Source organism: Muscardinus avellanarius (genome assembly GCF_963383645.1).
Source record: "Muscardinus avellanarius genome assembly, chromosome: 3".
In the NCBI taxonomy this organism is placed as follows: Eukaryota; Metazoa; Chordata; class Mammalia; order Rodentia; family Gliridae; genus Muscardinus; species Muscardinus avellanarius.
In genome coordinates this window covers 146,219,960-146,329,397 of record NC_137788.1, presented here as the reverse complement: position 1 = coordinate 146,329,397, position 109,438 = coordinate 146,219,960, and the positions used below count along the sequence as shown (strand labels likewise).

At 43.5% G+C, this 109,438-nt stretch overlaps 2 protein-coding genes across 6 annotated transcripts; both read right to left on the bottom strand.

Moving 5' to 3' along the window:
* Positions 1 to 6,821: 6,821 nt before the first annotated feature.
* Positions 6,822 to 10,715, bottom strand: RPS17 (ribosomal protein S17; the record flags this gene model as incomplete). Its single annotated transcript, XM_080691680.1, has 5 exons — positions 6,822 to 6,947; positions 9,628 to 9,693; positions 10,080 to 10,185; positions 10,413 to 10,564; positions 10,656 to 10,715. The coding sequence occupies 5 exons, from the start codon at positions 10,713 to 10,715 to the stop codon at positions 6,867 to 6,869; spliced, it is 465 nt and encodes a 154-aa protein (XP_080547806.1). The 3' UTR covers positions 6,822 to 6,866.
* A 2,517-nt stretch (positions 10,716 to 13,232) lies between these two features.
* Positions 13,233 to 84,638, bottom strand: CPEB1 (cytoplasmic polyadenylation element binding protein 1; the record flags this gene model as incomplete). 5 transcript variants are annotated; one of them, XM_080690434.1, is made up of 11 exons in its annotated part: positions 13,233 to 13,343; positions 15,159 to 15,239; positions 15,780 to 15,874; positions 18,451 to 18,649; positions 23,721 to 23,857; positions 24,704 to 24,793; positions 25,075 to 25,188; positions 27,865 to 28,117; positions 33,151 to 33,374; positions 49,242 to 49,433; positions 84,470 to 84,638. In XM_080690434.1, 11 exons carry the CDS (start codon positions 84,543 to 84,545, stop codon positions 13,233 to 13,235), a joined length of 1,572 nt encoding a protein of 523 aa, XP_080546560.1. The 5 variants fall into 5 exon arrangements, with proteins under 5 accessions (XP_080546560.1, XP_080546562.1, XP_080546559.1 ...); XM_080690436.1 differs by having other exon boundaries at positions 24,740 to 24,793; XM_080690433.1 differs by having other exon boundaries at positions 24,689 to 24,793; positions 49,242 to 49,430.
* Between the last annotated feature and the right edge of the window lie 24,800 nt (positions 84,639 to 109,438).

Below are 109,438 nucleotides of genomic sequence, written 5' to 3'. Positions count from 1 at the left end.
CTGGGTTCCATCCCCACGACCACAAAAGAAAAGAAAAAAAAGGAAAAAAAGTGTGATTTTGATATAGGCTACACGGATGGACCTTGAAAGCATTATGCTGAGTGAAAGAGGCCAGACACAGAAGGACACGTACGGTGTGATTCCACTTACGTGAAGTACCTGGAAGAGGCAAATCGTAGGGATGGTAAGCAGAGTAGAGGGTGCCTGTGGCTGTGGGAAAGGGAATCGGGAAACAATTTAATGGGTCAGAGTGTTTGCTGGGGATGTTTTGAGAATAATGATAATTACGCAACATCATAATGGTTAGAATGACACACGTCTTTTACCACAATGACAAAACAACAACTGTCAAACTGTGAATTCTGGTAAAACCCATTCGAGTGAATTGCTCGGTATGTGGGAGATGTAGATATTTTCCATAAAATACCTGCTGCTGATACGACGAGTAATCACAGGTTTTTCCAAGCTGTGGGATTTCTCCAAAGAAGCCTTTTTCTGCTCCCCACATTATTATTATTATTATTGTTACTATTATTATTATTTTGGTGGTACTGGGGGTAGAACCCAGAGGCTTTCTACCTCTGGGCTATACTCCCAGACCCATTTTATATTTTATTTGGAAACAGGGTCTCACTAAGTTGCTGAGAGCCTCACGAAGTAGCTGAGGCTGGCTTCGAACCTGCGCGATCCTCCTGTCTCAGCCTCCCAAGCGCGAGGATTACAAGCATGAGCCACCACGCCCGGCTCCCCACATTATTTGTATTGACACCAGCTGCAGCATAGCTCAGCAGATCCCACTTTAGCTTATACTGAATCTCAAGCGATTGCTCAGAATCTTTAAAAGAATATTCTCAAAGAGTCGGGGGTGGTGGCGCACGCCTGTAATACCCGCGCTTGGGAGGCTGAGACAGGAGGATCACGCAGGTTGGAAGCCAGCCTCGGCTGTTTTAAGAGACCCTGTCTCCAAATAAAATATAAAATAGATCTGAGAATGTAGCCTGGAGGTAGAAGGCCCCTGGGTTCCATCCCCTGTACCACACACACACACACATATATAGTCTCCTATGAAGACTTTTGCACAGGCTAACTGCCAGTCTTCATGCTGGCTCTGGCTCCTCGAATCAACACCCCAGTAGCTCCAGTAATATATTTTTTTTCCCCATCAAAAGCCCATGAAAACCAGTCAAAACCACTTGACAGACAGAGAGACAATGTGTGTTTTTTATTTTATTTTATTTGGTGGTACTAGGGGTGGAACTTAGAGGCTTTCTACCTCCAGGCTATACTCCCAGACCTTTTTATATTTTATTTGGAAACAGGGTCTCTTAAACCAGCCGAGGCTGGCTTCCAACCTGCGTGATCCTCCTGTGTGTGTGTGTGTGTGTGTGTGTGTGTGTGTGTGTGTGTGTGTGTATTTTTTTTTTTATACTGGGGATTGAACCCAAGGGTGTTCTACCTCCAAGTCACACCCCAGCCCTGTTTTTTTTTATTATTATTTATTTTGAAACAGGGTCTCACTAAGTTGCAGAGGGCCTCACTAAGTAGCTGAGGCTGGCTGCGAACCTGCGATCCTCCTGTTTCAGCCTCCCAAAGTACTGGGATTACAAGCGTGCACCACCACACTCAGCTAAGAGCAAAAACATTTTAAAGGGCCGGAAGGTGGGCATGGTGGTGTACCCTGTGATCCCAGTACTTTTAGAGGCTGAGACCTCTGATCAGCCTTAGCAACTCAGTAAGACTAAGCAATCTAGTGAGACCCTAATCAAAACAAAGCAAAACAAAAATAATTTAAAAAAAGAGCTGAGTGTGTAACTCAGAGGTGAAATGCCTCTGGTTTCAATCCCTAGTATCAAAAAAGAAAAGAAAGAAGCTGGGGTATAGCTCAGAGGTAGAAGCCCCTGGATCCAATCCCTGGCACATCCCCCCGCCACACACACAAATGAATAAAAGGCATAATTAACAAAGACAGATTTTCTTAATTACAAGAGAAAACTAACAACCATACTAGCCAATTTGACACTAGCAAAGTCTTGACGATATAGGCTGAAGAACCAACAGGAATTTGCAGACACAGGGAAAGGTGCTTCGGCCAAACTGCGCAGCCAGCAATGTCCCGAGTTCTGAATCTACAGGAGCTCTGCACCTTTCATGACTCTGAGCTATTTTACAACACCCTAAGTTGTAGATATCTATATCCAATAACGCGCAGAAAAAATCTTTTCTAGAAACATGCAAATCAAGTTCTTCAGACAGTTCAGTTGACTTTCTCACTGTGGAAGAAGCTGGTGTGTGTCCGTTTATAAATAAATTTATTCCAACATTTTTTACTCCGAGTAAATTTGTCCTTGACATCTCCTTTGAACTGATTTTAATACCTTCTCAGTTTCCTAAAAAAAAAAAAAAAAAGCCGGGCATGGTGGCGCACGCTTGTAATCCCAGCATTCGGGAGGCTGAGACGGGAGGTTCACGGTTTGTGGACAGCCTCAGCTACTTAGTGAGGCCCTCTGCAACTCAGTGAGACCTGGTTTCAAAATAAATAATAAAAAATAGGGCAGGGGGTGTAGCTCAGAGGTCGAATGTCCCTGGGGTTTCATCCCCAGAATCTCCCCCCCCCAAAAAAAAAAGGAAAAAAAAAAAAAAGAAAAGAAAAGGATAAGAAAAAGAACCAGGCGTAGCGGAGAATCCTTTTAATCCCAGAACTAGGGAGGCTGAGACAGGAGCGTCGCTGGTTCGGGGCCAGCCTCAGCAACTTAGACACACTGCAACTTAGTGAGATCCTGCTTCAAACTAAAAAAATAAAACGGGGCTGGAGGTATAGCTCAGAGGTAGAAAGCCCCTGGGTTCCATCTCCAGTAACACACACACACACACACACACACACACACACACACACACACCCTTCCAATTTATGTTCATTTTATATCAGAATACATGAGTTATTTCACTTCTGTTTGCTGAAAAGAACCAAAGGAGAAGTAGGAAAAAAGAAACGACGTACCTCCCAAAGCTTCTGGAGCCCCCTAAAGCGTCCGGGGAGTCAGAGTCCGGGCGGTGTCCACCCGGCCTGAGGGCAGCAGGCGGACCCGCGCGCACCTGAGCCCGCGCCCGGACAATCAGAGCGCGGGGCGGGCCCGGCGCTGCACCTGCCGCACGTGGCGCCCGCGAGCATCCCGCGGCCCTGCGCAGGTGAGAGGACTGCGGCAGGGAGGCTCGGGTGGACGCCAGCTCCCCGCCCCGCAGCCCGGGGACCTGGGACTCAAAGCCGCGGCCTCGCTGCCCCCCAGTGGAAGAGCGAGGCCAGCGCCACCGCGGCCGGATGCCCGTCACATTTGTTTGTTATTAGGACTGAACCCAGGGGCATTGCATCTCCGAGCTACACCCCCAGCCCTTTTTTTATTGTTTTGAAAGAGGGTCTCACTAAATTGCTGAGTCTTTCTGCGGCTGGCCTCCAACCTGCCAAGTACGGGGATTGCAAGAATGTGCCACCACGCCCGCTCTGGGCGTTTTCATGATCCAGCTTGTAATTTCATATATATATATATATATATATATATATATATATATATATATATATATATATATATATATATATATATATATTGTGTGTGTGTGTGTGTGGGGGGGGGGGGTACTGGGGTTCCTGGAAGCTCTTCTACCCTCGGGCTACACTCCCAGACCTATTTTTACATTTTTTAAAAAAATTGGAAACAGGGTCTCCTAAGCCAGCGCGCGCGGCTGGCTTCGAACCTGCGAGATCCTCCTGTCTCTGCCTCCCAAGCGCAGGGATTACAAGCGTGTGCCACCACGCCCGGCCATACAATAGAATATTAACATAAAGAAATGGTGGAGCCAGGCGTGGTGGCACACGCTTATAATCCCAACATTTGGGAGGCTGAGACAGGAGGGTCTCAGGTTCGCAGCCAGCCTCAGTTACTTAGTGAAGGCCTCTGCAACTTAGTGAGACCTTGTTTCAAAATAAATAATAAAAAAAATAGAGTTGTGGATGTAGCTCAGAGTTAGAATGCTCCTGGGTTCTATCCCAGTACCACAATGAATAATAAATAATGTCCTTAGTAAAATTAGATAATGGAATAGCAGTCAGTGTCTTATGATTTTGAGAATTGTACTGCAGCTACATAAATATCTTTGAGAACACTGAAATATTTGGGGGTAAGTGAACACAACCCCAACTTTAATTTCAAATGTGTCTGGAAAATGTGTGCGTGCACAGAGTATAAATGATGAGCAATTAGGTCAGAATGTGTTCAAGGAAAAAGTAAGACCTAAACCTGACAAACTGAGATCACTGATACTTCTCCATGGTTTCAATATCTGTACTACTGCCAGCTTTTGTTTGAAAGTATATCAGGTTACAACACTTTGAAATGTTTGTTGTAGCCGGGCGTGGTGGTGCACGCTTGTAATCCCTGCGCTTGGGAGGTGGAGACAGGAGGATCGCGCAGGTTCGAAGCCAGCTGCGCGCGCTGGTTTAGGAGACCGTTTCCAAATAAAAATGTAAAAATAGGTCTAGGAGTGTAGCCCGGAGGTAGAAGGGCTTCCAGGAACCCCAGTACCACCTAAATAAATAAATAAATAAAATAAAATGTTTGTTGTAGCCGGGCGTGGTGGCGCACGCTTGTAATCCCCGCGCTTGGGAGGTGGAGACATGAGGATCGCACAGGTTTGAAGCCAGGCTCTCTGGCTTAAGAGACTCTGGTTCCAAATAAAAATATAAAAATAGGTCTGGGAAGCCGGGCGTGGTGGCGCACGCTTGTAATCCCCGCGCTTGGGAGGCGGAGACAGGAGGATCGCGCAGGTTCGAAGCCAGCCGCGCTGGCGTAAGAGACCCTGTTTCAAAAATATAAAATAGGTCTGGGAGTGTAGCCCGGAGGTAGAAGGGCTTCCAGGAACCCCAGTACCACCAAAAAAAAAAAAAAAAAAAATAGGTATGGGAGTGTAGCCCAGAGGTATAAGGGCTTCCAGGAACCCCAGTACCACCTAAATAAATAATAAAATGTTTGTTGTAGCCAGGCGTGGCGGCGCATGCTTGTAATCCCTGCGCTTGGGAGGCGGAGACAGGATTGCACAGGTTCGAAGCCAGCCTTGCTGGTTTAAGAGACCCTGATTCCAAATAAAAATATAAAAATAGGTCTGGGAGTGTAGCTCAGAGGTAGAAGGGTTTCCAGGAACCCCAGTACCACCAAAAGAAAAAAAAGTTTGTTATAGCTGGGTATGGTGACACACACTTGTAATCCTAGTACTTGGAGACTGAGATAGGATTCTAGATTGGAGGACAGCTTCAGCAAATAGTGAGACTCTGTTTTAAAACAAAAAGAAAATAGGGCTGGGGATGTAGCTCAGAGGCAGAATGCCCTTGCACTCAATCCCTAGTGCCACCAAAAAGAAAAAAAAAAAAAAAGGTTGGTTGTCGTTTATCTGCTTGAGAGCACCACCTGTTTTGTCCCTGTGATATTGGGGATGGGAACCAGGGATTCTACTTCTGAGCTATACCCTCTATTTTATTTTGAAACAGGATCCAAGTTGCCCAGGGCCTCTGTAAGTTGCTGCTTGGCTGGTTACAAACCTGTGATCCCTCTGTCTCAGCCTTCCACTGGGCTCAGCAGCACCTCTTGAAAGAAATCTTGTTTCAAATTAAAGGGGGTGGGGAATAGATAGGAGGGAATGGGGTGGAAACTGGGGAAGGGCTAAATGAGTGATGTCTGCATAATATGCCTCTACCATCTTATACCCCCACCCACTCAGATATGTAACGGTAGTGCACCAATTAAAAAAAAAAAAACCTGAAGCTGGGCATGGTGGTGGAAGCTTGTAATCCCAGTACGTGGGAGGCTGAGACAGGAGGATCCTAGTTCAGGGACAGCCTCAGCTACTTATTAGTGAAGCCCTCTGTAACTCAATGAGATAGTTTCAAAATAAATAGAAAAATGGAGCTGGGGGTAGAGCTTGGAGTTAGAATGTCCCAGGGTTCGCTGGGCGTGGTGGCGCACACTTGTAATCCCCATGCTTGGGAGGCGGAGACAGGAGGATCGTGCAGGTTCAAAGCCAGCCTTGCTGGCATAAGAGACCCTGTTTTCAAAAATATCTCTGGGAATGTAGCCTGGAGGTAGAAAGGCTTCCAGAAACCCCAGTACCACCCCCCCCCAATAAAAGTCCCAGGGTTCAATCCCCAGCACTCACCCCCCACCAAAAAAAGGCTAGAGCCGGGTGCTCAGAAATCAACCTAGTGAGACTGCTTCCAAACAACATTGGGCTGGGGGCATAGCTTGGAGGTAGAATGCCTCTAGGTCCACCCCCCCCATACCAAAACAAAGCAAAACTTAAGGGTCAGAGGTGTAGCTTGGAGGTAGCATGTCCCTACGTTCAAACACACAGTGAGGAAATGGCTGCAACCCAGACCACTCTGGACCTCTTCAAATCCTGTTCTCCACCAGGCATGGTGGTGCATGCTTTAATTCCAGTACTTGGGAGGCTGAAAAGAGGATTGCAGGTTTGGGGGCAGCCTCAGCAAGTAGTGACTCTTATTAACCTACTAAGACTGTTCCAAAAAAGGGCTCAGTGTGTAGCTTAGAGGTAGAATGCCCCTGGGGTTCAGTCCCCAGTGCCACACACACAAAAACCCTGTACTAGGATCCTGTATCTAACACATGTTGAGGCATCTTAGTGTTGAGAATGCAGCTAATTCAGCTCCTTTGTTGAACATGCTGGGTGTGCGTCCCCTTAGCACTGCCAGGAGGCACCAGCTAGTGTCCCCTAGAGACTCCCCGTAACTCCACCCCAGTCCAACAGCAGATGACAGACAGTGGTAGTCCCAGGTTTATTGAAAATAGTATAGCATAGCAAAAGACTCAGACAGCTCCACGCGGTGTTTTGAAGTTCATCCCAACTGTAGGCTGAGTGACCTGTAGGTTGGAGAGGCTGCCAAAGTCCTGTAACAACAAAACAGACTTGGGGTGAGCTGCAGCACCGCCAGCAGCTGGATACAGCCAGCCCTCCACACCCAACACCCCGAACCTGTACTTCTTGGGTCAGCATTCCCTAAATACAGTATAGCAATAACTCACAGCTTTCATGTTGTTTATGCATGACCTGACCTAACAAGTGCAGGGAGAAACACACAGCCTTTAGTCCCAGGCTGAGAGTGGGACAATTTTTTTTTTAAGGGCTGGGGGTATAGGTCAGAGGCATACACACCCTAAAAAACTATAGATGTGTGAAGTTCATATGCAAATATGACCTATTCAAGCCCCCAGGGATCCCTAGAGAGAAGGTGGGTGCACAGTACTAATCCCTTTCTAGGACCAGCCTCAGGTAGGAGGCTGGGAAGAGATCAGGCACGCCATCACCAAGAACTGAGGGAGAAGGGGTCAGGGCCTGGCCCTAGGCAGGCGGTCCAAGCGGAGGGCAAGAGCCCAAGGCTGGCAATGAACATGGAGGTGGATTTTTATGATCTGAGTCACAAAACACCATTTAAAGTGGTAACAAAAAGACTGCATTCAGAACAGTGTTTAGTTCAGAAGGAAAAGTTCCATAGCAAGCTTCAGTTATACCCTTTTTCTGAAGCTAGGCGGTAGGTGTATGGTACTTCATTTTGTCATTAAGATGACGTAACATTTATTTTCAGTACTGGGGGTGGAACCCAGGGGCGTTTCTACCTCTGGGCTATACTCCCAGACCTATTTTTTTTTAAAAGATTTTATTTGGAAACAGGGTCTCACTGAGTTGTTGAGAGCCTCACTCGGTAGCTGAGGCTGGCTTCGAACCCGTGCGATCCTCCTGTCTCAGCCTCCCAAGCACTGGGATTACAAGCGTGCGCCACCACGCCCAGCATGACTTAACACTTAAATGACCAAAAGGGAGAAAAAAAGGGGAGAAATTGCTCAAAATCACAACAGTACAAGGGACTTTTGAAGCCCATATTACTTTTACAAAGTATGTCCTTTTGCCAAAGGACTAAGACAAACCACAGAAATGAAAACATCAAATCAACACCCAGTACATTGGAAATGAGAGAGACCACAGCTCATTTCTTAGGTGAGTACTGTCTCCAAGGGAAAGGAGAGTGAAGATGCAGGACTGTGAGGTGGGGGAGCCAGCCGGAGACAAGAAAACAAAGACCCAGGATAGGAGTGTGCTAGATGGCAGTGGATTTGAGAATAAGATCTTGTGGCAACAACAACAACAACAACAAAAACAAAACAAAACAAAACAAAACCCTACAAGATGGTCAATACCTGTATTTTTTTAAAAATTCCGCATTAGCAATCAGGGAAATGCAAACCCAGCCTACACTGAGATCTCATCTAATATCGATCAACAAAAATTATAACAATAACTGCTGGCAAAGGTATGGAGAAAGAAACGAACTCTTCTACACTGTTGGGACTGCAAATCTGTACAGCCGCTATGGAGAATCAGAGGCGATTTCTCAAAAAAATAAGCATGGATCCACCATATCCAGCTACACCACTCCTGGGTCTCTTTCCAAGGGACTGAAACTAGAACATTAGTGATAAAAAACATATTCACTTTTTATAATAAGCAGCACAATTCACAACAGACAAATTATGGAACTAACCTAGGTGTCCAAACAGATAAATGGGTTTCAAAATTATGGGATATGCACACAATAGTATTCTACTCAACAATTAACAAAATCATGTCATTTGCAGGAAAATCGATGGACCTCTAGAAGGGCATTATGCTAAATGAGACCAGCCAGTCAGAAGATAAAGCTGCGCTCTCTCATTCGTGGAAGGCAGGGAGTCACGAGGACTTGGAAGTAATGGAAGAGAAACCCCATGGACGGATGGGAGGGCTCCTAGGAGGGGAGACACTTGCACATGTGAAATCACCAGCGTCAATCTCAGCGAGACTACAACGCACCAATGAAGTGTGTGTCTATACACGACTTGTGGCAAGCAACCTCAACCCACACCCTCGACAATCAGATAAACCTATTTTAAAGGCAATCGAGCCAGGCATGGTGGTGCACACAAGGTACTCTCTCTGCAATTCAGAGGCCTAGACGGTCAATACATGTATTTTTGAAAAATTCACCATTAGCAATCAGGGAAATGCAAATTCAAACTACACTGAGATCTCATCTAACAACAAAAACTCAAACAATAAAAGCTGGCAAAGGTATGGAGAAAGAAACTGGAACTCTTCTACGCTGTTGGGACTGCAAATTTGTACAGCCGCTATGGAGGATCACAAGTGCTAAGCCAGCCCAGCTGAACTCAGTGAGACTTTGTGGCTCAGAGGTAGAATGCGCCTGTGTTCAACCCCCAGCACCACTTAAAAGGGAATCCAATCTAGCAGAAGTGTAGATGGAGCCAGGTGTGGTGGTGCCACTCCTTATCTAAGGTTCAAGGTCAGCCTCCGCATGTGAGACCTTATTTCAAAATAAATAAAATTGGGCTGGCAGAGTAGCTAGAAGGTAAGGTGCCTTTGGGTTCAATCCCCAGTATCCCCCCACAAAGAGAGTTTTGATGGAATTCCCAATTCTGCCAGTATCTGTGACCATGGACTTAACATGTTAGCTGTCGTCACTACTGATGGGTCTTGACCAGGGAGGTCCTGCTTGAAAATCTGGGAAACACTCACCAAAAGCTTCAGCATTTCCTTGGTGTCAGGATCGACTTCAATGATCTCCTGATCCAGGGCTGAGACCTGGAAGGAAGAGGCAGGCCCAAAGATCAACCAGCGAGCTCACTCACCTCCCCTGCCATCCCTCCCATGCTTAGAGCGCCAAGTGGAAAGAGAAAAAAAAGGGGGAAGAAAAGTTAGAACTTTCGAAGAGAGCAAGCCCAGCACGGCAGTAACACAGGGCCCAGTGCTGGTTTTACTTTCCTATGCCCTCACTGGCAAGGCTTCAGAATACTGTGAGAGGCTAATAATCAAGCCAGGAGACATGACCTCAGCCAGGGAGCTCCACAGAAGAAAAGGAAAGGCCTCGGCGTGTCCCAAGAAGGCAGAAAGAGGCTCTCCAGGTACACAGGCGGATTATAAGCTCCTACAGCGGGGTCCCTCTGAAAGCCGGACCCAGATAAAGTTACCTCAGGAACATAGTTATCCCTCCTCTCTCTCTCCTCCTCCTGCAGCTTGATGGAGATGCCTCTCACGGGGCCTCTCTGGATCCGCTTCATCAGATGCGTGACATAGCTGCAAACACACATGGCACGCCGCAGGGAGCGCTCGCCGAGCCCCAGCGCAGGCGGGGAGGCTCCCTCACCCCAGCACCCGTCCCCCTGCGCGCAAACGCCCTCCGGCCACCAGAGCCCCCCACGACTGAGCCGGGAGAACGCTGGCCCCGCTGACCCAAGACGTCCGCTCTTCCCCGCCGGGGCGCCGGGCAACGGCGGGCGCAGGCCCCCGGCCGCCGCGCTCACCCTGCGATCTTGTTGCGCAGCTTCTTGCTGGGGATAATGGCGATCTCCTCGCACACGCGCTTGTTGGTGTGGAAGTCATTGCCCAGCCGTGTGTAGTACTTCTCGATGATGACCCGGGCCGCCTTCTTCACGGTCTTGGTGCGCACGCGACCCTGCGGGCGGAGGGGAGCGGGTCAGGGGCCGCGGCGGCCGGGGGCCGGGGAGCCGCCGCCGCCAGCGCCACGGGGGCCCGCGCCGGCCGGCCGGGGCCGAGGATGGACGGCGATGGAGGGGCTCGGAGCGCGGGCCGCCAGCACCTACCATGACGGCGGGCGCCGGGAAAGAGGAAGCCGGAAGCGCGAGCGAGGCCTATAAAGCGCGGGCCAGAGGGCCGCTTCCGCCCGCCCGCCGCGCCACAGCGACCCCCGGCGGCGCGGGGCGGGAGCGCGCCCGCCCGGCCCTGCCCGCGCCAAGGCGCCCTCCCCCCCGCCGCCAGGCCCGCAGGGCTTCGAGGCCCCCTGCCTGGGAAGGGAGGACGGGGCGAGGGTCAGACCCGTCACATCCAATAGGAGAGCGGGTGCGACAGGGACGCTGCTCCTATCTCCCGTGTGGGCCCCCAATCACCCTATCAGAGGGTCTCTCCCGCTCACTCGCAAACGCTTTAAGCTGCCCCTATATTCCTAAGCAGCCACGCTGCCCTGTCCCCCCACAGGGTGAGCTCCTGGAAGGAAGGGCCTGTCTTAGTCCCTCTAGCTAAGGCCGGTGCAGGAACCGCGCCTAAGCAGAGCATCAGGTCGGCCTGCAGCATTCCCAAACGAGGCCTCCTCGTCTTCAGCTGTTCTGCTGCTGCCATCCTCAGTTCCCGGGGTGGGGACGCCCACACCCCCACACCCCGCGAGGGAGCCCTGGGCCGAGGGGCCGCTAGGCCCCTCAGTGAGCTGCTGCCCTTCATAAGGCTTGCTTCAGTAGGCAGGGTTCCCTCCCTTCACACTCAAGTGGTTTCCCAAAACATTAAGTCCAACAACTTATGTTTTCCTGGGCCCATGATCGCTGAAAAAATTAGCAGACCCTGTTACATGTCCTGTGAGGTCATGAAAGTCCAGCAACAGGTCTCTTTGAAGACAGCAAAAAGCAAATGTCTCCCTCTCAAGTCCAAGAGGATGAGAAGATTCCCAGAAACACAGGCCTGAGCTCTGCAGAGGAGCTGAGCAGCTCCTGACATCTGGATGTGCAGCACACATCTGGCACTCTCCAAGTTGGTCGAGGCTGTGAGGAGCCAAGAAGCTTCTTACACATGGGCTGGACACAACCTCCCACTGGAGAAGCATCCCCCAGGCACATCTGGCTTGGAAGTGACAAAGTACTCACAGAGGCAGGTCTCCCACACGGTGTCACCATCACCCCCAGCTAGAACCCTATCACAGAAAACCCAAGGCAACATGAAGTTTTCTTAGAATCCATTACCCCCCTGCTTCCATATCACAACACAGAGACAAAACCAGAACGCTCTGCTGCAACGTGTTTATTATGTGCCAAAAAAACTACACCACAGCTTACTCCACACATCTGTAGGAGAGTGCAGTCTTGCCTGCATATACTACAATGAGGTAGAGACTTCACACACAGCTTCACAAAACCCACAGAGTAGCTGGGATATGCAACAATGCAACGTCAGCTCAGCAGGAGGGAGGGGGTTATGACACTGGTTCTTTGGCACACAGCTTCCCTAAGAGGGGCAAGTAGTATTAAAAAATAAGAGGAAAAAAAAGTCAAGTTTTCAAATTTCAGTAGCATTTCAGTCAACTGCAACTCTGCAACTGTTGATTCATACATTCCTCAAATGAAAGGTATAAGGAAGGGTGCTTGCCCCTCTAAGAGAAAGGGCTCCTGTGAGCCTTCATCTGCCCCCACCAAAAAGCAGCCCTTTTTAGCTCAGTTACAAAAGAAAAAAGTCTGTGACTTTGTGATTAAAAACTTCTATCAACCCTCCCCCCACATAAGTGCAACTTAAGAAGGTGCAATAAACCATTTAAAACTATATACAGCAGCTGCTCTAACACCATTTTTCCGGTCCAGTTTCAAATAAAACAAAAACTTTTTTTTTTTCTTGGTTGCAAATGCTTTGATTCACAACTGTGAGAAACAGTGACCAGCAGTCCCCCAGACACAAATTTGCTATAATGTTAAAAGCTGCCAGGAAAGAAAAAAAATCTCTTGTTCCAAACGACTTAAAAACTGTTTTAAGGAGTGTAAAAAGGAACTGGTAAAAACCCTCGAGCGTAAAATATGAAATATGATTTTGGTTTAAATGAAGAGCAAAGTCTCCTTGTTGTTTACAGTAAAAAACACCAGCTGAACACTCAGTTTATGCCGTTCAGGTGGGGGTTAAATAAATGGAAAGGCACTGTATGGCAACTGCAAGAACGAAACCAATGAGACCTGCGCGTCATCACCATCAGTATTACAAGGAATGTAAAAAAGCGCTTTAATAAATAAACCTAGGTGTAGGCATTCGTGTCAAATACCTTCTGGACACATAGTTCTGTTTTTGCTTTTTCATCTGCAAAATGAGGAACTAAAATCTGGGAAAACTACAGAGTCGTTGGAGGGTGACCCAGAAGGTCCTTGCCCTGGTACACCCTCTGAAAACAAAACCCGACAAAACTCATTGTGCATTAATTAGTGCAGAAACAAAGACAGATTCAGCAAGTGCAAAGGTGACTACGATTTTCCCTTGTTCTCGGGAAGCCAGCTCCCTGTTCGCCAGTGGCAGGAAGGTATAGGCTGCTGCCTGGCCTTCCAGCCTTGGGCGCCACAGGCCACTGGGCAAGGCCGGCTCCTCTAACTGGAATCCCGGTTCTTTTGGTTCCGCATCAGGGGGCTGTGGTGGCGCAGGCCTTCCATGCTGTGCCGCCAATGCCAGCAGCTCCGGCAGAAGTACTTGAAGCAGACCTGGGGGTGGGTAGATAACAAAAAAGGTGATGTCATACCTTAACAGTAACAGGTAGAAGCTGTTGACAAGCTGCCTACTCTCCTGGAGAGAAAATGTGAGATCCCCACGGCCTCTGTGAGGGTAAAAGAGTTGATTCCTGGGAGCCCTCTCACCCTAACAGTGGCCTGACATTTGCCATGATTTGGCAAATCCACTGTCTTGTTCTTGTGGGTGCCCTTAAAGTAAACATATTGGACTCCTAGTGTGTACAGAGACTGCCAGCTTCCCTCACCCCCCTTCAGCACTACAGCTGCTCTTCTGTTCCCCTGCCCTTCTTGCCGCCCACAGAGTAGCTGTATCACATGGCTGCTGTTAGGGAAGAATGTTTGAAGAACTGGTTAGATTCTAATTCTAGGCAACATGCCTTCCTCTCCCAGACAGTGAGGAGAGGTGCCTGGGTTTGGTCCTCAGTCTGAGCCCCACCTCTTGCTAGCTAGGTAACTTCAGGCAAGCAGCTAACTTGTGACTATCTGAATATGGGGATCACCTGTGAAAGGCACTTTTCCATAAAAGGATGCCAGAGGAGGATATCAGACATTTGTTTCAGGCTTTACCTAACTATTCAAACTTCAGGCTCTCACTTTGGAGGTTTAGTTTCACTACTGTCGCCTCAGAGACTCCAAACTGAGTGACATTATCACTGGGGGAAAAAAAAACCCAAACTAAGCAACTAAGCATTAATGAATTGCTAGTGACCTTAGAGGCCCAGAACTTCTGCTAGAATTTGTTGTCAAAGTGTGGTTCAGACCAGCAACACAGGTGGAAAGTTGTTAGAAACATGGAATCTGAGGATTCCAAACCTACTGAATCAGAATTCCCTCCCTCCCTTTTTTTGTGGTACTGGGGATTGATCCCAGGGGCATTCTACCTCTGAGCTATACGTCCCCAGCCCTATTTCTCTTTTTTGTGTGTGTGATACTGGGGATCGAACTCAGGGCCTTCTCCCCCCAAACTATACTCCAGGTCTATCTATTTGAAAACAGGGTTTCGCTAAGTTGTGAAGGGCCTAAGTAGCTGAGGCTAGCCGTGAACCTGTGATCCTCCCATCTCAGGCTCCCAAGTACTGGGATTACAAGCCAGAATCTGCATTTCAACAACATCCTCAGGTGATGTGAATGAATATTTTTTGTTTTGTTTTAGCAGTACTGGGGATTGAACTCAGGGAATTCTACCACTGAGATATACCCCCAGCTCTATTTTTTATTTTGAAAAAGGGCCTAAGTTGCTGAGGTTGGCCTTGAGCCTGCATTTCTCCTGTCTCAGCCTCCCAAGGTCTAGGACTACAGGTGTGCACCACCATGACTGGCCATGTATGTGCATTTAAGAAGCATTACCACACACTTCCAGATCCAGACACACTCCACCACCCAGGAGAGTTCAAGAGAAAGCTGCCATGCTGTTTCTGACAGCTGTGGGTACAGCCCAGGTTCCAGAGGTCTGGAGGTAAATGAGGGGCCTTGAGCTGGGAAAATTCAGTCTAGAGAGTCTCAGAACTGGAGCAGCAGCACCTGGCTCACAGGTACCACTACCCCCACCATAGCAACTATGCCACACTGCACAGCAGGTGCCCAGAATGGAGAAGGCTCAAGTCAATAAGATTGCCCAAGAGTTCTGAGTCAAGCTATCTATAGCATCTCCGTGATTGCTGCCACCTCCTCTGTGCTCTCAGTCATTACGAGCTTCCTCAGAACTCCAACACTCAATGTCACATAAATGGCTTAACAATTTTTAACTGAAGCAGGGACTTTACAAACATCAGTGCCCAGGGAATTCACCTGATCTCGACAGAAGAAAGGACCAGGCTGGGAACTGCAGATATGACACAGAGAATCTTCTAGGTAAGGGTCAATCTGAACCTGCAGAAAAGCAACAGAGGATGAGGTGGTTCTTCTCACCAGGAGGCCAGATGGGTTACAAAGACATATTATTGAGTCACACACAGGGGTGCAATGTCTGTTTTAAAGGCTTAGCTAGAGAGAATTATGGGCAGAGAGCATAGACAGTGATACTAAAGGAGAGACTCACAACTACACAGGGATGGCTCCCTCTAGGACACGACAACCACACTCACTACTTCTTGGACTTCTCAGAAATCTGTACCCCAGCCCTCTATCACTTAGCAACAGGCAGTGTTTAGAGGATTCAGGTAAGGTGAGATAAAGGAAGTAAGGCTATTTAGCAACGGCAGATAAATCCACGAGAGAGCCCTCTCCCTCTCTGCCCGCTCAGGTGCCTCAACAAACCCGGTTCTCTTCCTCCTGAGCCATGAAGATCAGGCCCCTGCAAACTCTAATCTCATACTAGTTCTTCAGTTTGGCTCACTTACCTCATGTAAGGTAACTAGCCCAAGTCCCTCTCAGATGCCCCAGAGCAAGAGCAAAGAGCAGGCCACTCACCTTCTTGGTGAACTTGGTGGTCTTGATTTCGACAAAAGCAGCACTGACTGCTTTCAGGTAACTACGTTGATTATTGAAAGTCACGCGACCAGACCCTAAGGAACAACAGGCATGAGCTTACTGACTAGCCAAATTCTCCCAAATGTCACTCTTCAACCTCAGAAAACCCTGTTTCTATACCAGTGCTGTCCAGCAGAATATATGATATGAGCCAGTTATATAACTTAATTTTGTAGTAGCTACATCTAAAAATATGAAAGTGGTGGAATTATTTGGGGTAGAATACTGGGGGTTAAATCCAGAGGCATTCTACCTCCCAGCTACACTCTAGTCCCCCTGCTTTTTTTGCGGTACTGGGGATGAAACCCACCCAGGGGCATTCTACCTCCAAGCTACACTCCGTCCGATTTTTTATTCTTTTTATTTTTTGAAACAGGGTCTCGCTAAATTGCAAAGGGCCTCACTAGTAGCTGAGGCTGTCCACGAACCCTAATCCTCCAGTTTCCACCTCCCAAATGCTGGAATTACAAGTGTGCACCACCATGCCTGGCCTAGTCTCTCCCCCTTTAATTTTCAAACAAGAGTCTCTCATCAGGCATGGTGGTGCATGCTTGTAATCCTACTTCTTGAGAGGCTGAGACAGGAGAACCAGGTTTGTGACCAGCCTCAGCTACTTAGTGAGGCCTTCTGCAACTTAGTGAGACTTTGTTTCAAAATAAAGAATAAAAAATAGGGCTGGAGTGTAGTTTAAGAAAAAAAAAGAAAGAAAGAAACAGGGTCTCTCACTAAGTTGCTGAGGTTAGTCTCCAACCTGGAACCCTCCTGTCTCCTCGGGCTTTTAAATATGGGATTACAGGTGTGTGCTAACACACTTGGCTTGGAATGTGTATGTGTGTGTGTATATTTTACAGGGGATTTAATCCAGGGGGTTCTACCTCTGAGCTACACCCCCAGCCCTATTTTATTTTTTAATTTGAAACAAGGTCTCCCTAAGTTACAGAGGGCCTCATTAAGTTGCTGAGGCTGGCTGTGAACCTTTTTTTTGGGGGGGGGGATGGAACCCAGGGGCATTCTACCTCCAAGCTACACACCCTGCCCTATTTTTTATTTTGAAACCGGGTCTCACAGAGTTGTAAAGGGCCTCACTAAGTAGCTGAGGCTGTCGGCAAACCTCGATCCTCCAGTCTCAGCCTCCTGAATGTTGGGATTACAAGTGTGTGCCATCACACCCGGCTTTGGAATTAATTTTAATAATATATTTTTGTTGTTGCTTCTTGGCTTTCTGGCTAAGATCATATGTAATATAGTTTTTGCTGGGTGTGGAGGAGCATATGTGTGATCCCAGTACCTGGGAAACTGAGGTAGGTTCAAGACTAGCCTCAGTAATTCAAAGAGGCCCTCAGCAACTTAGACCCTGTCTCAAAATAAAATAAAATAGGGTTGGGAGCTCAGCTCAGAGGTAGAATGCCCAAGTGTTCAATACCTGGTACTGTAGCCGGGCGTGGTGGCGCACGCTTGTAATCCCCGCGCTTGAGAGGCAGAGACAGGAGGAGGATCGCACAGGTTCGAAGCCAGCCGCGCTGGCTTAAGAGACCCTGTTTGCAAATAAAAAAGTATAAAATAGGTCTGGGAGTGTAGCCTGGAGGTAGAAGGGCTTCCAGGAACCCCAGTACCACCAAACAAAACAAAACAAAACAAAACAAAACACCTCGTACTGAAAAAAAAAAGTAAATAAACTTAACCCAGGTGTTTTAATATTCTAACATGGGGCAGAAGGTGCATTTTAAGTGCTTAATAGATGCATTTAGCTGTTGTCCTCCATATTAGTGCATTTACTAACCAGGCTGACACAAACCATTCACGAAAGGGGGAAGGGACTCCTCCAGTGTAGGCAGATGAACAGGTAAGGGTAAATGTTCAGGGTGGAAACCAAGATGCAGACAGAACATCTGCCTGAAGGGCATGCCCAACAGTCACATAAACCTCCTGGCCCAGGGAAACCTGCAGAACTGCCAAGGGTGCCTCCTCCCTGCAGCCTCTCAAGTCCTTGTTTCAATCTGTGGCACAGCACTGATGAGCACATGGTGCTCCTTCCTGACCAGACTCAGTGTGTGGGCAGATTTAAGTGGCTAGGGGGTGGGTTAGCCACATCTTGATTAAAGTCAGGCTCTGCTCTACCTTCTAACTCATCAAGGGGGTTGATCAAAACCCAGTTGTCAGGTGCACAGACTCTTCTAGGCTGGGACAGCGCAGGCCATGACTACACCCTTAATCTGAGTCACCCAGAAAGCCCTCCAACTTTATTAGGTCTCTGATCTGACACAACATCAGAGCTTTTAAAGAGGTTTTGTTCCAAACTGTTGTCTTTCTCAAACTGGTTTGGCTGTGAACTTTTGAGCTTCCAACAAAGTTCCCATCTCAATCTCACGGATCACCTTCTAGAGCCTCCCATCACCCCCCCCCACACACACACACACACACTGGAGATGGGAGTAGCAGGCTGGTTGTAGAAGGGCAAATACTGGTGACTTTTCTAGGAAATGCTGTGCTGCTGGGGTATGCTGATCCATAAGCCTGGATCATACCTCTTCCCCCACTCCCAAGGGAGAGTACCACAATTTTGGCCTATTCCCAGGGGCCAAGCTTTCCCACACAAAAGTAGGACACTTACCAATGGGATACTTGTGCTTATCTGTGTCAATCCCAGCATACACCACTCCACCAAATAGGTCGTTCAAGATGGCAGCCAGGGCCTCTGCATTGAGCATCCCATGCAAGGCACCAACAAACACCGTCCTGCTGGGGTCCAGCCTCTGAGATGGGCTCCGGACAAAGTTGCTGTCAGCCAAAACCCAGGGGATCACCTGTACCTGAAAACCCCCAAAGGTTTATCAGCCCTTGCAGAGAGCCACAGAGATTGTGTGGGGCAGGTACTAGGGATTGAACCCAGAGGAATTCTACCTCCAAGCAATACCCCTACCCCCTTTTTATGTGTTTTGTTTTGAAATGGCCTTGCTAGGTTGCCAAGAGTCTTGCTGAATTGCTGCGGCTGTCCTCAAGCCTGTGACCTTCTTGTTTTAGTTTCCCACATACTAGAATTTCAGGGGCTGCCATGCTTGGCTGGAGAGAGGCCCCGGATAGCAGGGCACATGCTTTGGAGACAATACAGCTGAAGCTATAGAGGCTCACACATGGGTAAGAAGGCATCCTCACCCATTGCAGACACACAGGCATCCACATCCAGTAACAAACCCTTTACTGAGTTCATGTGCCCAGATTGGCAAAAGTAATTGGAAAAGCACTCATTGCTGCTGGAGAGTAAGCAAAAAAGTACCCAACCATCATACCCAAGAATCCATCACTCTGTCATAACCTCCAACTGCATGTTCCAACCAAGGGTGATGGACACTGATAAGAAGCATGTATGAAGAGTTGGAGCTGACCACATCCTTTGCCTCCGAATCCCCTGGGTCCAGAACAAAATCTGGCATATAACAGGTAGAGAAGTTCACAATGAAGTATGCTGACAGATGGCCAGTATGTGTTTTTGGAAAATTAATGTGAAGAGCTTTGTAAAATGTCTTGAAGCAAGAGATCTAAAGCAGAAACAGGCAAGGAGGAAAAAGCAGATGATCAAGACCTGGACTTGGCTGGTAGCAATGGACACAGAACAGAAATGGGATAGCCCACAGACAATGCTTGGCCTTCCTCACCATCAACTATCAGGACCAAGGAGATTCTTCAACAGAAGAGTCTCTAAAATGCATGACTGAATGGGCAAGCATGTGCCATTAAGGACAAGTCAGGACTGTGGTTTTTTTTTTTTTTTTGGGTGGTACTGGGGGTGGAACCCAGAGGCTTTCTACCTCCGGGCTATACTCCCAGACCTATTTTATATTTTATTTGGAAACAGGGTCTCACTAAGTTGCTGAGAGCCTCACTAAGTAGCTGAGGCTGGCTTCGAACCTGTGCGATCCTTCTGTCTCTGCCTCCTAAGCGCGGGGATTACAAGTGTGCGCCACCATGCCTGGCAACGGGGTCTAAGCCTATACAATTTGGGGATGAGAAAACCTGGCAGAAGTCATAGGCGGAAGCCAATTTCATTAGAAGATGAACAAGTCCATTTTGTACACAGAAGAGTTTGGGATTATAGGACATCCAGAAGGAGGGCTCCACAAGAAGGGTTAGGTATGACAGGAGGCCAGAGAGGTGAATCTGAGTCTAAAGGTAAGAGCAGAGCCGGGTGTGGTGGCGCACGCTTGTAATCCCCACGCTCGGGAGGCAGAGACAGGAGGATTGCACAGGTTCGAAGCCAGCTGTGCTGTCTTAAGAGACCCTGTTTCCAAATAAAAAAGTATAAAATTAGGTCTGGGAGTGTAGTCCGTGGGAGTGTAGCCGGAGGTAGAGGGGCTTCCAGGAACCCCAGTACCACAAATAAATAATAAATAAATAAATAAATAAATAAATGTAAGAGCAGAGCCACAAAGTGAATACATTTCCTAAAATGGGAAAGAAGATGGGAAGAGAGTCAAATATTAACTCTACTGATGATGACAGACAAGAGGACAGAAAAGAAAAGAGTCAGAGAGGTAGGAGAAACAGGATATCTTATAGCCAATTCATCTAAGAAAGTTATTACCTCTAAAAGATAAGGGGGATGGGAGACTGGAGAGAACAGTCTGTGGTGTATATGGGAATATGGCCATCTCATGTGTGAAGGCAGGGAATGAAGAAGGAAGAGGTACAACTCCAGCCCTATTTTTTTTAATTTTGAAATAGGGTCTAAGTTGTGGAAGGCTTCATTAAATTGCTGAGGCTGACCATGAATCTGCAATCCTCCTGTCTCAGCCTCCAAAGTACTAACATTATAGGTGTGTGCCACCACGCCTGGCTCATATTGTTATTTATTTATTTATTTATTTATTTATTTATTTATATCACACCTGGCTGACTTGCTTACTTATTTACTTACTTATTTATTTATTTATTTATGGTAGTACCTGAAAACCCCCAAAGGTTTATCAGCCCTCGCAGAGAGCTACAGAGATTGTGTGGGGCAGGTACTAGGGATTCCTGGAAACCCTTCTACCTCTGGGCTACACTCCCAGATCCATTTTTATATTTTTACTTGGAAACAGGGTCTCTTAAGCCAGTGAGGCTGGCTTTGAACCTGTGCAATCCTCCTGTCTCTGCCTCCTAAGTGCAGGGATTACAAGTGTGCGCCACCACGCTCGGCTCATAATGTTTTTAAAAATGTAGATTTTACTTAAGAATAGTTTTAGGTTCACAGTAAAACTGAGCAAAATGTACAAAGATTCCCTTACACTTCCTGCCTCAACATGTGCCTGGCCTCCCTTACTATCAACATTCTGTATAGAGGGTGCCTTTGTTGTAAGTGGTGAACCTACACCCACATATTACCACCACCCAAAGTCCATAGGATTCACTTCCTTTTTTTTTTTTTTTTTTTTGCAGTACTGGGGATAAAACCCAAGGGCATTCTACCTCTGAGCTACACCCCTAGCCCTCTTTTTTTAATTCTTTATTTTGAAACAGAGTCTCACTGAGTTGCAAAGGGCCTAAGTAGTAGCTGAGACTGTCCACAAACCACGATCCTCTTTGTCTTAAGCCTCCCAAATGCTGGGATTACCAGCGTGAGCCACCATGCTCAGCTTGGACTCATTTAATATCTCTAAAATTCCATTCCCTTTTATAAACAGGAAAATAAACAGGGAGGCTAAGACCGGAGGACTGTGGTTCGCGGACAGCCTCGGCTACTTAGTGAGGCCCTCCGCAACTTAGTGAGACCCTGTTTCAAAATAAAGAATAAGCCGGGCGTGGTGGCTCACGCTTGTAATCCCTGCGCTTGAGAGGTGGAGACAGGAGGATCGTGCTGGTTCGGAGCCAGCCTCGCTGGCTTAAGAGACCCTGTTTCCAAATAAAAAAATTTAAAATAGGTCTGGGAGTGTAGCCTGGAGGGTGAAGGGCTTCCAGGAACCCCAGCACCACCAAAAAGAAAAAAAAGAAAAAAATAAAGAATAAAAAAATAGGAAAGGGGGTGTAGCTCGGAGGTCAAATGCCCCTGGGTTCTATCCCCAGACCCCCCCCACAAAAAAAGTCCAATTTTCCAAAAGATAAGCTCTTTAATCAGATTATTTAAAACACCACATTAAACCAGGCACAGTGGTGCATGCCTGTAATCCCAGTACTTGAGAGGCTGAGACAGAAGGATCACAAGGTTCCAGGCAATTTAGCAAAGCCCTCAAGAACTTAGTAAGACTTTATTTAAAAATTAAGTGAAAAAAAAAAAAGGTTTGGGTTGTATACTGCCCCTGGGTTCAAGCCCCAGTACCATAAAACAATACAAAAACAAACAAAACCCCCCACCAGATTCCTGAACTTTTAAACAATTCTCAAACTCTTACCTACTAGATTCACTTTGGAATTGTGTTAATGTGAAGATTCTGCAATGAGGTCCCCCCAGGTGAGGTAATACTATGATGCCAAAGACATACAAGGCTAACACCAGAAAAGGTGTGAAGAGAGTCACGTGTAGAAAACCACATAACTAATAAAGTCCTGAATGAGAATAAGGAAGTAATACATGAGTGGGTATTGACTAAAGAGAAATTTACTCACCACATACTGGGGGGTCAAAAGGTTCAGCCTGAGACACACAGACACACGTCAAAAGGTTCAGCCTGAGAGACACACACACACACACACACACACCCACACACACCCCCCCACCCTTCCACTGGGGATCGAGCTGGGGCATATTATCTCCTATCTACACCCCCAGCCCTGTTTCTATTTCATTTTTGCAGAAACAAGATTAAACTCAGAGGCATTCTACCTCCTAGCTACCCCTCTCAGCCCTATTTTTTATTCTTTATTTTGAAAATAGCCCTCACTAGGTAGCTGGCTAGAATCTGCAATCTTCCTGTCTCAGCCTCCCAAGTACTGGGATTACAAGCATGTGCCACCACACCTGTTTTTTTTTTTTTTTTTTTGGTTTTGTTTGTTTGTTTTTTGCAGTACTGGGGATGGAACCCAGGAGCATTCTACCTCATAGCCTCGGACCTAAGCCTCGGACCTAAGCCTCGGACCTTTTTAGTCTTTTTATTTTTTTTGAAACAGAGTTTCACTGAGTTACAAAGGGCTTAAGTAGCTGAGGCTGTCTGTTCATGATCCTCCAGTTTCCACCTCTAAAATACTGGGATTACAAGCATGTGCCACCACACCTGACTCTTTTTTTTTTTTTTTTTGAAACAGGGTCTAAGCCAGGCATGATGGTGTATGCATGTAATCCCAGTACTTAGGAGACTGAGACAGGAGGATCACAGATTTAAGTCCAGTGAACAGTAACTTAGGCAAAACCCTGTTTCAAAAAAAAAAAATGGCTTGAGGGTATAGTTTAGAGATAAAATGCCTCTGTTTTCGATTACCAGTATCAGGGAGAGAGGACTCTCTAACTTGCTGAGGGTCTTATTAAATTGCTAAGGCTGGACTCAAACCTGTGATCCTCCTGTCTCAGCCTTCCAAGTACTGTGATTACAGGCATGCACTACCATATCAGCTCAAAGGCTATAGATCAGTTAAATCCAAGTAGAAAATGCTGCTATTCTCAATTTCACCTCTAAGAAGTGTAGGCTTAAAAAAGAAGGGTGGAATGGGCTCTGAGATAGTTTGATCACCATGAGCAAAAGTGGGTGTGTGTGCACACATGTGCCTCCTACCCACCTCATTAAGGCCCCAAGATTTTTTTTCTTTTTTAAATGTAGTTGAGAAGATACTGTTGTATTTATTGTGGGATAAGAACAACAGACTTTTTACCTAGGCATAATACCTCTTACAGCCAGCATATTTATACATCCTAAGAAAATCCAGTTTCTCAATTTGCCAATTATCTGGACCCAGAGGGCTATCATGCTAACTCACCTCCTTGCAACGCATCCGTCGGCTGGACATCTTGAAATAATATTCACTCAGGCCGTCTGGGCTCAGTGGGTCATGAGAGCAGGCCTGAAGTAAAGCCCGGACAGACTTCTCTAGCTCGAAGACCAAATATACATAGCCTATTCCCAATGAGAGGAAAACATGCATTATTTTTCCTCAGCCTTGGCTTGGCAGCAGGCAGATTCTTCCAAGAGAGGAGGCCTCAAGGTTTAATATACATTTTTTGTTCTACTCTTGGAAGTATTGTTGAATGGGAGCCCTTGCTCTACCATGTGCCTAGGCCAAAGGAGAGAGATGCATACCATCTCCCACCCTGGCAAAGGAAGGGAATGGCAAGCTGAGTCAGAGGTTCCCACCACTACCACACAGCTTTCTATCCCAAAGCAAAGAGCTTTGGGGGTCTGCAGAGCCAGGAGGGCTGGCAGCTTTGTGCCCAAGCTGCCAGGAGATGCAGGTATTGCTTTAAGAGCCTACTTATCATTGGTTTGGTTCAGCTGAGATGGGGCAGAGTGAAAATAGCACCTGCTTCTTTCTACAGGGAAGGGATCTCATTTCAGACCAGTGAGGAATCAGATGCTTGGTCCTCATTCCTGCCAACTCCAAAGGGAGCTCAGAATTAGGTCAGGCAACAATGTAACTGGGCAGCAAAGGCAGGCAAGGGAAAGATTTTCAAACAACTCCTGAGAGGGAAGACACTGCTGGGGACCTGGTTTGGAGGGAAGTGCACAACAACGGGGTTGAGAGGCAGCACCCACTGCACTATAAGTTCGGACAGATGAACATTAGGCCCAGAAGAAACACAGGGATGTGAGAGATTGAAGAGGAAGTGCATACTGTGCCCTGGAGTGCCCACCATGTTACCAGCATGCGGCTGTGACATCCCAGCACCCCTTAGGTGCAGTCATGTTCTAGGGAAGGGAAAAAAAAAACTCCTACCATGTCTTTATTACCTTTAGGCATATTACCTTTGGGAGGACACCGAGGGTGCTTTCCATCCTTACCAGGCCACTCCACACTCAGAGAACCAAAGACACGGAAGGTGTTAACTAATCCAGCTGAAAGGAGAAGGGAGAACGACAGAAGCTGAGGCACCTTCCTCTCCAGGAAAGGCACAAACATAGGCCCATCCCTCTTGACAAACAACCCAGAACTGACCTCAGGTTTCAGTGACAAGTGTGAGTACCAGAAACAGAAGCACTAGGGCAGTCTATGTAATGAACCTGTAATGCCCTGGACTGAGGCAGAGGCTCAGCCCCTGGCTTGAGCCCAAGGTTCATGTTCCTGGAAGACATGCCCCATTCAGCTCCAGAAGCAGGAGGTCTTACAGGCAGCTCACCTTCCGTAATATCCCAAGGAACACCTCCTAGGAACACCTTGCAAGAGTAGATGGGATTCTTATAGTTCCGGGGAGGAAGCTGGCCACTCCAGGTACAGGTGGCTTCATTCACAGCTTTAGTAGAAGATGAAGAAAGAAACAAGGGGTCAGCAAATCAACAAAGTCACCATCTCCCTGGAATGAGCCCATCCAAGAACAAATAAATTGGCCACAATGCTAACCTGGCTTCCTGGGAAGAGTAACATGATTATTTTGAAAGGCAAGATACACTATGCCTCACAAATCTACTCGGCTAAATCTAATAATCCTAATCTATCAATTCTGTCTCTACTAAAATGAAAATACTAAACCAGATGTATAGGGTAAAAATGACCACACCTCAAACTATTTTAAAATATATAACCAGTAATGCTAGCCGCAAAATAGTTTTATCTAATTATTGCTTATAGTACTAATTAAACTTGTAACTACTTAAAAGCAAATGAAGCAACCGGGCGTGGTGGCACACACTTATAATCCCAGCATTCAGGAGGTGAAAACCAGAGGATTAAGGTTTGCAGACAATCTCAACTACTTAGAAGAGGAGGCCTTTCGCAATTCAATGAGACCCTGTTTTATAAACTAAAAAGACTAAAAAATAGGGCTGGAGGTATAGCTCAGAGGTACAATGCCCCCTGGGTTCCATCCTCAGTGCTGCCAAAAAAAAAAAAAAAAAAAAAAAAAAGAGGGAAAAAAAGTAAATGAAGCAATTTTATATTCAATGCCTTCTAGTCTTACTGGTCTAAATAGGCCTTCTCCCCAAGGTTCAAATGAAGAACTACTACTGTTTTCCTGTCTTGGCTATGAATTCATCAGAGGTTAAAAACTACCACAAGCCATTCATCCAGTTAGGAATGTCACAACTATTCCCAAGTCAGAGCCATGACCCCAAACTGCCAGACCTATCCGTATAGCACCTTGAACAGACACAGAACCTTTCTTTTTTCTCTTTTCTTTTCTCTTTCTTCCTTCCTTCCTTCCTTTCCTTTCCTTTTCTTTTTTTCTTTCTTTTTTGCGGCGCTGGGGAAGGAACCCAGGGGCATTCTAACCTTTGAGCTATATCCCCAGCCCTAATTTTTTTTCTTTATTTTAAAACAGGATCTCACTGAGTTGCAAAGGGCCTCACTAAGTAGCCGAGCCTGTGTGCAAACCGCGATCCTCCTGTCTCAGCCTCCCAAATGCTGGGGTTATAAGTGTGCACCACCACGCCCAGCCAGAACCTTTCTTTCTTGATGATGAATTCAGCCTTCCATGGGTCTGTAACCCTATCTCTGTCCAGTCTGTTTTTCAGATTAGAGACCAATGTGGGTGGGAACTCTGGTCATTCCTTGCCCATTTTACCCTTCTCCTTCAGCACTGAGACAGACATCCAATGAAATGAACCATAATTTTCATTCAGGACTACGTATAGAAAGTTATTCCCTTGCCGGGCGTGGTGGCGCACGCTTGTAATCCCCGCGCTTGGGAGGCAGAGACAGGAGGATCGCGCAGGTTCGAAGCCAGCCGCGCGCGCTGGCTTAGGAGACCCTGTTTCCAAATATAAAATGTAAAAGAGGTCTGGGAGTGTAGCCCAGAGGTAGAAGGGCTTCCAGGAACCCCAGTACCACCAAAAAAAAAAAAAAGAAAGAAAGTTATTCCCTAAATGGCACATACTCAATATGTTGCTACAGCAAGAAAATGGACCCTGTTGGCAATATTTAATGACAAAAAAGAAGTCAATATAATGCCTTCATTCCTATAAAATGACATTTAGTTCGTATAAAATGTTATAGTAAAACAATGATACCAGAGAAAGAGCAAAGAAGGGCTACCAGAACCATCAGGTGAACAAGGCAATAGTACTGTTAGGAGAATGAGATCAAAGACCAGCTCTAGGAAGAGAAAGACAACCCAAAAGCTATAAAAACAAATGGAATAGAGGAACTACGTATTCATCAACTCCAGGACCTCAAAACAGTGGTCAGTGAGCATCTCCAGGAAGCACTAGTCAATGGAATATACAGCTCATTTACTTCCAAGCACTGGTATAAGGTGAAAATTATTTTTTTTTTGGCAATATTGGTGATTAAACCCAGGGGCATTCTATCTCAAGGGTGATATCCTCAGCCCTATTTTTATTCTTTATTTTGAAACAGGGTCTCAGAAGTTGCACAGGTGCCTCACTAAGTTGTTGAGGCTGGCTGTGAACTCCCGATCTTCCTGTTTCAACCTCCCAAGTACTGAGATTACAAGCCTGCGGCACCACACCCAACATAAAAAATAGGTTTAATACATATGTAAGGTCGTTTAAGTGAGCTGGGTATAGTAGCACATGACTGTAATCCCAGTACTGGGGTAGGTCGAGACAGGAGGATCACAGATTTCAAGGATAGTAGGAGATTCATCAACTCAGCAAGACAGTTTCAAAAAAAATAAATAAATTAGGGATGGGGTGTAGCTTGGAGATATACCATCCCTGGATTTAATCCCCAGCAACACATACCACACACACACACACACACACACACACACTTTTTTATTAAAAAAAGGCAGCACAAAGCAGACTCCAAAGACGTGCACAAGTGAGAGGTGGATCCAATCCCTTATGCTGTGGCATAGCCCTGTGCACCAGATTATCAGTTTCTTTCCCCTCAGCCTCAAAACTTCCTCATTCCACGGCTTCTCAACAGCTCACCACTGTGTGAACCAAGGCTTCTTCCCTCTGTTCCCAGAATGATGCCTCAAGTCCCCACATGCCCAAGCCACACTTACCTGCAGCTTGCCGGTGCAGCCTGGCCTCTCTCTCTATGCTGAAGGGGTCTTTGGGTGCTTCAAGAAGGTCCCAGGATGGCCACACAGAAGCTCCTGGCCATCTCTTTGAAGCACTGGTTGGGGAGGGAGTGACTGCAGCGAGAGCAGCTTGCTCTTGGTCCATCCGGGACCCAACCCCCATCTTTAAAGGGTCTCTGGGACTACCCCCTGTCAGAGACAGGAAGGGCAGAGGAGGGGAAATGCGAAGGCTTGACTAAGGGAGGAAAAAGGGAGACAGGTTTTTTAAAGGACAGTTTTGTTTTAAAGTAATAACCATGCTATAAAAATTATAAAAATATTTATATACATTTATTATTTGATAATTTTCTTTCACTTTCTTCATGTGCATTTTTAAGATTAGTTGTACTATACATGAAACAAATTCTCTTCCTCTGTCCACTCAATATGTTTTCTATATTGCCAGATAGTACTCATAACCTTTTTTTTTTTTTTTTTTTTTTGGTGGTACTGGGGTTCCTGGAAGCCCTTCTACCTCCGGGCTACACTCCCAGACCTATTTTTACATTTTTATTTGGAAACAGGGTCTCCTAAGCCAGCGCGCGTAGCTGGCTTCGAACCTGCGTGATCCTCCTGTCTCTGCCTCCCAAGCGCGGGGATTACAAGCGTGTTGCCACCACGCCCGGCAGTTCATAACCATTTTGAACAAATATATCTTACTTAAGGAACAAGCTACAGCTCACTGACCCACTTGTCTACTTTTAAACATTAAGATGTTCTTTAAGTTCTCAGAATCATAAATAAAAGTGTTAAGTGTAGCTTATTTTGTGTTTTCTTTAGTCAAATTTCTAGCAGAATGCCAAAATGCTTTGTACAAGGGCTCTGTGTTCTATGAGAAAGGTAGGAGAACATGAGTTATGCTACATGCTTGTGTCAAGGCTTTAAATTCTAATTTAAGATACCATTTTATTTAAAAATAAAAAGAATTGGTTAAAAGGATATTTTCTTTACAAATACTGTCTCTATATCTTCTTCTGTGTCATCTTTGTCCCCTTCCCAACTGCCCTCTTAAAGTAGGTATCTGAGAAATCCCAAATGCTAGTCAGCCGTGAGGTAAATTCCCAAGATGAGCTCCATTTAAAGTTCATAAACAGAGGACTTCCGGGAAGATGGCGACTGAGAAAAGCGGGGCTTAAGAGCCCCGCTAACAACAAATCTTCATTACCACAAAATCAGCGCCTTTCATAGCCAGAAAACACCATCACCAGTGAAACAAAAAATCACCAGGCTCCAGAGAGAAAGCGGACTGAGAACAGAGCCACAGAGGAGATACACCGGCCTCGCGCCCGAGGACGCGGCAGACGCGGCAGCAGTGCCATACTGCCGGAGGCACCGGCGAATTCACAGGACGGCTACAGCAAGCCGAGGTGAGCCACTGCGGAACAGCCAGGCGGGATTTCTCCGCGCAGAGAGCACCTAAAGCTCCCAGTGGCCGAGCTCAGCACACGCTGCAGGGATTCAGAGTAGAAATCAAAATCAAGAAGAAAAACGCCAGCCCCATAGCCGAGGGCGTAGCAGCGGCGCCATATTGCCACCGGCAGCAGCAGCAGCGAATTCGGCGAGGCCAGTACAGCTACATCTGCATACTCAAGAACAGTGAGTCAAATTGCGGGCCACAGAGGAGAAATCCCAGTACTGTACTCCCTGGGACTTGACCCAGTGGGGGAGGGGCGGTGGCAGAGATATCACACCATAGGAGAACGTGCAACCTGGCACCCCCCCACAGTCTAAAGCAGCCTCTATCGACTCTCTGGGTCGGAGACTCTGTGATAAAACCCAGTAAAGGAGTAGTGGGGTCCGAGATACTACTGACTCGAGATCCAGAACACCTTAAGGGAAGTCATAGTGACCCAAGGGAAGAACCCAGAGAAGGCACAAACATCGGAAATCATGGGAAAGAGGAATAATACTGGAGCAATGAATGCCCACAACCCCACAACATCAGAACCCGATAAAACAGAAAATCAGAGATTTCTAGAAGATCAAATCAGGAAAATAACTGTAGAAATAATAGAGGTGCTTCGAAAAGAACTCAGAAAGAGCCAAAAAGAGATAAAGGATGCAATTAATGAAGTAAAGGCCTCAATTCAAAGCACAAACAACCGATTAGAACACATGGAGAACAGAATCTCGCTCTTACAAGATGAGCAATCCAAAAATGAACTCATAGTTTCTAATCTAGAAAAAAATATCCGACAGCAGGAATCTGATATTGAAGAAATATGGGCCCATTTTAAGAGAGCTAACCTAAGAATAATTGGAATAGAGGAGGGAAAAGAAAGTGAAACCAAAGGGATCAACAATCTCTTCAAAGAAGTAATAGCAGAAAATTTTCCAAACATAGAGCAAGAGGTTGATATAAAGGTCCAGGAAACTTATAGAACTCCCTTTAGACAGGATCGGAGAAGAGGATCCCCACGCCACATAATTGTCAAAATGACCAATGTGGAAGCCAAGCAGAGAATCTTAAAGGCAACAAAAACAAAGGGCCAAGTGACATTCAGAGGCAAACCAATTAGAATCACTCCAGACTTCCCAAACCAAGTCATGAGAGCCAGAAGGGCTTGGAGTAACATATTCCAAACTCTGAAAGAAAACAACTTCCAGCCAAAAATTTCCTACCCAGCAAAACTTTCTATCAAATTAGATGGAAAAATAAGAAGCTTCCATGACAAACAGAAACTGAAGGAATTTATGTCTTCAAAACCAGCACTAGAGAAAATACTCAAAGAGATTAACTACAAAGAAGAAATAGGTAACACACACCAGAACCAGAGAAACAAGATTTTCCATCCAACAAACAATTAAGATTGGTTATCTGTGGAGATTCATTATTTATGTTAGTCTTTTACCTATCTCTAAATGGTATTGTTTGCCTTTATTGTTGTTAATTTTTAGGATTTCTAGTTGGAATATTAATATACCTTCAGATATAGCAATTGGAAATATTTTATCCAATTCTATTAGTAACTTTTAACTCTGTTTACATTGTCTTTGGATATACAATTTTTTTATTTTTTTATTTTTTTATTTTTTAGGGAGTCTGTATACTCCTCTGTTGCCTGTGTCATTGAAATCATATCCAAGAAATCACTGCCAATTTCAATGTTGTGAGGTTTTATGACCCAGATTTTCTCCTAAAAGTTTATAGTCTTAAGATTTGTATTTAGGTCTATTATCTATTTTGAGTTAATATTTGTATATGGGATTAGGTAAGGGTCCAATTTTATTCTTTTCCATGTAATTATTATTTTTTAACAATATTTAGTTAAAAGATTATCATTTCCACCACCAAATGTTTTTGGAAACCTTGTCAAAAATAACTTGACAATATAGGGAAGAATTTAGCTCTAGGCTTGTATTTAACTCCAATGGTTTATATATCTGCCTTTAGAACAGTACTGTACTGTTTCAATTATTGTAGCTTTATATGGTTTGAAATCAGAAAATATATATCTTCTAGCTTTGTTCTTTTTCAAGATCGTTTTGGGTACCTAGACTCCATATTCCATATTAGGATAGATTTTTTTCTGAAAAATAAATATATAAATATATGATAGTTCCACCTAAAAAATAGAAAAAAATATTCTCTGGTAAGAAAGAAAGCAAAAAGAAATATTGAAATGTTATCTTTAAGTCATCAAAAGCTTGGTATCAGACAAATGAAACTGTTATGTGAGATTATCATTTTTAATTTTAGATAAATTGCCATAATACTAGATGTCAACTACTAAGCCAAGCATGGGAGGGAGGGATAGGGAGAGAATGGGGTGGGGATTGGGTGGGGGCTGACTGGGAAAAGTGTGCATGTATGTCTACAAAAGTATGTAACCTACTATGATATATGAATACAGTGCACCAATAAAAATAAAAAAATAAAAAAAAAATAAAAAAAAATAAAAAAATAAAGTTCATAAACAGAACTAGAAGCATTTCACAGAATCCCATCCTACACAGGAGTGAAGTGCAGCCCAGAGAAGGAGAGGGACTGCTTCCAGAAGGACAGTCTGAATAGACAAAACCAGTGAGCAATGGGAACACCAGTGCTAGTTTTCACAGTCTAGGGTGAGCGGAATGAAGACAGGGTTGGTTCTGAAAGCCATGAAGGGGAAATGGTGACATGACGATACTGCCAGTCACCAGTCCTAGTATGGAAAAGAGGGTGAGAAAATGAGCTATTCAAATAATTTAACATTCATCTTAGAGGGTTCATAAATAGGAAACAAGGCTCAGAAAGAACCTGGAATTTATCTTATTTCAAGGTATCTTATTTCAAGGTATCTCACTTCAAATCCCACATATATTTACTCTATTCCCTTTTTATGTTAATTTTATCTGCATTAACTATACTGTTCCCACCTAATCTAATACACTGCCAACTCAATTTAGATGAAGATTGTATATGTCATACATGGTTATAAGCTAGACATGGTGGCACAGGCTTGTAATCCCTGTACTTGGGAGGCTGAGACTGGAGGATCTCAGATTTGAGGACAGCTTCAACAGGTAGTAAGACTCTCATCAATCTAGTGAGACCCCATTTCAAAATAAAAAAATAAAACAGAGGTGTGTAGGTGTAGCTTAGAGATAGAATGCCTCTGCGTTCAATACCCAGTACTACAAAATAAATAAATAGACAACAGACAGATAAATGGCTATAGATCTAGCATGTGAGATGCATAAAAAAACTTTGAGGGAATATTTCATAGATTTACCACAAAGAGGTTTGAGAGTTGGCACAGGTCAGTAGAAAAAAATGTAAGGGCTAGAATCAGATGTGGGTTAAAAATCTGCTAATCGTTAATGTGCTTTTTAAAATTATCATTTAAAATTCTGAAGTGTACAAAAAGATACATAAATAATATTTTTAAAGGCTAAAAAACCATCCAAGTGAGTAAAAAATACAGGGCATTGCCAGGACCCCATATTTACTTTTGAAATGAACTGTTTTCCACTAGCTTTTGAGTAACTAAGTAAAAGAGTCCTCAGCCCAAGTCCTGAAATGTATTGTTCATGGGTGTTCAAGGCCACCTTCATTCTGTTGAGGATGAAAAGTTCTACAGATGTGCACAATGGCCTCCATGCCTATACCAACCCACTTCCCAGCCTGCATTCTAGAGGACAGGCACCCCATTTCGAGGTCTAAGACAGACACTTTACCCTCCCTTCCCATGGAGACATATATGCAACTCTGCTCTCCACCCCACCCTTCCTGAGCACATTACATACAATCAAATCTGAGAGATGATCTGATCCAGAGCTGAAGCCACTTGTGTCTGAGTCCGAGGGGCTGCTAGAACGCGAGTCCAGGATGGGCCGGGTGTCCAGGCGGGATCCTCTAACTGAGGGTGCTGGAAACTTGTCCAAGTCAGACCCGAGGGGATCCAGAGGCAGGAAGCTCAAGGGGGGTTTTCCTAGGACATTTCCCAGTGGGTTATGGAGCATGCTCAGTACTAGAACAACAAAAATAAATAAATAAATAAATGGCAACCATATTATGGTCTCTTTGTTTTCTTTCCAGTCAAGAGTTCTTCTCTTTTTGTCCACAACCACCCAAAGTATGCCAGAAATACAAAGCATAATGAACAGATAACCATCCACTTTGACACCTGGCCAGTTCAGGATGACTGTCTGAAGATCTGAGTTCCTGCTGCTACAGCAGCAGCAAAACTCTCTGTCACAAGGTTTAAGGGTTAGTGCTAACATCTGGGAAACTGTGCCACTAGGGACCCTGGTTGCAGCTGCTATTGATGCCTGGGTACACCTGCAGCACAATTAGGATGCCCTAACCATACTCCTTGGTTTATTAGAATCCATCCTTCCTTCCTTCCTTCCTTCCTTCCTTCCTTCCTTCCTTCCTTCCTTCCTTCCTTTTCCCTCCCTCCCTCACTTCCCAAACCATATTCCTTAGAATCCGTCCATCTGTCCATTCGTGGTACTGAGGATGGCACCCAGGGACATTCTACCTCTGTGCTACACCTCCAGCCCTATTTTTTAGTCTTTTCATTTTTGAATCAGGGTCTCACTGAGTTGCAAAGGGCCTAAGTAACTGAGTCTGTCCACAAACCCCAATCCTTTGGTCTCAGCCTCCCAAATGCTGAGATTACAAGTACGTGTCACGACTCCTGGCTTGAATTCCTACCTTTCTAATGCCATATAGCTAAAAACAAAGAATAGCATGCCATATCCCAAAAGTCTAGTATAACATAAACATGTCTCCCTTCTCTGACAGATCCCCTTATACAAACTTGAATAGAAGATACAAATTATCTTCTATTCATCCCTTAATTTGAAATATTTAGAATGGGAGCAGAATGATATGGTTAAGCCCACTCTCTGACCTAGGAACAACCCTAGGATGAGACCCTGGCTCAAAGCCTCCTGTGGATGGCTATGAGCTTTAGGAAGCTCACTCAGTTTCTGAGTTCTATTTTCTCACCAGCATCTTAGGTAGAATACCAGCTATTTCACAACATTGTTAGGAGGATTCAATACTCAAGACAGCAGATGGAAAATGCTCAGCACATAATAAATATTTATTTTGGTGCCGGGAACAGTACCCCGGGACATTCTACTAGGGTACACCCCTAGCCCTATTTTATTTTGAAACACTGTCTCACTAAGTTGCTGAGGCTAGCTGCAAACCTGTGTGTGATCCTCCTGTCTCAGCCTCCTAAGTACTGGGATTACAAACGTGTACCACCATGCCTGGCTCACAATAAATATTTAAATAGCAAACATCAAAAAAGAACTTTCTCACACTTGGGTCTTGGGAAGATCAGGGACCTGAATGAAGCATACTCCTTGTCCATGAGAATGAGGATTAAGGGCTATGTAAGGAGCTATGGAAACACTAAGGCTAAGTTAGAAGACTTGATTTTTTTTTTTTTTTCCAGTACTGGGGTTGGAGTCCAGGAGGGCATTCTACCTCAGAACTATACCCTAGACCTGTTTTTATTCTTTTTTGTTTTGGTGGTACTGGGGATAGAACCCAGGGGCATTCTACCTCTGAGCTACAGCATAGCCCTACTTTTTATTCTTTATTTTGAAACAGGGTCTCACTGAGTTACAAAGGGCCTAAGTAGTAGCTGAGGCTGTACATGAATCACAATTCTTCTGTCTCTGCCTCCCAAATGCTGGGATTACAAGTGTGTGCCACCAAGCCTAGCTCCTATTTTTATTCTTTATTTTGTTTTGAACTCAGGGCATTTCACCTCCAAGCTACACCCCTAGACCTATTTTTTTATTCTTTATTGTGGAACAGGGTCTCACTGAATTGTGGAGAGCCTCACTAAGTATCTGAGGCTGGCTGAGAACTGTGATCCTCCTGTCTCAGCCTTCCAAGTACTGGGATTATAAGCATGCAGCCACCATGCCTGGCTTATTTTTATTCTTTACTTTGAAACAGGGTCTCACTAAGTTGTGGAGGGCCTCACTAAGTAGCTGAGGATAACCTCAAACTGGTGATCCTCCTGTCTCAGCCTTGTAAATACTGGGATTACAAGTGTGCACCACCATGCCCAGCTTTAGAAGGCTGATTTAACATGTTTTTCATCTGAGAAATGGAGCAAACATCCATTTTGAAATGGCTATGAGGTGAAACCAAAACAATGTGTATAAGTGTTGAAAAAATAGTGGCTATGACTGGGTCGGCCTCAGTCCTGACCAACAATTAAGTGAAACACAGACCACCACCCAGAGCTGGATTCTTCCCAGGCCTTCAAGTTGGCCTGAATACTTGGCTAGGGCTGGAATGAGTCCCAAGAGGCTAGAGTTAACCTTTGCAGGTCTAAAATCAGAGTCAAGCCATGCTCTCAAGGTTTCAAACACACTGTCATTCACAATAGAGTGTATATACACACAAGATCCAAAACAGGTGTGACCATGGAATCAGACCAGCCTATATTCCTAGGAATATGACCTCCCTTTTTAGATAAAGATACAGTAGGCATACTCTTACTTTTTTAAAATGCAAGGGATACTGTGGATGTATTTATAAAATTTTTACTCTATAGTGGTAAAAATGTATATATTTTTTGGTACTGGGAATTAGACCCAGGGACATTCTACATCTGAGCTCCATCCTCAGCCTGACTGTATTTTTTATTTTGAAACAGGGTCTCACTAAATTGCTAAAGCTGGCCTCAAACCTGCAATCTTCCTTTCTCAACCTCCAAAGTACTGCAATTACAGGCATGTGCTACCACGTCTAGCTAAAAAAGTATTAATTAAAAATTTTTTTTGCAGCAAAACCTGGGGGGCATTCTACCTTTGAGCTACACTCCCAGCCCTATTTTTTAATTCTTTATTTCGAAACAGGGTCTCACTGTGTTCCAAAGGGCCTCACTAAATAGCTGAGGCTATCTGCAAACCACAATCCTCCTGTCTCAGCTTCCTGAATGCTGGGATTACAAGCATGTGCCACCACACCTAGCTTTAAAAAAAAGTATTCTTAATTTAAAAAAATCTGCCATACTGTTTTCTAAAGTAGACATACCATCTTACATTCCCACCAGCAATGATGAGTTTTAGTCCCCCAAATCCTGGTCAATACCTCGTGTGGTCAGTCTTTTTAATTTTAGGCAGCCTAATATCTATGAAGGATGCCATGCCATATTCATCTAGTAGTTTGCTATTAATTTTTAAAAATGTAATGTTCTTTTACTGGTGCCTTTCAAAGCAGTTTTCAAAGCACTAGCACTTCACTGTATGCTGAAACTATTTCAAAATGTTTGGATTCTGACTTCCCATCAGAAATAATCCTTGACTAATTTTTCAAGTAATCCTGAACCTCTACCTGAAAATAAATAAATAAAGCTCCTAGAATCCACACCCTGAGAAAGCAGGAAATGAAAACTTCCTCACTTCCTCACCATGCTGCAAAGCCTAGCAAAAAAGCACTACAGAAACCCACAGATTGCTAGGTATGGGGTCACATGCCTGTGATCCCAGTACTTGGGAGGCTGAAACAGAAGGATCTCAGGTTTGAGGCCAGCCTGAGCAATTTAGCAGGACCCCTAGCAACTTAGGCCCTCTTTTGAAATAAAAAGGGGTGGGGGAGCTTGGATTATAGTGTAGAGGTAGAATGCCTGTGTTCAATTCCCAGTGTCCCTAACCCTCCAGATCATGTGCATCGGTCTTAAAAGTGGTACCAAAGCCCCAGAGGACCATATCCTTCACATTTTACAAAAACAAGTGTAGAGTGATGAACAATGAAGTAATAGTCAAATCATGAGAAACTTTGATGACCAGGTTAGAGTTTTTATTCTATTCTAAAGGTAACTGAGATACACTTAAGACATGATCTGAAGAGCTGCTGAGGGGATGGCAAAGGAGACTGGCCAGGGAAACTAACGGACTTGGCTAGCAGTGCCCATGACCAGCTGAGAGGGGGACTGCGTATTTAAGTTGTACTTATGGCATTTTCTCCAACAGAATTCAGGTACCTGGATGGACACTGGAGCCACAGAGGGCTGCTCTTTTTCTCCATCAAGGGGCTGTAGAGGAGAAAGGACAACAGAGTTGATGGTATCAGAAGCAGAGGACATGAGGGGTGGATCATGTATTACAGGCTAAACACAGAAGAGAGGCAATCGGCTGAGCAAATAAATAGTAATTTCCCAGGGCTGATGGCCGTAAGAGGAATAAAGGAGGAAAACAGGGTAAACAGAAGAGGAAAAAGCATTTCAGAGTTCTTAGTATGGTGAGGTCCAGGGTATGTGTGAGGCCTAGAATACTGGACAGGATATCCATGTAGACATCAAAAGAGCCTATGGTGATAGTTGGACCTGGGGTTAAAGCAGATAGATGAGTAAACAAAAAACAGATGCTGAAATAGTCGATTAAGAAGAAAGATTGGGGAGTTAGTAGAAAGGAACAAGAAGAATGACCCTGAGGTAGATGAGGCTTGGGAGGAAGAGTAGGCCCTACTTGGAAAAGCAGCATCTTAAAGAAATTGCTTCAGCTAAAGCAGAAGTTGGAGGCATTTACCAGTGACAAACATGATCAAAGTGGAGTTTCAAGTAGCACAGTAGAGACTAGTTCTAAGAATTGTCCAGGAAGACACAACATAAAAAAGTATGTAGAAAAATGCGTAGACAGAGGGCTCATGTCTGTGAGCACCAAAGAGGACAAGTACAGGTTATGGTAACTATGCCTTCACCCAGGGTGGAAAAATACCCAGGTGCACTGGGCCGGGCGTGGTGGCGCAACTTGTAATCCCCGCGCTTGGGAGGCTGAGACAGGAGGGTCACACAGGTTTGAAACCAGCCTCAGCTACTTAGTGAGGCTCTCAGCAACTTAGCGAAACCCTGTTTCCAAATAAAGTATAAAATAGGTCTGGGAATGTAGCTTGGGGGTAGAAAGCCTCTGAGTTCCACCCCCAGTACCCCCCCCCACATACATGTGCACTGGAAAAGTGTCAAAAAGCAATGTGGTAGCCGGCATGATGGACCATGCCTGTGATCTCAGTATTTTGGAGGCTAAGACAGAAGCATCACAGGTTCAAGGCCAGCCTCAGCAACTTAGTAACACTCTGTCTCAATATAAAAAATAAAATAGGGCAGGGTGTATAGCTCAGAGGTAGAACACCCCTGAGTTTAATACCCAGGAATACAAACACATCCAAATAAATAAAAAATAAAAGCAACATGGTGGCCACAATAAGCCATGTTTCTCCTTGATGTCTATTTGTATTCACTACTTTATTTTATTTTTTGTGGTACTGAGGGTGGAACCCAGGGACTTTTTTTTTTTTTTTAACCTCCGGGCTTTACTCCCAGACCTATTTTATACTTTATTTGGAATCAGGGTCTCACTAAATTGCTGAGAGGCTAAGTAGCTTGAGGCTGGCTTCCAGCCTGTGTGATCCTCCTGTCTCAGCCTCCCAAGCACTGGGATTACAGTGCACCAACACACCTGGCTATTTGTATTTTTATTATTATTATTCTTATTATTATTATTTTATTTTATTTTTTTGCTGTACTGGAGATACTAGAGGTAGAAACCCAGGGGCTTTCTACCTCTGGGCTATACTCCCAGACCTATTTTATATTTTATTTGGAAACAGGGTCTCATTAAGTTGCTGAAAGCCTCACTAAGTAGCTGAGGCTGGCTTTGACCTGTGCAATCTTCCTGTCTCAGCCTCCCAAGCGCAGGGATTACAAGCATGTGCCACCATGCCCAGCTGTATTCACTATTTTTTTTTTTTGCAGTAATGGGAATGGAACCCAGGGGCATTGTAGCTCTGAAGTACACCCCCAGCCCTGATTTTTAATCTTTTTTTTTTTGTGTGTGTGTGTGTGTGGTACTGGGGTTGAAACCTAGAGGCTTTTCACCTCACGGGTATATACTTTCAGAACTATTTTGTTTTGTTTTGTTTTGCTTTGCAGATCTGGGGATGGAACCCAGGAGCATTCGACCTCTGAGCTACAGCTCCTGCCCTATTTTTTATTCTTTATTTTGAAACCAGGTCTCACTGAGTTGCAGAGGGCCTCACTAAGTAGTTGAGGCTGTCCGTGAACTCTGATCCTCTGGTCTCAGCCTCCCATGCACTGGGATTACAAACCTGTGCCACCATGCCTGGCCTTCCAGAACTATTTTACATTTTATTTGGAAATAGTGTCTCACTAAGTTGCCAAGAGCCTCACTAAGTAGCTGAGGTTGGCTTTGAAACTATGTGATCCTCCTGTCTCAGCCTCCCAAGCACAGGGATTACAAGTGTGTGCCACCACACCCGGATATTAATATTTTATTTTTGAGACAGGGTCTCACTGAGTTACAAAGGGCCTGGCTAAGTAGCTGAGGCTGTTCATAAACTGCGATCCTCGACCCTCCGGTCTTCGCCTCCCGAATGCAGGGATTAAAAGCATGTGCCACCACCAAGCCTGGCTGTATTCATTAATTTAATGACACATTTTACCAGCCAGCAACCAACTTTATACCTCAACTAACCTGTAAATTCTGTACTGGGCCCACAAAGGTAATCTGAGGCATTGTCAAATTCCTGTGTCGAGCTAGGGATCACATCTATAATCTGGCTAAAAAGAGATGTTGGTGACTAATTTGTTCCACTTTCTTAAATTCTCACAGCTCTTGGTCAGTCACCTGTTCTACAATCCATACCAGGTTCAGTCAAGTTTCTACCACTCACTAACAGTAGCTTCCATTTACTGAATATTTAGCATGTGCCAGAAGTATCATTCACTGAATCCTAAAAAGTAGGTATTATCTGATCTTTTTTTCTTTTAGTGTGTGATAGTGAAGATTGAATACAGGGGTGTTCTACTTCTGAGTTATACGCTGGCCTTTTTATTTTCAAATAGGAGCTTGCTAAATTACCACACCCTGGCTTAAAACCTGTAATCCTCCTATCTCAGCCTCCTGAATACAGACAAGAGTACACCACACATCCAGATACCCCATCTTAACAAAATGAAACCATGGCTCAGGGGCAATCAATATGTGTAAGCAAGAGCTAATGAGCAACAGGGTATGACCCAATTCTTTCTGACTCCAAGTTACTTTTGTAGCTCACCACTCACTAAGTAATTTTGGGGGGAATAATTAAGATTTAACCCTGGAGTATTCTACCTCAGAGATACACCCCCAGTCCTTTCTTTACCTTTTGTTTTAAAACAGGGTTTTAAGTTGCTGAGCATCTCACTAAATCATGAAGGCTGGCCTCAAACCTGCAGCATCCTAAATGGTGGGATTAAAGTGTGCACCACCATAACCAGTTCAATTGTTATTTTTCAAAACTGTCAAGGGTGGTGGCACACCTGTAATCCCAGTATGTGGGAGGCTGAGACAGGAGGATCTCAGGTTCATGGCCAGCCCCAGCAACTTAGTGAAGCCCTCTGCAAGTGAGTGAAACACCATTTAAAAATAAAGTATAATAGGGCAGGGTGAGACTCAAAACTAGAATGCCCTGGGTTCAATCTCCAGTAAACTGCTTGGGCGTGCGTGCGCGCGCGCGCGCGCGCGTACACACACACACACACACACACACACACACACACACACACACACACACACAGAGCTGTCAGGGGTAAAAGGGATGCAACTTAGTGTTAGAGTGCTTGCCTAGAATGCATGAGGCCCTAGGTTCCATTCCCAGCAACCACCCCTCCCCAATTCTGACAGGACCTCGTATCTGTTTATTTTCATGTTCCTGGTATCTTTCCTTTTTTTTTTTTTAATCAAATCCTTTAAAACTATCAGCTAAAGATGAGCAATTTCACCAACCTAAAGCATCCAGGTCTCAAAACTTAGCTAGTACCTTGACATTGCAGAAACTCATTAAAAATACATCTTGGACTCTCACATCCCTGAATCAGAATCCACATTTTAACAAGCTCCTCAGGAGATTAGTGTTCATTTTAAATTTTGAGAAGCACTAATCTAGAAAACTTGAAGCTTGCTACTACCCACCCACCCACCCACCCTTCCTTCCTTCCTTCCTTCCTTTGTACTGGAGACTGATTCAAGGAGCATTCTATCTCTGAGCCATGCCCCCAGCGTGCGTGTGTGTGCGTGTGTGTGTGTGTGTGTGTGTGTGTGTGTGTGTGTGTATCCATCCATCTTATCTAATCAATCTATCTGTCTAGAAACAGGGCCTTACTAAGTTGCTGATGCCAGCCTTGAACCTGAGATCCTCCTGTCTCAGCTTTTTAAGTACTGGCATTGTTACTATAAGTTTCTACCATATCTAAATATCTTTCACATGTAATTATTTTCCTAATACTAGATATTATCACTTCTTATATAAATATAAATATAGATTTTAGGGCACAATGGCAACTAATTCAAGAGAGGAAAAAGGTCACCAAATAAAGAAACCAAGGCTTCTAAACAAGATATTTCCCAAAGTGTTATCTCTGAAAACCCTGGGTGAGGGTGGAGGGAGAAGCAGAGAGGCAGGATGATAGTACCAGGAACAAGAAGGAATATAAAAAGAATAGCAAGAAATATGATATACTTTAGGAAAAGAGATAGCCAGAACCAGCTGAACACTGAAAACATATAAGACATCCAAGAGGCTTTGTATGCTCATACTAAGCAAGAACAAGGAGAGCTAGGCCTACTTCTTGGGGCAGATATATGTTAACAGAGAAGGAAGAGAAAAATGCTATGAAGGACATTACTGGATCACCTGGCAAAACTGGCATATGGACAATGTTTATAAGGGTATTATATAAATTTTTTTTGGTGGTACTGGGGATGGAACCCTTCTACCTACCTGCTATACTTCCAGACCTATTTTTTATATTTTATTTGGAAACAGGGTCTCTTAAGCCAATGCAGCTGGCTTTGAACCTGAGTGATCCTCCTGTCTCTGCCTCCAAAGCACAGGGACTACAAGCGTGCGCCACTATGCCTGGCTCTCAATTTTAAATTGAATGAAGTTCATAACTTTTGTTATACATAGACATATATAAAATCATCTTTAATGGGTCAGAAAAAATACATACATATATATATATACACAAATATACACACAAATGATTAAGCAAATGGAATGAAATGTCAATAATAGGAGAATCTGGATAAAATTGGTTTGAGATTTCCTTCAATCCACAAAATGAGCCATGCCTCTAGAACTGTGTCCCATGGTCAGATGCCCTAGAGTGACCTGACTGTCCCTCTTATAAGCCCAACCTGGCAGAGGGTTCAAGCTCATTAATGCTACCTCAGAAAGTACAAGAAACCAAATCAGCAGTAATATTTTTAGACTGATTGTTAACTTTCTCTACTTTCACCCTTCTATGCCAGCTCCTGTGGGCTTTACAGCTGAGTCACTGTTCGAATTTTCTGAAGCCTTCACCAAGGGTACAAAGGGACCCAGAGTGTGATGGCAGTACTGGCAATGGCAGCAAGCGCCTGGCACTGGCTGCCTATGCCATAAGACACTGAGCTTGATCTTAGGTGAAACAGAGACTGGGCCCAAGGCATCATAGTCAAACACTTGTTATCCATTGGGAAAATCCAGAGTAGGAGCCATTATTTCTAGTCTAAGATTAAAGGCAATGCTCCCCTCCTTTCTTCCCTATCTTCAGCCTTCATTCTAGGTTGCTTGCTAAGAATCTATCTGAAGGCACAGAAGCAAGAAAAGGGAAAGGCAGTATTCATCCCAAGTATGAACACAGACTACTTTTGTCTCGGACCACAATTCTGCAACATATCCTAACACAAGGGGGTAACCTAGGAGTATGGACTCCTCTCGCTGGTTGGATCCCATAGGTCCCAGACAGTATGTAAACATTGCCCCTCTCTCCCTATTTACTCCCAATCTCCATGGGAGGACAAAGCCCAGGATCAGAGAAGACAAATTCAAGTCCTATGTCCAGTCAGTACACACCTAGCAACCTTAGCGTCTTCCTTACATCGAAGGTATCCATTGTCACACTGCTTCCCAGGTTCTCCCTCCTCTCTACACTGAAGGCTGTGCCCAAATAGACTACTGAATTCCATGAGAGAACTCATAGTCTATTATATGATGAAAATTTTGAGTAAATGCATCATCACACCCTAGAAACTATCATGACCCCAAAATACTGAACTTTGAAAAATCTGTCTGTCTATCCCATTAGTTGACAAAAGTAGGAGGCAGAAGAACAAGAGAGCCGGGCGTGGTGGCGCATGCTTGTAATCCCCACGCTTGGGAGGCTGAGACAGGAGGATCGCACAGGTTCAAAGCCAGCCTCAGCTACTGAGTGAGGCTCTTGGGAACATAGTGAAACCCTGTTTCCAAATAAAGTATAAAAAATAGGGCTGGGAGTATAGCCCAGAGGTAGAAAAAAGCCCCTGGGTTCCACCCCCAGTAACATTAAAAAAAAAAAAAAAGAGAGATCTGTTTTAACTATGCTTAAAAACATCCGGGATGAGCTGGGGATGCGACTCAGTGGTAGAGAATTTGTCTAAAATATGTGAAGCCCTGGGTTCAATTCCCAGCACCACAAACAAAACAAAACATTACCCAGATGAAGAGAATGGCTTAGAACTCAAGCCAGGTGTGGTGGCACACACTTGTAATCCCAGTACTTGGGAGGCTGAGACAGGAAGATCGCACAGGTTCAAAGCCAGCCTCCACTACATAGTGAGGCTCTCAGCAACAAACTAAGACCGTTTCCAAATAAAATATAAAAATAGGTTTGAGAGTGTAGCCCAGAGGTAGAAAGCCCCTGGGTTCCATTCCCAGTAACACACACACACACACACACACACGCATGCACAAATGGCTTAGAACTCATCATTCATTCAGTAAATATTTATTAAACAATTATGAGCCCAGCACTATGCTATGGATGCCAGAAACACATTAGAGGAGAAATGGGAGTTGAGGCAGATTTTTAAGAAACCTTACCTGGGCCCAGGAAGTCTGTGTTCTACAGTGGAGAGAAATAACCCTATTCTGAATGTTGCCTCAGAAAGGTTTGGAAAAGGCTGGAAGTACAGAAGCAAAATGCTAAAGACTCCCCTCTCATCTCGGGCTGATCTTGCCTGCAAGTGACACAGCACAGGGAACATTTCTAACTGCTGGCCAGCAAGCATGAAACTACAAAGGATGAACAGGTTAATCCCCATGGGAGTCCTAAAGGGGTGTGGGAAGAGACAGAATGTGTCCTCTGGCATCCTAAGAACATCTGGTTTTCCCACTGGGCTTCTGCTCATTAAAAGTCCTTGTTTCCAGGTCTCTTAATGTAGATTCTCAGAGTCACCCCATTCTCTTGCTGAGAGTCACAAGGGGAAAGCAGAACTAAGGGTAGTAGTCATTAGGAAATCTAGAATAGGAGCCATTATTCCTAGCTTGAGAAAAAAGGCAATATGTCCCTTTTCCTCCATCTCCATTCTTGGTTCTAGGTTGCTTACTAAGAATCTTTCTGAAAGCACAGAGGCCAAAAAATGGGAAGGCAGCATTCACCTCAGGTATGGGATGGTGCAGCTGATAAGCTGAGACTGAAGGATGGAATAGGAGTGGGAACTATCCATGGAGTACCCTCACCTTCAGAGACCTCATCAAGAAACAACACATCATCTCTAGCTAAACAGCCCCAGAAATGTATAGAGAGATAACTTTGGGCTTTTTGTCCAACGTGTTAGCATTCTGCTCATAGAAACACAGGATGAATGAGTTTTAGAACCAAAGAGACTAGGGTTTAAATGCTGGGTCTGCTAGTATTTGTGTCATTTTTGGCACTTTGCAACCTCTATGAGCCTATTAATTTATCTATGCAAGCATTAAAATCATGTGATGTACTCAGCATAAAAAGTAGTCAATAAATAGTGGCTATTAGTAACTCCATCTTCCATTCCAGGATATTGTGGATAGCTTCCACAGCCCTCCTGTAACATTACAGGACTTAAGACATTGCAAGAAGGACAAGGGTAGCACTGGACACGCGCCAATGGGGCATCTGAGAAAAATGCACTTCTAATGTTCATCTGGCCAGAACAGCTTCCTCCCCAGTAAGAGGTGTGCAGGCCAGAAGGGAGGCAGCACACAGTGTCACATCCAAACCCATGCTGGTTTTGCAGGCACACGTCTCAAAAACAGACTCCACCAAGGGTCTTCCAACAAGCCTCTGAAGTCAAAGAAACATATACAACAGAAGAACTCTAATCCCTGAAGAATGCTCTCCATGTACCAGCCTCATATGAGAACCAAAATGAAAGTATCCTTATGCAAAAAAAATTGTTAGGGGAGAAAATGAAAGCTCCAATTACATCAATTATCATGGTGCATTTGGCATCCTTTCTTATCTGTTTTCCCTTGATAGTCATGGAGTTTTTTTTGTTTGTTTGTTTGTTTGTTTTTGGTACTGGAGGTTGAACCCTGAGGCATTCTATCTCCTAGCTACACTCCTAGCACTATTTTATTTCTTATTTTGCAACAGGGACTCACTAACTTGCTGAGGTTGGCCTCAAACCTGCGATTATCCTGTCTTCAGCCTTCCAAGTACTGGAATTATAGGCATGCACCACCCCACCCTCACTAGGTTTCATGGGACTTTTTTTTTTTTTTTTGCATAACTGGGGATGGAACCCAGGGGCATTTTACCTCCAAACTACACCTCCAGCCCTATTTTTCATTCTTTATTTTAAAACAAGGTCTCACTAAGTTGTGGAGGGCCTCGCTAAGTAGCTGAGGCTGGCAGCAAAACTGGATCCTCCTGTCTCAGCCTCCCAAGTACTGGGATTACAAGTGTGCGCAACCATGCCCAGCTTTCATGGGGATTCTTAATTGCAATAATCGTATCCTGTTCTGATATACCACCAGTGCTTAACAGTGCCTGATACATAGTCAGTGCTTAATGACTGCTGAATGAATTCAGCCAGGACTTTTAGTCAAGAGCTCTGCTCTCCAACCTTGCCAAATACTTAAGAGTAGTAGAAGGTGGTCAGATATAAAGGCATAGCTGCCTGGGAGCAATGTATCAGCAAGGAGAGTCCAAGGCAGAAGCTTGCACGCTGGGCTCCACACAGAGACAACAGGGTATCAAGCTGTCTACAAGGATAACTCTCAGACTGTCCGAGGCTGTGGAAGTGTCTCCTCCCTCCCTGAAAAAACTGACCTAGATGGGAAGGCAGTGTAGGCACAGGAACGTGGGCTGCATGTTCCCGCATTGCTGGCGAGGATGCACGAACAGCCACTGCAGCTGGCTGGTGGGAGGGCACCATCCTACTCTAGGAGGCGGTACCCTCATGTGGGCTTTCCAAGAAGGCCCAAGAGCTCAGGAAAGAAAAGAGATGGCTGCCACCACAGCACCAAAACCCGAAGATAACATGGTGATCAGGGAGGGTGTGTCTTTAACCCTCAAAAGGGAAGAAATATTCAGGCTAACATTGCCCTCCATCCGATCTTGCCACCGGGGCAATCCTCTGTTCTTATAAATTTTGAGCCTTGGACTGCAATCCTTCCTGATCCATAAAATCATGTAATATTTATCACTAAAGTGCTTGAGGTGAAGGAAGAAAAGGAATAAACCATCTACACCTCAGAGACAAACAGCTACAAGCACAAGATTTTAGATAGCAGAGAGGCTGAAGAAATTATGAGACTGAATCCCAATCCTTCCTTGTTTTTAAAGTATGGTGTCTCACCGTACTGCCCAGGCTGGCTAAGAACTCCTGGCCTCAAGCAATCCTCTTGCCTGAGCCTCCTGAGTATCTGAGATAATAGGAATGCATCACTGCACTAGACCAGGCTATTTTTTTTATAATCTAATTCCACAGAAACTTTCAGACCAAGCTCTCTAAGCCCCAAGTTGGACACACTTGCATTTCTATGGGCCCAAAGGTATATTTCAGAAGGACTCTTGCAGCTGGGTGTGGTGGCATATGCTTGTAATCCCTGTATCTGGGAGTCTAAAACAGAGGAGAATTGCAGGTTTGTAGGCAGATCGGCAACTTAGTGAAGCCCTGTTTCAAAATAAAAGAATAAAATAGGTCTGGGGGATAGCTCGGAAATAGAATACCCCTGAATTCCATCCCAAGTACCACACACACAAAAAGGACCCTTGCAGCTATAAGAAACCAGGGCCAGCTGGGTGTGGTGGTGCACACTTGTAATCCCAGCTTTCGGGAGGCTGACACCGGAGGATCGCAGTTCGCGGACAGCCTCAGCTACTTAGTGAGGCCCTCTGCAACTCGCTGAGACCCTGTTTCAAAATAATAGGGCAGGGGATGTAGCTCGGAGGTCAAATGCCCCTGGGTTCCATCCCAGACCAACAACAACAACAAAAAAAAAAAAAAAAAAAAGAAAAAAGAAAAAGAAAAAGAAAAAGAAAGAAAGAAACCAGGGCCAGAGAAGGGCCACACCCTAGCTTGGTGCCAATGCAAGTGTTTGGTCAACATTAATGACCCATAAGACAGCTGCCCCTCTCCCAAGTGAATTCTTCTGTTTCTCAGATCCAGTAGAGTGAGAATAGGACAAGACTGGTTTTAAACAACAAACAAACAAAATACTGTGGCCTCCAAGTCAGTTGCAACCACAGTATACCAAACAGTGACACCGTATTTCCCTGTCCAGGGCAGTTACCAACCTTTCCAGTAAAGCCTGGATCAACTGAAGGCAAGTATTTCAAGAGACCCCCTCCTTAGTCCAGAGGTAGTTACTCCCAACCACACCCAAATAAGAAAAGCCCAGTCTCCCTTCTCCAAGTGGGATTTTACCAAAACAACCGGGCATTAAAATGCCTAACAGACCTAACAGTCCCAGGCTCTGCAAAACATTCTAAAAAAAGACCTGCGCCAAATAGGGTGGAGGCCAGAGAAAGCAACCCGATGGTACTTTGCTGCCACAATTCTGGTTCCTGGACTGGGGAAATAGGGAAGGGCAATAGGCTCAGTGTATCCCACTCTCAGCACCAACAGTAAATGGCTGCATCTCCTTCCTTTCCTTTTTCCCAAAGAATCAGAGTAATTCCCATAGAATTACTTCATTTTATGTGTACATTTTAAATAAACCTATACTATTTGTTCACATTTCTTTCTGAAAACTCAAGACTTGTATCTGGCCAATTATCCCCCTGTATTACAAGAGGTAAATAAATGGGTAATGGGAAGGTCTTAGCAGAAGCTGATTAAAGGGTTGCAAAGAAGTTCCTTCAATCTGTCCCCATCACATCCTACCAAGACGACAAGGGATCCTACTGGGAAGTGGTTCTTCTTTCATCCATCTGGTTACCCTCAACACAAAGGAAAAAAAGCCTTGGTATAGCTGGGACTTACCCCACCCTACTCACTCTGTCTACCCTTTTCCAGAATCAATACTCTTAACTTTATGTTAAGGCAATCCAAATATCCCAGCATTAATACCCAGCCTCTCCTGAGGTTAAAATTCTTCCCTTGCCACGACTCAGCGACCATCTGCCCTTCATATATAACTGCCTAATTTTAAAAGCCACTGAGAGATTGAATCTGGTTGTCCAGTAATCAGCCCCGTAAGTCCCCTCCCCCACCTAAAAGTGTTTTGCTTCATCATCTCCAAGACAGGCCTGGGCACTGGGGATTAGGTGGATCTTTTCTGCATAATGCTGTCACCTTGGGGACCCTTCTCAGGGCCACCCAGGTGTAGACTAACAACTCCAGGGAATTTATCAGGGTGAGTGGAAAAGCCATGCCTGCCTTTACGAGCAGCCATCTGTCCTGCCACAGTCACGGCCAGCATTTCCATCTCTTGCAAAGCAGCTCCATGTTGCGTGTGTGTACGGGGGGGGGGGGGGGATGTGAAGGGGAATAGAACAACTGTTGCTGTGGATAGCTTCGTTCACCACCCCATGCGTCCCCCTCCCCCAGCCAACTCATTCTCTGGCACTCACCCGAGTGTGTGTTGCTCTGGGCCGAGGAGTCTGAGTCTTGGGTGCTCCAGGGTCGGTCCCAGCCCGTCAGACTGAGGGACTGCAGGCCAAGGCACAAGTCATTTGCATCTGGGAGGCCACGGGAAGATTCTTGCGCAGAGGTGGGGAAAAGCATCCTGCTTGTAACTGTTTCTTCTGAGTCCTGGAAGTCTGCTTTGAACAGGAGGACAGCAGAAACCCCAGAGTTAAGGGCTGTTTTCCCCAATACTATCAATAATAAATATTATTGATAATAGTTTTCCCAGACTCAGAGGCCAGACATCCAAGCTGGCTGGATGCTGCAGCAGCTGCCTCTGCACTTTTGGGGGTGTTAGAGCAAGAGCAGTTGCCATACAGCCCCCTCCCCACACACACACCCCTATCCCGTCTGCATTACAGACTGGGCCAGCATGTGATCAGGCTGCTGATGCTTCCCGCTGCCAGTGACATCAGCCGGCTGAGCCGTGCAATAGAGAGCGGCATCATCTCTCAGAACGGGGGAGGAGCAGGAGGGGACAACGGGGAGGAGACTTGCCTCCCAGGGAAGCGTCAGCACAAGAGCTACTTGGAATAGTCCGGGTGCAGTACCTGTAAGTCCGGGTTGTGAGGCAGCCCCTCCGGTCTCCAGCAATGGTGGCCAAGCGGCCCTCAGCCACGGCTGAAGTCCTTTCTGCTGACAGCAAAGCCAAAGCAGCCGAATGCCTGCTCATGTGGCTCTGCCCTCCTGCCCCTCCCTTTCCCTCCCTCTGCTCTCCACCCCCAAACCCAAAAACACTCTAGTCCTGGACTCTCTCCAGCTGCTGGCTCAAGCCCTGGCTTTGCAGCCCAATGCAAAGCTTCGCAATCCTGCTAGCAAAAATTCTCTGAGCTCCAAGTGGCTCTGGAGCAGCACCCTGACACAGCAGTGTTACCAGTGAGGAAGGGAGTAACCTTCAGAAAAACACTGTGCACTTGGACCCTGGGGAATAACACCTGATGTTCCAGGTGAGGGAAGGGGTCAATTTTGGCAGAAGAGGGAGTCACTAGGCTGTTCCAGGTATATCTCACAAGACATGGCCCACAACCCACATGCCACATGCTACCTGCTCTCAATGGGATAATCCTTGGTCCCAGGCTCCCTTATACCAACAGGATGACTACTAGTCCTGAGCATTCAATGGGCCCAGTTCCTCTTCCCCCTCCTGCAACTAAAGGTTCAGAAAGAAGAAACACTCCCAAAGCAATGTCTGACAGACCAGAAGTAGAAAAACAGCTCAGAAGTATTGCTATGCCCCATCAGAAACACCATACCCAGGAGCTCATATCATTTGGCTATGTCAAAACAGTTTCTCTTGCCTTTTTGCCTTTCCAGGAGCCCTCAGGGTGATACTGGCCAACTCTGTACCTTTAACTTTTAGGTCTTTTCTTGGGGCTGCTACTGCCAGGGACCAAGACCTATTTCTGTGACTGTTCACAGCTCCAGGAACAAAATTTTAGGCAGTACAACTTTTGGAGCCTATAATTTTCTCTTTACCAATGTCTCCTCCTGCATTCTCATAAGACCCCTTGTTACTGGGCTTCTTCCTCATCGAGGGGGCGGGGGGAGGTAATAGTCCCAGACTCAGGAGAAAGGTTGCTCACATCTGCAAGGGGCTGGTAGCACTCCATCTGCTTACCCTCCCCTACTGCAAGGAGAAACAAGCAGATACAGGAAACGTGCCCACCTGGGACCTCCCCTGGCAGGGTTTGAACTGGGTAGGAGACAAGAAGAATACTGCTGTTAGTCACAGGAATGGCTGGCCAGAGCCTCCTGCAGTCTACCCTGAGTACACTCAGGCAGAGAGCATGGAGGGGGAAAACGGTCAGTCTGTGGGAGGAACTCCTCCCTTTGGAGGATTTTTCCCCCAGCTTTGATGCTGTGTCATGCATCCACATTATTCCTGTCTGGCTGTAGATACTCTGCCTCTCCCTGTCTGTGTTTGTTAAAGCTGTGTTCACCACTGCTCAGGTTGAGCAAGAACTTACCCGTGCTGGTACTTCCCATACCCCAAACTACCCCCTCCTATTTCTCTATGTCTGTCTTTCTCCCAAGCTAAGGATATACTTTAAAATTAACCCACATGTATTAACTACAAAAATAAAATGCTTCCTTAACAATCATCCATATTCCCAAACTAGAAATATATCCTAATCTGAGAGCACCTGTGTCTAGAAGCAGCCATTCTCTTCCCCCCTTTAAAATCAGAGCATCTATGTATATATGTGGCTACTACCATACCTCAGGCAGAATCTAATAATCAGCTACACTCTTGATACTCAAAGATAGTGTGGTAGACCAGTAGTACCGGCATCAACAAGAGCCTTTTAAGAATACTACATTTCAGGCCCTACCTGAGACTTATGAATTGAGTTGTATTTTAATAAGAGTCCTAGCTGGCCATGGTGGTACTTACTTGTAATCCTAGTACTTGAGACACTGATACAGTAAGGATCACAGGTTCGCAGCCAGCCTCAGAAGTTTGTGAGGCCCTCTGCAACTTAGTAAGACCCTGTTTCAAAATAGAGAGTAAAACAGGACTGGGGGTGTATCTCAGAGGTAGAATGACCCTAGGTTCCATCCTCAGTACCACCAAAAAAAAAAAAAAAAGAAAGATTCCTGGTTAATACACATAGAAATCTGAATTGTACTGTTCAACACAGTCAAAACCTTCCCAGTCCAAGTTCAAAGATGCCAGGCCTAAGAAACAGGAATCTGGAGATCTGCATATGGCCCAACTCTATCACCTTTGACCCCAAAGCTCCAGCATAGACCTCACCTTTTTTTCCTGACTCGTACTCCATTTGTTCTTCAGATAAATGTCTTTACTACCATTCAGAATTCCTTCACTATATCAAAAAAGTTAATAAAGGTCATATCCATTAAACCTTGGTGTAGCAGGCAGGGTGAAATCAAGTGGCCTAAGAAGTCTGACAGTCCTCGATTTGCTTACCAAGTCTGTCACCATGGGACCGCAGTCAAGTTCCTGGCTCTTTCTGAGTATCTTTTCATCTGCCAAGTGTCAACAGCAACCACCCTTTCAGGTGTTTTATGAGGATTAAAAAAAGCACTTGGTGAAATGTCTGACACAAAGTATTTTACCTGTAAGGTGACCACATAATTTACTATCCAAATCAGAACACTTGTGAAAGAAAGGAGGCAGATATTAATAATCATGTCAGGACTGCAAGCTCAAACAGAAATCATGTTAGACAAACAGGGAGGTATAATCACTCTGTTCACAGCCACTGATGCTCAGAAACATTTTATTTAAAAAGCTTCCTTTTGAGCTGGGCATGGTGGTACATGCTTATAATCCCCGCGCTGGGGAGGCTGAGACAGGAGGATCACGCAGGTTCAAAGCCAGCCTCAGCTACTTAGTGAGACCCTGTTTCCAAATAAAATATAAAATAGGTCTGGGAGTGTAGCCCGGAGGTAGAAGGCCCCAGTACCACCACCAAAAAAAAAAAAAAAAAAAAGCTTCCTTTTTGCCGGGTGTGGTGGCACACGCTTATAATCCCAGCATTCAGGAAGCTGATACTGGAGGATTGCAGTTTGCAGATAGCCTCAGCTACTTAGCGAGGTCCTCTGCAACTCAGTGAGACCCTGTTTCAAAAGAATAAAAAATAGGGCAGGGGGTGTAGCTCAAAGGTCGAATGCCTCTAGGTTCCATCCCCAGACACACACACACACACACACACACACACACACACACACACACACAAAATTAGCTTCCTTCCTTTCTAATGCCTCTCAGATCCCCTCTCTCTAAACTTAACCATCTGAATGTTCCACCTCTCCGCATCATACTGAAAGCAAGTCTGAGAAGCAGTCAACATGTGCTACAATGCTTTGAGTCAAAAGGCCTGATAAAGCCAGGTGTGGTGGTGCATACTTGTAATCCCAGTACTTGGGAGACTGAAACAGGAGGATTGCAGGTCCATGGCCATCCTCAGCTACTTAGGCCCCTCTGCAACTTAGTGAGACCCTATTTCAAAAATAAAGAATAAAAAAATAGGGCTGGGGAGTGCAACTCAAAGATAGAATACCTGTGGGTTCAATCCCCAGTACCACAAAAAATAAAAGGCCTGATAAACAAGAGCCAATTAGTGCTTCTCAAATTCACATCTAAGAGTGAAGATGCACTCGGCTCTTTTTTGCTGGAGGACATTTTTTATAATCCTTTGCCAAAAACCAACCAGGCACTTAGAAGATATTAAAATCTTGTACCTAACAAAGGTTGAGGTAAGAATTCTTATTCTAAGATGGGGATGGTGGCACATGCCTGTAATCCCACTACTTGGGAGCCTGAGACAGGAGGATTACAGGTTTGAGACCAACTTCAACAATTTATAAAGACTCTCAGAGCAAATTAGTGAGATGATGTTTCAAAATAAAAAATAAAATAGGGATGGGGTATGGATTGGAGGTAGAATGCCCCTAGATTCAGTCCTCAGTACACGTATACACACACATACAAAAACATACACTTTCTCTCTCCCCCTTTCTTCTCCTCTCTCTTATTTTAAGGTGCTCTCTATAAAAAATGTCTCAAATACTTTCTCCAACAAGTTTTTTTTCTTTCTTTCTTTTTTTCTTTTTCTTTTTTTTTTTTTTTTTTTTTTTGCTGGTACAGGGGGTAGAACCCAGGGGATTCTCCGGGTTATACTCCCAGACCTATTTTATACTTTATTTGGAAACAGGGTCTCACTAAGGTACTGAGAGCCTCACTAGCTGAACCTGTGCGATCCTCCTATCTCAACCTCCCAAGCACTGGGATTACAAGTGTGCACCACCATGCCCGGCTCCAACAAGTTTCTTTTACCAATGCCTACACAAACCTTCATATTTAAATTGGCTCAAATTTATAAAACTGTATCCATTTGAAAATATGTTATCTTCTTTATAGCTGATCTCCCAAATTCCTAAGTGACTAAACAACTGAGGGAAATAGGTAGACTAGATCAAAGATCAAAGTTAACTACAGGATTGCTATGGTTTGAATGTGTCTCTTGAAAATTAGGGCTAAGCTGGGTGTGGTGGTGCATACTTGTAATCCCAGGACTTGAGAGGCTGAGACAGAAGGATCCTAGGTTCACAGCCAGCCTCAACAACTTAGTGAGGTCCTCCACAACTTAACAATATCCTATGGTTTTTTTTCTCTGTGTGTGTGGTGTTGGAGATTGAAGCCAGGGACATTCTACCTCTGAGCCATACCCCCAGCCCAATTTTTTATTCTTTGTTTTTTAAACATTTTTTAAACAAAGTCTCACTAAGTTGCAGAGTGACTCACTAAAGTAGTTGAGGCTGGCTGAACACCTGGACCTTCCTGTCTCAGCCTCCCAAGCACTGGGATTACAAGCGTGTGCTACCATGGCCAGTTTGAGACCCTTTAGCATGCTATAAGGCATCATGAAGGCCGATAGTATGCTCCTGGACTTCCCAGTCTCCAGAAGAATGAGCCAAATAAAGTCCTATTCTTTATAAGTTACTCAGCCTCAGGTATTTTGTCACAGCAAAAGAAAATGGACAAAGACTGGCCTAATATAGAACATACTCATATACACACAAAGTACAAAAGAATTCTGGTTCCAGGGTTAAGAGTGTTATAGTCTGCTTAACTCTGATCTTTTCCATTCTCAGCATAAGAACCTACTGATCCTCTGATGGCTCCTCTGCCACCAAAACTCAGCACAAAATTGCTCAGGGCTCTCCACAAGTACCATTCCTCAGTAACTGGCAAGCAGGAGAAGACATCAGTGCTTCCAGGCCCTCAATTGTAAAACCATTAAGGACAGGTGCTATAAAGGTTCCCTTCAGAAATAAGGACAAAATTAGGGAGATAAAGTAATAAAAATAAGTAGAAGAGGCATCCGGGAGGATGACTATAAGTTAAATGATATAAAAGACTGCTAAATTGCATCTAGTCCATGACTATTACTTTATGATAACTGTATGTTGATAAAATTTGATAAAAGAACACAGAAACTACAAACAGCCAATATGTATGAGGACAGCAGGCTGCTAATGGATTTATTTTCATTACAAAATATTTTAACAATACAAAATAAAATCTGTCTTCTCCTGCCTTTTTCTTTCTAGACTTTCAACTGTAATAGTGTGCAGAGCAACCACACTTGAACTCTTTTATAAAATCTCTACTTTATCCCCATATTCCAGTTCCTGAAAGTAACAAAGACAGAACACTGAGTTATAGGTCCCCATTAAATTCTTTCAAATAACTGACTTCATACTCAGGTCAGATCACTGAAATCAGTGATTTATGGCTCTTAAAAGTTTTAGCAAGCCCACAGAGTAGCATTTCTAAGAATGTATTTCTAAAAAGTTTAGGTATTATTTTCTCCCTCAAATCAAGAAAACAAAAATGCTTATCTTGAAAACTCAATTTTGGCTGCTTAAAGAACAAACATGCAAGAAGCCTGACATCTTTCAAACTCATGTCAGCTACTGCTTATACTGAGGTACTTTACCCTACTCCTATCAGGGCAGCTTCAAATTCCTCTCGCGCACTGAACTTCAATGTGCATACCAATCACTTGGAAATATCTATCCATTTACTTATTTTTGTGATATTGGAGATTGAACCCAGGGGTATTTCACCTCTAAGCGAAACACCTCCAGCCCTATTTTGTTTTTTTATTTTTGAAACAAGGTCTAAGTTACAGATGGCCTCACTAAATTGCTAAGGCTGGCTAATAACCTAAGATCCTCCTCCTGTTTCAGCCTTCCAAGCACTGGGATTGTAAGCATGTGCCACCACACTCAGCCTTTGGGAGTTGGGAGTGTGTGTGTGTGTGTGTGTGTGTGTGTGTGTGTGTGTGTTGCTGGGGATTGAACCCAGAAGCATCCTTTTTCCGAGGTATACCCCTAACTTAATTTTTTATTCTTTATTTTGAAACAGGGTCTCACTAAATTGTGGAGGGCCTAAGTAGCTGAGGCTGGCCACAAACTCTGATCCTCCTGTCTCACCACCACCAGTCCTCTGTGGGAATCTTTTTAAAACACTGACATCAAAGGGTCTGGTCTCAGTCCCAGAATTTGCATTTTTTTTAACAAATGTCCAGGTGATGTCAGCACTACTGGTTTGCTGACCATACTTGAGTAGTAAAAGTTTAAAATAAAGCCATTTTCTGGGCGCATTAGTACATGCCTATAATCCAGTACTTGGAGGATCGCAGGTTCAAGCCCAGCCTTAGGAACCTAGCAAGACCCTGCTTCAAAATTAAAAAATCTTGGGTGTAGCTCAGAAGTAGAATGCCTCTGGGTTCAATTCCCATTAACAATATTAATTAATAACTCAATTAAATTAAATAATCCCATTTTAAACTAGATTTATTTTCAACTTTCTACCCTAGACTCTCTCTTTTAGGTAATTCACCCCATACTTATGCAACACCACTTTCTTCATAGAGTTCACTCTCCTCAACAAGTACCTTCAATGGTTCCCTGTTGCCTCTCAGATCAAAGCCAATCTTCAGGCCTGGCTGACTTTGTAACCTTCTCTTACACTATTCACCAAACATTAAAGGCTAAATGTGAGTTAATCACAACTCCCTAAAATAAATACTCTAGAAGAGAATTTATTGCTAATCTCTGTGTTAACAAGTGATACAGTTCCAAAGATAGAATGCACAATAGCTAGATTAATCAAGGAGTACTTCCTTACAACTTTAGCCACCTAGTGAACTACATTATTATAGATTAAAATATGAGAGAGCATTAGGTTTCTTTTGTATTATTATAAAAATATTAACATTGTATTGCTCTTGATTGCCTTGAATAACCTATACATTTTGTAAATTATTTCAAATTAATTTCATTAACTAAGAAATTTAATGTTTTAAAATACTAACAGTTTAGATTTCAAAATGTCTTACATCAAGCTGGGCGTGGTAGCGCATGTTTGTAATCCCCGCGCTTGGGAGGGTGAGACAGGAGGATAGCACAGGTTCGAAGCCAGCCTCAGCTATTTAGTGAGGCTCTCAGCAACTTAGTGAGACCCTGTTTCCAAATAAAATACAAAATAGGTCTGGGAGTATAGCCTGGAGGTAGAAAGCCCCTGGGTTCCACCCCCAGTACCACCACCACAAAAAAAAAAAAAAAAAAAAAAAAAAAAGTCTTACACCAGGTAAAGCATTGGGGGTGGCTGTGGAGGGATATGCATCAGGGTGAATTCTGCTACTTTAAGACATAAAAAATGGCCCCACAGTAGTGGCACAAAACTTTGAAGGTCATGTGGGATTTGCCAATGACCCAGCTTGAGTATACAGAAAAATTTATGAAGAAAGAGTCTACATTAACACTTAGTGAGTCTACACTGGGAAAGTAAACATTACTCCTGTCATTATTCCTCACTGATCTGTGCTCTTCAGAGTATCCAGGTCCTTCCCATGGAATAAAAAGACTACAGGCAGAATAATGCAAAGTTTTAATCAAGTTAAAGTAGTGTTAAGTTGCTGCTCACAGTAATAGATACCCCAGGATTTGGAGGTGCAGCCTGTTATGGACTATATGAACAGTAAGTCTGAGGACAGCCTAAATGCTGAATCTCAAGTGAATAGATGTCAGATACCTGATAACAGGTGCAGTGTTGTTTATACTTCATTGTTCCTTCCAGACATGGACTTAAAATATTGGCTACTGGGTTTATGATGCATTTCCACAAAGAGTGAATATCATTCCAATCATTGCTAAAGCAGACATATTCATGCTAGAATATCAATGGTTTAATTATTTTTGTGTGGTAATAGGGATGGAACCCAGGGCAATTCTACCTTCGAACCACACCCCCAAAACTATTTTATTCTTTTTTTTTATTTTTATTTTTTTGGTGGTACTGGGGTTCCTGGAAGCCCTTTTACCTCCGGGCTACACTCCCAGACCTATTTTATATTTTTGAAACAGGGTCTCTTACGCCAGCGCGGCTGGCTTCGATCCTGTGCGATCCTCCTGTCTCCGCCTCCCAAGCGCAGGGATTACAAGCGTGCGCCACCACGCCCGGCGTTTTTGTTTTTTAATTAATTTATTTATTTTAAACTTTATTTATTTATTTTTTTTTGGTGGTACTGGGGTTCCTGGAAGCCCTTCTACCTCCGGGCTACACTCCACGGGCTACACTCCCAGGCCTATTTTATACTTTCTTATGTGGAAACAGGGTCTCTTAAGCCAGCACGGCTGGCTTCGAACCTGCGCGATCCTCCTGTCTCTGCCTCCCAAGCGCGGGGATTACAAGCATGCGCCACCACACCCGGCTTAATTTATTTTTTAATTGGTGCATTGTAGTCATATATCAATCACATTGGAATACAAGACTTGAGAGGATATACAAGCACACATTATCCAATTAGCCCTCATCCAGCCCCCATTCCATTCCCTCCCCCTCCCTCCCTCAATCCCATGCTTGTTTGGTGATTAACTCTGATACATTTGTTTATGTATGTCCTGCATTTTAAAGAGGCTCTGTCCTCCACTATTCCATACCCTCTGATTGGTCACATTAGTTGCTTCACTATAGGGCCCTTTCTATAGCTCAACCTCTTCCTGTTGATTAGGGGAAGCATCTGATTTATATTTTCTGCAATATTTCTCTGTGCATGTCGCGTTGCAAGTACCGATCCCACTCTTGACGGCCCCAGTAGTGGCCTGGCTACCCGGTGGACTGATCCAGACCTCGCTGACTCAAGCAGTGGCCTTGCCTCATGGGAGGCCCCAATTTTGGTCTCCCTGGCCCCGACACCAGCCTAACCCCTCAGCTGGCTCCGATCCCGGCCTCGGAGGCCCCAGCACCGGCCTAGCCTCACGGCAGGCTCCGATCCTGGCCTCTCTGGCCCCAGCACCGGCCTAACCCCTCGGCAGGCTCCAATCCCAACCTCGGAGGCCCCAGTAGCGTTAGTCTTTATTTTGAAACAGGGTCTCACTAAGTTGCAAAGGGCCTCACAGACTGCTAAGGCTGATTGCGAACCTGTGATCCTCCTGTCTCAGCCTCCTAAGTACTGGGATTACAAGTGTGCACCACCACAACCAGCTTGAATATCAATGGTTTAAAAAACAGATAATGAAAGAAATCTGAGAACATAAAATATGACAAAAATATGACAGTTAAAAAGTAATCCAGGGCCCAAAATATTTCTAGCAACAGATGATGAAGAAAATAAGCTTGTTAAAAAGATAGAGAACCGGGCATGGTGGCGCACGCTTGTAATCCCCGCGCTTGGGAGGTAGAGACAGGAGGATCACGCAGGTTCGAAGCCAGCCACGAGCGCTGGCTTAGGAGACCCTGTTTCCAAATAAAAATGTAAAAATAGGTCTGAGAGTGTAGCCCGGAGGTAAAAGGGCTTCCAGGAACCCCAGTACCACAAAAAAAAAAAAAAAAGAGAACTATTTACCTCTTCAACTATCATTGAAGTTAACAGCAACAAGGTCAGAGAAAGGCAGTATCCTTGGGCATTGCTTAAATTTAAAATAGTGAACAGTATGATTTTTTTCATGGTATTAAGGATTGAATCCAGGGATATTCTACCTCTGTGCTACACCCCAGCCCCATTTTTTTATTTATTGAAAAAAGGTCTCACTAAGTTGCAGAGGGTCTCACTAAGTTTCTGAGGCTGGCTACAAACCTGTGAACCTCCTGTTTCAGCCTCCCAAGTACTGGGATTACAAGTATGCTCCTTGCCTCACTGAAGAGTGTGATTTTACAATTACAAGATAAATACCAATATTATAAAAACTCCCATAAAGAATTGAAAGCTGTCACAAATAATACATACTATGAGAACTACAGAAACAGAAAACTGATGGTTGTAACTTATATTAGAATTGATAACTTTAGTAGAATAAGAGGCCGCTAAGAGCCCTTTGACACAAATGGAACGAAAAAGAGCATGGAGCTAAGATGAAGAAGATGGAGATGAAGAGGTATTTGAGATCAAAGTCAAATAAGTTAAAAACTGAAAGACCCTGCCGGGCGTGGTGGAGGCTGAGATAGAGACCCTGTTTCCAAATAAAAATATAAAATAGGTCTGGGAGTGTAGCCGGAGGTAGAAGGGTTTCCAGGAATCCCAGTACCACCAAAAACAACAACAACAACAACAACACTGAAAGACTCTAAACTGGGCTTCAATAGCACCATGAACAAATGAAAAAAAAAAATTAAAAGCACAGCAAAGACAATTAAGAAGGAAAATGTAGTCAAAGTTCAACAACATATTTTAAAACAAAAGAACTCTCTCAGAACCTTGGAAAATAATAGGAAGAAAGGGAAGTCTTTTAAAGATCTCTGTTGACCACCACTTCACCACTTACCTATTAGTTGCCAATATGCTACCCTGAACATTAGTGTTTGTTGCATATCTTTGACTAATTTCCACCAGTCTCATTCATAATGACAGACTTAACAGCATGACAAGATTTATTTTGTCGTCCTTTTTGATGGAGATTAAGATGCCTTGAATTGCCTCTGGTATTGTGTACTTAGAAAGTAACAGCTCTCAGTAAGTTTTTTTACATTCTCTTTTTTTAATTAAACAAATGTCTTTGATTTAATAAAAGAGAACATTTTGCTGCTGTACAATCATATATGGATGAATCATTTACAGAATATCCCAAAATAAAAAGGATTATGTAAGGTTTTCATTTAGGATAAACTGCCATAATCTGATGCAAACTATATTTTTCTGATAATTATAATACAAAAACTCCATTCAATGTAGCATACACAGTAACACAATTTATTCTAAGACAGTTGACTATTTTTTTTACACTTTCATTGTTTAAAAATACGCACATGGAATGGCCAGGCATGATGGCAGCACGCTTGTAGTCCCAGCATCTGGGAGGCTGAGACTGGAGGATCGTGGTTCACAGACAGCCTCAGCTACTTAGCGGGGCTTCTTGCAACTCAGAAAGACCCTGTTTCAAAATTTAAAAAGACTAAAAAAAAAAAATAGCTGGGGTATAGCTCGGATGTAGAATGACAGTTTCCAGAGTTTCATCCCCACTACCACTCACACACACACAAAAAAAAACACAGGGGAAAAAAAGTCCTATATACTTACTGTGTGTGTGTCTTTGTGCATGTGTGTATAACCTTTTTGTTCACTGCTTCGTATTCTTTAAACATATATTGTTCTAATTTAGTGTTCTCTTTGGCCAGAATCTCTTTACTGCTTCATATCTGTAATAACACCTACTTTACATATTTCCTATATATTGGCTCTGATAAAAGAGAAAATACAGAATACCAAGAAGGAACTTTTCTTCTGTACCTTTATGTTAAGTAGGGGGGATATATTTATAGATAAATTATTTCTAATCAAAACAATGAAGCTAATGACCAATCTGTTTCTATCATATACAGTCTTTTACTAGAAAGGAGAATGACAGGGAAAAGAGCCAATATTCTGCATTTTTCTGTACTCATATAGTACATCTTTGCATTTTTTTTCTATACTACAAAAATTCACATAATAATGTTGTGACCAAAACAAAACACCAAGGCCTATAGCATGTTTGCATACTGTAAGACTCAATGTTATTAAACTATTTACCACCAAATTAATATATACAGTGAATCCCCAGCACTAAAACCTGCGTGAAAGCAATTCAACAGCAAAGACTCAACACACGGCCCTGGAACAACCAGCTCTCCAAACAAGAGAGAGAGGAACCCTGACCTCTGCCTTATATCATATGGGAATATTAAGCAGAGACCTGAGAGATCTAAGAGTAAAAGCAAAGTCTAACTATCGTACTTCTCTAAGAAATTATCTTTGCAACTTGGTTGGGTAGGGGAAATGCAGAGAGGCAAAGGTTTCTTATGTAGAACACAGAATGAAATGATCCTTAGAGAAAATTTTGGTAAATAGGTTATCAGAATTTAAGACACCATAGCCGGGCGTGGTGGCACACGCTTGTAATCCCCGCGCTTGGGAGGCAGAGACAAGAGGATCGCGCAGGTTCGAAGCCAGCCTCGCTGGCTTAAGAGACCCTGTTTCAAAAATATAAAATAGATCTGCAAGTGTAGCCCGGAGGTAGAAGGGCTTCCAGGAACCCCAGTACCACCAAAAAAAAAAAAAAAAAAAAAAAAGAATTTAAGACACCATTAAGAACTGGAGAACAGCCGGACGTAATGGTGCATGCTTATAGTCCCAGTATTCAGGAGGCTGAGACTGGAGGATTGTGGTTCACAGACAGCCTCAGCTACTTAGTGAGGCCCTCTGCAACTTAGTTAGACCCTGTCTCAAAATAAAGAATAAAAAGTAGGGCAGGGCGTGTAGCTTGGAGGTCAAATGCCCCTGGGTTCCATCCCCAGACCCGCCAAACAAACAAGAATCCAAAAACTGGAGAACTGGTCAAGCCACAAAATGTGAGAAAACATCTGCAACTGCATTTGACAAGTGTTTAGGTACATAAAATTTAGAAGAAATCGTAACTGCAAAAAACCTTAAAAATCCTAATATTTCTAGATTTAATCCAGTGTGTGTGTGTGTGTGTGTGTGTGTGTGTGTGTTGCTAGGGAATGAACCCAGGGGCATTCTACTTTTGAGCTACACTCCCAACCCAATTTTTTTTTATTCTTTATTTTGAAACAGGGTCTCAATAAGTTGCAGAGGGCCTCACTAAGTAGTTGAGGCTGGATGCAAACCGTGATCCTCCTGTCTCAGCCTCCCAAGTACAGGGATTATGAGCATGGGCCACCATGCCCAGCTAATCCACACCTTTAATCCCAGCTATTCGGGAAGATGAGGCAGGAGGCTCACAATTTCAAGGTCAGCTTCTACAACTTACTGAGACCCTGTTTCAAAATAAAAAAGGGTGAGGAATGTAGCTCAGTGGTAGAATGCCTCTGGTTCAATTCCTAGTAACACACACACACACACACACACACACACACACACACACCCTAAAATTTTATACTAGAGATTGAACCAAGAGGTATTCTTCCTCCAAGCTACACCCCCAGAACTTTTTTTTTTTAATTTTGAAACAGGGTCTCTTAGGTTAGGTTGCTGAGGGCCTAACTAAATTGCTGAGGCTGGCCTTGATCCTGTGATTCTCCTGTCTCAGCCTCCTAAGTACTGAGATTACAGTTGTGCACTACTGTGTCCAGCTACAATTCTAACTTTTAAAAGGACACAAAATCTGAAAAGCACCTCAACATTTTTAAATAAATGGCCATATAAAGAGCCAATAAGAACTTTTGTTGTTGTTGCAGCAGGTCTAGGGATGGAACCCAAGGGCATTTGACCTCCAAGCTCTACACTCCCTGCCCTATTTTTTATTCTTTTATTTTTTATTTTGAAATAGGGTCTCACTAAGTTGCGGAGTGCCTCACTAAGTAGCTGAGGCTGTCCACGAACCGTGATCTTATGGTATCAGGCTCCGAATGCTGGGATTACAAGTGTGAGCCACCATACCCGGCTCCAATAAGAACTTAAAAGGGTTCTCAGCATTATTAGTCATCGCAAAAATGCAAGTTAAAACAATGAAATACTATAACACACCTACCAGATGGCTAAAATTAAAAAGATTGCTCCATATTCTGCCAACATTCAGTGTCGTCAATCAGAACTTCCATACATTATCATATAAAGTCATAATCACTCTGCACAAAGGCCTGCCAATTTCTTATACAGTTGAGTACACACCATTCCATGAACCAGCAATTCTATTCCTAGAATTCAATCAAGAGGAATGAAAGCATATTGTCTACAAAAATATGTGCAGAATAACAGAGATAGCAGATTTATGACCACCAAAATCTGGATATAGTCCTAGCAAACATCAAGAGAAAAAAATGTGGTATATGCTTATACTGTCATATTATATAATAACAAGAAATAAATCACTGATACATGAAAAATATAAGTGAACTTCAAAATAACTATGAAAGAAGCCTTACCACAAGTGTATATATTATGCTATTTATGAAAATTTATTTATGAGGACAGACAAAACTAATGTGAAAAAAAAATCAGGTGAGCCGGGCATGGTGGCGCACGCTTGTAATCCCCGCGCTTGGGAGGCAGAGACAGGAGGATCGTGCAGGTTCGAAGCCACCCGTGTGTGCTGGCTTAGGAGACCCTGTTTCCAAATAAAAATGTAAAAATAGGTCTGGGAGTGTAGCCCGGAGGTAGAAGGGCTTCCAGGAACCCCAGTACCACCAAAAAAAAAAAAAAAAAAAAAAAAAAAAAAATCAGGTGGTTGCTTCTGGAGGGTAATGGTTATGGTGGACTGGGAAGGGGCATAAGCTAATGTTCCAAGGTGATGATAAGAGTCTATTTTGATGGGCAGGTACATTTGTCAGAAAGCATCTAATGATACACTTAAGAGTTGTATAGTTCACTCCAAGTTTTACCTCAGAAAAAGCCGTAAACAAATACTGAACACTTGTTAAGGATATGTATGCTGAAGTAATTATGGGTGAACTGAATCTGTCTACAACTTACTTTGAATTGAATCATAAAAATAAGATGTCCTGACAAATGGCTAGGGGGTAAATAAGTATACATGTGATAAAGCAAATATGACAAAGTGTTTAGGGTCAAATTAGATGGTATTACCTGTGTTTGCTTTGTAGTTATTTTAGGTTTTCTGTTATGCTTAAAAAGCTCATAATAAAATGTTGAGAAAAAACAAAGCCAGCCTTTCTCTGATAAAAATTAAGTATTCAATTCAGAGATAATAAATACATTCACATTTTTGAGTAACCATCACCACTATCCACCTCTAGAACATTTTTCACCCCAAACTAAAACTCTACCATTAAACACTAATTCACTACTATTGCTCCCCTCCCATGCCCCTGGTAACCGCTATTTTACTTTCTTTCTCCATGAATTTTACTATTCGAGGGATGTTACATTAAGTAGAATCATGTATTTAGCCATTCTATCTGGCCTATTTACTTTAGCATAATGTTCTCAAGGTTCATCCATGTTGTAGACTATACCAAAATTTCTTTCCTTTTTAAGTCTGGTAATACTCCACTGTAATGGATATACCATATTTGTTTATTCATTCATCTGCTGGTGAATAATTGGTTTGTTTCTACCTTTGGCTATTCTGAATAGTGCTGTTATGAACACTAATGTACAAACACTTGTTGAAGTCCCTGTTTTCAATTATTTGGGAGATATATCTAGAAATGAAACTGCTGGATCTTATAAACTTATGCTTAATATTTAAAAAAGTTAAAAAGCACCATACTAGCTGGGCGTGGTGGCACACACTTGTAATCCCAGCCCTTGGGAGGCTGAGACAGGAGGATCGTACAGGTTCAAAGCCAGCCTCAGCTACTTAGGTGAAGCTCTCAGCAACTTATTGAGACCCTGTTTCAAAATAAAGTATAAAATAGGTCTGGGAGTATAGCCCAGAGGTAGAAAAGCCCCTGGGTTCCACCCCCAGTACCACCAAAAAATAAAAAATTAAAAAATTAAAAAAAATTAAAAGCACCATACTATGCCAGGCATGGTGGCACACACTTTCAATCCCAGTACTTGGGAGGCTGAAACAAGAGGAGTGTGCAGATTCGAAGCCAGCCTCAGCCATTTAGTGAGGCTCTCAGCAACTTAGACCCTGTTTCCAAGTAAAATAGAAAATAGATCTGGGAGTGTAGTCTGGAGGTAGAAAGTATCTGGGTTCCATCCCCAGCACCACACACATACACATACACACAGCACCATACTATCTTCTACAGTGGCTATACCATTTTACCTTCCCACCAGCAATGCACACATATTCCAATTTTTCCACATCCTTGCCAAAACCTGTTTTAATTTGTGGTTTCTTTTTGCTTAAAAAGGCCATTCCACGCCAGGCGTGGTGGCGCATACTTGTAATCCCAGCATTTGGGAGGCAGACAGGAGGATCGTGGTTCGCCAACAGTCTCAGCTACTACTTAGTGAGGCCCTTCACAACTCAGTGAGACCCTGTTTCAAACATAAAAAGAACTAAAAAAAATAGGGTTGGAGGTGTAGCTCAGAGATAGAATGCTCCTGGGTTCCATCCCCAGTACTGGGGGAAAAAAAAAAAAAAGGCCATCCCAGTGGTGTAAATTTAAATTGGTAGTTAACTGTGAGGTACACTTTTTAAAATAGTAGTAGGCTGTACACAAATGTCTGAAGATGGCTAGTGCCTGTTTTTTGAATCTCCAAGACTGTGTTTTTAAAATTTCTCATAAACCAGTTTGTGTGTGTGTGTGTGTGTGTGTGTGTCTGGGGATGGAACCCAGGGGCATTCTACCTCCAAATCTATACCCATTGCCCTATTTTTTTATTCTTTATTTTGAAACAGGGTCTCACTAAGTTGCGAAGGGCCTCACTAAGTAGCTGAGGCTGTACGCGAACCTCGATCTTCCAGTCTCAGCCTCCAGAGTGCTGGGATTACAAGCATGTGCCACCATGCCCGGCTTACAAACCAGGTTTTTGTTGAACTGTTTTTCTTCTCATATCATTCAAGTGGTCCTAAAATCACATGCCATTTTCTTACAGGATTCTCTCTCACCGCACAATGATTTCCATAGGTGGGTATACTAGTCCATTTTTTCATTAAAATGAAATACCTGAGGCTAGTTACTTTATAAAGGAAAGAGGTTTATTTAGCTCACAATGTTGGCAGGTTAAGGGTGTGGCACTGGCTTGGCTCTGGTGAGAACCTCATGGTGGCCAACAATATGTTTGGAGTATATGTGAGAAGGTGAGATTATGTGGTAAGACCAGAATAAAGGGGCAGGCTTGCTTTTTTTAACAGCCATCTCAGATAATAGAGTCCCCTAAGAACTACCTTAAGCCTTTTCTAGGGAAATGTCCCCTGTAACTTACTGATCTTTCACTAGACCCAACATTTTAAGGTTCCATCCACTTTTTCTTTTTATTGGTGATACTGAGGATTGAACCCAGGGGTGTTCTACCACTGAACTATACCCACACCCACACCCACAGCCTTTTATCTTGAAATTGTCTCACAAAATTACTAGGCACTAACCTTGAACCTGCAACCCTCTTGTCTCAGCCTGCCAAACACTGGGATTACAGGTGTATGACACCTGCTGGGCTCCACCACCTCTTAACATCAGTACACCGAGGACTCGACTGCAACACATACGGTTTGACCTATATCCATGCCATAAGAGTAGGCATCTCACCCAAAGCTGGGAAAGAACAAACCATTCCCATGACTACAGAGACAAGTTCAGGTATAGGCATGATTCAAGCAAAAAATATCAGGATTCCTTGAGACTTTTCTGTGTATCATGGACAAAGAACCATTTCCTGATTGTTCATGTTCTAGAGAATATGAGTATATTCCCTCCCTCAGATAACAGGCAAGTCTGCAAAAGGAAAAAAAAAAAAAAAGTAAGCCAATATTGGGAAGAAGCAGAGGGAAAAAGTACAGTGGTCCTGGATTCAGCATCCCTAGCTTTTCAGTGCTTATTTACTATTCTATGAGCTACAGAACACAAGCCTTCCAATGTAGCCCACATTTTGCTAAAATTGTTTCTTATTAGATGTTTGATCATTTGAAAATAAGGCTGCTCTGATAATTCAGGCCCTTTATCAAGGATTAACTAACCAAGTAATTCCTATGTGCAGGATGAAAAAAAATCCCTAAAACAAAAGCCTCTATCTTCCTGGCACCATATGAGAATATCAGCCACCTAGGGAAGCAGGGAGTAACTATAAGACCACTTGGTCTAATTCCCTTTTTACTGAAGAGCAAAGAAGGCCCAGAGAAGTCCAAAATTACAATGCTAATAAGTGGCAGGTATAGGATCCAAATCCAGGGACCAACTTACTCTCCTACTCTGGGACACTTTCTAGGCCCAAGTCTCCAGTCACATGTATACCTACTTAGACCTGTTTTATCAGTAAATTATCAACAGATTTTTCTCTTCTTCACTCAGGTTCCCAAGAAGCTATGTACTAAAACCTATCTCATCTTACCAGGAGTTTAATTCCTAACACTACCTGCTTTCCCATTTCCCCTACTCTCCTTAATTTCACATTATGGTGTTTTCAAGATACCGTTGTCATATGCATATATCATTTTCGAGGTTGGTAATTTTATCTTTTCCTCATGGAAAGAAAAAATTTAAAAAATCCTGCAGATTTAAGATGTCAACTTCATCTTATCCATAGCTTCTGAAATGGAGCTTTTAAGAAGAAGCTTTGTTTTGTTTTGTTTTGTTTTGTACTGGAGATAGAGCTTAAGGGATTCTTACCTGCAGCCCTATTTTATTTTTGTTTTAAAACAAAGTCTTGCTAGGTTGATGAGAGTCTCACTACTTGCCGCGGCTGTCCTCCAACCTACAATCCTCCTGTCTCAGCCTCCCAAGTACTGGGATTACGAGTGGGTGTCACCACACCCTGGCAAGGCTGACTATCTTGAAAATTCCAGCCCAGAGTCCTAGAGTACAACAGGCTGTCTAGCAATATCACCCAAGTTGTATGTAAAATCAAAATCAGTATAACTGAACACCGCTAAATGTTATTTTACCTGATAGTTCACTGTTAAAATTCTGGGTTTGTAGGAGTTCCTTGAACATTACACCAATCTGGAGACCCCTACTGGTGACCCCTTATAGCGTCAAGCACAATAGACCCAGGGAATATAAAAGCCACTGATTTTATTTATTTTAAAGCCACTGATTTTAAAAAGGAAGATGGGATACTTTCATACACTATAAAGAATAAACTGGTACAACATTTTTGGTTATTTGACATGTGAATTAAAAACTTCCAAAAATATTTATTCTCTTAGGCTTGGTGATGCACTCTTGAATCCCAGTACTTGGGAGGCTGAGACAGAAGGATCACAAGTTCACAGCCAGTCTCAGTAAACAGTGAGACACTCATAAACCTAGTCAGACCCTTTTTCAAAATATTACTGCTGGAGGTAAAGCTCAGAGATAGAATGCCCCTGGGTTCAAACCTCAATGCCACAAATACATATACAGAAAAATTATTCTTAGATGAAGAAAATTTACTTCTATGCATTTATTCTCTACCCAAGTAATCAAAATATAGGCAAAAGTGTCAACTTCAGGGACATTTCCCTAGTACATAAAGCAGATAACTTGTATAAAAAAACAATATCCAGCCAGGAGTGGTGGCACATGCTTGTAATCCATTACTTACTTAGGAGGCTGAGACTGGAGGAACTTAGTAAGACCTTGTTTCAAAATAAAGAATAAAAAATAGGGCTAGGAGCTGGGTGTAGTGGTGTATGCTTTTAACTCCAGTACTTGGGAGGCTGAAACAGGAGGATTGCAGGTTCGTGGCCAGCCTCAGCTACTTAGGCCCTTCGCAACTTAGTGAGACCCTGTTTCAAAATAAAGAATAAAGCTGGGTGTGGTGGCGCATGCTTGTAATCCCCGTGCTTCGGAGGTGGGGACAGGAGGATCGCGCAGGTTCGAAGCCAGCCTTACTGGCTTAAGAGACTCTATTTCAAAAAAAAAAAAAGTATAAAATAGGTCTGGTAGTATAGCCTGGAAGTAGAAGGGTTTCCAGGAATCCCAGTACCACCAAAAAGAAAAAGAAAAAAATAGGGCTGTGTGTGTATCTCAGAGGCAGAATGCCTTTGGGTTCCATCCTCAGTACCGCAAATAAACAAACAAAACAATTTCCAATATAAGAAATTGAATGCCAGATATTTTTACTTTTTTGTACCATGAAAGAGTTGGCAGTCTGTTAAAGCCTATGAATGTCTCTGATACATAAAATGATAATTTTTAAACAGTAACATTTCAATACATGTGCAATGACTGCAAAGGAATCAAATATGAATTGTCTGACTATCCTACTATAGATGGCAAATAATTAGGTCCTACTAAAGCAGAGTGTTCTGGCCCATGCCTGTAATCTCAGTACTTGGGAGGTGGAAAAAGAAGGATCACAGGTTATAGGCCAGCCTCAGCAACTTATTGAGACCTTTAGCAACTTAGCAAGACCCTGTTTCAAAATATATTTTTTTAAAAAGGGCTAATGAGGAAGCTTGGAGTTATAATGCTTCTGTGCCCACGGGTTCAATCCCCAGTACCCACCTCCTCAAAAAAGTAATGGGTCCTATTTTTTAAATTTACAATAAGAGACTGGGCTCCATGGTGCATGACTATAATCCCAGTACTTGGAAGGTTGGAAAAGGAGGACAACAGATTCATGGCCAGCCTCAACAAATTAGCAAGGCTCTCCACAACTGTTTGAAAATAAAAAATAAAATAGGGCTTGCAGTATAGCTCAGAGGTAGAACAACCCTGGGTTCAATTCTCAGAAAACACATACACACACCAATAAAAAGAAATGTCACATTTTAGTCAGTCATTCGTGAAAATAAAGACACAAGTCTTCACCTGTCTAAATTACTGGACTCGCTGGGTGTGGTGGCACACGCTTGTAATCCCTGCACTTGGGAGGCGGAGACAGGAGATCATGCAGGTTTGAAGCCAGCCACGCTGGCTTAAGAGACCCTGTTTCCAAATAAAAATATAAAAAGTAGGTCTGGGAGTGTAGTCCAGAGGTAGAAGGGTTTCCAGGAACCCCAGTACCACCAAAATAAAAAAAATTACTGGACTCCCCCTCCTCTGAATTCTATCCATGCACCTAAGTCAAGAACCCTGTACTTCATCTATCTGCATAGTAAAATACTATGTTACCTTCATGATACAGAAATCTGGGCATGGTGGTGCATACCTGTAATCCTAGCAACTTAGGAAGCTATGGCAGTTGGATTCCAAATTCAAGGCTAGCCCCAACAACTTAGCAAGATCCTGTTCAAATAAAAAAGGCAATGTATAGTGGCACGTGCCTGTAATCCTAGTATTTGGGAAGCTGAGACAGGAGGATTGCAGGTTCATAACCAGCTTCAGCAACTTAGCAAGGCTCTCAACAACTTAGTGAGATGCTGTTTCCAAACAAAAAATAAAATATGGCTGGGAATATAGCATGGGAGTATAATGCCCTGGGTTCAATCTCCAGCACCACACAGAAAATATAATATATAAATAAGTAAATAAGGCTAGCATGTAGCTCAGTTATAGAGTATCCTTGGGTTCCATTCCTAGTACTATAAGGAAGGAAAAAAAAGGTACAGAAAATAACACAGAAAAAAAGGAAGAGAAAGAGGGAAATTAATACAGTATATGCAGAAATATTTTATATGAAATATATATGTTAGAAAAATACTGGGAGGTAGATCAAAATGTTAACAGTGATTAACTCTGGATAGTGGGATTATATATGAGTGTTTCCCTTTCTCTCTCTCTCTCTCTCTTTTTCTTTTATTTTTGCAGGTCTGGGGATGGAACCCAGGGGTATTCGACCTCCGTGGTACACCCCCTGCCCTATTTTTTTTATTCTTTATTTTGAAACCAGGTCTCACTGAGTTGCAGATGGCCTCACTAAGTAGCTGAGGCTGTCTGCGAACCACAATCCTCAGGTTTCAGCCTCCCGAATGCTGGGATTACAAGCATGCGCCACCATGCTCGGTGAAAGTTTCCCTTTCTATTTGTCTATTTTACTTAAAAAATTTTTTTTTCTGGTACTGGGGATAGAACCCAGAGGAACCCTATCTCTGAGCTACACCCCCAGCCCTATTTTATTTTTATTTTGAAACAGTGTCTCGCTAAATTGATGAGATTATCACTGCTTGCTGAAACTGTCCTCTAACCTGTGATCCTATTTTAGCCTCTCAAATACTGAGATCATAGGTGTGTGCCACCACACCTGGCTTTCTTTAAAAACTTTTACAACCAACATATCACTATAACAAGAAAAGCTACAAGATATTAAACAGGGTAAGGTGATTCAGATTTCAGCCTCCAAATAAATTTATTTTCTTTTAGTTTTTACAAAGAAGAACCCATATTAAAAGCAGATTTCAAATCTGACAAAATAAAATTAGAATTATAAGATAATTCAAATAAAATAGGCCACTGTACTTAAAATAGTAGGAACTTTGGCATCCATTTAGTTCAAGCCCTTCATTTTGCAGTAGTAACACTCAGCTAAGTACTAATTCCAAAAGCCTTAACCCTTGATCTCTGTACGGCCTCTTCTCCCCCCATAATTTTACTCACTTTTTCTTAAACTGAAAAAAATATCTGTATTTGAAAACTGGAACACACACTCCAAAACGGAAGTAACCCTGACTCTGGTGGAGACTCATCAAGATTGCTGTAGTAGAAAAGATCTAACATTTCAGCAGATGGAGGTGGAGGTGGTACCAGGCAGACCAAAGCTTTCAGATACAAACCATCACATTCTCTGCTTTGCTTCTTCTTCTTTTTTTTTTTTTTTTTTTTTTTTTTTGTACTGGGGCTTTCTACCTCTGAGCTATTCCCACAACCCCATTTAAAAATTTTGAAACAGAGCCGGGTGTGGTGGTGCAAACTTGTAATCCCACTGCTTGGGAGGCTGAGACGAGAGGATTGCATGAGTCAAAGCCAGCCTCAGCTACTTAGTGAGGCTCTCAAAATCTTAGTGAGACCCTGTTTCCAAATAAAATATAAATTAGGTCTGGAAGTATAGCCCGGAGATAGAAAAGTTCCTGGGTTCCACCCCCAGTACCATAAAAAAATATTTTTTTTTCAGAAACAGGGTCTAAGTGACTAAAGCTGACCTCAAACCTTGTGAGCCTATTTCAGCCTCCCAAATACTTGAATCACAGGCATGTATCACTACACCTGTCTACATTCACTACTTTTTAAGCAAGAAAATGAATGGAAAACTTACTCTTTTTTGGCGGGTCTGGGGATGGAACCAAGGGGCATTCGACCACCAAGCTACACCTCCTGCCCTATTTTTTATTCTTTATTTTGAGACAGGGAGTTGTGGAGGACCTCACTAAGTAGCTGAGGGCTGCCCATGAACCATGATCCTCCAGTCTCAGCCTCCCAAATGCTGGGATTACTGGAGGTTCTATCCCTAGTGTTGCAAAATAAATAAATAAAAATAAAATAGCTTATTTCAAGTAACCTCTTTCTGGCTATTTTTAAGTATTGGCTTCAGAAGGGTAAAGCACTTTTGACTGAGGGCACATAGGTAGCACTCAGATTCCATACCAAACCAACATCCTTTCCTCCTTGACTCCCTTTATAAAATTTTATATTTTACTATGAAATTTCATTTTGTTAAAAAGAATCAAGGCAATATACAAATGAGTGTATCATTTTCATAACCCTAAAATATTTCTCATTCTAAATTAACAGTTTGATAACCCGTTTACACCATTTTCTTTCTTTCTTTCTTTCCTTTTTTTTTTTTGGTGGTACTGGGGATTGAACCCAGGAATGTTCTACCTCTAAGAACAGCCATATTTTATTTTTATTTTGAAACAGAGCTTCACTAGGTGGATGAGAGTTTCACTATTTGCTGAGATTGTCCTCAAACCTGCAATTCTCCTTTTCTCAGCCTCCAAGTACTATGATTATAAATGTGTACTGCCACACCTGGCTAAAAGATTTTGTCTTTTTGAAACTTGGAGCCAAACCCAGGGAAGTGCACTTGCAAGGCAAGCAGTTTTCCACAGAGCTACATCCTAGACTCCCATTTATACCATTTTCTATGCATTTGTCAATACCTTTCCAAGACTGGTTCTAAAATATGATAAAAATCTAATTAATAAATGAGTCTTATGTATCAGGCTGGCTTCGAACCTGCGTGATCCTCCTGTCTCAGCCTCCCAAGCATGGGGATTACAAGCATACGCCACCACGCCTGGCTTTTATTACTTACTTTGAAACAGGGTCTCACTAAGTAGCTGAGACTTGCCAAGAACCTGGATCCTCCTGGTTCAGCCTCCCAAAAGCTGGAATTATAAGCATGTCCCACTGTGCCTGGTTCCTATTTTATTTTGAAAACAGGGTCTCACTAAATCTAGAGGGCCTCACTGAGTTGTTGAAGCTGGCCTTGAATCTGTGAACCTCCTGTCTCAGACTCCCAAGTAGTGGGATTATAGGAGTCCACTACCACACCAGGCTGCCCTCTTATCTTTTTTTATTTATTTATTTATTTATTTTTTGGTGGTACTGAAGGTGGAACCCAGGGGCTTTTCTACCTCCGTACTATATTCCCAGACCTATTTTATATTTTATTTGCAAACAGGGTCTAAGTTGCTGAGAACCTCACTAAGTAGCTGAACCTGTGTGATCCTCATCTCAGCCTCCCAAGTGCGGGGATTACAAGCGTGCACCACCCTACACAGCTCCTTCCCTCTTATCTTTAACAACAAATTTTTATACAGTGGGCTTTTCTTTACATCATTAAAGTCAGTATTGTCCTCTAAATGGTAAAGAAAAAATACACCCAAAATAACTATTACATTTGTAGCACTAGGTAATATTTAAAGTACTTTAAATGCTAGGATTATTTTAGATAGCTTGCTTTACATCTTATTTTCCTTAAAAAATATTTTACCGAAGCTGTATGTGGTGGCATACAACTATAATTCAAGTCCTTAAGAGGCTGAGGTAGGAGGATCATAGGTTCGAAGTCAGTCTCAACGGCCTAAAGAGGCTCTCAGCAACCTTAGCGAGACTCTTGTTTCCAAGTATAGAAGGTCCCCGAGTTTAATCCCCAGCACCATGATATACATACACATACACACACACACACACACACACACACACACACACACACACACACTGTACATATATAAATTATATATAGAATTAAATAAATTTGATCTCTCTGGGTTTTGGTCAGAATAAAAAGTTACTTCAGTTACATTTTATCTGGATAACCTGATTGGTGGTAAAAACCCAAAGCTCATTGATATGTATAAAACTGAATCATATAATTCATAGATTAGTTTGCATTTTTGTGTTCATTATAAAAGAATCTCAGGACATGGGCCCTAGCTTGTTTCACAGCTATTCTAAATGTGAACTCACACCTGCACATACACCTTTATACTTTGGGATGCAGTACTGTGCAGGCGTGAATTCAAGATGACTAGCCGTGATTAACATTTCAAGAAGTTAGAGTTGTCAGTAAAAGATGTTTGCTAGTATAAGCCCATTTTAAAGCATTTTATCCATGAATTTTATTCATTAGGAACTAGGTAACAAATTTAAAAACTATTTTCTTTTAACTTCTCCAACAAAATAAGCAATCACAGTTATGTTTAAGACAGTTTGATTGTGTGTGTGTGTGTGTGTGTGTGTGTGTTGTTGTTGTTGTTGTTGTTGATGGGGATGGAACCCAGAGGCTTCCTACCTTTGGGCTACACTCCCAGACCTATTTTCTATTTTATTTGGAAACAGGATATCACCAAGTTACTGAGAGCCTCAGTAGCTGATGCAATCCTCCTGTCTCAGCCTCCCAAGTACTGGGATTATAAGCATGCATCACCATGCCCAGCTTAAGGCAGTTTGATTTTTGAGAATGCTTGGTTCCATTCCCCCCACCAAAAAAAAAAAAAAAAGGATTAGCAGGAAATTCAATATGGGAAAGATTAAAAACATGAAAAGCTAAAAAAATATTGTTCTACTCAGAAAGAAAATGGGCATTAAAATGAGAATTCTGCTTAATTCAGAAACCAGAAAAATTAAGGTAGTAATCAGTAGTGAAAAATCATTTTTGATAATTTTCTTCTCTACATATAGAGTAAGATAGCACCCTATATAAACTATACAGGGGCCAAAGAAGGATAGCATCTCTATACATCATCAAGTTTAGAAACATCAGAACTTCATCAGGTGTAGTAGCACATGGCTATAATCCCGGTACTTGGAGGCTAAAACAAGAGGATCACAGATTTGAAGTCAGCCTCAGCAACTTAGCAAGACCCTGTTTCAAACTGAAAAGTAAAAACGGCTTGAGGTGTATCTCAGAGTTGGAGTGCCCTTGCATCAATCCCCAGTACAAAAAATAAATAAAACAAAAACACCAGCTGGGTGTGGTGGCACATACCTGCAATCCCAGTACTTGGGAGGCTGAGATGGGAGGACTGCAAGTTTGAGGCAAGCTCTTAATAACTTAGCCAGACTCTGTTTCAAAATGAAAAAGAAAATGGGTCTGGAGATGTAGCTCAGAGGCATTAATGCCCCTAGGTTCAATTCCCAGTACCACATTAAAAGAAGAAAAAGGAAAAGGTAAAAGCTCCTCATCTATAATATGCACTTTTTTTTTGGTGGTGGTACTGGGGTTCCTGGAAGCCCTTCTACCTCCAGGCTACACTCCCAGACCCATTTTTATATTTTTATTTGCAAACAGGGTCTCTTAAGCCAGTGCGGCTGACTTCGAACCTGTGCGATCCTCCTGTCTCTGCCTCCCCAGTGCGGGGATTACAAGTATGTGCCACCACGCCCGGCTATAATATGCACTTTTGAATTGTGTATCACAATTCAGAAAAAAAAAAAAACCTTTAAAGTCAGCATTTTAGTATCAACCTTACTTTGAACTATTTTGGTTAATCAATTATTTTTTAAAAAGAAAAACCACCAAGCTATCTTAACTGGCTAATGACTCTTCTCAGTAAGTTAATATGAAACATTTTTTCTCCAGTTGTTGCCTCCAGTCATGCCGTACATTAAATGTCCCTAGCCATCTAGCAGTTAAGATGTCCCTTAGTGACATGAATTTTCACACCTTTACAGAGTCACTAAAAATTCAGTTCATCAATACTTTAATCACCTGCCCCTTTACAACTCATATCCCAACCGGGCGTGGTGGCGCACATTTGTAATCCCAGCATTTGGGAGGCTGAGACCAGAGGATCACGGTTCACAGACAGCCTCAGCTACTTAGGCGAGGTCCTCTACAACTCAGTGAGACCCGGTTTTAAAATAAAGAATAAAAAATAGGGCAGGGGGTATAGCTCGGAGGTAGAATGCCCCTGGGTTCCATCACCAGACAAATTAATAATAATAATACAACTCATATCCTTACTTCCCCATAGTTCAACAGCTTTGTTCTTAAAGGACTAGGAAATGTGAAAGGGCCCTCTAGGTGGCAGGCAAACCTCTCATGAGGAATGTACACATCCCCAACACACCCTTGCTTGTATAGGAAGGAAAAGGGGCAGCTCTGGCCTAGCCTTCCAGCCCTGTACCTATTCCCACTACCTCTTCCCTCATGGAACATGGAACGTGTGTGTGTGTGTGTGTGTGTGTGTGTGTGTGTGTGTGTGTGTGTGTGTTGTGTGTACGTACTGGGGATGGAATCCAGGGGCAAAACCTCCAAGCAGTGTCCCTATTTTTTATTCTTTATTTTAAAACAGGGTCTCACTGAGTTGCAAAAGGCCTTACTACATAGCTGAGACTGGCCGCAAACTTGGATCCTCCTGTCTCAGCCTCCCAAATGCTGGGATTACAAGTGTGCACCACCACGCCTGGAATTGGGATCTTTCTTAATGGTGGTACAAACCAAAAAGCTCAGGCCTTTTGCAGAAACTTCCTCAACCATAGTTGGAGCATTCAGAGAGCTCCAACTACCCTCCTCCTTTCCTATCCCACCACATCTCTCAATTTCTCAATCATCTCTACTCAATCTGTGCAGCAAGTCTGCTGTCTGACCAGAGGTTCCACCTTGCCTTCTTTCTTCAATCTACAAAAATGCTTTTCCTAAGACACTCCCCTTACTTGGCTTGAAAGAGTAAGTGGCAACACATCCTCTTCCTTTGAGAAGGGGTGGGAATCACTTTCAATGATATCCTTTGTGTCCCTCTTACACCCTGTAGGCCAGGGAAGGAATAAGATGTTTGTGCAGCAGGGGTTATCTGCACACACACTTTGATTTTGAGGTGTTGGGGATCTAACCCAGCGTCTCATGGCAATGCTCTACCACTGAACTACACTCTTAGTTGGTCCCCCTTCTCATTATACCACATTACATTTACCTCTTTATTTTCAACTTTGATCCCTCATTACCAATTTTGGGTAAAGAGAAAAAATATCTACTCAATATCCAACTACAATGAAATAATTTAAATTCACTCAATGCCATTTCAAATGCCCCAGAGCCCAGAAATGTTTCTTAGTCTCCTAAGCAAAGTAAACTCTTTCTTCTCTGATATTATCACAGTATTTTCCCAAAACTGGTTTTTTAATTGAATATATAACTTCTGTTACCACTCTCACTACATACTATGCAATAAAATATTTTGTCAGAGCTAACATACAACCTTGTGACTGACAATTGCTCAGATTAAAAAAAAAAAAAACTGAGATGAGCTGGGTGTGGTGGCACACGCTTGTAATCCCAGCGCTCAGGAGGCTGAGACAGGAGGATCGCACAGGTCGAAGCCAGCCTCAGCTACTTAGTGAGGCGCTCAGCAACTTAGTGAGACCCTGTTTCCTAATAAAATACAAAATAGGTCTGGGAGTGTAGCCCAAAGGTAGAAAGCCTCTGGGTTCCATCCCCAGCACCACACACACACACACACACACACACACACACACACACCAAAAAAAAAAAAAAAAAACAACTGAGATAACTTGCAAACCTAGGTATACCTATTTGAAACACATTAACAGGATCATTTTAATTCTGATAGGTAACAGTCTGAACAAAATGTTGGCAAAACAATTAACTTAAGCCAGAGCCAAACTAGAAAATAAAATGTGATCTATATAGCATGCAAACAGCAATGTAAAAACACTGTTTGATTTTCATTTTTTCTTTCTTTTTAGTTACACTGGGAATTGAACCTAGAGGCATTCTACCTTTGAGCTATACCCTCCCCAGCACTATCTTATTTTTATTTGTAAACAGGATCTCACTAGGTTGATGAGAGTCTCACTACTTTCTGAGACTGTCCTCAAACCTGTGACCCCTCATCTCAGTATTTCAGCCTCCCAAGTACAGGGATTACAAGTATGTGCCACCATGCCCGGCTACATTTTTTTTTTTTTAAAACAAAGTGTTACAGAAGAACTAGTTTGGGGAAATGCACAGAAAACTAATTGCCCATTAGGTCTTCACTGTTACAGGTAAAATCATTTTAGATTTTTTCTTTGCATATGTACATCCTTAAGGCCATGCTGTTTGGGTCTTTGCTTTCTTCATTTCAAATAGTGATTATTCATCTTTGTTATTAAAAAGTCTTCTATAAACATCATATTTAGTGGTATAGAATATTGCACTGTAAAGCTATGCTATGATTTACTTAACTACTTGTTGATGCCAAATTTTCCCTAACTATAATACTATCATAAACAATCTTGCTAAGTTTTTATAATTCTGGTTATTTTTAATCAGAAGCTATAAGTTCCAAATGTTTCTTAAGGTTCTTCGTGGAAAATATATTCCCCAGGGTTTACTTCCTCACTAACCACAAAGTTGGCATTTCTGCTGGCCTGGTCTATGAGTGGTTCTTGTGGAGGAAACATAGGAAAGATGCTTTCTGCAGGTCAGGTATCCCTGCTTCACCCCTTAAGAACAAGGAGCCCTGAGCATCTACTCTGACATCCCAGGTGGTAAGTAGAGAAAGGGCTGACCACACATTGGGTGCTAAGTGTGCAGGTGAGAAGGGCTCAGAGCAGCCAGGTATGGTGACACACACCTAAATCCCAGGACTTATACTTAGGAGGCTGAGATAGGAGCATTACAGGTTTGCAGCCAGCCACAGCTTACTTAGTGAGGCCTTCTGAAAGTTAGTGAGACTCCGTTTCAAAAGAAAAAATAAAGCTGGGTATGGTGACTCATGCTTCTAATCCCAGTATTTGGGAAGCTGAGATAAGGAGGATCTAGGTTCTCAGCCAGCCTCAGCTACTTAGTGGAGCCCTCCCCAACTCAGTGAGACCCTGTTTCAAAAAAGAATTTAAAAAAGAGGGCTGGAGGTGTAGCTCAGAGGTAAAATGCCCCTGGGGTTCCATACCTGGTACTACAAGACAAAAGAAAAAAGAAAATATGACGACGGGGTATAGCTCAGAGTTGTAAAACTCCTCTGGGTTCAACCTCCAGTACCCTTTTTCCCCACAAAAGGGCTCAGAACACCAGCTTTCTTGATAGGAAACTTTCCTATAATCTTTGAATTCTCAGAATTAAATCTATAGTACTGCTTTCTCATTTGAGACCTGTAAGAAACCTGTGAGGCCCAAACCGTTCTGTCCTACAGGAGGGAAAACTGACCTCTTTATGTCACTACCCAACATAAAGCTTATATCTAAAGCTAGATTTCCCCAATTTTTTCCAGATATTTCTTAGATGTGTGCCCTGAGAAGGGTCTAAAGATGGTTAAGAGGCTCTACCTTAATCTAAACAGAGTTAACAGTCACATTCTCACCAGAACCAGACATCTCACCAGTGAAGCCACTGGGCTACCTGGCCATGTGCAAATATACACTCACTCCTGAATGATCCTTTCCCCTACACAGTCTAACAACTTAGCACTAACTGAATAAATACTTTCTGGTAGCCAGGTGTGGTGGTGCATGCTTGTAATCCCAGTACTTGGAAGCTGAGACAGGAGAATCGTAGGTTCATGGCCAGTCTCAGCTACTTAGTGAGGCTCCCCACAACTCAGAGTTACCCATTTCAAAATAAAGAATACAAAGCCGGGCGTGGTAGCGTACACTTGTAATCCCTGTGCTTGGGAGGCGGAGACAGGAGGATCGCACAGGAGGATGGCGCAGGTTCAAAGCCAGCCTTGCTGGGCTTAAGAGACCCTGTTTCAAAATAAAAATATAAAATAGGTCTGGGAGTGTAACCCAGAGGAAGAACCCCAGTACCACACACACAAGAAAAAATCAGGCTGGGGGTATAGCTCGGAGGTATAATGCCCCTGAGTTCAATCCCCAGCATCAGACAGACAGACAGACAGACACACATACCCCACACACAAAAGAATAAAAAATAGGGCTGGAGCTGGGCATGGTAGCACATGCTTGTAATCTCAGCATTCAGGAGGCTGAAACAGGAAGATTGCGGTTTGCAGCCAACCTCAGACAGTGAGATCCTTTGCAACTCAGTGACTCTTTTTCAAAATAAAGAATAAAAAATAGGGCTGGGGGTGTAGCTTGAAGATAAAATGCCTCTGAGTTCCATCCCCAGTAACGCCAAAAAAAAAATTATATATATATATGGGGCTGGGGTGTAGCTTGGAAGTAGAATGCCACTGAGTTCAATTCCTAGTTCCACAAACACACACACACACACACACACACACACACACACACACACACTTATTTTCCTACAAACTAGAAAAGTTGCCAGCATATCTGAAGCAACCAAGTGAGGTTTAAGCTACTGTTCATTGTCTTTTATTTTTAAGCTGGGTATCCAACTCAGGGGCCTCATACATACATACTTTACCACTGAGCTACATCCTAGCCCAACTATTATTCTTACTGGAATATGATATGTGTAATTTCCTCACAATGGAAAAACAGACATGTGTTAAAACAAAACTCCATTAATTAATTAATTAATTAATTAATTAATTATGGTATCTAGGAGGTAGTACTAGGGATTGAACCTGGGCAGTCTACCTCTGAGCTACAAACCAACCCTTTTATTTTAGCAGGGTCTCATTAAGTTGGTAAAGCTGGCCTTGCACCTGAAATCCTCTTGTCTGAGCCTCCCAAGTACTAGGATTATAGGCATATACCTTCGTGCCTGGCTCTCTCTGATTTTTAACTCAGCATAAGCTAATGGAGAGTAGGGTTAGCTCATGGCTTACACCTCACATATATACTTTTTTGGAAGTTAAAAGAAATAAACCACTCTTTGCTCTGTAGTATGCCCTTCTCTCATATGCCTACCTGTACAACTTAATAGAAATAAATCCTGCAGATACCACAAATCTCCTTAAAGACTTTTTCCTCAAATGTTTAGCTACTTAATGCTCACATACTCCATCTTTGTAGAAATTATTTCTAATGCCAAGTTTAAAAATATATCAAAGAATTCATAACTCAAGAAAAATCCTTGATTTGAAAAACCTTACTATTGCCAGATTTATTGAAGGTCTATTTTTTTTTTCTTTTTGAGGTACTGGGAATTGAACCCAGGGCATTCTACCTCCAAGCTATACCTCCTCCCCCAGCCCTATTATTTTATTCTTTTTTTGTGGTATGGGGAATGGAACCCAGGGGCACTGTACCTCCGAGCTATACCCCCAGTCCTCTTTTTTAGTCTTTTTATTTTTTGAGCCAGGGTCTCACTGAGTTGCAAAGGGCCTAAGTAGCTGAGGCTGTCTGCGAACCATGATCCTCTGGTCTCCGCCTCTCGAATGCTGGGATTACAAACATGTACCACCACACCTGGTGTTATTCTTTATCTTGAAACAAGATCTCACTAAATTGTGGAAGGCCCATGTAGTCCAAGTACTGGAATTACAATAGTTCACCATCACGCATGGCTCTCAAGGTCCATTTTAAATTAAAAATATATTATTTCATCTAAAATAACTCAAACAAGCCAAGCACAGTGTCACACATCTGTAGTCCCAGTACTTGGAAGGCTGAGACAAAAGGAACTTGGGTTTGATGCCAGCCTGAACAACTTAGTGAGATGCCCAACAACTTAATAAGACCTAGTTTCAAACTAAAATATAAAATAAGGCTGGGTATATCTCATGGTAACTTAGTGAGATCCTGTTTCAAACTAAAATATAAAATAGGGTTGGGGATGCAGCTCAGAGACAGAATGTCCCTAGGTTCAGTCCCTAGCACCATAAAATATCTCAAAAAAAATTATTACATCAATATTTTTTTTTTTGGTGGTTCTGGGGTTCCTGGAAGCCCTTCTACCTCAGGGCTACACTCCCAGACCTATTTTTATATTTTTATTTTGGAAACAGGGTCTCCTAAACCAGCGCACGCGGCTGGCTTCGAACCTGCGCGATCCTCCTGTCTCCGCCTCCCAAGCGCGGGGATTACAAGCGTGCGCTACCACACCTGGCTACATCAATATTCTTATAACATGCTGCATCTCCCTCAAAGATTGTGAAACCCTGTTAGGATATCCATATTGCCCAGAGAAGAGTCATCTTCGAGAGATGTTGCCCTCTCTCTACCACTAATCTTTGGAGTATCCAACATACCATAAAATGATGCCTATTGACTCATATTTAAAAGGTATTAAAATATTTAAAACTTGGCTTGATAGAGCATGCCTGTAATCCCAGTACTTAGGAGGCTGAGACAGGAGGATCACAGGTTTAAGGCCAGCCGCAGAAACTTGATGAGGCTCTTAGCAACCTAGTGAGACCCTTTTTCAAAATAAAAAATAAAAAGGGCTGGGGAGGCCGGGCGTGGTGGAGCATGCTTGTAATCCCCACGCTTGGGAGGTTGAGACAGGAGGATCGCACAGGTTCAAAGTCAGCTGCACTGGCTTAAGAGACCCTGTTTCCAAAATTTAAAAAAAAGTATAAAATAGGTCTGGGAATGTAGTCCAGAGGTAGAAGGGCTTCCAGGGACCCCAGCACCACCAAGAAAAAAAAAAGGCTGGGGGGTATAATTTAAAGGTAGAATGTCCCTGGGTCCAATTCCCAGTACTACAAAACAAACAAACAAAACTGAAGAGCTGCATTGCTAAATATAGTAACTCAAATTAGGCTACTGAACACTTAAAATGTAACTGATCAGTATTGTGATATAAGTTCAAAACACACTGAATTTTGAAGTCTCAGTACTAATAAAAAGCTGTAACTAACAACTTTTTATACTGATTCTATGTGGACATGGCAAAATTATGTATATGCTGGGCTAAGTAGTAAATTCATTTCTTCGGTTTCTTTTAATCTTTTCATATGTCTACCATAAAAATCTTTTTTTTGGGGGGGGAGGACTGAGAATTGAACCAAGGGACATTCTACCTTTGAGCTACACCACCAGCCCTATTTTATTTGCTTTGAAGTAGGGTCTCATTAGGTTGCTGAAAGCCTCAAAGTTGCTCAGCTGTCCTTGAATCTGTGATCCTCCTGTCTTAGCCTTCCCAGCACTGAGATTACATGCATGCACCACAACACCTGGTTCATAAAAATCTTTAACAGGTGATTAACATATATATTACTCCTATTACCATTGGCTGAACCTTATCACAAAATATATTTCTATATTTTAATTGCAGGCAGTCTTCACCTAGAGGGGATCCACAACACACACCATAAAAGGAGTAAATGCTCTCAGAGATCCAGGGACATTTTTCATATCTTCCCAAAGAAGACCTCCTATACGTACTACCTAGAAGCACTTCTGTATACAGCTTAGTACAAGTTTCCAAATCTAAATCACCTGGCAAATGATCATGAATTCCTCGGTTTATGGGTGTAGTGCAGACTCTACTGAAATCCAAAGAATTGTCCAACATGGCATTTATCCTTCGAAAGATATTGGCATTGCTACATGTAGACAGTGCAGGCACTTCCTGGTTGTCCCAGCAATCATTTATCCTTCCTGCTTCTTCTTCCTAGACACAGAGAAAAGATACTTAGGCTTTCTACAATATTTTGTTTTGTTTTTAGTGTTTTTTTGTGTGTGGTACTGGGGATGGAACCCAGGGGCTTTGTACTTCGGGCTACATTCCCAGACCTATTTTATATTTTATATGAAAACAGGGTCTCACTAAGTTGCTGAGAGCCTCACTAAGTAGCTGAGGCTGGCTTCCAACCTGCATAACCCAATCCTCCTGTTTCAGACTCCCAAGTATTGGGAATACAAGCACGCACCACCACAAGCATGCACCACCACACCCGGCTTTCACCACCACCCCCATCAACTCAACACTGTAAGTTAGATTAACAAGGACTTGAGTTTCTTGTATCTATATTAAAACATTATATATGTCACTTACAGAACTATTAAGAGTACCAACAAAAATATATATTTTCCCACAAACCTCCTAATCTCATAGGACACATACAGGAATTAATATGACATGGTAGCAGTAGCATAAACTTCAGAACCAGAAAGACTTAGTAAAAATCTTGGTGGTATCCATACAATGGAATACTGTTTGGTATAAAGGAATGTAGTACTGAGACATGATACCTTACCTACAGTAGTTGTTTATATGTCTACAGATATAATTACAAAGAGAATGTGGTAAGCATCAAGAGTGGCACACCCAACTACTCCAGAGGTCAAGGCAATTGTATTGCAAGTTCAAGGCCAGTCTATACAACTTAGCAAGATCCTGCCACAAAATTAAAAAAGGATTCAGTGGTAGAAAGCTTGCCTAGTATATGATGTTGAACTATGGATGTTGAAACAATAGTATAACCAAAAAAAAAAAAAAAAAAAAAAAGCACATACAACCCTACTGGCATGAGAAGACATGTAAGACACCATGAAAGGAAAACAGTCTTGGATATATATTCATAAACTAAATCCTACATAAAAACTATTATTTTTCTCTCTCTTATCAAATAACATCCCAGGTGCCCACAGCAGACATTCAGAAAGCATTCTTCACTCTTGTCTCCCTTACTTTCCAGTTCAATGTCTGACATTATAACCAAAGACACTAGAGGACAATCTCCTAGGGGGAGTCTGCTTTACCAGTCCTATCATTGCCAATTATGTTGGGGGGAAAAAAATCAGACCAAGTAAGGAAACTGGCACTTATCTTACTGCTGGTTCTCATCAAAATAAACAAAAAAGGTTGGTGCTATTTTGTTGGGCCTATTAAAATCCAGGTAAGCATGAGAATAACCAAACACATCAACAGTTCTATCAACTCTGCAGGACGACTTTAGAGAGATACACTTAAATGGCAATATCCACCTCAAGGTCTTGAAAAGACTGGTAACCTTTGGCAAGCTTTGAGGACAATCAGAACATTTGATCCTGTTGCAGGTTTGCAGCCAGCCTCAGCTACTTAGTGAGGCCCTCTGCAACTTAGTGAAACCCTGTCTTAAAATAAAGAATGAAAAATAGGGCTGGAGGTGTATCTTGGCAGAATGCCCCTGGGTTCAATCCCTAGTACCAAAGGAGGGAGGGAAGCATATGATCCTGGATGGTTGCTTCCCCAAACCCTCTGAGAGGTACCACTCATAAGGCTCTTTGCACAACTGTACATTTCTAAGATATTTCACAACCTCATTAAGGTAATTTCATAAAGCCTAAGACGTATACACTTGTAGTTTGAAAATCTCAAGGCTACCTGCTTCATTCATTCACTAATAAGTGTGAATCAACTGACTGATATATATAAGTGAGCACCCCAAAGCCCAGCAGACTAGAGACTCAATCAAAACTAAGTTCTGAGGTCTGGACAAAGTCCTAAGACCTGACTGTACTGTAAATAACCACAACTCAAGCTGTGATATGCTGTAACATACACTATATTCTAAGCCAAGGTGGCTGGAAGGGAGAAAGTGTGCCTGGTAAAGAGGAATGTCTGAAGAGCACTAAGAACAGAGAGACATTATCAAAGGTGCTCCAGTGTGGTAGAGCATTAGGTGTAGGAGAAGAGAGGAGATTGTAAAGAAGGCCTCATATGCCAGGTCAAGAAGTTAGTACTGCTGTATAGATCAGAGATGACTAATCTTTTAAAAGCCTCTTTTAATACAGATTAAACTAAATTTACTATAATACTATTTATATGAATTCCTAGATCCTGGCCACATCCAAAGGCAAGTAAATGACCACTTGTGAGACTTAGGACTGCCAGCAACAGGAAAGATGAGAGGCAGAACCAGTGAGAAAATTGTCAGGGTAGTCGAGGGAACTACCTCGACTAGACTTGAGAGGCCTTCCGGAAGAAACTCATTTCACAGAAAGAAGACTTTAACCTTATCACTTCAAGCAGTCTAGAAAAAATTTAGGAATATGTTTGCCCACCATTCCTAATTCCATTAAGAACATATACCATATTCCCAAACTGGGACAATAACTCTGGTATGCCTCCCTCCCCTTCCTCTCTTATGTATACCAAATTATAAATCTAGTTTAAGATGACTCTGTAATCATGATAAAAGTAAATTAAGTATTCAATTTATATCCCAAACTGCTTGATCTTATCAATATATACCAATTTGCCTTGAATGACCAATTTGGGGTTTTTTTTTGGCAGGGGGGAGAGTAATGGGAACTGAACCCAGGTGCATTCTACCTTTGAGTTATATTCTCTAGTCCTATTTTTTATTCTTTATTTTGAAACAGGGTCTCACTAGGTTGCAGAGGGCCTCATTAAGTAGATGTGCTGGCTGTGAACTGGCGATCCTATCTCAGTCTCCCAAGGACTAGGATTACAGGCATGTGTAATCCTAGTCCTAGATACACCTTCAGCCAACTCCCCCTTCCTTTCTTTTTTTTTTTTTTAAGACAGGGTCTTGCTAAGTTGCTGAACTAACCTAGGACTAGGATTGGCTGAATGACCAATTTTGAAGGAAAAAATATATCAAAATCAGTAGTGTCAAATGGGAAACAGGAACTTCTGGGAAGATGGCGACCGAGAAAAGCGGGGCTTAAGAGCTCTGCTAACAACCAATCTCCATTACCACAAAATCAGCGCCTTTCATAGCCAGAAAACACCATCACCAGAGAAACAAAAAAATCACCAGGCTCCAGAAAGAAAGCAGACTGAGAACAGAGCCACAGACGCGGCAGCAGCGCTTTACTGCCGGCGGCAGCGGGGAGTTCACCGGACGGCTACAGCAAGCCGAGGTGAGCCACTGCGGAACAGCCAGGCGGGATTTCTCGGCACAGAGAGCATCTAAAGCTCCCAGTGGCTGAGCTCAGCACATGCTGCAGGGATTCAGAGTGGAAATCAAAACCAAGAAGAAAAACACCAGCCCCACGGCCGAGGGTGTAGCAGCGGCACCATATTGCCACCGGCAGCAGCAGCAGCGAATTCAGCGAAGCCAGTACAACTACATCTGCGAACTCAAGAACAGTGAGTCAAATTGCGGGCCACAGAGGAGAAATCCCAGTACTGTACTCCCTGGGACTTGACCCAGTGGAGGAGGGGCGGTGGCAGAGATATCACACCATAGAAGAATGGGCAACCTGGCACCCCCCATGGTCTAAAGCAGCCTCTATCAACTCTCTGGGTCGGAGACTCTGTGATACAGCCCAGTAAAGGAGTAGTGGGGTCAGAGATACTACAGACTCGAGATCCAGAACACCTTAAGTGAAGTCATAGTGACCCAAGGGAAGAACCCAGAGAAGGCACAAACATCCGAAATCATGGGAAAGAGGAATAATACTGGAGCAATGAATGCCCACAACCCCACAACATCAGAACCCGATAAAACAGAAAATCAGAGATTTCTAGAAGAGCAAATCAGGAAAATAACTGTAGAAATAATAGAGGTGCTTCGAAAAGAACTCAGAGAGAGCCAAAAGGAGATAAAGGATGCAATTAATGAAGTAAAGGCCTCAATTCAAAGCACAAACAACTGATTAGACCACATGGAGAACAGAATCTCGCTCTTAGAAGATGATCATTCCAAAAATGAACGCATAGTTTCTAATCTAGAAAAAAATATCTGACAGCAGGAATCTGATATTGAAGAAATATGGGCCCATTTTAAGAGAGCTAACCTAAGAATAATTGGAATAGAGGAGGGAAAAGAAAGCGAAACCAAAGGGATCAACAATCTCTTCAAGGAAGTAATAGCAGAAAAATTTCCAGACATAAAGCAAGAGGTTGATACACAGGTCCAGGAAACTTATAAGACCCCCTTTAGACAGAATCTAAAGAGATTCTAGAGAATCTAGAGAAGAGGAATCTAGAGAATCTAGAGAAGAGGATCCCCACGCCACATAATTGTTAAAATGACCACTGTGGAAGCCAAGCAGAGAATCTTAAAGGCAACAAAAACAAAGGGCCAAGTGACATTCAGAGGCAAACCAATTAGAATCACTCCAGACTTCCCAAACCAAGTTATGAGAGCCAGAAGAGCTTGGAGTAACATATTCCCAATTCTGAAAGAAAACAACTTCCAGCCAAAAATTTCCTACCCAGCAAAACTTTCTATCAAATTAGATGGAGAAATAAGAAGCTTCCATGACAAACAGAAACTGAAGGAATTTATGTCTTCAAAACCAGCACTAGAGAAAATACTCAAAGAGATTAACTACAAAGAAGAAATAGGTAACACACACCAGAACTAGAGAAACAAGATTTTCCATCCAACAGACAACTAAGATTGGTTATCTGTGGAGATTCATTATTTATGTTAGTCTTTTACCTATCTCTAAAGGGTATTGTTTGCCTTTATTGTTGTTAATTTTTAGGATTTCTAGTTGGAATATTAATATACCTTCAGATATAGCAATTGGAAATATTTTATCCCATTCTATTAGTAACTGTTAACTCTGTTTACATTGTCTTTGGATATACAATATTTTTGTTTATTTTTTAGGGAGTTTGTATACGCTTCTGTTGCCTGTGCCATTGAAATCATATCCAAGAAATCACTGCCAATTTCAATGTTGTGAGGTTTTATGACCCAGATTTTCTCCTAAAAGTTTATAGTCTTAAGATTTATATTTAGGTCTTTTATCTATTTTGAGTTAATACTTGTATATGGGATTAGGTAAGGGTCCAATTTTATTCTTTTCCATGTAAGTATTATTTTTCAACAATATTTAGTTAAAAGATTATTTTTTCCACCACCAAATGTTCGTGGAAACCTTGTCAAAAATAACTTGACAATATAGGGAAGAATTTAGCTCTAGGCTTTTATTTAACTCCAATGGTTTATATATCTGCCTTTAGAATAGTAGTACACTGTTTCAATTATTGTAGCTTTATATGGTTTGAAATCAGAAAATATATATCTTCTAGCTTTGTTCTTTTTCAAGATCGTTTTGGGTATCTAGAGTCCATATTCCATATTAGGATAGACTTTTTTTCTGAAAACAAAATATATAAATATATGATAGTTTCACCTAAAAAATAGAAAAAAAAATATTCTCTGGTAAGAAAGAAAGTAAAAAGAAATATTGAAATGTTATCTTTAAGTCATCAAAAGCTTGGTATCAGACAAATGAAACTGTTATGAGATTATCATTTTTAATTTTGGATAAATTGCTATAATACTAGATGTCAACCACTAGTATGGGAGGGAGGGATGGGGAGAGAATGGGGTGGGGATCGGGTGGGGGCTGACTGGGCGATGTGTGCATGTATGTCTACAAAAGTTTGTATCCCACTATGATGTATGAATACAGTGCACCAATAAAAAAAAAAAGGAAAAAAAAAAGAAAAAAAAAAGAAAAAAAAATGGGAAACAGTTCTACCTCTTTCCTTATATGTAGTGTGGGGATAAAAGAAGTAATACTATCTCACAGGAGGTTTTATAAATATATATACAATACTTAGCACAGTGCCTGGCACATGATTACATGCTGAGAAAATTAACACTTTTTTTTTTTGGCGGTACTGGGGCTGGCTTTGAATCTGCAGTCCTCCTGTTTCATCTTCCAAAGTAATGAGTTTATATTAGGTGTAATGTAAGGTGTGTGCCTCCCAGCCCAGCTATATGCTATTATAGTAATATGCATTCGTTGTCTGGGTGTGGTGGTGCATGCTTACAATCCCAGCATTCAGGAGGTTGAGACAGGACGATCACAGTTTGTGGACAGCCTCAGCTACTTAGTGAGGTTCTTTGCAACTCAGTGAGATTTCAAAATAAAAAAATAAAAAATAACTGGGCGTGGTGGCGCACACTTGTAATCCCCGCGCTTGGGAGGTGGAGACAGGAGGATCGCGCAGGTTCGAAGCCAGCCGCGCTGGCGTAAGAGACCCTGTTTCAAAAATATAAAATAGGCCGGGCGTGGTGGCGCACGCTTGTAATCCCCGCGCTTGGGAGGCAGAGACAGGAGGATCGCGCAGGTTCGAAGCCAGCCGCGCGCGCTGGTTTAGGAGACCCTGTTTCCAAAATGAAAATGTTAAAAATAGGTCTGGGAGTGTAGCCTGGAGGTAGAAGGGCTTCTAGGAACCCCAGTACCACCAAAAATATATATAAATAAATAAATAAATAAATAAATAAATAAATAAAATTAAAAATAGGGCTGAGGGTGTAGCTCAAATGTAGAATGACCCCAGGTTCCATTCCCAGTACCCCCCAACACAAATGCATTCATCTACCTTGTGTTTTGCTTATTTTTATTTTGTGTATGGTACTCTACCTCTGAGATATACCCCCAGCCCTATTTTACTCTTTATTTTGAAAAGGGTCTAAGTTGCAAAGGGTCTCACAATTTGCTGAGGCCTAGAAACCTGTGATCCTCCTGTCTTAGTCTCTGAAGAACTGGAATTACAAGCATGCACCACCTTGCCCAGCTACCTTGCATTCTGGATGGATCTTTTACCCATGTATAAATTTATAACATCCTATCTTAGTCATCTGACAAATAATGGTTCAGAGCCTACACATACTGAAAATGCTGACACACAGGTTAACAGCATCGCCACTCTCATCAATAGTGTTTAAGTGTATTGGAAAAAGTGTCAAGCTCATGAATGGCAGATGAACTTTTTACAAAATTTTAACTTTTTCCTACAGAGCTCTAATTTTATCACTGGCAACAAATACTGTATTTTACTTATTTATTTTTGCAGTAATAGGGGTTAAATCCAGGGGCCTACCTGTGCTAGACAAGTGCTCTATCATTGAGATACACCTTCAGCTAACTCTCCCTTCCTTTTTTTTTTTTTTTTTTTTTTAAGACAGGGTCTTCTAAGTTGCTCAACTAACCTAGGACTTATGATTCTCCTGTCTCAGCCTTTAATGTATTTGGGATTACAGGTGTGTACCACTGCATCTGGCTCTGTGAATCACTTTTTACAAAGTGACAGGCTTATTTATTCACTTTCAAGAAAGTATCTGCCAACTACCCAACAGTGAATAACCATAATTTGCTGGTCATTCTTTTAAATAAGAAAATGTGTTGCATGGGGGGGAGCTTATTCTTCTTGAGACCCAATCACATAAATTATTTTGACAATCACTATACTTGGATATGAAGCTAAATTGCTCCATATATATTGACTTCCCATTTGTCACACAGAATGTTAAAGGCATATACTCAAGATTTGAGATTTAATTAATGTGCACTGTTTCCTCAAGGACATTTGTATGCGAAACTTTTTTTTTTTGGAACATGTAAAGAATGGAATGGCTGCTACCAGAGTTACTGGCACTACCTTGATTGCTGCTAAAAAGAGGCAAGTAGTTTTACTGATTTCTGAAGCTTTTGCAACATCAGTACAAAAGTCATTAGTTTAACATGCAACTGATGTCTTAGAATTATGAAAAGTTTTGGCTTGGTGGACTTTTTAAAGGGTTTAGGAGACTTCCAGATGTACACAGACCTAGTGTTGAAAACTGTTATCAAAATAAAGGCTATGCTCCTTAGCAGTAAGATAAAAAAATTCCATTCATGCTTGGGAGGCAGAGACAGGAGGATCACGCAGGTTCGAAGCCAGCCACACGTGTTGGCTTAGGAGACCCTGTTTCCAAATAAAAATGTAAAAATAGGTCTGGGAGTGTAGCCCGGAGGTAGAAGGGCTTCCAGGAACCCCAGTACCACAAAAAAAAATAATAATAAAAAATAAAATGTTTGTCATAGCTGGGCATAGTGGCGCACGCTTGTAATCCCTGCGCTTGGGAGGCGGAGACAGGAGGACTGCGCAGGTTCGAAGCCAGCCTCGCTGGTTTAAGAGACCCTGATTCCAAATAAAAATATAAAAATAGGTCTGGGAGTGTAGCCCAGAGGTAGAAGGGTTTCCAGCAACCCCAGTACCACCCCAAAAAAAAAAAAATTCCATTCATGGTTTGGCTTCAGCTTAGTGGTCAAGTTGGATCCCTGTTAGTCTACTATTAAGGGTTAATATCTGTTCAGTAAATGGCACTAGTTGTTCTCTTCACCAGTTTTCACATATTTGGAAATACCACACGTATCAAGATACCAAACATTTCTCCACTCTATAGGTTCCCATCCTTTCTCACACTCCACGTTCCCCTTCCCCAAGCCCTTGCTATTTACACTTCTCTGCTGTCACTTAGTTTTGCCTATTTTTGCACTTCTTAGAAATGGAATCATAGCACACTTTTGGGTTTCTTCCTCACTTTGTATGAGATTCTACATGTTGCAATGTAGCTCAGTCTTTTTTTTTTTTTTAACTGTGTTGTACGTTACAGATGTCCCAAGCTGGGCATGGTGTTGTATACCTATGATCCCAATACTCAGGAGGTTGAGACAAAAGGGAGGACTGCAGGTTTGAGGATAACCTCAGCAATGCAGCAAGACCCTCAACACCCTAGCAAGACCCTGTTTCAAAACAAGAAATAAAAAGGGCTGGAGTATAGCTCAGAAGTAGAATGTCCCTGGGTTCAACTCCCAGTACCAAAAACAAACAAAAATCAAAAACATATACCCAGATGTCCTTACATCACAAATGATCCCTATTCTTGCTTATGGGCATAGAGAAAAGTGTTAAAATAGGCCTGACTGCTGTCTTTTGGCTGGCATCTGGGAATTTGGATTTTGATTTAGCCATCAGTCCTACTACTGATTTACTACACTTAGACAAATGATATGGTTTAGGCAAAATATTTATTTTGCCCCCAGGGTTTGGAATTTTAGACCGAGGCTACCCAGAAGACCAAAACACAACCATCAAACAGCAACAAAAAATATATCCTGTGCATCAAGTTCTAACATGCCCTCCTGGCTGGTAACACTCCCTGTGTACCATCAGCTGTGGGGATTCAACTGTGTCCATTTCCACTCCCCTAGCAAAGGACCTTGGGAGCTTGAACCTGCTTTTCTCCAGACTCTGCCCTACATACCTTTTCCCTTTCATAATTTTTCTCTGTATCCTTTAGCTATTATAAATTTTAGGTAGGAAAACGATTATATGCTGAGTCCTATCAATCCTCCCAATGACTCATCTAACTTGGACCCTTGAAATAATGGGCATTTGTTTTTCCCCCAATTTTGAATATTATGAAAAAATGGTTGTGAATATTCTCTTGTTTATCTTTTTACAATTATATGTACTCAATTCTCTTGCATGTAGAAACAGAAGTACAACTGCTAGGTCTTAGGATATTATCCTTTGCACTTAAAACTCTAGCAATATAGTTATTAGTTGCCTAAAAGTTATTTATGTCTCTGTATATGTTGTTCCTTTTTTTCCTACAGTGTCCTTCCTTTTCTCTACTAAACCTGTTTTTTTTTGTTTGTTTTTTTTTGTTTGTTTTTTTGGTGGTACCGGGGTTCCTGGAAGCCCTTCTTCCTCCGGGCTACACTCCCAGACCTATTTTTACATTTTTATTTGGAAACAGGGTCTCCTAAGCCAACACGTGTGGCTGGCTTCGAACCTGCACGATCCTCCTGTCTCCACCTCCCAAGCGCGGGGATTACAAGCGTGCGCCACCACGCCCCGCGTTCTACTAAGCGTGTTTTAGCAACACTTTTAATTCTTTTATGTGTCTATTACCCATATGTGTGTGTGTGTGTGTGTGTGTGTGTGTGTGTGTGTGTATATATTATTTTTTTTTTTTTTTTTGGTGGAACCCAGAGGCTTTCTACTTCCGGGCTCTACTCCCAGACCCATTTTATATTTTATTTGGAAACAGGGTCTCACTAAGTTGCTGAGAGCCTCACTAAGTAGCTGAGGCTGGCTTCAAACCTGCGTGATCCTCCTGTCTCAACCTCCCAAGCGCGGAGATTACAAGCATGCGCCACCACACCTGGCCATATATTTTCTGTAAATACTCACTGCTGGATTTACAATATAGCACGTAACTTATTTCTATGCTTGTGTTCCTATTAGACTATTAACTCCTTGTCAGCTGGGACTTTCTGATTTGTCCTCAATCCCCAGAGTGGCTCCTAGCATGTGAGAAAGCAATCAATAAATATAATGGCAATATTTAGATCAAAAGCATATTGTATTGTTCATAGGTTCTTTGTCCTTTGTTCATGTGGAAGTGTCTCTAGAGCAAACTTAGAATCCCAAATCCTAAAATGACTGAGTGGCAGAGAACTTTGACAATGAGCAGAGCTCAAATTGTGAGCAAATATTTATCTTTCTCTTGTCAGGTGAAGACAGGAAGGATCCTGGGAAAAGCTCTCATCCAGAACTTACATCCAGCTCAGGAGATGCAACCCTCCATATTAAGGATGAAGGGCCCAAAGGACAGGGACTAGGAGTGCTGAGAACACAGTAACATACCAGATCTCCACATAGAGTGGAAGATGGCAGGAATAAAAGATTAGAAAACTCTCCTACAATGGAGACCTGAACTAGTGAATCAGAAATGGGCACCAAAAAGAAATGAAAGCACACAAGGGCCACAGGAGGCAAAAAGGTAGGACTGCATCAAGGCTTTTTAGTTATAGAAATTGGGAATAAGTTTCCAAAGGAAAGTTACAACTATGTACTTAGTTACCTAGCATCCTTCTGTAGTAGAGCTTCTACTGGGAAACAACAAAACCCGAGCACAATTCTTGCCCCCAAGAGGACACTAAAGTCTAGTTGGGGGGGGGGGGGAATAGACCACTTGGGTGAAGGGGATAGAATCAGATGAGCTCTAGATGAGGAAAGAGAATAAATTGTTTTTAGAATCAGAAAACTTCTGGAGTTAACATGCTTTAGATACATATATTCAATAGCCTAATCAAAATTATAGGTCTTGAGAACAACTAGAGGTATATTGTTCAACCTGAAACTTTGTCACACAGAGAACTAGTACAGCTACAGAATACATGTAGAAGGGTACAGGAATAATCCAACTGACTGAGCCATAGGAAATGTAGCACTGACGCAGAAGAGAAAGGCTGCAAATGCCAAGACAAGATTGGCCAGATAGGAAAGAAGAAAAGGTAGCAAGTCACAGAGTCTTATGACCAAGGCCTTTTTTTTTTTTTTTTTTTTTTGGTGGTACTGGGGTTCCTGGAAGCCCTTCTACCTCTGGACTATACTCCCAGGCCTATTTTTTTATACTTCTTTATTTGGAAACAGGGTCTCTTAAACCAGCACGGCTGGCTTCAAACCTGCGCGATCCTCCTGTCTCCGCCTCCCAAGCATGGGGATTACAAGCATGTGCCACCACGCCTGGCTGACCAAGGCCATTTTAATTAAAATGAAATAATGAGAGACCAACATAGCAAAGGTCAGGCTGTGTGAATTCTAGGAAAAACACTAGTTTAGAAATGAGGAAAAGCTGGGCGTGGTGGTGCACACTTGTAATCCCAGTACCTGGAAGGCTAAGACAGGATTGCAAAGGTTCAAAGCCAGCCTCGGCTACTTAGTGAGGCTCTCAGCAATCTAGTGAGACCCTCTTTCCAAATAAAACATAAAAAAATGGTTCTGGGAGTATAGCCTGGAGGTAGAAGGCCCCTGGGTTCCATCCCCAGTACCACCAAAAAAAAAAAAAAAAAAAAAAAAAGAGGAAACATGGTTCCTGTTTCTATCACTCATTTGCTCTATATGGTTAAAACAACTGCTTTTTATTCTAAGTTTAATTCTCCTTTGTCCATGAAAAGAGGAAGTCTTAAAAAATTAAAATTAAAATCTGGGCTTGGTAGCAACTCTGGGAGACAGGTCTCTAATGCTTTTTGGTTCAAAACAATTCCAAGATTATAGTGGGTTTTTTTTTTTAAGTCTCAGGAGAAAGGGCCAACTCAAGAGACAGACAGATGGTGTCAGAGCCCCAACCCAGGGGCACAAAATAAGAATGCTGACAGCACAGGTGTTAAGTAGTGAGAGATTAAATGTTCTGTCAAAAGACACATACAAAAAAAACCCCAACCTGTTCTTCAAGGGTTCTCTTTTAACAGAAGATAGTTTTATCAAAGGAGAATGCAGGCAGTAGTACTAAACCCATCTGGCTGGTACTATATCAGCATATTATACTGGCCAAGAACAAAGAACCAGTAACTCTAATAGCAAAATTATTCCCAGAATCAACAGTGACCCATTTTTAGCACACAAATCGAGATTCAGACCTGCCCTTCTGGGGATTCTCCAATTACCTCAAGGGAAATCAGCACAAAACATTTTAAAAATCAAGGCAGAGGGTTAACTCACCATAAACTAAAAAGACTGCTCCAACAATACAGAAATGCTAAAAAAAAAAAAGTGAAGAATTCAAAGGTTATCTGTATGTAAATGTTCTCCTGAACAAAAACCAAAGCTCAGCCCCATTAATCAGGAACACTTCTGTACACACACACACACACACACACACACACACACACACACACACCTTAAAAGTTAAAAGCACATTATTAAGGTGAAAAAAAGAGGCCCTATCAGGAGTCTTTTTACATCCCAGTTACAGGGGCTGGACATGCAGCTCAGTGATACAGTGCTTTCTTAGCATGCACAAGGTTCTGCATTTGATCCTCAGGACCTTATTAATAAGATAAATATTGCCTATGATTTCAATGTGGCTAGTAAGCCCTAATTAGTCTAATCCTAAATTTATTTGATATAAGCAAATAAATCCAAATAACAAAAGTCACTAAAAATTACATCTACAATGTGAATTTAACACTCTGAAGTTTGGACACTAATTTTTTTTTTTTTTTTTTGGTGGTACTGGGGTTCCTGGAAGCCCTTCTACCTCCGGGCTACACTCCCAGACCTATTTTTGCATTTTTATTTGAAAACAGGGTCTCCTAAGCCAGCGCGCGGGGCTAGCTTCGAACCTGCGCGATCCTCCTGTCTCTGCCTCCCAAGCGCGGGGATTACAAGCGTGCACCACCACGCCCGGCTGGACACTAATTTTTTGTGAAGTTAATTCTTCTACAAAATATATAAATTATAGGCATTCTGTAACTTTTATAATTCAATCTTTTCAGCCACTGTACTATAACTGAGAAGTGCCTTAATTAGGGGTCCTATTTTCAATATAAAAACCTTTTCTGCACTTGGACTCTGTGCCTACAGAAAATGAGAATGTTTTCACTAAAAACAAATTGCAACAATAGTAGGAAACAAACAAACAATAAAGGCATTTCCAAAGCTTACAAGCTGGGAACAAAGAAAGCAGAATTAGTAGTATCAACAAAAGGCTTAATAAATACTGAAAGACATGGGAAGGAGGGATGGGGAGGGAATGGAGTGGGGATCGGGTGGGGGCTGACTGGGCGATGCGTGCATGTATGTCTACAAAAGTTTTTTTGTATCCCACTATGATGTATGAATACAGTGCACCAATAAAAAATTAAAAAATAAATAAATACTGAAAGAACGCAATCAGTGCTTCTTAGTTTTAAGTCAAACAAGAGATAAAAGCCAAATTCAAGTAACCTCCTCCACCCCAACCTCTAGGTCCCTCTACACCTCTCCCTTCTTACCTCTCTTCCCCAAAGGCTTTCTGATAAATTCTTCCCTGACTCAGTTCAATTTAGGCAGTGCTTATAAGAAGCAGATAGATTCACAGGACAGGATAAGATTAAAACAGCTCTCCCATAGCAGATAAAATAATTTGCTAGTTGATATATATATAGTATGTATATATGTGTGTTTGTGTGTTACTAGGAATTAAACCCCAGTAGGAAGTCTACCTCTCAGCTTATACTCTCAGCACTATTTTATTTGTGAAACAAAGTCTTACTAAATTAGCATGTGCTGACCTTGAACTTGTGATCCTCCTGTCTCAGTCTCCCAAATACAAGTATTACAAGCACCATCCAATGATTCATTGTGTGTGCATGTGTGGCACTAGGAACTGAATCCAGGGGTGCTCCTCTAATGAGTAGCCTCCAGCCCTTTTGTTGGGGGGGGCACCAGGGATTGAATCCAGAGGCATTTTACCTCTGAGCTAACCCCCCAGCCCAACTTTATTTCTTATTTGGAAGCAGGGTCTCAATGAATTACAGAGGGCCTTGCTAAGTTTGTCAAGGCTGGCTTCAAACCTGCAGTCCTCCTATCTCAGCCTCCCAAGTAGCCCCAGCCCTTTTTATTTTGAAACAGTGTTCACTAAATTGTTGAGGTTGTGGTACTCCTGTCTCAGCCTCTCAAGTACTGGGATTACAGGTGTGTACCACCATGCCGGGCTCTAGTTCCCACATTCTTTCACTGCCTCCACCACTAGCTACTGAAGACAAGTCTAAACAATATGAGTTTGGTGTACATTCCTGCTCAAACTTCAAACCAGAAATAATACAATCCTATTAATTTGTCCTTTTTTTTTTTTTGGCAGAACTAGGGGTTGAACCCAGAAGCATTCTACCTCCAAACTACATTCCTACGTGTGTGTGTGCGTGCGCACGCGTGTGTGTGTGTGTGTGTGTGTGTGTGTGTGTGTGTGTGTGTTACTGGGGATGGAACCCAGGGGCATTCTACTTCTGAGCTATGTTCCAGGTCCTACATTTTATTCTTTATTTTTTTGGTAGTACCGGGGTTCCTAGAAGTCCTTCTACCTCTGGGCTACACTCCCAGACCTATTTTTTATATATACTTTTGGAAATGGGGTCTCTTAAGCCAGCACGGCTGGCTTCAAACCTGTGTGATCCTTCTGTCTCCGCCTCCCAAGCACGGGGATTACAAGCGTGCACCACCACACCCGGCTTTTATTCTTCATTTTGAAACAGCATCTCACTGAGTTGCAAAGGGTCTAAGTAGCTGATAGCTGAGGGTGTCCATGAACTATAATCTTCCTAAGGCTCCCAAATGCTGGGATTACAAGCATGCGCCACCACGCTTGCCCCCAGCCCTATTTTTTTCTTCTTTATTTTGAAACAGGGTCTGAGTTGCAAAGGGCCTAAGTAGCTGAGGATGGCCATGAACTGCAATCCTCCCGTCTCAGCCTCCCAACTACTGAGATTACAAGCGTGTGCCACTATCCCCAGCTTTGAGACCTGGTTTCAAAAATAAAGAATTAAAAAAAAATAGGGCAGGGGGTGTAGCTCTGAGGTTGAATGCCCCTGGGTTGCATCCCCAGACCCGCAAAAATTAATAAACCAAGAAATAAAAATAAAAAGGGCTTGGGGTGTACCTCAGAGGTAGAATGTCCCTGGGTTCAATCCCCAGAATAGGGCTTGGATGTAGCTCAGAGGTAGAATCCCTCTAGGTTAAATCCCCAGTATCACAAGGAGGGAGTGGGGGAGCCAGGCATAATGGCATATGCTTGTAATCCCAGTAGTTGGGAGGCTGAGACAGTTGGATTACAAGTTCAAAGCCAGCCTCAGCAACTTAGGCTCTCAGCAACTTAGCAAGACCCTATTTCCCACTAAAAAATTAAGTCTGAAGGTATAGCTTGGAGGTAGAATGTTCTGGGTTGAATCCCCAGCAACACATACCACCCCCACCAGCGGCCCCTCATCTCTAGGGCAGGGCTCTTTTATGGCCTGGGAGCTTATCCCTGAAGATTTCACTATATAACACTAAAAATTGCTATTTGGGGTAGGGGTATAGCTCAGTGTACAAAAGATTTTGAGTTCAACACCCAAAAGCAAAAAGAAAAAAAAATGTATTGATTCTTCCTGGAAAATTATTCAACTAAGACAAAAGAGATGAGATTTCATAAGCTTGATTCTACTTTATAGGTCTTGAAGTAATTATATAATTTTATATCTGCCTTGTCTCAGAAGGGGAAAAAAAGTTACTGAAATTTTAACTATGCTGAAAAAAGAATGTCTTTTGTGCAAAGGGTTGGGAGAGAGGTCACCCCCACAATGGGAGGAGCCTGCTTTCTCCAGACCTCTGGCTCTTAGGATAAGCTAACTGCTCTGACACACATCATGGAATGATAGACACAGCACATTCCTCCTGACATCAACACTGCTGTACTAAAGCTCTGAAGACCCACCAGTGCAGTTAAGGTTCACTCTGCTCTATAAATGGGACCAGACATTTGTAAGGCACAGACCACCACCTTTTCTCTACATTGCCCACAACTAATAAACACTGTCCACAGCTAATAATCTCTCGATCCTGACTTACCAGAACACACAATGTTAATAGGATGGGCACCAGAAAGACCCAGACCTCATTCCATCAATTACGAGCCCTGTGATCTAGACATCTGACCCTGTTTTCTCATTTGCTAAGTAAGGGGGAAATCTAACCTTAAATCCCAAACTAGGTCTCAGGCTGAATAAAACATTTAAGACATGTTAACCAGGTGTGGTGACCTATAATTCCAGTACTTGAGAGGCTGAGACAGGAGAATCACAGGTTCAAGGCCAGCCTCGACAACTTATCCTTAGCAACTTAGTGAGACCCTGTTTCAAAATAAAAAAATTAAAAGCCAGGCATGGTGGCACATGCCTGTACTCCCAGTACCTGGGATTCTGGGGGAAAAAAAAGTTTGAAGGGCTAAGAGTATAGCTCAGAGGTAGAATGACCCTGGGTTCCATCCCCCCCCCAAAAAAAAAACCCTAACTACATCTGATTCATTCTGTGTATAAAAATTTTAACTGCTACATTTAAAGTCAGAGTATTCACCAAAACAGACTGCCCACTTAACTAGGAAAAAGTCAAAGATTCATCTACTCTGGGCCCACATTTTTGCTTGTTAAGAACCAGCTAGTGGCTGCTCCACTTAGAGGCATATACTCCACACATCAGCAGGGATTACTCTTCTTCCTTCCTCTCCCTTTACTCATTTACATTACTTCATGCCCCTGAAGAGTTTGGGTTTGCTTCCCATTTTAAGGATTAAAAACAAAATAGCTTGTGCCCAATAAAATGCTTACTGGGGAAACCACTGCCATTAGCTCATTTGTTAAATCTTTTTGGTATGCCGGGAGTGGTGGCACGCTTGTAATCCCCGCGCCTGGGAGGCAGAGACAGGAGGATCGCGCTGGCTTAAGAGACCCTGTTTCCACATAAAAAAAAGTATAAAAATAGGTCTGGGAGTGTAGCCTGGGGGAGTGTAACCGGAGGTAGAAGGGCTTCCAGGAACCCCAGTAACACAAAAAAAAAAAAAAAAAAAAAAACTTTGGTACTGAACCTGGAGCTTTACAACTTGAACATCTTCCTCCATCTCCTGCCTCAAGGGGATTGTTATGGGCACCACAGAGGAACATTAAGACCTCGGGGCCATTCTGAATTTCAATTCCCATGACAACTCGCCATAACCACCAGCTCTCCTTAACCTCTGTCTTCTGTACAGAATGGCATAATCTCCCTTTCATACACAGGAGCCTAGGCCAGTGAGTTCCCTAAAAGACAACCATTGGGAAGCCGAGGGCAAGTATTTTTATTAGAAAGGCTAACGGACATAGGGTGGTTAACTTCCAAATCTTGTTTTTATGATCATAGCTTGCACTGCCAAGCCACCCAAGTTTAAATTAAATCACCATGACAAAACAAAAGGAAGAAAAACAAACTGTACTGCAACCATACTCTGGGAGTATAGTTGAGCTCCAAGCAAGGTCAATGAGGAAGGCAACCGACCAAGTGAAGAGGCCTCAATATAGTAAAAGTCGGATCCTCACAGGTTTGTGACATCCTGGAGCCCCAGTGGGCTTCAGAAACAGAACGTCCACCCCTTTTCCATCTATGATTAAAAAAAAAAAAACTAGGAAAACAAAAACAAGTTTATATTTCCCAGGTTTTATTCTATTAAAAAAAATTTTTTTGGCGGCGATACCTCGGTTTGAATTCACACACATTCTACTTCAGAGGTACGCTCCCAGCCCTTTTTATCTTTTGCTTTTAAATAGGATCCTGCTAAGTTACTGAGGGTTTCGCCAGGTTACCGAGGCTCCTGGAACCCACTATCCTTGGGCCTCAGCCTCTCAAGTATCCGCTTCACAGAATGTTTGACCCGCCCTGCTGCAATTCTACTACAGCGGGGTCCCCGGACCCCGGAGAACCTGGGCCTGAGGGGGCGAACCGGCCTCCAGCCCGCCCAGCCGGCCCCGCGGCCCCGCCTCGGTGTGGAGGCCGGGAGGCCGGGCGGTGCACGGGCCCCACGAAGGCCGCGGGGCGCCGGCGAGAGGAGCCCGGGCAGCAGCGGCTGGGCACGCGCCGCTCAGGCGGCCCGGCAGGGACGGCGGGCTGCCCGCGCCCGCGGGCCTCGGCGCGACGCCATCCCGCCCGGCCTCGCGGGGCCCTCAGCGCGCGCGCACAGCGCCGCCCGGCCCTTCCCACAGGCGCCCTCGGCCTCGGCCTCGAGCGCGCTGAGGAGAAGTCGTCGCCGGCGGCTACGTCCACCCGCGCCCGCTGCACGCCCGCGCCGCCCGGGACCCACCTGGAGGCCGCGCCGGCCTCCCGCGCGCGAAGCCGCCGCACGCGCCGCAGCCCGCCCGCACGCGCGCTCCCGGGGACCCTCGGCGCCCATGGAACGTGTGAAGCCACGTGACCCGGCGGCGAGGCGGCGCGGCACGCGGCCCGATCCCTCCGCCTTAAAGGCGCCGCGCCCGCGCCGTCGCGGCTGCCTCCCCCCGACGCCCTGGGGCGCGGGGACCCTCACCCCGGCGCCGGACTCGCGCGGGCGGGCGCCGCGGGCGCCTCGGCCTCCCGCTTCACGTGCGACGGCTGCCGGAAAAGCGAGTGTTCCCCGGGCAGCGCTCCTGCCGTCCGGACCCCGCGCTCGAAGCCCCGGCCGCCGGCCGCGCGCCGCCCAGGCCCCGCAGGGCCGCGGCGCCTTTAAACCGCAGGGCCTGAGTCACGGAGGCGCCTCCGCGCCACGCGGCCCCACGCCCGCGGCATGGGAGGGCGGCGGGCTGCGCGCGGACCGTTAGCTGCGCGGCGGCCGGGCGCGGCGGGGCTCTTACCAGCGGGAACGCCATGGCCCGGCGCGGCCCGGCGAGGCACGGCACTCGGGGGCACTATCTTTGCAGCCAGCCGCGCGCCGCGCCGCGCCCAGCGCCTTATAAAGGTCTGCGGAGCCGCCCCCGCCGCGGCCGGATGCGGAGCACCTGTGCGCCCCGCCCCCGCGGCGCGGCCCGCGCCCCCCGCCCCTCGCGGGGACCCCCGCCCCGCCCCCGCCGGCCTCAGTTTCCCTCCCGGGAAGGGGAGCGCGGTCAGTGCGGCCGCGCGTCCACGCCCCTCCGGGCGGGCGCCGGGCTCCCCGGCCGCGGCCCCGCCGACCGACCGGCGCTCGGGCGCGCAGACGTCCAGGATTCCGGAAAGTTCCAAAGGCGCCGCCATCCTCCTCGGGCTGCAGTTCCCTAGGGAACCGCTTCCGACGCGAGCGCCAGACCGCGGCGACGGGACGCTCGGCACCGCGGGGACGGGGCGGAGGCCGCGGGGCAGGGAGGGCAGGGCAGGCGGAGCCGCGGGCAGAGGCCCCGGTGGGGACTCGAGGACCGCCGGGGCGGCGGGAACCGAACCGCGGCCGGCGCGGAGCCGGTGCCTGTCCAGGTGGAGGGCGACCTGGCGGCGGCCTGAGGCGGAGGAGGGCAGTGTGCGCCTGGACCGTGGGATATTCTCCTGATAGCTGGAAATTAGGAAAAAATTGTAAACGGGGAAATAATTGGCAGGTGTGTGTGTGTGTGTGTGTGTGTGTGTGTGTGTGTGTGTGTGTGTGTGTACTGGAGACAGGTTGGAGAGAAAAAGGAAAGAAAAGAGGGACTGGAGGGGGAAGTAAAGGATCCGAGTTTGAATATTACTAAGGGTTTTACATATCGCATCTTACCATTTACGAAGCACCTTGCTCAAGGCTCCTCTTGGCACGTGGGCAAGATGGGGTGCTACCTTCCTGGCAGGTCGGCCTGGATCCAGTGGCCAAGAGGAGAGTAGTAGGACGAGGGAAGGAAAGGAAGTCTATGGCCCGGTTTAGTGGTTACAGGAGGACTGTGGAAGCGAAGGTGGGACAGACACTGGAGAAATCTAGAGGGGCCTGACAGGCGGGCCAGTCTCCGCAGTGCGACTCCTGCCGGCGCTTGCTGGAGTTGTGAGGTGTGGGCGAGAGAGTGTGATGAGTGGGGGCCAGGCAGTGCCGGCTTCCGTAGGACCCACCTTCTTGAGCCTCTTTTTCTGGGAGCAGCCTACGCCCATGCCTCATCCATCTAAAGGGGTGTTAGCTGGTAGGCATCACGTGAGAATGGGATCACAGCCACATTTTTCAAGAATAACCGAAAATACAGATTTTTTTTTTTTTAATGTGAAATCTAGCTGAGCGTGGTGACACACACTTGTAATCCCAGTACTTGGGAGGCTGAGACAGGAGGATCCCAGGTTCCCAGCCAACCTCAGCTACTTAAGCCTATAGAAAATAGGGCTAGGGGTGTAGCTCGGAGGTAGAATGCCCCTGGGTTCCATCCCTAGTACCACAAAAAAAGTGAAATCTTTTAATAAGGACTTTAAATCCAGGGGCCCTTGTAGCCGGGCGTGGTGGCGCACGCTTGTAATCCCCGCGCTTGGGAGGCAGAGACAGGAGGATCGCGCAGGTTTGAAGCCAGCCGCGCGCGCGCTGGCTTAGGAGACCCTGTTTCCAAGTGAAAATGTAAAAATAGGTCTGGGAGTGTAGTCCGGAGATAGAAGGGCTTCCAGGAACCCCAGTACCACCAAAATAATAATAATAATAATAATAATAATAATAATAATAATAATAATAAATAATAAATCCAGGGGCCCGCGTAATTCAGTGGCTGCTAATCTGTGATCCCTTATACCCTATCCTCTTCCATGGCCCCAAAGCCAAGCAAGGTAAGAATCTGAAACCTGGAATAGTGCCTAAGGAAATGGGAGTCTGAGAGCTCTTTCCCATTTCAGAGCTCCTAGCCATAAGAAAGTGAAGGCGGTTTTCAGGAGACTTGGAACAGGCATTTCTGCTTCCTACAATCCTCTCCCTAAACTTTCTGTTGTAGGAAGCAACAGCTCATCTCCACCGAGCATCGCTATATGATTAGCACAGTTCTAGGAGCTTTACCTATGTTGTTTACTCATTTTACAGATGAGAAACTGAAGTTCAAAGGAGTTAAAGTATCTCGCCCAAGGACTCCCATCCAGCAGCAACAGAGCAAGAATCCAAACCCAGGCGTTCTGGTTTCATCACTTCCTGAGAACAAAATTTCCAGCACCTTCATATCTGCCCTTCCCTGGGAACGACCCTCATCTGCTCACTGCAGATGGTGAGGGAAAGATGACACAGCCCAGATACAGTCACAGCCTCAGGCACAGGCAAATCCTCCCTCCTGGAACACAGTTGCTAGGCTTGAAGGTCATATAGGAAGGACAGTCCCTCTGCTTGAAGGTGTCCATCATCCACGAGGCAGGGTTTGGAAAGCAGCAAGGGTAGAGATGATAAATGACTCAGTCAAGTCCCCACAGCTGGCTGCAGGCAGAAGCAACAGGAACAAACAGGCAGCATGTCCATTCTCCCAGGCAACAAATGTCCTTTGAGCCCAGGCTATGCCTGGCACCGTCTGCAGTCATACCCCAGATTTCAACATGGGTTTTAATTGTAAATGTAATTTGGCTGGATTAATCTCTCTTTGTGTGTGGTACTAGGGATTGAACCTAGGGGCATTCTACCTCTGAGTTATTCCCCAATCCCTTTTTTATTTTTTATTTTAAAACAGGGACTTACTAAGTTGTGGAGGGTCTCACTAAGTTGCTGAGGCTGTCTTTGAACTTGTAATCCTCCTATCTCCACTTTCCAAATACTGGGATTACATTTTAAATAAATGTTGTAAACCAGGTGTGGTGGTGCATACTTGTAATCCAGTACTTGGGAGGCTGAAACAAGGATCACAGGTCCAAAGCCAGCCTCAGAAATTTAACAAGACCCCTGTGTGAGACCCTGTTTCCAAATAAATAAAATCAAGCTGGGGGTGTAGCTCAGAGGTAGAATGCCTCTGGGCTCAATCCCCAGTGCCATAAAGGAAAAAAAAATAAGTAAATACATGTTATAGGGGGCCAGGAGGGGCCCCATAGTTGTGTGTGTGTATTTCTGGTAAGAGAATTCAGGGCCTCACAAACGCTAGGCAAGCACTTTACCACTGACCTATATCCCCAGCTCTGACCCTGTAGTCTTTTATATACTCAAGTTTTAAGTCCTTTTATAGTAGACAGCTTAAAGAAGTCTGTTGGGAGAAAGTGATTTCCTGGTTGCAAAATATCAGGAACTCAAGACTGCAAGGGAAAGTAGACACCATCTCTGCTCAATTTTTCCCAGTTATGCACAGAAAAAGCCATGTTCTTTCTTTTAAAAAATCCGTTTAAAGTAAGATGAAAGACAGTGGATCAGCCTCACTTTTCATCATACACAAAAGTAAATTTAAAGTGGGTTAAAGATACAACTGTGAGCCTAGCATAGTGGCACTCATCTATAATCCCAGACAGGAGGATCTCTGGTTCGTGGCCAGCCTCCACAATTTAGACCCTGTTTCAAAATAAAAGAATAGCCGGGCATGGTAGTGCACACTTGTAATCACCGCGCTTGGGAGGCGGAAACAGGAGGATCACAGGAGGAGGTTCGAAGCCAGCTGCGCTGGCTTAAGAGACCCTGTTTCCAAATAAAAATATAAAATAGGTGTGGGAGTGTAGCCCGGAGGTAGAAGGGCCTCCAGGAACCCCAGTACCAGCAAAAAAAGAATACACTGGACATGATGGTGCATGCTTGTAATGCCAGTAAGTGGGAGGCTGAGACAGGAGGAGCACAGGTTCAAAGACAGCCTCAGCAAATAGATTCTCATTAACTTAGCAAGATCTTGTTTCAAAATAGGGCGCAGGGCATGGTGGCGCACGCTTGTAATCCCCGTGCTTGGGAAGCGGAGACAGGAGGATCACACAGGTTCGAAGCCAGCCTCGATGGCTTAAGAGATCCTATTTCTAAATAAAAAAGTATAAAATAGGTGTGGGAGTGTAGCCCGGAGGTAGAAGGGTTCCAGGAACCCCAGTACCACCAAAAAATAAAAATAAAATAGGGCTGAAGTGTAGCTTGGAGGTAGAATGTCCCTGAGTTTAATCCCCAGTGAGAGACACACACACACACACACACACACACACACACACACACAATTTAAAACTTGAAAAGGTATGCTATAGACTAGAATATATTTGTAATATATGTATCTGCAAAGGTGTAGTTCTAGGATATCTATGAGCTTCTGTGATCAACGAGGCAAAAAAACAACTCACAACTCCATAGACAAATGGGCAAAAGATGGGCAACTGATCCAAGTAACGTGTCAATAGATGCCCAGCCTCACCACTAAGCGAAGAAGTGCAAAGGAAACCACAATTGGATGTTATTTCACACTCTTCAGTGAACAAAGTGAAAGTGTCGCTATCCCATCAGTACCGATCACTGCCAATGAAGGTGTAGACAGGTTCAGCCACTTTCCTCTGTGCTTTTATGTTTTACATTTTTACTGTACACATGCGGTATAGTGTGTAGGTACACATGTCTTAAGTGTACACCTCAGTGACTTCTCACCTACACACAGGTGGCCACCAGCCACATCAAGGCACAGACTCACCGCCACGGCTTCTGTCCTGCCACTTGGCCCTCAAGGCACGCTGCTGCTGTCATTGTAGACGTATTTGGCCCATCAGGGCTTCACATGTATGCTAGCTTCTTTCACTCAACATATCTGTGGGTTCCACCCATGTCACATGTAGCAGTGTTTCTTTGGATTGCTAACTGGTATTCCAGTGTAGGGAAATAACTTATTTCTTCTGATGGTTGGAATTTGAATTATTTCCAGCCAGGGGACTATTATGAATAAAGCTTCTATAAACATTCATGACACAAAGTACTCTGATGCAGGGCGTGGTGGCACACGCTTGTAATCCCCGTGCTTGGGAGGCGGAGACAGGAAGATCCCACAGGTTCAAAGCCAACCGCGCTGCCTTAAGAGACCCTGTTTCAAAAAAAAAAAAAAAAGTATAAAATAGGTCTGGGAGTGTAGCCTGGAGGTAGAAGGGTTTCCAGGAACCCCAGTACCACAAAACAAAACAACAAACAAAACAAAAAAACCAAAGTACTCTGGCAAGCTATTTGGCATTATATAGTTAAGTTGAAGAAGTATATAGTCTAGCCGGGCGTGGTGGCGCACGCTTGTAATCCCCGCGCTTGGGAGGCGGAGACAGGAGGATCGCGCAGGTTCAAAGCCAGCCGCGTGCGCTGGCTTAGGAGACCCTGTTTCTAAATAAAAATATAAAATAGGTCTGGGAGTGTAGCCCGGAGGTAAAAGGGCTTTCAGGAACCCCAGTACCACCAAAAAAAAAAAAAAAAAAGTATATAGTCTATGACCCTGCAAATCCACTCTTAGGAAAGTATGTTAGAGAAGCTTTCACACATGTTAAAAGAGGCAGGAGTAAAAATGCTCATAGCTATTCATAGCTGCAAAAGCAAAACAGAATAACAGTTTTAAATGCCCACT